General features: G+C 39.3%; 2 protein-coding genes and 1 non-coding gene across 3 annotated transcripts; 2 read left to right on the forward strand and 1 right to left on the reverse strand.

Moving 5' to 3' along the window:
• The first annotated feature begins 2,389 nt into the window (after positions 1–2,389).
• NOL7 (nucleolar protein 7) lies at positions 2,390–7,217 on the forward strand. Its single transcript, XM_050789344.1, has 8 exons — positions 2,390–2,675; positions 2,763–2,823; positions 3,512–3,570; positions 4,772–4,803; positions 5,057–5,138; positions 5,762–5,883; positions 5,962–6,039; positions 6,295–7,217. Exons 1-8 carry the CDS (start codon positions 2,410–2,412, stop codon positions 6,366–6,368), a joined length of 774 nt encoding a protein of 257 aa, XP_050645301.1. The 5' UTR covers positions 2,390–2,409; the 3' UTR covers positions 6,369–7,217.
• RANBP9 (RAN binding protein 9) lies at positions 7,048–103,300 on the reverse strand. The gene is given in 16 exon segments (XM_050789310.1): positions 7,048–8,042; positions 11,195–11,306; positions 19,361–19,512; positions 21,378–21,499; positions 24,756–24,903; positions 26,782–26,972; positions 28,435–28,543; positions 29,728–29,840; positions 31,789–31,973; positions 39,911–39,933; positions 44,362–44,529; positions 46,048–46,100; positions 88,647–88,758; positions 102,387–102,702; positions 102,704–102,749; positions 102,751–103,300. Coding segments are annotated over 16 exon segments (2,202 nt in total). The 5' UTR covers positions 102,972–103,300; the 3' UTR covers positions 7,048–7,911.
• Positions 71,102–71,164, forward strand: LOC126954045 (U7 small nuclear RNA). The gene has a single exon (XR_007725497.1). It is a non-coding gene; the product is annotated as a U7 small nuclear RNA (small nuclear RNA).
• Positions 103,301–144,179: the final 40,879 nt, after the last annotated feature.

Here is a 144,179-nt window from a genome sequence, read left to right on the forward strand (position 1 = left end):
TGATGCCCTTATGTTGGGCCAGACCTCTGTTAACTTCAGTAGGGATGGCACCAGGTTCAAGGGGCCAAAGAAGAGACTGGAGCCAGTGAAGGAAACATAGGGTATATTTGGGGAACTTTACAGGGTGGTCCAGTGGCAGCGGGCTGAACAGAACTGCAACCACTTATAAAAAGCATGCAGTTTATATAGCACTTTCACTCAGCACCCTCCCCGCAGCAACCTCCAATGGCAAACCTCATTTCTTAAGTTATTGCTGTCAGATGCATCTGCCATACAGGGTCATTCTCCGGGAATGCTTACGTTATTTCCGTCAGGTACATTTTCCATACACTTTACTACCTTGGAGTAAAGTAGCAAGAATACAGCTTTTCCCCTAACCTTTACCAGCTAACTCAGTGCTTAGGGGCCTTGGAATGCCTGCTGCCCAACAAGTGTCAGAGGCCTGACTGGGAGGCATGGCCATTATCAACAGTGTATGAAGGTCATACATGACAGGGTCCCTTGGATCCAGTGGGCTCCCTGAAGTGATTACATACTTGGACCACATCACCTCAGCCCCTTGCAAAATTGCATTTAATGTTACACCCTTGGCTTTTGTAGAAACAGGCAACAAGACACTGTCATATAAAACTTTGTACTGCATTACAAGGCATAACCTTTAATAAATCCCAATGGTACTTTTTGTGGGGAAGAGGGATGCTCATAGCCTATGGGGTGGCTGGAGAACTAGTCAGGGACCCTGAGGGCTCGATTTACACTTTACATGGGTGGGCCAAGGAGTTTACACTGAGGGCACTGGTAATACCTGTAATAGTCTTATAGTACTTATAAAGCAGTTTTGCACATAAAATACCGTCATGCGCTTATAAGAAGTTTGTTCCTGGGCTGCTCCAAGTTAACTGTATTCATTTTCCTAGTGTTAGCACAGTATCTCAGGGAGTCTGATTATATTTTTGATTTGTATTCTATCTTAGACTAAGGCCTACAGATTTCAAACTGTTCTTTGCAATTCCTCTCATAATGAACCTCTGGTTCGGCAGCTTTTTTTGTTGTTGTTGTTCTTAAGTTTTACCATTTTTGTTCCTATTTGGTTTTGTTGTTTTTAAATTGGGAACTGCTTCTAAAACAGAAGACATGAAAGGAGAATTAAAAACACAATATATGTGTGAGATAGAATTATTCAACTTAGCATTTATTAAACATCTGCCATATGATAGACATTAGAAATAAAATGACTAGCAAGACCTGGTCCTTCCCCTCAGGAGTTCACAGAACGGCTGGAGCAACTGTCATACAAACTGTTACGCAGCGCAGAAACTACATAGACATTTGTGCGGGTTCAGACCACAGCAGATAGAGATGGGCAGAGTGGGATGGGGTAGGGGGTAAGGTGCTTGAAGTTTGCCTGGGTGGGAATTTTTGAAGTATGAAAAGGACTTCTGCCTGGGGGATTGCAGCAGTAGAGGGAAGAGCACTGTCGGTACAATTGCATTGCAGGTGTGAAACGGCTTGATTTGTTCAAATGATGGATCATTTAGTATTGTATAATGGATGGGAGGAGAGAAACACGGCGATCACAAAGGGCCATGTTTGCCAAGAAATAAAATATACTTGGAAAAAAAGAGTACGTATGTGTATATACGACAAAACTCGGGTGCATTCTGTAGGGACCGGCGAAGCCATTCCTTCAGGAGATTTGCTCAGCATTGCCACGGGCCAGCTGCTGTTCCAGGCCGTGGGTTAGGAACCAGGAAGGGCATCGCTCCCACAGGGCCCACATCCTAACGGGCCTCGCCGCGGCTAAGGGGCTGGGCAGGCCGAGGGCGCCGGGCTGTGCAAATTTCTTTAGAGCCGAGGTCTGTGGCCAGCGTCTTCGTCCGTCACAGGAGGGCTGACTGGCCACGGCGGCCATCTGCTAGAGCGCATTTCTTCCCATGAAACGCCATCTCCTCCGAAGTGCGGAGCGAACGCAGCCAAATCTACAAACACTGATAAGCTGGATCCACCTGACGGAACCCAGGGCCAAAAAACTGCGGCGAGCAGCGCCTCGGACCCGCTATTACCGGTTTTCTAAGCACTGGACAGCGTGAGCCGTGCCAGCCCTGTCTCGCCATCCCAGCCGAGGAGGGCAGCGCGATGGCTCTTCCCTGCCTTGAAACCAGCCCCACTGCCAGCCGCTCTCGCCCGCAGAGCATTTTCCGTGGCGTCCAACCGACCCTACGGCGGCCTTGGCGAGCCATGTGGAAGAAACACACCCACTGCCCATAGGCCACGCCCTTCCTGGCTTCGCGCATGCGCCCCGCCCGTCCTGAGGACCTCCCAACCTGCAGGGGGCGATGAAAGTCCGCTTGCGCTTCGCTTGCAGTTGCTTCCGAGTCAGAGGTCAGACGGTCTAGCGCTGCGTGGGACATGGTGCAGCTGCGACCGCGCGCGTCTCGCGCCCCGGCGTCGGCGGAGGCGATGGTGGACGAGGGCCAGCCGGCCTCGGAGGAGGAGGAGGCGGAGCACGGGCTGTTGCTCGGTCAGCCCAGCAGCGGCGCGGCCGCCGAGCCGCTGGAGGAAGACGAGGAAGGGGACGATGAGTTTGACGACGAAGCCCCGGAGGAGCTGACTTTCGCCAGCGCCCAGGCGGAAGCGAGAGAAGAGGAGCGGCGAGTGCGGGAGACCGTGCGCAGGTTTGGAGCCCGCGGCCGGGCGGGGAGAACCGCCCCTTCTCGTCCCGCTTGTCCTTCCCTTTGCTGACTTGTCACCCTTCCTCCCAGGGATAAAACGCTCCTGAAGGAGAAGAGGAAGCGACGCGAGGAGCTGTTCATCGAACAGAAGGTTAGAGGATAGGGGGGAGGTGTCTTATTAAAACAACCTGGCCTGCGGATAATTCTCGTGGTGGATGTAATTTGGGTTGGTAGGATATTGAGTGGGGAAAAAGTCACCAAGATTTTCTCTGACAGTGGTAGAAAGATGCTTGGGCCGGGCGCGGCAGTACTTTAGGGGGACTAGGTGGGCGGAGCCCGGGATGTCGAGGCTGCCTTCAGCCTAGATCACACCACTGCGCTCCAGCCTGGGCGACAGAGCGAGAGACCCTGTCTCAAAAAAAAAAAAAACTCGTCTCCTTTAGTGTCCACCAACTGAAAATAAGAGGTTGCTGTGAGAATTAGGTGGTTTGTAAACTGTAAGGGCTGTACAAGACTTGGTGTATGGTTGCTTTGCTGTCTGGTACACACTCGACACAGAGAACTGGCTCCAGGTGGACATTACTTAACGGCTTTCCGTTTGTAACAGTGACCTGAGGGTTGGAATACCGTGGGCACCTTTTCCAGTTTTCATCAAGTCTTTCAGAGAATATGGAGTTTTGTGGACCCAATCTTCCCGTAACTTGGAGTGGAGGCAGTTTCCAACCTAATTCATTTCTTTGCCTAGATGTAGGGCATTCTTAGAAGTGGTAACTTCAGAAGCAACTCCGGACATACTGTGTACATGACTTTATTAATTTTAAACGTTTTCATTCCAAAAGAAAAGAAAACTCCTTCCAGACACTATTTTAGAGAAGTTAACCACAGCTTCACAGACTAAGTAAGTAATGGATCTTCTTATATTACTTGCTTATATACACTCATCTTTGAATTATATACTGGTACATTTATTTGACTCCATATAGCTGAAGGAATTGTAGAACCCAAATTTAAAAGCTACCTTGGTATATGAATTTGGTGCGAAAGGAGGAGGTAACTTTATGTTTCACTTATTTTGCCATTTTTTGAATTCCTGATCCCATTGTGTTCATTCAGTACATTTTGTTGATTGCCTGTCATTGTACTAGGGCAGAGTAGGTGGTGGTGAATACAGTGTTTTGAATCATTTAGTGGGGTAGCAGGCACTTATCCACAGGCTCTGAAAACTCAATTTGTCCCATACTTGCCTTACCTACCACCAACCTGTCCTTCCTCCCTGTTCCCCACTTCATTTAGCATCTTTGGTGTTTTATGGTTTAAAGCGAAAAGGTATAGTCGTCCTTGGGAATCGGTCAAACCCTACTAAATTTAGCCTTCTAAATATTTGTATTTTTTGTTTCTATCCTCTTTCTCCTTAAGGCTTTAAATTCAGAAATTTAGCCCCTTTTTGCTTAGGCCAGTGGCTCTCAAATTTTCAGTAAAAAAAACTACCAAGAGTTACTCAGATCCTGAATACATTAAACATAAGAGCAAATCTATTTGGTGGCAAATTCCCTTTCATCTTTTAAAACCAAGCTCAAGTGTCATCTTTACCTTTTCATTTGGCCCGCCCGCCTCCCATCACTTCCGCTTTTGTGTGGCCTTTCTCCTGTGCAAATGCTTGTGTATTGTATTCTGTCCATTTACATTTCTCTCTCCATTGTTCACTGTCTCCTGTGCCTACACTATTAAATTAATCCTTTGTGATTTCTCCAAATGAAATGAGGCAGGCCTACTACCATTCACTTCATATTTCAAATACTATATAACTTGTTATTAAGTGTTTCACTTGAACTCCATTGCCCATAGCATTTTGCTGCTTTGGAAGCCTGCTAATAGGCTTTCAGATTTACATTGTGAAGATCTTCCAATGATTGAGAGTTGGTGGCAGTGTACTGGGGAGTGACTGTTGCTTTCCAAACTGAGAGCTCCTGAGTAGAAATTGAGGGTGTTGGTAATGAAAGGGAGTGTCTTGCTTGTAAAGTCAGATGAAATAATATAACATATTTTGAGTAACCTTTGCTATCTGCCATTCCAGTCAGTGGTTTTGTTTTTTCCCTTAGTGTCAAGAAATCGCCAGGAAAGGTCAAAGAAGGTATGACTATTCTAATTTAAATAACTTTTCACGTAAGTGTCAAGTGCACTTGCAGATGTTTCCAGTCAAATATGAATGGCCCTTAGAAAGCCACGGGCCTGGCCAAGGTTAGCTGGGGCCTATTCCCTGTATTTCATACAAATAAAAACTGCATCCACATGGGTGTGTAGTGGATGCTTAAAGTGAACTCCAGTAAATTTCCTGATTTATTTTTACATGAATGCTAATTAGCAAATGTAACTCCATTTTTTAGTTAATTTGCAAAAGAAAAATGAAGACTGTGAAAAAGGAAATGACTCCAAAAAAGTTAAATTACAAAAAGTACAGTCTGTCAGGTAATGAATCTTTTGTTTCATTTGGGATATAAAGGAGACCTCTAAGAGAGTTAAAGTATTGGCTAACATGGGAAATATTTTAATTAGTAGTAATTTCAGATTGGATTCTCTGTGGAAAAATCAGTTTTGGGCTGGGCACGGTGGCTCACACTTGTAATCCCAGCACTTTGGGAGGCTGAAGCAGGTGGATTGCTTGAGTCCAGGATTTCAAGACCAGCCTGGGCAACATGGTAAAGCCCAGTCTCTACACAAAATAAAAAAAGTAACTGGGCGTGCTGGTGTGCTCTACTAAAATATGAGTGTTAGTCTGTTTCTTGTAGTCCTGTAATTTAGTTTTATTCTATCTGTGCATATACAAAATTAGTTTCATTTATCACAGTGAGACAAATGATAAAAATATTTTAAAGCAAGCATGTAGGCCGGGTGCAGTGGCCCATGCCCGTAATCCCAGCACTTTGGGAGGCTGAGGCAGGCAAGTTGCTTGAACCTGGGAGGCAGAGGTTGCAATGAGCTGAGATCGCGCAGCCTGAGTGACAGAGTGAGACACTGTCTCGGGCGGGGGTGAGGGGGAGAGAAAGCAAGCATGTATTAATTCTTTTTTAACCTTTTATATTGATGAACAGCCAGAATAAAAGCTACTTGGCCATCAGGCTAAAAGACCAAGATCTGAGAGATTCAAGGCAACAAGCGGCACAAGCCTTCATACATAATTCATTATATGGGCCAGGAACCAACAGGACTACTGGTAATTTTTTTATGGACTATTTTCCTCACTTTTTACTGCAAATAAAACTATGAAATGATAAATACCTTTCATTTCTAGTAAATAAGTTCCTGTCTCTTGCCAACAAGAGGTCACCAGTGAAAAAGGCTGCTGTCCAGTTTTTGAATAATGCTTGGGGTAAGATCCAGCTTTATTCTCCTGTCTCTTAATAGCTTTATATGTTGAATCATGTTCTTTTGAAGGAGATAGTTCATAATTATATGCCCCTTATAATGGCTTATATAACTTGTGAAAAACAGGTCAATGTAGTATGTATATACATCTAATGTATAATAAGCCCACCCAGTTTTAGTAATTACATTCATGTAGAGAATTATAAAAATTTTGAATTATGTTTCTCTAATACTCTTACTGCACAACTTTCTATTCTAGGAATCCAGAAAAAACAAAATGCCAAGAGGTTTAAAAGACGGTGGATGGTCAGAAAGATGAAAACTAAGAAGTAAATCAATGCTAAATGAAGAATCTGTACTTTGTATGTATAGAATTTATCTAATAAATTATTGGTAGATAATTTTAAAGGATCATTATAAAAATCATAAACCTATTTGAGGAATTACTCAACCACATTTCATTCTTCTGGAGTAGAATTGTGCCTTGCAATCCTAGAGGAAAAAGTGGTTTAAGAAGGAATTTTCTTTTTAATGTATTTAACTGAATTCAAGCCATACTCATACCAGCAATAGCACCTCGTCTACTCTCCCCGACTGGGGGGTGGGAGGGGGTGGCAAAAATGGCACGGACAAAAAGGAGAAATGGACATTCCAGAAAAGTCTCCAACTGCAGCCCTTAGACAATTTGCTGTTAAAGATTCAGTGGACAAAATATAGCTAACTAACAGTGTTTAAATTTTTACTTTTAAACAGTCTGGGGATTTGCTTGCCTGGTGAGTCTCATATGCCATATTATGAATATGAAAAAAATGAATTTAATTTCCTGTTGCCTTTCTGTGTCACCCATAATATCAGGTTTAACCCTAATCCAGGGATGCCAGTAAACTGAAGGCAGTTTTAGGTTGTAGAACTCAGATTAATTGTAGAAACCATTAATTTTAATTGCTCTAATTTTCATATTAATCATAAAAAGTATGCAGGTACCTAATATATAAACTCAATTGACACTGTATCTGTAGAAGTAAATTTTTAATGGCTGGTTAATTATATCACTACATTTTATTGCAATATAGTACTCATTTAAGCACTTAAAAATGGAAGGTGTACAAAGATTAAATTAAGACACGGTAAATTGACTAAATATTTGGTTTTTATATAAATAAAGGTCATAACCACACCGTTGACATGTAATACTGTTATAATACAACAGTTAAACTTGTGAGTCTACAACAGAAGTCATCTGTAGTTAAACAGGAAACAAAGTTGAAAAAGACCATGTTAAAACAAAACTACTGGGACTAACAGGTTGGGATTGTAAGTAGCAACAAACATATTCACTCAGCTCCTGAGTATTTCAAGTTTTACAGTACACATTAAAAATGATTTCTTCCATCAACACTATAAATTCAAACTGTCGGATGTTTATGCATTTTGCAAGTTACACTGATTGAATGCTTATATGGGAGTGGGGGTCGGAACATCTCCCAATTTGAAGTTTACATCACCCACATGCTAACACAAACACAACTTGTTCCATTTCCTTCCCCTCTCTCCCCCCTCCCCCACAAAGAAGGCAGGATTTTTGGTTTCTTTTAGGTAATTGTTTTAAAGGATTTGTGATGATCAATTTGAACGTCTGAAATTCAGTAATATTTAACTCTTAGACAACTAAGAGGTTAAAGATGGAAAATAATTTCTCCTAACACTAAGTTAGAAAATCATTTGCATCATGCTGTAAACTAGGAAGCAATGTAAAGCGACAAAAACCTGTCCCCAGTACATAATTTAAAAAATCTAAATTTCAAATCAGCAGAGCTGGTCTACTTCCATGTTGACTATATGCCACAATATAAGTGTGAGCTCTTGAAATGCATAGCTAATGTAGGTAGTCTTCCACTGTGGCAAATGCGCAGGATCCAATTCCTGATCGAGCCATCAGTCCTAGACATTGTGTGGCCTGTCCCATTGCTAGGGCAAGTGGAGGTTGCTTTGGCAGATTGTGGGTTTCTGAAGAAAAATAATTTAAAAATGAAAACAGCAATTAGCAAGACATTTTAAAAAACATTTCAATCAGGAGAATACTGCATGACTTTAAAAACTACCACTCCCATACCACTCTGAAATATCAGCAAATGAAGGTTCCTAAGCAAAAGATGCCTTGGACATACTATTCTGACAAGGTAGTATGGGTATTGTCTATTCAGCGATAAGATAAACTCTTGCAGAATCAGATTTTTAAAGTATCAGATACTAAAATACTGATTTCCATATTAACTATGATGTTTTGGAAAGGTACAACTTTTTATTTGATATTTGGAGTGGAGAGTAAGGAATTATTTCCCTTCTGGTTGATCAAAGTCAGCTGATACTAAAACTAAAAAGGCACCAGGTTTTCATTACGAGTTTCCACTGATGGGTTCTTCCACCTCTGTGGATGGGACCAAACTGAGGCTGCCTAGCCATCTCCAAGGCATATATAGGTAATGTTACTTGGGCTGGTGGGGAGTAGGTGTTGGTGGTGACAGTGAGAGAACATACAGCAGAGCCACCCTGCAGTTTTGGAGGTGCTAATTTACAATGGACAGTTCAGACATTTTTAAAAAATGCCAATAAGTTTTCAGGGTCCTTTGTCAGACATTTGTAGTACAAATGCAATAATTACCAAAATTTGTTCCTTGCCAGAGATGAAAAACCATGAACTAATGGTAAAAGTAGCCAGACTCAGAAGCTGGTAGTTTCTCTTTATGAGAAGGCAATGTCCAACTAATCAATAAAACTACTGATCAGTTCTTTATAGGCACAGTTGACAACAAAGGGCAAAAACAGTGACACATGGCTAGGAAGGCTCCATATGGTTTAACTCCACTCTTGGTTCAGAGGATGCAAATTGATGGTGGGAGAAAGAAGAGGAAATTTGCAAAAGGGAAAAAGCATAATATCAAAAAGAAGCAAATTCAGGACTTAGAAAACAAAACAAAAACAGGATTAAGAATAAAAGTGTGCAAAAAAGGCATGTAGACTGGTGAGAAAGTATGGTGTCTTGAGGGTTTACAGGGAAGACCGTGCTCAAAGGCAAGCATCTACAGGGAATATTTTTAAAATTTTATTTTGGTCAAAGGAAGCATTTGGTGATACATCTTTAACTTTTTTGGATATATGAAATTTTCATAACACTATATACAGATGGCCCTACATAAATAGCATGGTATTTATAAACATACATACCCATCTATAGCAATTTAATAATTGTGTCATTAATTTTATAGGAATCACATGCATTTATATTAATAAGATTAAGCACTATTTATAGCTGATTCTACATAATATAGAACAATATGTCAGAGTACATGTGTCTATAGATAATGGTGCTCAATTAAATTCCCTAGAAGAACTCAAGAAATTAAACTTAAAGAAAACGGGTCACTTTTTCTCAAATTCTTTCCAAGATTAGTATCATCTAATAATTAGGTCTTAATGATTACCTACAATATGGTAACTTCGAAAAGACAATTATAGTAAACCATAATTTTCTGTACAATTCCAGCATTGTTACTAAGTTACTTTTATCAATGGAGCTAAATGAATTTTGTAGAACCAATGAAAATATAACACATTAACCAAAGAAAATTCACATTTATATACAAATCCTAAATTTCAGAGAACTACAGCACTAAGGACACTACTCCTATTCCCAAACTTCAGTACTGATCCTTAACAAATCAATAAATTTTCTAAGGGCAAAGAAACAGACTGAGGCTCAAATATGAATGCTTTTCCTTGCTTCCTTTACATTCTTGCCATAAGAGTCCTGGCCCTCATTTGCAAGTCTCCTTATCTAAACTACTCTTTCATCTACTTTTTGTGGCACTGCCCTCATCTTCCTAAAATAATTTGAAATATGTGACTAAAAGTTTCTGAACCTTGCAGGGCCAAACAGCACAGCACAGACTTCTAAACTAGACTGGAGTCCCAATTACCTGGGAATTAAGACTCAAAGTCAAATAAAAACTCACTCTTTACGCAAATTACCTTTGATGAGAACTGCCCAAAACTCAAATTTGTTTTATGTAAACAATCGACCATACCACATTTATATAGAAATGCACAATATGTGCAGTTACACAATTCATACAAAAAGTATTTGTTCAGTATATAAATACTAGAATCATACACTCTACAGTGAGTTGCTCATAGGAATGGCAACCAAACAGGAACATCGAATTAGAGTTTCGCACTTCATGCTCACCCCTGGCTAAGCCTCACCTTTTAAATTGCTTTTCTCTTCCTCACCCACCCTTTTTATTGGGTGAGGGTACGTAGTTGAATCTGGCTAATATAAATGCAAATAGAATTTGACATCAAGGCTTGGTCCTGCAGGGTACTCACAAGTCACCTGGAAGGCCCTTGTGCTGGTATTCATAAGCATGGTGGGAGCTGTAATACCCGTGGCTTAGGCTGCCGCTACCCATTGCAAATAGCTCAAGCAAAATGGTGGGGAACAAGGTAACAGGGGAGCACCAGGTAGGAATCCTGCCCTCTACTGGATCAGTTTGAGCTTCTCTGATACTCAAGCTCTTCACTCCCTTATTTCCATTCTCATTCTCCACCAAAACCTCTATTTCTTGACTTTGATTTTCTTCAAATGTACCCTGTTCCCTTCTAGCCTAACTCTTGTGACAATTATTAATCTATGTTCTTGTTAACATTCTCCGATTCCTCCTACAACAGCCAAACTAGAGAATGCCATGCAATTGCTAGCCTAGAAATCAGTAGCAGAAAATGCCTTTCACTACAGAGGGCTGTAAGGAATGTCTCTGGTAGGGCAATAGTTTGAATTATACAAAAGAACCACCAAATCTCTCATTCAAATGAGAGTAGACATTCGTGGCTACCAGAAATGCTTACATACATGCACAAAAAAACTTCTATTTCCCAAACATCCCAAGTTGTACCCCATTTTACTGTTTTTATTCTATTTAAATCCATTTGAATCTGGAATTAAAGGAGGGGGGTTTCTGTATTTTAGGTATTTTTATATTTAAAAAATATAGAAAACATTCTCCTTATGATTTTACCAAAGTATAAATGCCAGTACAAACACCCTCTCTTAAATTTTCAGAGAATCTAGTTGAAATTGTGCCTTATTTGGCTTTACTTACCTAATATTGCACTGTTAAGAGCTGAGCACACAGGTTCTCTCTGAATCGGGTCAAGCTGATTTCCAACTGGGCTGTTCCAGGGATCTGAATATGCTAGTAAACTGAATGCATCCTGTTGAAAACACACCAATTTGGTTTTAATTCAAATAGTTCAACTCTTATGCTCACAAATGTTTCCAAGTTGGGAGGTAAAATATGGCTTCCAGGCACTAGACTAATGTAACCTTTAAACCCACTTACTCCTAGCACTGGGATGCTCTACATTTTTGAACAATTAAATTATGCAGCAAAGCCTAATTTATTTTCATTTTTCCTGTGGACAGCCATTCTCATTCATCTTCCTCCCATCCCTAAACACAAAACAGAAAAAAATAAAAAAATTCAAAGGAATGAACTAGTACAGGTGTAGGGAGAGTGGAAGGCAAAACATTCAGTTGTTTTACTTCACAATTTATTACTACTGATATGAATGTGACAGTCAAAGGAGAGGGCCTGCCTGCATTTCCTTTTTTCAACAGATTTAGGAACTGGACACATCTCACTGAATATCATCTTCTCAAATTCAGTTATGAAAAAATTGAACAGGCTGCCCTTCAGCACCTGTTTTATGCATTCAGTTATTTCCAGCTACTTTCAAGCCACTCCTCTTCAAAACTTAAAATAACTGACAGTCTTCTTTTCAAACAACTACTTTACATTTTTGTCGTCTTTCTATGAGAGGCACATACTAATGGTGGTTTCAGATACTGGCTTCAAATCCAAGCCCCACCACTAACTGGCTGTGTGGCCTTTGGCAAGTAACAATCTAAGTGCCAGTTTCATTATCTGCATAATGGGGACGATAAGAGGCCCTATTTCCTAGATTTGTATGAGAACTAAACGAAATTAGCAGTATCAGTTCATTCTAATCTTTCAATAAATGATGTCTTATTGTTATGCCAAAAGTCAATACCCTAATCCAGAGCAATATTATACAGAAATTAAGAACACTCTTCCCAATTCGGAAGGCAGACATGGAGAGTTGCTGCAGAAACAGTCGATTTGTGAGCTCAGGAACATAACACTTTCAAAATGCTGACTACTGAAATTCCTAAAGAGCACCATCTCCTAGGTTCCGCTGCTCAAAAAATCAGATTCCACACCCATTTTCCATCATTTCTCTAGTTATCTTACTAGTGTTATGAAAGCAGAGGTGGGAGAGAGGCTCATGATCAACTGTACTCTTGCCCTTTCTCATCCAAATGAGCCTCTAACATTGTGGATTTAGAGAAGTATAACCCATGAAGAAATGCTGTGAAGTCAGTCTGAGACCACAAGGCATGGAATGCACGTGCCTCTACGCAAACAAACATGACTCCTCCACTGTTTTATATTGCTGAATACTTCATTCTGGGTAGTTTTCTGCTCCAATTATAATAAAAGTTCTTTGAAGATAAAAATTATTTACCATACTATTTTGAATCCCCTGAAGCTACACAGGTGCTTGGTACAGGAAGATAATTCATACACCTGTTGATAGCAAGACCTGCTTCTTCCAGCACTGAAGATGTTTTATGCATCCCACAAAGCTACTTGGTTCTACTTCCCAACCCATGGAAGGAACATATGATCCTTTATCTTGTAAAGCTAACCCAAATCAAACACATTATTTTGTTTTTGGCCGGGTGTGGTGGCTCACACCTGTTATCCCAGCACTTTGGGAAGCAGAGGCGGGCGGCTTATTTGAGGCCAGGAGTTCAAGACCAACCTGGCCAACATGGTGAAACCCCATCTCTACTAAAAATACAAAAATTAGTCAGGCATGGTGGTGCATGCCTCTAATCCCAGCTACTCGGGAGGCTGAGGTAGGAGAATAGCTTGAACCCAGGAAGCGGAGGTTGCAGTGAGCCAAGATCGTGCCACTGCACTCCAGCCTGGATGATAGAGAGAGACTCCACTCAAAAAAAAAAAACCAAAAAAAAAAAAACGTTATTTTTAAAGATTGAGCTTTGCTCAAGACTTATCCCACAACCATCTGATGAGGGTACCATACCCATAGTATAGAAATAAATTTAAAAAGAAATATTGAACAATTTTTCCAAGGAATACTTGGTAAACAAAAACTTCAAGTACAAAATTATATTCACAGCCTAAACCTAACATGCCACCGAAAATGTGAAATGTCGCAGTCCCAAATCTTAAGACTACACTGTCCAATACAGCAAACCACCATGGCACACGTTTACCTATGTAACAAACCTGCACATCCTGCACATGTAACTTTTAAGTTCCTGTACCCTGGCACTTAAAGAAAAAAAAGACTACACTGTAGTGTTTAAAAACTCAGAGAAAAAGTTCTTTAAAATGACAATATATTGTGCACTAATATTGTATGAAGAAGTGTGTTAAGCACTAATATGGATCATCTATTTAATCCTTACAATAATCATCTAAGGTTAATATCATGTCTGTCATCTACAGAAGCAAACTGAGGCAGTGAATAGTAAGATGCAGATTCTTTTAGTTACCAATCTAAATGTTAAGAAGAAAAAAAGTCTAAAATTTTTCTCTGGTATTTCAGTTTCAGTACAATTCAACATATGTTTACGGAATACAGCTGCCAGATATTGAGGATACACTGATGACCAGGACCTAGGCACTGCTTCAAGGAACTCACAAGTCTCCTGGGGAAGGCTTACATGTAAATAAATAACACACAGTACATCACTATTGACTTAATACATGCAAACTGAGGCTGAGAGAAAGGAGAAAAAAGCATGGTTGGAAACATGGATAAGCGGTTAGATGCTAAAATACCCCAAAAAACATACTAAAAAGCTTGAAGTTTTTCCAATAAGGAAATAAGGTTTAAAATGAAGGAAACCGATACGGATTAGACTTCATTTTAGAAGGATCACACAACAACACTATAAAACATGGCTTGAAATTAGAGTGAGGCTGTAAGCAACAAAACTAACAGAGACTTAAAAAGAAAAAATGTTTTATACCATCGAACTCACAGTAGTAAACATCTAGGACTTTATTCTTTCTTCACAAAGGAAAATGAATGAAACTGGCAAAACAATACTAATGGTTTAAAGCCTGCTGTAAAAATTAACTGGTGATGATAACCAAAGAAATGCAAATAAGCAATTTTAAGATACTAACATATGTTAAACCCACTAAAGTAGCATTAATGTAGTAGTGCCATTGGTACGTTCTTTTATTACTGCTGGTAAAAGTTGGTAGAGGGTTTCTGAAAACCAGTATAGCAACACGTAGTGAGAGCCACAATAATGTTCATATTATTTGACTCAATTCTATTTCTAGAACTTTATCTCAGTGGAATAATGTGAAGAAACAAAGATGCATGTATAAAGATGTCACTAAAGCATCTGACATAAAAGCAAATGGAAAAATCCAACAACAAAGCAATGTTGAAATAAACCTATACAGCAACAATAAAATATCATGGAGCCTTTGGGGTTTTTTGAGACAGGGTCTCACTATGTCACCCAGGCTGGAGTGCAGTGGTGCAATCACAGCTCACTGCAGCCTCGCACTCCTAGGATCAAGCAATTCTCTTGCCTCAGCCTCCCAAAGTGTTGGGATTAGAGGTGTGAGCTGCCACACCCAGCCTTGTGTAGCCATTTAAAAATAATTAGAAATAATACATAGAAAACTGGGAGGAAATAAATTCTTACAACAAAATAATACAAAATAGTGCCACTACGGTTATTAGCTAGTTAAAATATATGCACATGGGAATTAAGGCACAAAACTGAAAATACCTGAAATATGTAGCATTATGGGTTATTTTAAAGCAAAAAACATTACCTCAGTGGAATAACTTCTGAGGGAAATATGACATCATTTAGGTAGGATTTTCAAATTGTACTCATATTTAGTTTAGAATCTGGAGCAGTTTCTAAATAGGGTGACCCTCAATGGTTCTATTGCTACTTCAGTTACTAGACTAAAGGCTCCTTGCAGGCTGGGGCTGTTCATTCATACTGGACTTTCCAGAGTCCCTACAACAATGCCTCTCCACACTGCAAAAATTCAATAAACAGCTGCTCAACAAACAATTTAAGAGTTCTTTTGGGAGCCACTGGAAAACGTAGCAGATAAGGAACAAAGACAACAGGAAAAGAGGAAAGAAGACTGAAAAAACTAAAAGGAAAAAGGTCAAGAGAAACAGTGTGCCACCTGACCTTCAACATTAATCAAATCTCTCTCTCTCGTGTGTGTGTGTCTGGATGTGCATGAACTTCTGAGTCACATGACTCAAAGTTTATGCAAACCTAAAAATGAGATTTTTAAAAAAATGCTACAATTACAAGTGAACTAAAGTGACGAATAAAAAGTGGTGGAATGATTTCTAAACCTGTTTTCTCTTCATGTTGCCCTCAAATCATCTGGCCTTGTTCTTTGGCTACTTATAAGGTGGGTCAGTTACTCACCTTATCCCTATCTAGATCAAGGTAAGTTTGGGAAATGAGATGGAAGCAGCTCAGAGTATTAAGAAAGTCTCTGAAAGTAGCTGGCATTTGCTTAGAAGTTAGAGGTGCAAAATCAAAGATATCTATACTCTTTAGAAGAAGATGATACATCTTCACACCCTTCAGTTTATAACCAAGGAGTATCTTTGGGAATTGGCCATATAATGCCATCTTCTGTGCTTCATGTAAATAAGAATCAAACACAAAGTAAGCTAATGGAGTATAATCTTAAAGTTTCAAAGGTACTTCATCCTGCTCAATTAGCATGAAGTTTTAACAAGAAAGCCAAGTCAGATAGCCTAGGGTAAAAAAAAGGCTACGAATTCTTAAATAAAAAAAAAAAAAAAATTCTTATTTCCAAATATGCCCTAAAACAACAGTACTCAAAGTATGGTTCAGGGATACCTGGGTCCAAGGACCTTTCAGGCAGTCTGTGAAGTCAAAATTATTTTTATAATAGTACTAAGATGTTCCTTGCCCTTTTCTCTTTCATTTCCTCATGACTATACAGTGGAATTTTCCAGGGGCACATGATGTGATATCACAACAGACTAAAGGCAGTCTGGTCTTGTATGTGAATATAGCTCACCTATTAAACCAAGCAATAAAGAGACTTAACAAAAAAATATAAAGCAATGCCACTCTTCTCATTTTTTTTTTTTTTTAAGAGACAAGGTCTCACTATGTTGCACAGGCTAAACCTGAACTCCTGGGCTCAAGTGATCATCCTGCCTCAGCCTCCTGAGTAGCTGGGATTAGAGCCATGCACCACTGTGCCAGCTCTTCTTTTTGTTTGGGGAAGATAATTATTTTTCATAAAAATAACTTGCTTCTTATTTAATGGATTTATTTTAAAATGAATAGTTTTAATTTTAATAAGGTAAATATCGATAGATGTAACACATTATATAAACAAAAACTCTTCGGGGATCCTTAATTTTTTTTTTTGAGACAGAGTTTCGCTCTTGTTGCCCAGGCTGGAGTGCAATGGGGCGATCTCGACTCACCGCAACCTCCACCTCCCCAGTTCAAGCGAGTCTCCTACCTTAGTCCCCCGAGTAGCTGGGATTACAGGCATGCGCCACCACACCCGGCTAATTTTTTGTATTTTTAGTAGAGACGGGGTTTCTCCATGTTGGTCAGCCTGGTCTCGAACTCCCGACCTTAGGTGATCCACCCGCCTCGGCCTTCCAAAGTGCTGGGATTACAGGCATGAGCCACTGTGCCTGGCCCCTTAATAATTTTTAAAGGATTCAGACATCAAGTATGTTGAAAACAACTGCCCTAAGACATCCTCAGTACCAACCAAAGTAGTACTCAGTTTCCAAATGGGTAATTTTAGACACCTAAAATAACTTAATAAAGAGCCTAAATGTTAAGTTTCTTAGCACTCCTAGTACCAGAAAAAGTTCTACCAAGTTGCATAGTAATGAAAATCCCCAATGTGGAAAAATCTATTTTACTTTTCAAATGAATTCTACTTCAATTTAATAAACACAGATTGACCAACTTGGTGCTAAACAATGGAGGCAGTCAATTAAGATAAATATTTAAAAGGGGAAGAGTTAAGCTGGACACAGTGGCTCATGCCTATAATACCAGCATTTTCAGAGGTCAAGGCAGGAGGATTGCTTGAGGCCCGGAGTCCAAGACCAGCCTTGGCAACACAGTGAGACCTCATCTCTACAAAGTTTAAAAATAAAAAAAAAAAATAAATACAAAAAAGAGGAGTTTTAGCAGTCTGAGTTCATGGAAATCTTAATCTCCTCAGGCAAATACGGATATTTTCCAGATATATGAATGTCTGATTTGACTTTTTTTTTTTTTTTTGAGAGGGAGTCTGGCTCTGTCGTCCAGGCTGGAGTGCAGTGGCGCAATCTTGGCTCACTGCCATCTCCACCTCTCGGGTTCATGCCATTCTCCTGCCTCAGCCTCCCAAATAACTGGGACTACAGGCGCCTGCCACCACGCCCGGCTAATTTTTTGTATTTTTAGTAGAGACGGGGTTTCACCACGTTAGCCAGGATGGTCTCGATCTCTTGACCTTGTGATCCACCCGCCTTGGCCTCCCAAAGTGCTGGGATTACAGGCATGAGCCACCATGCCCGGCCTGATTTGACTTTTTAAATTAAACTTGTTTCAATTGCATAATCCACCAATTATTTTTTATCTAGCATAAAAATAATAATTTAACTTTTTGGATAGCTCAAGGTAACCACTAGAAATAGCAGTTTTTATACTATCGAGTAGATGAAGTACGAAGTATGATAAATAAACCTGTCTTCCCATCTCTGCTAGGGAAAAATACAAGATTGCATGCCTTTAACTTGAGGTGTTATAGGTGGCTCTATAACCCATCCTAGGCCAGGCAAGCATGTTATGTCCTACACGTATGCTATGTTTCAGATTTCAGATTTTTTCAAATTTTAAAATAGTTACTGACTGAGCATCTCTAATCTAAAAATCCAAAATGTTCCCATGAGCATATCCTTGTGCATCATGTTGGCACTCTAAGTATCAGATTCCGCAGCATTTCAGATTTTCAGATTAGGGATACTCAACCTGTACCAACTCTCAGTCCAGGTCAGGAAGAGAAAGCAGAAGGAATCTTTTGCCCTTTCCTACCATCCCTAAGCATCAGTCCCAAGGCCATTGCATTCATCTCCCCTTTAATTTTTCAATCTTCTTCCAAAATATTCAGAAGAAAATGTTTACAATGAACCAACTGTTAAAGAGCTGTACATCTCTACAACTGCAGTGCTGACTTAAGTTAGGAGAAAGCCCCTCCACCTTCAACTGGTAGACAAAACTGTGGCTACTTTACTGAATTAGATCACATCCATCCTACCAGCTCATGGACAACAATCCAGAAGAGACTTTAAAATGTATTTTAACTGTTCTGGCCATGAAAAGTGACCCAATTCTTCACTAATCCTCATCAAAATGAGAACCATGTGTTATACATCCAAATTGCTATAACCCTGAACAATATTTACTAAAATAAAATCTCAGATTTATAGTTTTATCTGCACACCCACATTTTTCCTAGTAACTGCTGATTTTACAGCTGAGAAAATAAAACTAAGAAACTAAGTTAACGAGGACACACAATGTTGATAAGCACTAGTACTGGGATTTAATCCTTTTTTTTTTTTTTTTTGCTTTAGTACAATGCTCTTTCCAGTAGATCAGAACTGAACTGCCTAACTTCTTCAAACATTTCCACTCTCAAATGGGCAAGGAGCCAGGGGGAAGGTCAGGTCCAAGTTCCCTAACAAGAATTTCTAGTACACTGCTCAATGTTTCGCAAAACTACATTTTAGTTCCTTTGACACATTTATAATTTTTTTTTTTTTTTTTTTTTTTTTAGACAGAGTCTCGCTCTGTCACCCAGGCTGGAGTGCAGTGGCCGGATCTCAGCTCACTGCAAGCTCCGCCTCCCGGGTTCACGCCATTCTCCTGCCTCAGCCTCCCGAGTAGCTGGGACTACAGGCGCCTGCCACCTCGCCCGGCTAAGTTTTTGTATTTTTAGTAGAGACGGGGTTTCACTGTGTTAGCCAGGATGGTCTCGATCTCCTGACCTCGTGATCCGCCCGTCTCGGCCTCCCAAAGTGCTGGGATTACAGGCTTGAGCCACCGCGCCTGGCCGACACATTTATAATTTTTCAAGAAAAAATATATTCACCTTCAACATTTTTTTATTTGCAGTGTTCTTGCCACAGTCTCTCCTTAGCTGTTCACTCATCGCTTGCAGCTCTCGTCCAAAGTGGATCATTCTTTCTATGGCGGCCTGACTTCCTCCACACAACTGGCGTCTCAACTGACTTGAATCAACTTCTGTAAGAAAAACAGACAAGTATTTTACTACCTTATGGAATGGAGTATAATGAAGACAACATACATTTCTTATAACATTTTGTACATTTAGTAACTATTCCCTAATATTTCATCTAAATATGCAGATTGTTAAAAATTCATTTTTAATTTAACATGAAACTGCAGCAAAAAGATAATACTTTATTTAGCTCTCAAGAGTCTAGGATCCAGTATTCAGCGTGCAGTTGAGAGGGGACAACCTTTCAGTGTTAGAGGGTACTTATGTCAGAAAAAAATTTTAGAAAAAGTGTAATTCCCAAACTACATTAAGCAACATTTACCAAAAAAAAAAAAAGAAAGAAAAAGAAAACCGTAATAATGCCACTCGGGCTACCTTAATTGACATAGTAGAGATGTAATAAAATGTTCAAGAAAGCTAAGAAAACCTAAATGACTACAATAAAAATACAGAAGACAGCATATTATACTAATTGAAAAGATTAAATGCACTACTTTTTGAAAAATACCACTTTGAGAAAATACTTTTTTTTTTGGAGTCTCACTCAGTCGCCCAAGCTGGAGTGCAGTGGTGTGATCTCAGCTCAATGCAACCTCTGCCTCGGCCTCCTGAGTAGCTGGGATTACAGGCATGTGCCACCATGCCTGACTAATTTTTGTATTTTTAGCAGAGTCGGGGTTTCACTATATTGGTCAGGCTGGTCTCAAACTCCTGACCTTGTGATCCACCTGCCTCGGCCTCCCAAAGTGCTGGGATTACAGGCATGAGCCACCTTGCCCAGCCAAGAAAATAATTTTATATATCTTGATTGATAAAATAATTTATATAAATTACTAATAAATAAATCATTAATAATGAAGAAGGTAACGATGATGATGGTGGTTAATATTTCCTAAGCACTCTGTGCTATCAGCTTTTTGGATTATTCATTTACTTTTCACAATAACTTATGAGGTTATTATTATACCCATTTTACAGATGAAGAAACTGAGACGCAGAGCAGTTAAGTAATTTTTCCAAGGTCACACAGCTAGTAGGTGGCAGTTGCAGAAATCAAATCTATGTAATCTGGCTCTAGAACTCCTGCTCTTTATCACTATACTTAAATTACTCTTCAGAAACTGAGGTGGCTGATACTAAAAACAAAGCTGCATTTCTTTTTAAAAAACAATTTTAGTAATATCACTCAATCTCAAAATAGTAAGAAATCTAACATTGCCATGGAATTCCAACAAATAAATGAAAAAATTTATTCCAACAAATTTTCACTCTCCATTTGATGGGACAGTTTGCTGATGGGACAGGCAATTTACTACATAAGTTGTCTACAAAATAAAATTATGCACGCTAATGTGTCTTGGAGCCACATCATTTTGTTTTTTGTGGTGGGAGTTTTTTTGGTGAGGGAGGTCATACTTAAGCATCTACTATATATCAGGGATAGTACTATGCATAGTCACACACGTTTACATTAAACCCATTTAAGAAATACTGATTAGAATTTGTAAAATTATCTACCCATTTGGCCTTACTGACTATACTGAAATAAATATAAGAAGTTTTATCATCTCTAACCTAAAATAGCCTAGAGGCTCAACACCAGTAAGTCAGTTCTGCTGCATTAGTGACAGCGCTAAACCTGAGCCTAAGCAATTCAGCAAGGAACACTGCCTGTAGCTGAAAGGTAACTATTTTCTCTAGCAGCCCACTCAAACAAGAGTTTAAGTGCTATGCATTACTGTCAAGTCCTACGGCACATACATCGTTAAATCTGGTTTATGCTCATCAGCTGTGAATCAGTACAAGTAAAAACATAACCTTGTAGCCATCATTTTTTATTAAAAATGTAAGAAATATCACTGCAGACCCATTTCGGTGTCACAATCTTCCATTTCGTGGTCATGTTTAGAGCTACCATTTAGGAAACCATTGGATGAAGTTTCTCCAACTCCATTGGAGTAGTGATCTGTTTCCATGTCTACATCATTACTGAAAACGAAAAAACAAACCTAATTTTAGAAATATCATACTTGCAGCTTAGTTTAAAATAAATCACTACTGAACTGTATAGCCTATGAATAAACTAACTTCATGAGGCAATAGAAATCTGCAAAAAAGGTATTTAGTTAAATCTTGAATGTATTCAAAGCCAAACATGTCGCTGACTTTTAACAAATTTGTACCCCTGGAGATAAGGGAGGGAAAAAAGTACATATGCTAAAATGTAGTAGTTTTATGACTTTACATCAGTATGGAGAAATCATATTTCTGCACAATCCTATTATTTTTCAAACTCAGATCTGTACGTCTTCATTGATCAACTGCGGCCCCACCAACTCCCTAGCCACCCCTCTCCCCTCTACTCCCAGCACTGATTTCCAGTATGTAAGGTGAAAACCTCACTCTCAAAACAAATACATCTCACTCCTGGAACCCAATTCAGCTCGTACCGGACCTCATACTCAATCCACTCCTAGACTATATTTAAATAGTCGGCATTCTGGCATTTGTCCTCACTACTTAAGAATATACACTCTTTCAAGGGTAACTGATCACTTAAAAACCGACTGAGCTTCATTCTCTCATCCCTTTTCACCACGTGACACTATTTCTCTCTCACAGGCTATCTTATTGGCTAAAGTATTGCTGAATCTTAATTTTTAAACTGATGTCCTAGATAGTTTCCAGTTTTCACTCATTCCACTCAGTGAATATCTATCTGCCAATAACTACATTTGGACATATTTAAGCTGTCAATGTATGTCCTTCAGAACCATCCGCACTCTTACAAGCAACAATAAATATCTAATCTTTAGGATTTATCCTATGAAGGTCTAGGTAATAATTATACAATTTAGAAGTAAACATTAGATGAAATTTTAGGTAATGCTTAGATAAAAATGACATTTCTTATTACAAAAGCAATATATATTCATTTGTAGAAAAAAAAATACAGATGAGCAAAAACCACTGTGCGTAATACCACCGGAGGTAACAAATTCTAACACCTTGGGGGCATGTGTGCATGCATACACTCCTGTTAGTAAAATTGTTAAGGTAAAAAAACACAAGAGATCTAGGGAAAAGGGGGATATGGCCCTAGGACTCCAGAGCAGACTTACTCAACCAGGAAAGCTTGTTTATAATCTTGACAAACTTCGAAAATTGATACGAAAAACCAAACTTTAAAAATAAGAAAATCCTTACTATGACAGCTTTCAGTGGCCTTTTAAAAAATACTAAACTTTTTTTTTTTTTTTTGAGATAACTCAAGTTAAGTATTTGAAAGGAACTCATTCATTTAACACACATTTAAGAGCCTCTGAGGTATGATCCCTGTTAGGTGCTAAGGATACTATGAAACAGCCTCTGCCTTCCTTCAGGAAACAACCTATAAAAAGCTAATTAAGTTATTATATTACAGAGTAATTATGATCAGTACTATGACGAAAGTTAATCACAAAACATGACACATTTGATGGGATGGAAATCAAGGAAAACATCCTGGAAGAACTGACATCTGAACTTGCATTTTCTCAGCCTGGACAGGAGTTCTACTGGAGGTGAGGGAGGGCAGGAAGAAGAGCATTTCAGATGGTGGGCGGTATCAGGGAAAAAGCACAAGTTTGCAAGTCAAATCCTGAGAAGCAGCCTCAGCTCTGCGACTTACTAGCTACTATTAATTGACCTTAAGGAAAAAAAAAGTCATTTACTTTTCTGATATCCGGCTCTACATCTGTAAAATGGTTTAAATAGTTAACACCATCTTTGCCTACTTCACAGTAAGGAAAGTCATTACCAACTACAAAACAAGTTATAGTTTAAGGCAGTTCAAAAGTTTACTTTCTTTCCCTTTTATACTGCAGACAAAGGAGGATGTTGCATCATCAGACCTTCCGTTAAGCTTGCGTCCCTGAACTCAGGTAATAACAGATCTGTTTAGCAACTTCCTGCTGTGAGGATAGTATTTAAGAGAAAAACTCACCAATTGACTGCAATCTTACCCTCAAACACTGGCAGAACCCTTGATCAATGATAAAGTACCAATGCATTTATTATAAAGCATGATGAAGTTAACTTTTTAAATTTCCATCTATTTTTAAACTATATTTTGATTTTATATTTTCCAATATATCATCTCTGCTGTGAAAGATGATTTTTCTGCTGTTCTCATACACTTTTGTGGTTCTCCATTATAACTTTTATCAATCACACACAACATTACTTCAGTAAATTTTTGTCATGTGTGACAGACAACCCAGAAATTGAGATTAATCTCCAAATTTTCAAATATAGATTTTTTTTTTTACATAGACTCCTTTCTGCAAAATCATATTTCCATTAAGATTCCATGCTAAAAGTTAGGCTCTCTCTCCTTTAATAAGAAAATGTTGCACTGGTGACCATTTCCTGAAAATGCAATGTAACCAACTGGTTTGTTATAGACCAAATCAACATTAAACTGACCCAGTCCTGGATGATTTGGGCAGGGTGAATTCACAATAATTTGCAACTGCACAGTAGTATTTAATTCAAATAATTTCACTTCATGAACTTTTAGGTTTCGTAAATATTAAACCTGAGTATGTCAAGGGTCATAGTATACTGAATGAGATATCGTCTTTCAAACCTCTTCGAAGTCAGACACCCTACCTAGCAGAATGTTTAGTGCCCAACAAATCCTCAAAACTATCCTCACACTAATGTTTACTAAATGACTTAACCATCTGCTATATGCAAGCTACTTAAAGGAAGGCTTTCAAAAAAGATTCTTTGTAAAGCGAGTTTTGAACTTGGAAAACATTCTACACATTTACACCAAAAAAAACTCACACACAGAGAAAACATTAGTTGTAAATTTATCTTATGTCACCATTCAAGGTTAAATATGCTACTGTGTCTTAACTACTGTGAAAACATAACAAATGGCATTTATGTGATCATTTGTATAGCTCTGTGGTTGGCGGGAAGACAATGCATGAAGCCCTGAATTTGTCCTTATAACTTTACTAGGGGGAAGAGGGTAGTAGAGAAGAAGAAGAAACTAAAGAAAGAGCTCATGTGCACAGTAGGAGACTAAAAGGCTTTGGGGAACTGAGTCCCTACCCTTTTATTCTCTGGGGGCTTAGGAACTCCCAGAGCCCCTCGGTGGGTCACATAATTCAAGTTCTTTCAAAATTTTTACAGTGATTACACCTATAACTAGGTTGCTTATATTAATGCAAAAGTTAGTGAAATTACTTACCTGGTGAAGTTATTAACTTGCTGTGATCTTGACATATTTATACTGTTCAGTTCTGGTACATTCAAATTGGATGACTGGTGTTTATTACTATGGCAATATGATTGATGTGCTTTATTTGATATTACACCATTACTACAACTTTCAAAACCTGAAGAAAAAGATACCACATGGAAATAGAAACAAACACTAATTTATTAATACGGTTGTAAACAAGTCTCCATGTTGATTTTGTATTTAAGACTTCTAGAATGTAGGAGAGTCAATGGATGATGTAAACAGGTAATTTCTTTGAAAGGATACTAAGAATACTTAACTGTGAGATCTTAAATGTTACCTCATCTAACATTTATTGAAGGGTTACAGATCTCATTTAATCCTCAAAATCCCCCTAAGATGGCAATATTATGATCATCCCCATTTTACATATGAATACACTGAGGCTCAGAATTTGTCCAAGCCTGAAGCAACTGTATGATATTCAAGAGGAGCAGTGGCTAAGAATAGACATGAGAATCACACTTGTTTTACAGAGTGGTGATATAAATAACTGAGAGGAAGTAATGCAGAAAAGAGTATAAATTGAAGTGAGAAAAAGCAATGATGTTACTTCATGAAAGGAAAGGAGACACTATCTGACTTGTTTAAAGAATGTTAAATGTACAAATATAACATCTTGGGAAATGCAGAATTAAAGAGATGGGCAAACAGAAGACTGAGAAGCATCAGATATACATCTTTGGCTGGGCATGCAAGCCCACACCTGTAAGCCCAGCACTTTGGGAGGCTGAGGCAGGAGGAGCACTTGAGGCCAGGACTTTGAGACCAGCCTCAGAAACATTGCGAGACTCCAACTCTTTAAAAGAAACAAAAACAGGCCAGGCGCGGCGGCTCACACCTGTAATCCCAGCACTTTGGGAGGCCGAGGCGGGTGGATCACGAGGTCAGGAGATCGAGACCATCCTGGCCAACATGGTGAAACCCCATCTCTACTAAAAATACAAAAAATTAGCCGGGCGTGGTGGTGGGCGCCTGTAGTCCCAGCTACTTGGCAGGCTGAGGCAGGAGAATGGTGTGAACCCAGGAGGCAGAGCTTGCAGTTAGCCCAGATAGCGCCACTGCACTCCAGCCTAGGCAACAGAGCGAGACTCCGTCTCAAAACAAAAACAAAAACAAAAACAAAAACACCAAAAAAACCTGTAGAAGCGATGTCACAAAAGCCAAGAAAGGAGAGGATTTTAATTACAAGAAGGCCCAAAGTCACAGAGAGTAAGATTGACGAGTCAAAAAACAGATGGGAGAAAATGAACTAGGCAGAGCTGACTTTTGCAAGAGGCTTGGTTGGGAAAGGCTGGGGATAGGGAGAGGGGAGGGAGGCAGGGGCAGCCCAGCTAGGTGTGGTAACCAGTGGCAGAAGATATCACAGCTGGATCACCTTTAAATTTATATTTTATTAAAACACACAATTACCTTTTCACTTGAATGCTTTCATTTATGAAGGTCTGCTAATAACCTACTCTCAGAAACAGCTGTTCTTCGAGTTACTTCCTGGTACTGAGAACATGTGAATCTGAACCTACAATTTTTCACCCAGAAAATCCAGAAAATCTTAAGTATACACATTTGAAAACAGCTACAAAGGAAATATACAGATTTTCTGAGACAGACGGAATGTTACTCTGTCACCCAGGCTGGAGTGCAGTGGTGTCATCTCAGCTCACTGCAACCTCTGCCTCCCAGGTTCAAGCAAGTCTCCTGCCTCAGCCTCCTGAGTAGCTGGGACTACAGGCACTTGCCACAATACCCAGCTGATTTTTGTATTTTTAGTAGAGAAAGCGTTTTTACCATGTTGGCCAGGCTGATCTTGAACTCCTGACCTCGTGATTTGCCCACCTAGGCCTCCCAAAGTGCTGGGATTACAGGCGTGAGCCACCGCGCCCGGCTGGAAATATACAGATTTTCAAAAGGAAAACGGTTTAAGATTATAAAGAGGAAAAATCTAAAAATAATGTCGTAAGTTAAATCTCACCTGAAAAATGTGCGGTGCTTCCTTTGCCTGATGCTAAATTGTGGATATTCATTCCATGGCTGGGGCTCATACTTGGACTACTAAAAGGTCGAGGACTAACAGGATAACTGTCTTGAGACTTTGGACTTCGGCCTCCCAAACATCGTACTTCACTATCTGTACCATTCACCATTTCTATAAACTGACGCACTCTAAAAGAAAAAAGAAAAATTTACTTAGACATAAACTTCAAATGGCCTTCTGTTTATTTAATAGCAACAGATTTCTAAAAATATTTTTTAAACTTTTATTTATCAGTAGGATTGGTCTTTAGATAGTAAGCTAAAAATATTAAATACGGTGTCCTATACTTTATTGCTTAGAATTTTAGAATTTCCAGAAAAATGAGAGTGTGATGTATCAGACACTATAATAATATTACCCCCCCTTTAATCAAGATTTACTAAATGGAATTTACCTATAAGAAGATATGAATCCCTTTTTTTTTTTTTTTTTTTTGGCTACAAGTAATTTAATCAAAATAACATATGCACTTGGTAGCAAATCAAACTGTGCCTAAGGACAGGATTTTATGTATATATGATACATCTAAAGCATAGCCTTTCTCCCCACCCGTCCCATTTCCAACTTCTTAACCAAAATAGGCCTCATTTAAAATTCTACTTACTCTAAAGCAAAACAATTGTGTCATTTGGCTTACAAAGGATACCTGTTGCTTAACAAGTTGAAATCGAAAGCTCAGTAACATCTCATTTTTTAAGTAACAAAGATTCATAAAACCAATTAAAAGTGTCAAATCAGGATAGCTATTATTAAAAAAATAGTTAAACACAGAATTACCATATGATCCAGAAAGTCCACTTCTGGGTATATAACCGAAAAAATCAAATGCAGGGACTCAGATATTTGTACACCTATATTCGTAACAATTATTCATAATAGCCAAGAGGTAGAAGCAAACTAAGTGTCCATCAGTGGATGAATGGATAAACAAAATGCAGTATTATCCAAACAATGGAGTACAATTCAGCCTTTAAAAGGAAGAAAATTCTGATACATGCTACAATAAAGATTAACCTTAAGGCTATTACACTAATTAGAATAAGCCAGTCATGAAGAACAAATACTCTGATTCTACTTATATGAGTAGTCAAATTCATACAGGCAAAATGTAGAATGGTAGTTTCCAGGGGCTAGGGGGAGGAATGGATGGTTAGTGTTTAACAGAGTTTCAGTATGGGAAGATGGAGAAGTTCTGGAGTTGGATGGTGGTGATGGTTACACAATGATGTGAATGTAACAAATGGTAAATTTTATGGATATTTTATCACAATTTTTTAAAATGCCAGAGAGATTAAATGTAAGGTACTTTTCAGAAGGAAAAATAGACACCCATCTTCTAAATAAGATTTTCACATTTTTAAAAACATAAATAGAATGATAACAGCAAATACATAGCAAAAGACACCTTCTGCTTATGGTCCTTAACACAAAAGTATTTTTCATAACATGTTACCTTAAATGTACTACATTACAAAATTTATATTTGAAAAAGAAAAAAAATTACAAAAGCATGAAAATGTCTATTATGTAACATATATGACAAGTACTTATAATATATAACAAATATAGCATTTTATTATGCAAACTCACTTTAATGTGAAAAGGAGATTAGGATTTCTTTCAAGTAAACTTGGGTATAACTGTTGTGTTGTTTCAATGGCTTCTCCCATTCTTCCTGCTAATACCAATTTCTGAATTCCTATTCAGTAAAAGGAAGCAAACGATTAACTTTTACAAAAGTAGATAAAACATAAACTTAGTGGATCCTCAGAAAAGAAGGCAGTTAGTAAGAAATCTTTAAATAAATTATGATTAATTTCAATTTCTTTTTCTAATATCATAGTTTCCATTCAGCAATCCAGGAAACATTTCAGACATTTATTAAAAAATTAGAAAAACAAGTACTGTCACAAATTTTTTTTTAAAAAAATCACAAACATACTAGTAATATAGTTAAAATATCTATTATGCAATATTGAAGTTTCAAACACTGAGATTAAAAAGACTGTTTTAAAGAGATAATAAAACGCCTTATCAAACATGATGACCTTCTGAACAAAGGACTAAAAAATGATAGCTTTTGAGTAAGATTCCAATTTAACAGAGACTCACTGAACATTCACTTGATCTGATTATTTGTTAAATTAGATGATGAGGATACAAAATGAGTGATCTCTGTTCAATAGAGCTTATTAAAATAGTAGAAAAGGACAGCACACAATTAACTACAACACAATGTAATCAGTGCTATTACAGCAATTTGACCTATGAAACAGTTGTCTTCATCCATTAATTTCACCCATCTGTTTTGTTTTCATCTCTATACGCTTGTCAAGTATACCCACCCTGATGGACAAACAGCACCCATTTTAGGATGGCTAACTATGGAGCAGTTAATGCTGACTTGCCATTGTTACATAGGACCTGTTTTATCTCTGGCCACACACGCCAGCACTAGGATCTAAATAATAAATACTTATGATCAATACTACATTAGATAGCCATTTAAATTAAAAGATATTTACATTTCTTTCACACATTATCTCCTCCAACTAATCAGACTACTTTACTATTTTTTAAATCTTTTTATTAAATGTTTATTTCCTGAAAGCTTAAGAAAACATTCCTTTAAGAAAAAAATGGTAAAGACATTCCTTACAAAAATTTCTGTAAAATCTCTCTAGAATTAGAATTCTGACAGAGTCTTATGTGAATTTTTAAACTGATCTTCAAAAATGTCAGTGAAAATAAAATTCAGAGGCATCCATTTTAAATTAATATAATCGAAATTTTTTAAATTAAAAAAATAAAATTTCTAAAAATTAAAGTAACCAAATCTATAATCTGAAAACAAATATTAGCCATGCACCACAGTGTCCTTACTTTGTCTATTCTTAATGGAAGCTAATTCTTCTAGAACGGTCTGGTCTGTAGATCTGGCAAAGGCCTCTGCTGTGGCACAGTACCCATGGTGGACTAAATAAGATGAAACCATTCTTAAAATAAAAAGAAAAAACATACATCTTTTAGTGAAGAGAATACATGCTTCATACTACAATTTACATAAACAAAATCTACTCTGGTGTTATAAAAACGAACCTATTTCCTTGAAACAAGGCGTTAAGAACTTCACCTTTAAAGTAAGCTTTTGAAAAACATCATTTTGTTCTATTCATGTAGTATTTTCAAAAAGATAACTGCAAATGCTATGTTGAGACTCCTCTCCCTAAAATAAATATTACTTGAGAATCAAGGACATTAAGTGACCTTTTCTTTGATTCTTGGACTCTCATTACCCCCAGGTCCCTTCCTATCTTATTATTCAGCCCTTCTAACCATAATTTCTATTTTGACTTTATCATATGACTTAGTCCAGTAATTGCTGGCATTGTGTAAAATAACCAACTTTAAAATAAAAGATTAAATCTTAATGTTCCAGAATTCAACCATCTTCTTTATACACCAGTTATATGAAATGGGATCACACAGTATGTACAGAATACTAAGGTGAATCCAGAGAGACAATTTTCCAGAACAATGTCTATAAGTGTACTACTAATTAAAGAATCAGTCTTCTAGTCTAAATCAATTACTATGGTTTTACCCAAGAGATTTATCAAATATGACTTACATGTGAGTGACACATTTGCAATGCAATAATCTTTTAAAAAGGTACCAGTTAGTCAAAACATATACTTACATCTATCCACAAAATGTGGTTAGAAAAACTGGTGATGCAACAATATTAACCCAAGTATCTGTTATCTCCAAACATTCAACTTTTAAACCTGCCTCCACTTGACACTACTAAGGGCCAGTTAAAAAATGGTGGGAAGCAGTGGTTCACCAGGAGGAGACTGAAGCGAAGTGCGGAGGAAAGCGGGGAAAATGTCTAAGAAACAGATGTGCATCTTACTTTACCCAACTGTTCAAATTAATTAAAGGGGGAGGGGACCTTTTAGAATGGACTCTTCAAGAGTTCATGGTGAGTATCAATTCAGTGAAGAAGTGGGTGGGAGGATCCTGGTTATAAGGTTAAGATAAATGTTTTCTACTATTTTGCCATGATGCTCAGTGGTAACCATTTTTAGGGCATTAAAACAATGTGGTCCCAGAACAACCCATTCTAGCTTCAGTTCATGGTGACCACCAGATTCTGCATCAGGGTTGTCTATGCTCAACTGGGCTGGACAAAAAAACTAGTGTCCAGTCTCTGTAATACAGATGATAATAGCTCTAGGGAAGAAGTGTGCTTTCAGAGTCATCATTACGTCTCCCAATCACTACCTTTTCTAAAAAATACCCCCAACATTTTATTACAATTTTAAAGTTAAGAATATTCAAGGCAATTATAAGGACATTAAAGATGAAATGTGTTGGACCAATTGTATCTGAAAGTCTGCTATTTTCTTGGCCTGGATTATAATAGTGAAGATGACTTTTTAAATTTAATGGTATTTATTTAAATTTTAAGTCTATACTTCACTACTGCTGATAGTTCAGATATTGAGAGCTTAAACACAGCCAAGTTCGTGTCCAAAATCCACAGAACCCGATTATAAAATTTAGATGATCTCTCAACTTTATCTTTTGCATTAACACTATTAAAAGTTAAATTGTATAACCTACAGAAATCATTAAATACTATTACTAAGAATAGCAAATGAATTAACCTAGCCTAGGTGACCTAACATCATTTTATTTCCTTCGTCAAATTAATTCAGACTGAAATACAATTCTGAATGTGTGTGATCAAACAGTTGTTTTTAATTTGTTTAAAGAGTGGAGTAAATTACTTTTTGTTGAGAGATTAAAATCAATAATATAATAGATATGTTAGTATATAAATTAGTGGATTAAAAAGCTTCCATGGATACCAAAAGAATAAATATCTTATAAAAAATAGATTCTGAATAACATAAATTCAAATATCTTCACTCTTACTTTTGTATCATGGTCTGCCATTCTCCTTCTCGATCTCCGATAGGAAATCGATCTATCTGTGCCTGGATTTTGGTTCTCCACTCCCGCATATAGTCTTCTATATCAAACACGAAAGGATGTTGCCCAAAATTGGCATCGACCACTTCTCCTGGTGTTTGAAGCCCCACGGTAGGATACAAATTTGGCTGTAAGATAACATATTTCATTAAACATCTATCCATTTTATGTTAGATTTAATAATTTTTTAATGTTATATTTAAAAGAACAGAACTATAAATTTACTTCAAATTTTAAAATTCCAATCAAAATATTAGTAAAAGGCTAAAACAAATGGTCTCAATTATATGTTAGATGAAAAAATACCACTTCTTGCAATTTAATCATCAAGAAAAAACAAAGCGAACGAAGATCTCTATTTTATTTATTCAGGGACAACGTTGTATTATACCATGAGGTATTATGCTACTAATAATATGTGGATGTAACTCTTGTTCTAAGATTATGTCATACAGTAGTCACAGAAATTCAAATATAAACACATAACTCAGGTTTATCCCAGATTTTATATATGATACATTTCTATAAACTGCATGTTAAAGCTAGTTATCATAAAAGTACAATCTCAGCTAGTCTGTCATTTAATAGCTTAAATTTACTATTTTCATTCTGTACATTTGGGATGCCTAACTTTACAAAGGGAAGGGGATACGACCTTAATATAAGCAAAACACAGTGCCATGAAGAGTGGGGATTCTCTGTATTAAAAAAAGAAAGAAAAAGAAAAAGAAAAAAAACTCAAATGTACGTATTTCAAGGGAGGAAAAGAATGAATCTGAATACCCAAACTAAGAAAGGCATTCAGGTACACTCCATGGTTTCAAGGTTAATCAAGATGAAAAGCTGGTAACTTCAAATAAACAAAAAATAGAGGAGTCATTCTTTTGGCTATGTCACTAATTGGTTGTTACATCTAAAGGGAGAATGAGTTTCTGAGTGGCTACAAAATGCCAGGGTTTAATCATAATTCTGTGAGGCCACTATTATTATTTCTACTACAAAGATAGAGAAAAATGAGGATTCAAGGTTAAATAACTTGCTCATGGTCGTTCTGCTAACAAATGGCAGAGATGGAACTGGAACACAAGTTTGTTTGATACCACATTCAAAACTGATTTTTCCTCTTGCAACTCCAAATCCTACCATATTTTCGTTTTCTGTGTGTATGTCTTATATCTTTAACAGTTATAACAAGTATTTTTAGTACAAAACAAGGTAAAGATCAAGAACAGATAATTTCTGTGTGAATATAAGATGTTAGATTTCACAGTAAAATGCAAAGAGGGTGTATTTAAAAACAACCGTTCAATCAAGCAGAACAAAATAGAAACAAAATAGTGTCAAAATATCAGAAAACATAAAGTACTAGTGGATTATGGAAATAAATGGCTAAAGCAAAGTATGCAAATGTATTGATTCTCAATAATCAACAGAGCTAACAAGTTTATAAACTTTTAAGCCAAAAACAGGTGAGATAGTACAGCCTTCTCATTTCACCAGTGAGAAAACTGAGACCTAAAGACTTTATAGAAACAGGCCAGGAGCGGCAGCTCATGCCTGTAATCCCAGCACTTTGTGAGGCTGAGGCGGGTGGATCACCTCAGGACAGGAGTACCAGACCAGCTTGACCAACATGGTGAAACCCCACCTCTACTAAAAATACAAAATTAGCTGGGTGTGGTGGTGCATGCCTGTAATCCCAGCTACTCGGGAGGCTGAGGAAGGACAACTGCTTGAACCTGGGACAGGGAGGTTTTGGTGAGAGATTGCGCCATTGCACTCCAGCCTGGGCAATAAAAGTGAAACTCTGTCTAAAACAAAACAAAACAAAACAAAACACAAAAGAACAGAAAACCCACTACAGTTATGAAATACTTTAACACAAAAGCATATAAGCCGAAAACCAGAGTGAGACGATTATGTTCATTACGCAGAGTTTATAATGATATTCAGTACTGTCTAAATAAAGACACTTTTAAAACGATCTGCTCATCTAAATTTTCTTATAAATTCAGAAAAAATAATTATATCAACACTATCAAAGACAATCAACATTCATGAATTCTCTGATAAAACTATTTCATAAAAATTTAAAACTTCCCTGTGACCAAACATGCCACAAATGACAAAGATAAATGACCTTCTAGAAAAAAAATCTGCCACACATATGGCAAAATGTGTTTTCCAAATATAGAAAAAATTTAGGAGGACAAAGTTCAAATTCTTAAAAATGGCAACGAATATGAAGGCAATTTGTAGAAGAAATAAAAATGACAACACATAAAGAGAAGTTTAATCACACTCAACTTTTTAGATGAACATTTTTAATGTGCACTTAAAAATAAAATCAATTAAATTAAAAGTTCAAGATTTAAAAACTTTTGCACATCAGATTAAGACTTGAAAGGCTGAGAATACCCAATGTTGATAAGGGTTGTGGAAATAACCCTCTCATCTACTTACACAGAAATAAACTGATATAATCTTTTAATAAATAAATCAGGAAAAATCTATTAACATTGACTGAGTAATTTCACTTGGAAGAGTGTATTCTTACAGAAAAATAAGTATGTACAAAGATATGTCCTGTAGCATTATTTGTAACGCAAACAAAACTTTAAAATATTCACAGATAGGTGATACTATACCACATTCATCAAATCTCAGAATCTAATAGTATCAAATATCACTATTTTGTGTCTAGGAAAACATAATGCAAATTAAACTCTGACCAGTCATTGATTCTACAGTGCATTCTCATTTCAGAAATACTAAAATATGAAAAAAATGTACATTTTATAATTAATCGATTGTGGTAGTAAGTTAATACAATAACATAACATAAAGCAGGCAAAAAGAACAGAATGAAAAATGTTATGTATGGACATAGAAAGATGTCCTATACACATTAAAGTAAGGTATAACATACTGTATATGTTATGAACCTATCTTTCATATAAACATTTAAAAAATGAACATACTGGCTTATATGGTGTTTAGAAAGAAGTCTAAAAGGATATATACTCAAGTTAAAACAAACATTATAGCCAAAGAGACTGGGACTATGAAGAACTTCTCTTTTGTACATTTCTGTATATATAAACATTTCTCATTTAAGCATTTAATACTATACATTACTTCTGTAATCTGATACATATTTAAAATAGTTTTAGTAATATTAAGTCAGTTTTGGCTCACTGAAAAGTAACTATAATTTTTATACCATTTACTCAACCTTAAAACTGGAGAATTTGGGGGAAGAGGATTAAGGACATAATCCTTAACTTGCTATATTACAGATTTTAAAAAACAACAGCCTTCAATGTTTTTTAGTATGTTCACCTGTGCAGCTATTATAATTTAATTGTATAACAATCCCATCACCCCAGAAAGAAACCCAGTACCCATTAGCAGCCACTCCCCATTTCCCCATTCCCCCGGCAACCACTAATCTACTTTCTAACTCTATGGATTTGCCCATTCTGGACATTTTGCATAAATGGAACAACAAAATATGTGATCTTTTATGACTGGCTTTTTCTATTTTTTTTTTTTTTTTTTTTTGAGACAGAGTCTCGCTCTGTGGCCCAGGCTGAAGTACAGTGGCATGATCTCAGTTCACTGCAACCTCTGCCTCCTGGGTTCAAGCGATTCCCCTGCCTCAGCCTCCCAAGTATGGGACTACAGCCGCATGCCACCACGCCTGGCTAATTTTTGTATTTTTAGTAGGGATGGGGTTTCACCCTGTTGGCCAGGATGGTCTCGATCTCTTGACCTCCTCATTCGCCCGCCTCGGCCTCCCAAAGTGCTGGAATTACAGACGTGAGCCACCGCACCCAGATGACTGGCTTCTTTTATTTAGCATGTTTTCAAGGTTCATCCATGCAGCAGGTACACCGTCACTATAGATTTATATGTAATAATGTCTTCCAGAAAAATACTCCCGCCCATGTAGAATAGTACATAGACAGAATAGGTACTTTATGAAAAGAATAGGAAAACATTTCTATTAACTTGCAAAAGGTATTTTCAATCTAGAAATTGCTTAAAAGCTAAATGTATACAATATAAATTTCTATTCTCAATAGCACAGCTTTGGTCTACATTAGATCTCTTCTAATAAAAATGACTATACAAATAATGTATCCACAAAAAGTAGATTTCAAGTCAGTGCCCAGAATTCAAAAACAACGTCATTTAAAATGAGAACAGTTACTATAACAAAAGTCTTTAAAAAGCAACAGCCTTCAATGTTTTTTAGTATGTTCACAGAACTGTGCAACTATCATAATTTAATTGTATAATTAAATCCCAAACTGAATATATTTAATGTCATTTCTCAAACTGGTGAGGTAAGCTGAGGAAAAAGACTATTTTGAAAAAAATCTAAGGTTTTCAAAGCTGTATAAACACTTATGTTCCATAACAGGTGCAGAACAATATAGGTAAACTGGATTTTCTGCAAATATACTTTCTCTCAGGATTCAATGGTATGGGTAGCTTGTGAGAGATCCCAGGTGTAGAAGACAAATATATCAACGCTTCCTTGATGCTTCCTTTAAAAGAAAAGTGATATGAAGCCTGTGGAAGTCCCAGAAGATCTACAGTATTAAAAATGAAAACTACTATACTAAAAGGAAACCTAAAACCACCACCGTAACCACTGTTACAAGGAAGTTGCACATGATCACTGGCTACCTGAGGGAGAAAACATAACTGGTGATTCAAAAGAGGGAGAGAAAATAATCAACATGTCTACAACCAACCAAGCTTTTCCCAAATGATCACCTCTATCTATGAACAAGAAAATGAAAGCTAACAACAACAAAAGCTCACACTGACTAGTTGGTTTCACATGCTTAGTGCCGCAACAGAAAAAAATAAAAAAATAAAAAAAGCCACTAAACCCTTTACCCAACTCTAAATGAAACTTACAGCATTCTCACCAGAGTCTCTTACCTGTTAAAGACCAAATCAACCCACCAACCAGAATCTGCCCCTACACACTCTGCCTGTCCCCACAATGCTCTTCTCAAAAGCCCATCCCCTCAATTACACACCTGTCTACCTCTTTCTATGCTACATCTACTTTCTTTCTATGTTACATCAACATTTTCGTCAGCATGCTCAATCTCCTAATTTTTTTTTTCTGCTGCCCCCACTTCCACCACCAGCTACTACTCCATTTCTTTACTCCTCACTGTGGCCAAAGTCCTCCAGAGTTATCCACTGTCTACAATTCACCTCTTCCTAAAATCCATTCCAATCAGGATGTCTCCATCCCACAGCTGCAACTTTCTTGTCCAGGTCACCAGTGACCTCTACTCTGCTACGTACAATGGTCAATTCTCAGACCTTACACAATTTTCAGATCCAATCCATTGGCCAATTCTCTTGGTTTTCAGTTGGATTTTTAAAAGAATCATATTTTTTGTTATTATTATTTTGGGATTTTTAAAAATTTAACTCTTTAATCCATCTAGAACTTACTTTACACTCTGTCCTAACAATATCTACATATTTTAAAAAATAATAATAAAGACTTATTCCATCACTATTTACTAAATAATGTGGCAGGGTTTTTTTGGTTGTTTTTTGTTTTTTTGGTAGAGGTGAGATCTCATTATATTGCCCAAAGTGGTGTTGAACTCCTGGCCTCAAGCAGTCCTCCCACCTCAGACTCCCAGATCTAAACAATGCTTCTTCATGAGTACTTTTGATTGGTAGGGTTCAAATATTCCTTGGCTTAAAATTATTTTCTATTATAATTTTGACTTGTTTTTTCCTAGGATTTTCTTAACGGATATAATCTACAGATTTGGTATCTATTCTCTACCTCTGAATCTTCCACCATCTCTCTCAAAACATCTCTGAAAATTGGAATGCGTTTTATAATTGATGACACCTTACTATGGTCAGGCAGCTGTCACAATACAGCTGTCACTGCCTGCACAGGAGCAATTTGTTAAGGAATGAGCTCACTGAAAAGTTCTTGGGACTGAATTGCTTTTCCTGATGAAATTTTCATTTTCGTGATATTGATTAATATCATGAAAGTGACAGCATCAAATGTGCACGATGGAATAATCCGCAGCTTGGAGATTAATCCCAGACATAACACGGAAATCTTAAAAAATGTTCTCGATGACAGAGAAGATAGTATCACAAAGAAAATCATGGGCATCAGCCTGGGCAACCTGGCGAAACCCCATCTCTACCCAGCATACCAGTCGGGCATGCTGGTGTGCGCTGGTGGTCCCAGCTACTTGGGAGTCTGAAATAGGAGGATCCCTCAAGCCTGGGAGGCAGAGGTTGCAGTGAGCCAAGATCACATCACTGCGCTCCAACCTGGGTGACAGAGTGAGATCAAAGAAAATCATGGCATCCACTCTAAAAAAAAAACTGATTTAAAAGGTTAGAGTCTGAATATGAAATTTTAGGAATACCTTAATCAATTTATATTGCTTATTTCATCCTTTTTTAGGTATGCAACACCTAAAAACAGACACAGATTAAAAATCTACATTTAAATAAACCTAAGAGATCACTGAGTATAAGATAAAAATGCTAAGTGATAAGGGAGGCATTATGTCACAGTTAGCTTTTTTGCCCCTTGGTGTCATAGATGATGCAGATTACAACAGACAGTGACTTGGGTTTGGTAAATAAGATCTGTGAAATCAAACCACTACTGAAGAGAGTTACTGTCATCCCTTGCTTAAATTTCTGCAGTAGTCTTCTCACAGGTCCCCTTGCTTCTACCCTTACTCCCATATAACTTTTTTTATTTTATTTTTTTTTTGAGGCAGAGTCTCGCTCTGTCGTCACCCAGGCTGGAGTGCAGTGGCACAATCTTGGCTCACTGCTAGCTCCGCCTCCCAGGTTTATGCCATTCTCCTGCCTCAGCCTCCTGAGTAGCTGGGACTATAGGCGCCAACCACCACGCCCAGCTAATTTTTTGGGTTTTTTTTTGTTTTTTTTAGTAGAGACGGGGTTTCATGGTGTTAGCCAGGATGGTCTCGATCTCCTGACCTCGTTATCAGTCCACCTCGGCCTCCCAAAGTGCTGGGATTACAGGCGTGAGCCACTGCGCCCAGCCTAGTCTATTTTTCAACTAAGCAATCACAGTGATCCTGTAAAAACTGAAGTCATATCATGACAAATACAAGTCTGCAATGTCTTTGTATTTCACTCAGACTAAATGTCCAAGCCCTCCCAATGGCTTGCCCAGGTCTAGATGGTCTATTAATAGCTTACCCCCACCCCATCATTATCTCTGATCATCTACTACTACACATGCTCTGCCCTCCTCACTCCTCTCTCCCACACTTCAGACCCTTCTTCAAACAAGCCATGTGTGCTCCTGCCTAAGCACCTTTTCCCTAACTTCCCTCTGCCTGGAAAGCTCTTGCTCTACATATACACTTGGCAGACTCCCTCACTCCTCCAAAGCCTTAGCTCAAGTCTCACCTTGAGCAAAGGGGAGCAACTTGAACAACCTTATGTCCTACCATTGGTATTCCCATTCTCTCTTTTTCCCCTTTCTTTCCAAAGTATACTTAACACCCTTAAAATATGTTCTACTTTATTTGTTTTTCATGTACTGCTTATTCTCTAACTTTCACAGCTTGAATACTATAAAGTCCAAGAGGGCAGAGACTGTTTACTACCTGTTTTGTTAATAATATATTCCAAGCACTTAACCTGCCACACGGTAGGCCTCTATATAGCTTGGATGAATAAATAATTAGAACTGCTATACAGCTTTCTGCTGAAAAGTCCAAGGAAATACATTTCAAATGAATGAATAGTGACATTTAAAAAGATACCTGAGAATCAATTCTGATTTATTTTCCTTTATACAATGAATCCAGCGCAAGTTGGAGCTTGATTTCTGAGGGTCTACACCCAAGGTGGTTAGAGAAAAGACCTCTTCTTTGCATGTCATATGAACTTAATAAATATCAATAAGACTCTATTTTAAACTTTCTAAATATGCCCAGTATCAGTTTCTTTATACTTCCTTTAATTAAAAATAGAAAATTGCCTTTAAAAAAAGTCTTACCGGTAGGTCAGTGAAAGCAATACCTAAAAAGAAAAAAAAAAGTGGCATTAGAAACTGTTTTTCAAAGCAGACTATACTGACAAGCTGAACTTCTAACTAAAAGGAAACAAATGGCAAAAGAAAAAACATTAAAGCCTAAATAAAAAATAACAAGACTAATTTTTCATCAATAACACTACCATATGTCTGGGTGAATGAATGCTGTTCCCCTTCAAGATAATCAGCCTTGCTAGTCATACACAAATTTTATTTCTGAGATGTTGCCATTGTCTCCAGGATTTTTGAAATACTTTTAGATATATCTTCAAAGCTACATTAGAAAACACATTAAGAAAGTTGGTTGCAAAACAGTCACAGTTTATTTTTTACCCCCAAGTTGCCATTTGTAGCCTCATCGTTTAATAATTATCATCTAGATTTAGCTTTTAAGTAATTTTAGGTGGAAGGAAAGGAGTTTTTCTGTTATAAAAGGCAAACAAGGGAAAATACAGTATATTTTTGCTTCTTTAAAAAATGTTTCTTATGAAAGTAAATTCTTTAACTTATGATTTACTCGTGGGAAAAATCAATTCCTCCTTCAAAGGATAAAGGATTTTGCACAGTTGAGAATTTCTCTTGAATACCTTTTCACAGTAATTACAACAGTCACGTTCTAGATACAACTTGAGCAATGGCAATATCATTGTAACAAGTCTACCGTCAACCCAACCTGACAATTTAACGACCTCCTTTCAAATATTCAAATACACAACTTAGCTGAAAATAAGATAATAAAGTATTTCTGTAGATATATTTTTAAAGATTTAGCGCTAGAATAATGGGAGAGCAGTATTGGTGAGTCAGTCAGTTGATCTCAATTCTTCCAGTCTAAAACAAAATCAAAACCAAACCAGCACCACTGTTTCTACAGTCTTGATTACTATCTTAAAACCGAGGGAATTTCCATTAAATTATTTTTAAGGTCTCTTCCTACTTGACATTTTATTCTTCTATGATTGTGCTGTACTAACAGAAACCATCTAACTATTTATTAAGATAATAAAGTTAAAAGACAAACTGAATATAAATTTTACACTTTTAAAATAATGTGTAAAAATAATGTTTTGTAGTTAGTAGAGCCCTGTTTTCACGATTTTTAAAAACTAGTAAATTCATGGTGGCTTCTTAAAAGGAAAGCAAAGTTAGGGTTCCTGTTTCCCCCATATAAAACATTATCATTACATTTAACTTCATTAATAACACAGACAGCAAAGTACTATCAGCCCAAATAAAAAATTTACCCCCAAAATTTCACAAAAGTAAAAAGAATACAGAAAGCAACAGAGAATAAATATTTTAATATACTGTATACATATTTCTAATATTTTTTCATAAGCTAATCAATTATTTTTCTCAAAGATGTCTAGTTATAATGAAGACTGTATATTCTATCCTTAGCAAAAATCCTTTGTGTCTGTAATTACTGAAATCTTCACTTTACCAAAAACTCTAATGAAAAATTCAAAATTAATTCCAAAAGTTAACATTTTTTAACACTGCCAAATAAAGTTACCACACGTTTTTGCTCAGACCATGAAAAGATGCCACTTTAACAAGATGATGTAACTATTTGAATTTTACACAGAAAGCAATTTTCTATATTCATAATTTCCTGATTTGTCAGGTTTTTTGAAAAGTGATCTTCAATTGGTGAATGTTATTCAATAAAACAGAGTAAAAAATTATCAAATTAAGTTAACCTATATACTGCAATGTTTTTCTCTTATTTTCTTAAATAAAACCTTTCTATTTTTCTTTATATAGTAAGCAAATATATATTCTGAAAGTCTTCCATGAGACAGAAACTAAAGATGTATCAGGTTTTGGGTACAGATTATCCATTTAGGAAGTACAAGGGAATAGTAACTAAATATTTAACAGTATTTTATCTTCTAAGATGTCAAATCCAGACCAGAGGTAGGCAAAGCTTTCCTACAAAGGACTACTAATATGTTCTGCTTTCCAGGCCATATGGTCTTTAACACAAATACCCAACTCTCCCATTGTAACAGGAAAGCAATCATGAACAATATATGTAAGTGGGTGTGGCTGGTTTCTAATGAAATTTTATTTTAAAATACACAGGAGGCTAACTTGGCCATAGCTTGTAGACTCCTATTCTAGAGAAGTCATTTCCGCTCATCAATGTTTTACCAGTGGATCCCAGGAACCTAGCTCAGGGCTGACAAACAATGATACTAAATAACATTTAATGATTATTCACTAGATGCCAGAACTGTGCACATACTAAGCAGTTTACTCTAACAACCTTAGTGAGATAGGTATTACAGTGATCCTAATTGACAAAGTGAGAAAACTAAGGCAAAGAAATGTTAAGTACTTTACATATGGTTACATGGCATAAGCCAGGAGTCAAACCCATGCAAGTCTGACTAAAGAACTGTTATTAACCACTGTTATACCACCTCTCTATGTGTTTAATATTTATTAAATTTAAGAATGAATAATGCCAAACATTCAGGTTTACTTAAAATGTGGTCTGGGCGCAGTGGCTCACGCCTGTAATGCCAACACTTTGGAAGGCTGAGGCGGGTGTATCACTTGAGGTCAGAAGTTCAAGACCAACCTAGACAACATGGTGAAACCCCATTTCCACTAAAAATACAAACATTAGCTAGGGGTGATGGTGCGCCTATAATCTCAGCTATTCAGGAGGTTGGGGAAGGAGAATTGCTTGAAACTAGGAGGTGGAGGTTCTGAGCTGAGATCGCATCGCTGTACTCCTGCCTTGGCGACAGAAGGAGACTGTCTCAAAACTAAATTAATTAATTAATTAATTAAAATTTATAATGTGACTCCATTATTAGGTGCATCTTTTTAAAGACACGTCACACATTTCAAAAAATAGCTTTCTCAGCCAAGAGAAAAATTTAATTTAAATCTTTGGGAAAACAGGGAACAAATAAAATCATATCACCTGTGATTGTCTTATCTCCCAAAATGAAATTTCTTCTCTGGAAAGTTTTCAAAGTTTATGTTAAAGAGATTGTGGTTTTTTAAAAGTGTATTCTTTGGTTTTTGAGCCAAAGATCATACCTAAAACCAGATTTCTCCGGATTCAAAACTTTAAACATCTTAAGCAGTCAAGCCAACTAAGATTATATGATCAGTCAGAATAGCAACAACAAATAAATTCAAGAGGACTGTATTGTTCTTGGAAACCAGGTGGCTACAACAATGAAATCACACACAAATATACATAATTTGCTTGGGGTCCTTAACATTATTGTACTAGTGAGAAAAGGATCTGTTGTGGACTTGAGAAAAACTTTCAAGTCAGATAATACAGAAGGACTTCAGAATTAAAATCAGTAATCAGAAATAGAAATGTTAAGCTAAATATGAAAAAAGTTAACTTTATATCAGAAATATATTGAAACACTTTGAAAAGAGTACTGCCAGTGCAGCCAGAAATTCAGAATTTTCTATTATACTGTGAAATAACAGAAAAAACAGCTTTTGTGTTAAAGAACATCTATTATATGTCTAAGCATACTACTTTAAGTCTAATTTCTAAATACAATTATTTATAAGCAGAGTTTCTGCCTTCTAGGGTTACTTAGTTTATGCTTCTTTTCGTTTTACCTCATTAAAAATAATTTGAGTCAAAGATTTTTCCAGCAGTAAAATGTGAAATCCTTTTTTATGAAACAAAAAGCATCAGTGTTACTATCCTTTATACTTTCTATAGTTAAAAAAAAAAAAAAAACTTCTAAGAAAAAGGAATATAATGACCACATACAACTTCAAATTTGAAGTGCTATGAGTAAATGAATATTCCACTGAAAATCTTAATTTACTATTAGTCTTACAATGTATGGGTTTCAAGTTGTCCATAACCTATTTTATTTTCAGAAGTTTTTTTATTCTCAGAAGTTTTGTCACTGTTTGCTTAATTCTGCTCCCTTCCATAGAACAAACTTGTATTTACCAACTTAGCCATCTTTGTTAGCAGATCTGACCTTTGAGTGTGTTGATGCCCTTCATATGCTTGTGGCATCAAGCTTTCCCTTCCTTCGTTACTATTCCCCACACTATCCTAACAACTGACTGCTCCTTTTTCTTAGCACCTGTTACTTAGAAAATTAGATTATACTGTGTAGCGTTTTTTTTAAAGCAGAAAACTCGTGGCATTTCTATTTCCAGAATAAATATCTCAGTATAGGGATTATTTCTACAGTAACTCCTATACATATATGTATCATATAGATGGCCTTCACAGAATATAAATATTCACCATTTCCTCAGCTTTTATCTGGGGAAAAAGGAAGAAACCATTTTCAGAGGCATCTATCTATAAAGGAGAATCACATAATAAATACAACCACCATCCTGGAAGTATAATAATCTCAGTATTTGGTTATTTTGCATGCAACATATTATCTCAGTACCTAAACTATGTCCATTCTTGGTGTAAAAGCAGGTATTGTTGATAAGATTAACACAACAGCCAATGACATCACCAGTAGTGAAAGTTGGTCCATAAGGTTGTCCAGTTCCGGAAGAACAAAACGAATGTCCATCATCCCCATGGTAACCATATGAATGTTTATCCCAACCTATGGAGAAAGTTCCGGCATATTTACAATGAAAAGTAAGGTTCCTCTGTACTAGGTTTATTCACTAAGATTATGATAAATCAGAACAGTACAAGATAATATAAAAGTGAAATTTCCAATGTACATTTAAATTCTTAACAATTACAAAATTTATTCTATATTAAAATACTGTTTACAAATTTAAGAAAAATAGCTACACAGAACACTAAAATATTAAACAGAGAGAATCCCTACCAGAAAAAACCAACATAAATGCTAACCCACAGGAGGACACATTTTCTGTGCATATTCGTTTTGCTAATATACTAAAAATAATTTTGCTTTGATTTAAAGAAACACACACACGTTTCATATAACATAAAGAGATTACATCCTATTCAACCACTGCAAGTTTCTCAAGGCTGTGATCCAAATATAAAAGCCAAACAAGGTGTGGTCTTACCAAACTACAAATATGTTTATATCATCATTAAGAGATTTTTACCTGATCAGTTACTTCTATAAGGAGTTTTCAAATAATAAAAACCTCAAACCCTCTTTCAAGTATAATTTTAAGCAAAAGGGTACAAAGAAAGTATGTCAAGGTAACATATCTGATTACAATCAGATGCAACTACGTTGTCTTGGTTTGTTTCTTTCAGGCACTTCATGTAGTTTTACATTGATAGTTTTGCCTTGTACTTCAAAAAGTCTTGCCAAAATTAATTTTTAACTTTGGCAAAGAGAGTATTAAAAGACACAATTTAAGAATCACTTCCCTCTGATACGTGGTGCTGGGAAACAGGTCTGCCATCTCTATTCATCTCTTCCTGAGTTTACTTTAAGTATTAGTCGATATTCCCAGAACATTAAACAACTGAAGATGGGTTAAAAGTAAAAAATGTGATGGGTAGCCAATATAACCAGCCACATTAAAATATTTAAAGTAGTTGATATTACTATGTACTAAAACTTAAAAATATCAAAATACAAAAAAGCATGACATATATACTATATGTTTTACTAAACAGTGTGAAATTTAAATTTATTAAAAACCACTCACAGGCCGGACACGGTGGCTCATGCCTGTAATCCTAACGGTTTGGGAGGCGGAGGCAGGTGGATCACCTGAGGTCAGGGGCTCCAGACCAGCCTGGCCAACATGGTGAAACCCCATCTCTACTAAAAATCCAAAAATTAGCTGGGGCTGGTGACGCATGCCTGTAATCCCAGCTACTCGGGAGGCTGAGGCAGGAAAACTGCCTGATCCCAGGACGCAGAGGTTGCAGTGGGCCAAAACTGCACCACCGCCATCCAACCTGGGTGACACAGTGAGACTCTGTCTTAAAAAAAAAAAAAAAAAAAAAAAAAAAAAAAAAAAAAAAAAAATCCCACACAGCTTTCACTTAAAATTCATGATATTGATGATTAAAAACACAGAAAATCAGTATCTTTAAATATTATAATTTCTTACTTGAAAATTTTAACCAGAAAGAGCTACTCATAAGACATAATACTGTAATTCAATTACAAGTGTACCTGGTAGTCTATTCATGTTCACACCTTGAGCAGAAAGACCAATTCCCATGTAACTGTTGGCGGGGGTGAGGGGAGAGAAGAAAAGGACATTATTATAGTCATATATGTATAAATTACCAAACACTCTGAAACAATATCAGAACCAAGCCCAAGGTCGAACTCCTAAGGTAGCTACAAAAATTTTATTACAATTTATTACGTAACAACAATGGGCAATATTAAGTACCAATAATACTCAGACTTCACAGCAAACTCATACGGTAATAATTCATAAATACACAAAGCATTAATACACAGCTATGCACTCTACTGACACCTATAAAAAATATCTCCAATTTATTTACAGATAAATGTTTGGGATTAAGATTTCTCACAAAAAAGCACAGAGGCATTGTGGAAAGAAAAAAAATGTTAAGGAAACAAATATGTTTCCCAAGGGGCACAGTAAAAATTTAGACCACGCACGCACACACACACACACACACACACAGAAATATGGATTCTCATTTGGAAAAAATTTCAAACTCACATAAAAATATCTTAATAAAATTACCCCAAGGTATGTATTTTCTATACTGGCTTTCTAAAACTGAGCAAATTGACAAAATCTACCTAAACAGAGGGTTCTTTATTATCAATTTATAAAATTAGAACAAAATAATCTCCACACAATACACAAGGAAAGATTATTAAGGTATTCAGTCATTTTTCAAATGCTTATAAAACATTAACAACAAAACCTGATAAAGATAGTTCAAAGGAAGAAAACATAACACAATACACTTGTAAATATGAACACAAAAAGAAAAACAAAATAAAAAGCAAACTGAATCCAGTTTGTTAAAAGGATAATTGACCATTATTGTTATCAAGGTTTTAAATGGCATTTGATAAAATTCAGCCACCATTCCTAATAAGAACTCCAATAAAATAAGAATAAAAGGAAATTATTTAATTATGAGACTTTTCCCCCAAATACAGCAAGCAAGATATTCAACAGTAAAACACACTGAAGGCATTTCCACTAAAATCAAGAGATGCCTATAATTGTTAAATACTGTTTTAGGGGCTTTAGAAAACTTAATAAAAAGAAAACTAAATGATATTAAAAGTAAAAGATACAAAAGTACCTTTATTTGTAGTGGGTATGATTACATACCTAGAAAACCACAGAATCTACCAAAACCTTTTACAATTATTCAGGCATTTTGGCAAAGTGACTACATATAAGAGGAACATTTTAATATTTCTTCTAGTACAGCCAGCTGGACAGCCACAATAACTACAGAAAACATAAAACAGGAATAAGGTTCTCAAGGAAGGCTCAAAATTACATATTAAAAGCTGTATATAAATGGATATAGTAAAGATCTGGATAACTTGAGAGCATAAAAATGGCAGTCTTTCAGTAGGCACACAGGCTCACAGCTGGAATCCCAGCACTTTCAGAGACTGAAGCAGGAGGATCTTTTGAGCCCAAGAATTGAAGACCAGCCTGGGCAACACTGGGAGACCTTGTCTCAAAAAAAAAAAAAAAACAAAACCATCAGTTGTGTGTGGTGGTGCGCACCTGTGGTCCTAGCTATGTGTGAGGCTGAAGTGGGAGGACTGCTTGACCCCAGGAGGTTGAGGCTGCAGTGAGCCGTGAATAATCACACTACTGCATTCCACCCTGAGTGACAGACCAGGACTCTGTCACTCAGACTGGAGTGCAAAAACAAAAAAAGGAGGACAACCTTTCTAAAATGATGTATACATACATTTATACATTTCAATACCTATTCCAACAGAAGTTTTAAAACTGAGCAAAATTATTTCAAAGTTCATATGGAAAAACACATAATTTTGATCAAAAGACAAAATTTTAAAAAAGAAAACTCAGTTTTCCCTACTAGAAATTAAAACACATAGTTAATTAGATTCAGAAGAGCAATATTACTACTACGAGCATATGCCAAGTGAGACACGAGTGACAAAACATTAGGAAACAACATATAGATGTCTAGTCAAGAAGGCTCATTAAGTTTGTATTTTGATTCAGCCCCTTTGCTACAAGTACAATATAAAATGTAAGTATTATATTTTATTTAAAAAGTCTAAGTCATAAGACAATGAGAAGAAACACAAGGCTGTGAATGGGGATATAAGCTATGGACCTGCAAAGCTCTGAGTCCATGAGCACATAACAGTGGCTCAAAGTTCCCCCTCCTCTGGGTAAACAAGGACTAAAAATGTTCCATAAGAGGAGTATTAACTATGTTTACTGCTTAAAGCCCAAGGTTGGAACAGCCTTCTCCTCTTGAAAGGAGGCTAAGAATATACTGATATCACCTGCTGCCTAAGCTAGAGCTTATTTGACATTGTGGTGTAGTTAAGGGGAAAGAGAGAGGAGAAACCTCTTAATCAGGATCTAAACCAGTTAGTTATTGAATGGATCCATTACAGAATCTGCAATACTCTCAACATCATGCTGAAGCAAGAACCTGGAAACTCTAATACAAACCTAGTTTTGGATTAGGAGGAATGAACTAAAAAGCAAGTACAAACTAAGAAAGAAAATAAACAAGAGAAAAAGACAGATGAGCAAAATGAAGAAAAATGTTAAACTTCCCAATCAAAATAAGGTTGCAAGGGCAAAATTCTAAAATATAAGATCAACAAATCTGACACAACAGGCATGTAGAAAAAAATGAGAAAAAAGAAAAAGACCAATAAAATAAATGACTGGAACATGAATTCATTCTAGATGATATCACTCAATGGATAGTATGATTTTAAAAAAACATAAAAATAAGTATACTTAGGAATATACTAAAAGAAAAAAAAACATAATCACTAAGATGTAAGGACAGTGGTGTACCAGTATTTGTTGAAATAATTTAGATAATAATTTTCCAGAACTGAAAAACATGTTGCTGAATTGAAAATATACACAACATACTGAGGAAGATAAAAATTAAGTCACACATAAGACATGCTGTAGAACATCAATCACGGTCATAATCTCAAAAGCTACCAGAAAGAAAAGTAGATTACCTAGCAAGGAATGGCAATTAGACTGACTGCAGACTTCTCCCCAGCAACAACTGATGACAAAAAACAATGACACAGTATGTTCAAAGTATTGAAAGTAAAGTAACTGTCTACCTAGAACTTAGTTCCCAGGTAATGCAGCAAGAATGAGGGAAAAATAAGATATTTTAAAACACATAAAAGCTAATGGTTTACTATACACAGACTGTCCCAAAAGAACTATCTGAGGACATACTTTAGCAGCAGGGAGACAAGTGAAAATAGAAGAAAGGCATGGACAAGGAAACGATCAGCACAGAAAATGACAAAATATATCACTAAAAGTCATTATTGATTTAAAAAACACTATTCAGAGTTTTAAAATCAATCATCATACATAATGTGCTAGGACACAATTACCTGACACATAAACAAAAAATATCCATGTTCAAAAGAAAGGACAAACAGGGAATGACCCTGAGACAATCCAGATGTGAGAATCAGCAGACAAAAAAATTTAAACCAGGTACTGTTACAACGCACAAGATGTAGGGAGAAATACTCTTGCTTTGAATGAAAGGAAATTCCAGAAAAGAAAAAGAATCAATAAAAAGGAACTACTATGGTCTGAATGTGTGTGTCCCCCAAAATTCTTATGTTGAAACCCAGTCCCTAATGTGGTGGTATTATGTGGTGGGACCTCTGGGAGGTCATGAGGGCTGCACCCTCAGGAATGGGATTTTTGCCCTTATAAAAGAGGCATGAGAAGGCCTGTTTGCCCCTTCTGCCATGTAAGGACACACAGATGTCACATAGGTGTTTTCTATGAAGCAGAGATTTCTCACCAGAAACTGAATCTGCTGGAGCCTTTTAATCTTGGACTTCCCAGTCTCCAGAACTGTGAGCAATAAATGTATGCTGTTTATATAATAAATTACCCAGCCTAAGGTGTTTTGTTACAGGCGCCCAAACAAAAACAAGAACCAAGTAGAAATCCTGGAGCTGAAAACTGTATGGAATAAATATTTACTGATGTACTTAATGGTGGACTGAAGATGGCAAAATAAATAGTAACATGAAAACAGATCTTATCTGAAGGACAGAGAAAAAAAGATAAGGGTACTGGGGGTAAGAGTCCTTGGAACAGTACCAAAATACATGTAACCAATCCCAAGGAGAAACAGAATAGGACAGAAAAAAAATTGAAAATAATTCCCCAAATTTGGTAAAAGAAAAAAACGTATAGATTCAAGAAGCTCAGCAAACATTAATTAAATAAAAAGAAAAACACACTTAGGCACAAATCACGACTGAACTGCTGAAAACTAACAAAAAAGAAAAAAAAATGCAGAAAACAGCTAGAGAAAAATGACATATTACTTTCACAGGAACAATGAGTTGAATTTCCACTGACTTATTAGAAAATATGAAGGCCAGAAGACAGTGGAATGAAATCTTTAAAAGTGCTAAAAAGAAAAAAAAAACCCAAAAGCCTGCCATATGCAAAATGTCTTTCAAGAGAAATATTCTTAATAAAAATGAAACAAAAACATTCTCAGATAAAAACATAATGTGTTGCCAGCAAACCTACACTTAAAAAAATGCTCTTAATTTGCCTAAAACATGACTCTTTAAAGCAAAAGTGGTAACACGTATTGTGTAGTTTATAACATATATAGATGTAATACATACGACAATTACAGCAAGGAGGACAGGAGGAAGTGACAAATGTAGAAATGCAAGTTTCTATATTTTACATAAAATGGGTCACTATTAATTCGCAACAGGTTATGAAAAAATATATATTAAAATCTAGAATAATCGCTAAAAAGAGCAGAGACATAGTTTAAAGGTCAGTAAATAAAAAGAAATTGTAATCATGTATCAAAATAACATATGATTACTAGACAGTGTTTAACCCAAGAACACAAGATTGGTTTAACATTCAAAACCAATCAATGTATTTTACTATATGAGGGGAAAACTCCTATCATGAAATAGCTGCAGTAAAAACACCTGATACAATTTAACACCATTCAAAATAAATACTCTTAGCAAACTAACAAGGGAACTTCCCCAACCTGTATCTATAAAAACCCTACAATTAACATGCTTAATAGTGAAATACTCAACACTACTCTCCGAAAACCAACAAAAAAGCAAGAAGGCCAGTGCTCACTACTCCTACTCAACACTATACTACAAATCCTAGCCATTTCAACACGGCAAAAAAAGAGAAATAAAATGCATAAAAATTAAAAAGAAATAAAGCTGGCTCTATGTACAGATGATTGTTTATAAAGAAAATCCTAAGGAATCTACAAAATAACTGGAATAAGTGAATTTAAGAAGGTTGCAGGATACAAAGTTAATTACAAAGTCCACTGTATTTGGCAAGAAATACTAGAAAAACAAAATATTGAAAACCAATTCTATCTAAAACAGCATCAGAAAACATAAAACACTGAACAAAAGACATGCAGGCCTCTCTACTCAAAATTACCAAACATCATTTTGGGAAATTTTAAAAGACATAAATAAATGGCAAAACATATCATGTCTACGTACTGGGCACCTCAGCTACTATTCTCTTTAAACTGATCACAGACTCAACGCAATGTAAAGCATAACCACAATAGGCTTTTCTTTTATTTTTTTAATCGGAAAAGCTGATTCTAAAGTGTATATAGAAGCTGATTAATGAATGTAAATATACAGCTTAATAGAAGAAACAAGACCTAGTGTTAGATAGATCAGTAAGATGACTATAGTTGACAATATTCTATTGCACATTTCAAAATAGCTAGAAGAGAATACGCCAAATGTTTCCCGCATAAAGACAAATATTTAAGGTAATAGATACCCCCAATACTCCGATTTTATCTTTACAATTATATGAATGTATTAAATTATCACTGTACGCCCAAGACATGGACACCTATTAGGCAGCTATAAAAAATTAAAATTAAATAAGTAAAATTTACATGGAAATGTGAAGGATCTAAAACATTCTGAAAAACTTGGAAAGTTGTAGAATTTACACAATCTGACTTCAAAACATAGCATGGGCTGAGTAATCTACACAGTATGGTACTGACTTAAGGATCAACAAACAGATCAATGCAACAGATTAAGGAGTCTAGAAAGAGACCCACATTCATAGTCATTTAATATTTTACAAAAGTGCCTAGACAGTCCAAAGGAGGAAGGAAAATCATGTGAACAAATAATAATAAGATAACTGACATCCACGTGGAAAAAAGTGAGCCTTAATCTCTATCTCACACAATACACAAAAATCAAATGAAGAGGCCAGGCGCAGTGCTCACGCCTGTAATCCCAGCACTTTGGGAAGCTGAGACGGGCAGATCACGAGGTCAGGAGATCAAGACCATCCTGGTTAACACAGTGAAACCCCATCTCTACTAAAAATACAAAAATAAGCCGGGCGTGGTGGCGGGCGCCTGTAGTCCCAGCTACTCGGGAGGCTGAGGCAGGAGAATGGCGTGAACCCAGGAGGCAGAGCTTGCAGTGAGCGGAGATCGCGCCACTGCACTCCAGCCTGGGTGACGAGCAAGAAAGACTCCATCTCTTAAAAAAAAAAAAAAAAAAAAAATCAAATAAAGATGAATCACAGTCCTAAATATAAATGTTAAAAACTATAAAGCTTCTACAAGAAAACATGTAAAACTATCTTAATGACTTGAGGATAAGGCAAAGATTTATTAGGACACAAAAAGGAAGACCCATAAAAGAGTAAACTCATAAATAAAACTTTAGCAAAATTTAAAACTTCTCAACAAAAGACATAGATGATTCAATTTTCAAAAATGAACAAAAGATCTGAATAGATATTTCACAAAATAAGATACTGCAAATAGCCAACAAGCACATGAAAAAGTGCTCCAAACTGTCAGTCATCAGGAAAATGCAAATTAAAACCACACTGAGATACAACTGCATACCTGCCAGAATAGGTAAAATTTATAAAACCAACACGTCAGTTGCCAAGCATATGGCACAATAGGAATTTTCATATATTTTTGGTAGGAATTTAAAACAATAAAACCTCTTTGAAACAAAGACTGGCAGTTACTCATAGGACTCAACACCTGCCTACCTTATGACCCAGCAATACCACTCATAAGAAAAATGAAGATTTGTCTACCAAAAAAATTCGTACAAATAGGTTCACGGCAGATTTCTTCACAATAGTGAAAAACGTGAAACAGCCTGGGTATCCATCAACAAGTGAACAGATACACAAATTGTGGTATATTCTACTCAACAACAAAAACAAAAACAATTACTGATAAACACAAATGAATCAATCTCAAAAATGTCATGTTGACTCAAGGAAGCTTTACATACAAGAAGAGCATATGCCATATAATTCCTTTTATATGAAATTTTGCAACAGGAAAAACCAATCTATGGTAGCAAACAAGTCAAAACAATGGCTGCCTCTGAAAGGGTGGGTCAAGGGCCTAACTAGGGAGGAGCATGAGGGAACATTTCTGGGAATGATCATGTTCTATACTTTATGATAGAGTTTTGCATTTCATAGGCGTACCCATCTGCAAAACTTATCAAAGAGTACACTTAAGATATGTGCATTTCACCAAATGTAAACTGTACCCCACACACACACACAGAAAGAGAAGTAAGCTGACATCAAACTCAAGTTAATGATATACAGGCTGTAGTGATTGGGGGGAAGTATACCTACACTGAAATGCATCAAAGGTTAAGATGGATCAACTGATGAAAAGAGGAATAAAGAGATACTGTATAAAACAATTATAGTCAGGTCTGCTATATCATGACATACGAGTTTCAAAAAAATCACCACATTATACAAAATCATGCAATAAAAGCTGCAAGATTTACAAAGAAAATGGGGTTAGGAGCACAGCATGCAAAAACGTCAATAACACATTTTTGAAAAGATAAGAACACAATAAAAACAATTTTACACCTATTCAATTATTAATTGAATAGGCACAATGGCTCATGCCTGTAATCCTAGCACTTTGGGAGGCCATGGTGAGAGGAGCGCTCAAGTCCAGGAGTTCAAGACCAGCCTGGGCAACACAGTGGAACTTCATCTCTCCAAAAAAAAAAAAAAAAAAAGATTGGCATGGTGGTGCACTGCCTATAGTCCCAGCTACTTGGGAGGATCACTTGAGCCTGAGAGGTCGAGGCTGCAGTAAGATGTGATGGCACTGGGTGACACAGACCTTGTCTCAAAACAACAACAAAATTGTTACAGAAGAGATACTACAAGAAAGTGAGTATTTTACCTTGAAAAACACCTAAGTTTATACTTGGGAAATGGGTGTCATAAGAGTTACCACTTGTGAGTTATAGTAAAGTGATGAAAGGAGGGTTATCTGACAGAGGGAAATTTGTAACGCCAGGTGTGGCTCGTAACTCACAGTAAACTGAATATGAAGGCTGTCTGACATACAAAAACAAACTCAACCCAATAACAACAGACAGGCAAAATTTATGTGAACAAGAAATTTATTACTGTGGTACTATGTGTTTACAAAGAGCAATGAACATGAAGATTTTTCAGACCAATATGTCAACGTAGATCATCACAAATTATATATTTATTACGTTATGTAAGTAACGTTTGTGCCTAACATACAATGGAGACTAACAGCATTCTAGTTTAATTCCTATTATTGATAGGCTTAAGCCTACTATCTTGCTATTTGTCCATCTGTTCTCTCCATCTTTTTCTGTGTTCTTTTTAATACTTATTTTTGTTTTATGGCCATTATTAGTTTTCTGCTATGCCTTTTGGCAGTATATTAATGAGTACCTTATTAAGTTTTTAATGCATCTTTGATCTATTATATCCCTGATTAAGTTAGTATATGTATCACATGCTGGCAATGCAAGAAACACTTTTAAAAACCCATTTACAGTCATGTTCCAGTCAACAACAGACCACATGTACAACAATGGTCCTGTAAGATTATAATGGAGCTGTTCTATACAAGTGTACCATTTTAAATCTTTTATACCACATATTTTTACTGTATCTTTTCTATGTGATGTATTTAGATACACAAAACAATTGTGTTACAATTCCCTACAGTATTCAGTACAATAACAAGCTATTCAGTTTTGTAGCGGAGGAGCAATAGACCACACCACATGGCCTAGGTGGTAATAGGCCATGTGGTATGGTCTATACCATTTAGGTCTGTACAGTCTATGATGTTCCTACAATGACAAAATCACCTAACAACACATTCTTCAGAATGTATCCCCATTCTTATGCAACGCATTTTTTGTTACTGTTGTCAAAAATTAAAATTAAATAAAAAAGAAAGATCTCTAATTAGTAATCCAATTTCTACCGTTAAGAATGAACTAAACCCAAAGCAGGTAGCAGAAAAGGAATTTTAAAGATTAGGGCAGAAATAAGTGACATAGAGACTAGAAAAACAACAGAATCAACAAATTCAAAAGTAGGTGCTAATAAGTAAGAAAAATAAAAGACTCAAATTACTAAACATTCGGAATTAAAGGAGTATTACTACTAAACTAAAAAGGATCGTAAGAAAACAAATATTAAATGCTATGAACAATGAATTACACAACCTCCTTTAAACGGACAAATTCCTAGAAAGACACAAACTACTGAAAATGCAGAGTAATTTTAAAACACAAAGACAAGCCCGTGCTCAGATGGCTTCACTGGGGAAATCTACCAAACATAAAAATTAACATTAATCTTTCCCAGACTCTTCCAAAAAAGCTAGAAATACTTCCTAACTCATTCTACAAAGCCAGTACTACCTTGTTACCAAAACTAGATAAAGGAATCACAAAAAAACTACAGAAAAAAATATCCTTCATTAAATACAGATGCAAAAATCCTCAACAAATTACTAGGAAATCAAATCCAGCAACACATAAAAAAGATTATAAATCATAACCGAATGGGATTTATCCCAAAAACATGAAGTTTGTTTAACAAACAAAAATCAATCAATGTAATATATTAAGAAAAATAAAGAACAAAATCCATATAATCATCTCAACAGGCACAGAAAAATAATTTCACAAAACCCATCACCCTTTCATGATTTAAAACAAATTATGAAAAATCATGACTCAGCAAGCTTGAAATAGAAAACTTCCTCAAACTGATAAAGAACATCTATGAAAAATCCCCAGCTAATAGCATACTTAGTGGTAAAAGACTGAATACTTTGACTTTAAGATTAGGGACGAAAAAAAGGATGTCTTCTCTCACCACTTCTATTCAACATAGTACTGAAGTTTCTATCCTGGGCAAGGGGGCAAGAAAAAAGACATAAAAGCCATCAGATCAGAAAGCAAGAAATAAACATCCTCTACAGACAGATGGGACAATCTTGTATATAGAAAATCCTGAAGAATCTCCTCCCCCAAAATTATTAAAAGTAATCAAGTTCCACAAGACTACAAGATACAAGATTAACATGCCAAAATCAGTCGTATTTCTATACACTAGAAATAATTTGAAAATGAATTTAAGAAAATACTTTCATTTGGGACAGAATACAAAAAAAGAACACCTAGGAATAAATATAACAAAAGAAGTACGAAACCTGAACACTAAAAACGACATTGTTGAAAAAATGAAAGAACTCCTAAATAAATGAAAAGACTCCCCATGCCATATTCATGGATTTGAAGACTAAATATTGTTAAAATAGCAATACTCCCCAAATTAATCTAGAGATTCAATGCAAACCCTATAAAAATCCTAACTTGCTTTGCTGCAGAAATTGACAAATTGATCCTGAAATCATACACAAATGCAAGGGCCCAGTAGAGCCAAAATCATCTTGAAAAAGAAGAACAAAGTTGGAAGCCTCACATATTCCAATTTTAAAACTCAATAAAAAGCTACAGTAACCAAGAGAGTGTGCTGCTGGCTTAAAAACAGACATGGAGATCAATGCCATATAATTGAGAGTCCAGAAACTAACCCTTATATTTATGATCAATTAATTTTATTGTTGTTGTCATTTTGCGACAAGTAAGGTCTCACTCTGTTACCCAGGCTGGAGTGCAATGCCATGATTGCAGCTCACTGCAGCCTCTTTTCTCCCCTGATTAGGTGATCCTCACACCTCAGCACCCCAGTAGCTGGAACTACAGTTGCATGCCACTATGCCTGGCTAACTTTTTTTTTGCACTTTTTGTGGAGACAGGGTTTCTCCATGTTGCCCAGGCTAGTCTCAAACTCCCTAGGCTCAAGCAATACTGCCCACCTCAGCTTCCCAAAATGTTGGGATTACAGGCATGAGCCACAGCATCTGGTAGATCAACTGATTTTTGACAAGGAGGAAAAATCCAGCAGGGAAAGAACTGGTTTTTTTCAACAAATTGTACTGGGAAAACATATACATGCAAATGAATGCAGCTGAGGTTGGGCACAGTGGCTCAAGCCTATAATCCCCGCACTTTGAAAGGCCAAAGTGGTGGGTGATCATTTGAGGTCAGGAGTTCAACACCAGCCTACCCAACATAGCAAAAGCCCATCTCTATTAAAAATACAAAAATTAGCCCTTCTCGGGAGGCTGCGGCATTAGAATTGCTTGAGCCTGGCAGGTGAAGGTTGCAGTGAACTGAGATTGTGCCACTGCACTCTGGCCTGGGCGACAGAGCAAGATTCTGTCTCAAAAATTAAAAAAAAAAAAAATTCAAAAAGAATGCAGCTGGATCCCTATCTCACACCATATACAAAAATTAACACAAAATGGATTAGAGAGCCAACTGAAGAGCTAAAACTATGAAACTCTTAGATGAAAACACTGATTTAAGTCTTTGTGATAGTGGTTTAAGACAATGGTCTCTTAGATATGACATCAGAAGCAGAAGAAACATAAGATTATAGGCATGGTGGCTCATGCCTATAATCTCAGCACTTTTGGGAGGCCGAGGCGGGAGGATCATGAGGTCAGAAGATCGAGACCATCCTGGCTAACATGGTGAAACCCCATCTCCACTAAAAACACAAAAATAAAATTAGCCGGGTGTGGTGGCAGGCGCCTGTAGTCCCAGCTACTTGGGAGGCTGAGGTGGGAGAATGGTGTGAACCTGGGAGGCGGAGCTTGCAGTGAGCCAAGATCACGCCACTGTACTCCAGCCTGGGAGACAGAGCGAGACTCCATCTCAAAAAAAAAGAAAGAAAGAAAAAGAAAAATTAGACAAACTAGACTTCATAAAATTTAAAATTTTTGTGCTTTAAAGGATACTGTCAAGGAAACTAAAAGACAATCCACAGAATGGCAGAAAATATATGCAACTCATATATCTGATAGGGTACCTTTTTCCAGCATATATAAAGAACTCTTACAGCTCAATAAAAAGAAAATCCTACTACAACAATGGGCAAAGGATCTGAATAGACATTTCTTCAAAGACATATAAATGTCCAATAAGCAAGTAAAACTACGCTAATCATTAGTAATTAAAGATGCAAATCAAAAGACACAATGAGCTCTCATTTTACATACACTAGGATGGCCAGAATCAAAAGATATGTGTCGGCAAGAATGTGGAGAAACTGAAACTATCATAGCTGGTAGTAAGTAAAATGGTATAGCCACTTTGGAAAACAGTCTGGCAGCTCCTCAAAAAGTTAATCATAGGGTATCTATGACCCAGAAATTACACTCCCATTTTCTGCAATAAAAATGAAAACATACAGCCATACTATAATGTTACACAATTGTTCATAACAGCAATATTCATAACAGTCAGAAAGTGTTTCTACCAACTAATGGATAAACAGAATGTGATATATGAATACAATGGAATATTATTTGGCAACAAAAAGGAATGGAGTGTTGATGCATGATACAGCATAAATAAACCTTTAAAACATTATGTTAAGATAAAGAAGTCAGAAACAAGAGGTCACATTTTGTATAATTCCATTTATATGAAATGTCCAGAATACGTAAATCCATGAAAACAAAATAGTTAGTTGCTGCCTGGAACCGGGAGGAGTGTTTTGGGGTTCCTTTTCCAGGTGACAGAAATGTTTAAAAATTAAATAGTAAGGGCTGCATAACTCTGTGAATACAGTAAAAATTACCAAATTGTGCATTTTTAAAGGGTGAATATGTACATGAATTATACATCTCAAAAAAACTCTCATTAAAAAAATAACGACATCGATGTTCAGCTCTATTATGTAAACAGCTTGGAAGTCATTACTCCCATCCTCACAAGAAAAAAGCAGAACAACTGAAAATCAACTACTCTTAGATGCATTGGAAAACTGAGTTCACAGGTCACAACACCTCCGGAAAAACTGAAGAAACGTGAATATAGACATATGGAGCTATATTTACTCTGGAGCCAATAACTGGAAGGAACACTTTAAAGGTAATTAGCAAACTGCTTGAGACTGAGAGTGAACTAACCTGAGCTTTAACTCGTGAGGGCTCAGTCTTCAGGGAGAGAATATAGGTGAGAAAAGGAGCTCCACGGGGTTTTTATTAGAGGAAAATCCCCTCCATTTTGGGTAGGGAAAAGGGAAAAGTAACCATTTTGAAATCTGACCTAGAGGAAGAGCAGTAATTCCAGCCCCTTCTAACCTTCCTGAGACAAGAAGAGGGAAAAAAAGGCTTAAGAAATTCTTTTGAAGGTCTGTTCAGCAACTCTAGTCCACTAAAAAACCCAACAGATTTCATCATATGATTACAGAACACTTCTCCTCTCTACTACCTTATGAACACATAAACAGGGTTCCAATATAACAGACTACAACTGAGAAAATTACAAGAAACAGACTTTTTTTATTAATAAAAGTTTCTAAGGACACCCAAAACAACAAGACAAAAACCAGGAAAGTAGAGGAAAATGAAACGTCTTATACCTACAAACAATACAAACACCTACATTAAACACAGCCTAACTCCTAGCCAGATAAACCTAAAATCGCACATTAAACACATGTTTACCTGAGTTTCTACTACTCAGTAAGTCATGTCCAGATTTCAGCAAAAAATAGCAAGGCATGTAACAGGCAAGGAAAAGGTCTGAAGAGACAAAGCAAGCATCAAAACCAAACTCAGATAAGGTAGATTTTGAATGATCAAACTAGAAATTTTAAATAACTCATTAAAATGCTAAGGGCTATAAGAAAGAATCAAAACCAAATGCTAGAAATAAAAAACATTAACACAAAGAATGCCTTTGATGGGCAATCAGCAGACTGAAACAAAAAAAAAAAAGAATCAGTGAGCTTAAAAAAAACTGGAACATGATATTTTAGAATGTAGGACAACTATAAAAGGTGAAAAATATTCATAATAGTAATGCTAGAATGAGAAGAAACAAAGAAAATGAAGTATTTGAAGTAATAATAGTTGATACTTTTCCAAAATTAATGACAGATACCCCAAATGGCAAATCCAGAAAGCTCAGAGAACCCTAAACAGGATAAACATCAAAACATTAACACCTCATCTTCAAACCTAGGTCAAACAAAGAGTAAGTCTTGAAAGAAATCAGGGGAAAAAAAATACCCTATATGAAAGAAGAATAAGAATTTTATCAGATTTCTCTTCAGAAATCATGTAAGCAAGAGTGGAGTGAAATATTTAAGCGTTGGGAAAAAAACCCCACCAAGCTAGGATTTAGCATCCCGAGAAAGTATCCCTCAAAAGTAAAAGAAAAATAAAGACTTTCTCAGACCTGGGGAACTTGTCGCCAACAAACTTGCCTTGCAAGATTTGTTAAAAGTTCTTCAGAGAAAAGGAAAATAATATAGGTGAGAAAAGAGAATCCTTATGAAGAAAGGAAGAGTCCAAGAAGGAATAAATGAAGATACACTCTTTTATTTTTCTTAAGCTTAACTGATCACATAGATAAGTATTTAAAATAGTAACAATATCTTGGGTAACTGTTGTTTATGGATAAGTGAAATGAATAACAGCAATGCTATAAGGGTCAGGAGGGAGGAATTGGTTATATTCTGTTATAAGGTACCTGCACTATCTGTGAAGTAGAGTAAGTGGTATTTAAAAATGAAATTAGATGAGCTCTAAGGGAAACTACTAAAAAATCTTTTTAAAGAAGTACAATTGGTATCTTAAATAGAAAAGAAAAATAGAATCATATACAATGTTCAATTAAAATCAGACAATGGGATAGGCACAGTAGCTCATGCCTGTAATCCCTTTGGGAGGCCGAGCCGCAAGGATCACTTGAGCCCAGGAGTTCAACACCAGCCTGGCCTACATGGCAAAATCCCATCTCCATAAAGAATACAAAAATTAGCCAGGTGTGGTGGTGTGCCCTTGTAGTTCCAGCCACTTGGGAACCTGAAGCGGGAGAATCACTTGAGTCCAGGAAGTCAAGGTTGCAGTGAGCCAACATCACGCCACTGCACTCCAGCCTGGGTGACAGAGGGAGACCTTGTCTCAAAAAAAAAAAAAGAAAAGAAAAAAAGTAAATTTTAAAATAAGCAACAAGGAACAAGTATAATAAGAAAGAAACACATGGTAGACACTAAAATCCAACTTTAACAATACTTTCAATGTGAATGGTCTAAATATACCAATTAAAAGACAACTGACAAGAGTGAATAAAAAGTAAGACCCAAATATATGTTGTCTACAAGAAACTCACTCTAAATATAAAAACACAGATAGGTTAAAGTGATGGAGAAATACACACAATGCCAACACTGATCAAAAGGCAGCTGGACTAGTTATATTAATTTCTAACAAAGCAGAATTCAGAACAAGAAAAATTATCAGAGAAAAACAGGAGCATTACATAATGATCAAGAATCAATTATCAAATAAGATGTAACAATCCTTAATTGTTGAGGGCCATGATCAACTCAGTATATTACTGGAGGCTATATAATTAAATAGCAAAGTGTTTCTCATAATAGCAGGATGTTGGCAAACTGACAAACTGTGTCTGCTGCCCAGAAGAAAGGCTGAGGGCAGCCACCACCCAGGCACAAGTGTTTCTTGTGATTAGGCACAACTGAAGCCTGTTAGCAATAATGTGAACCTGTGATCAATCAAGCAGCTGACCAATCACTACCTCCTCCTCCCTGCTCTTTCTACCCAATAAATACTAACGGCTGTAGAGTCTCAGGCAGTTGCCTTTGCTCACTAGAAGCAGGGAGCCCTTGTCTTCTCTTCTTCTCTCTTCTTCTTCCCCATGTTACCCTTACTTTGAAATAGTTACTTTTGTCTTAAGTTTTCATTTCTACTTCTGTCCCCTTGATTCAGTCTCATAATGATGGTCTCAAGTAGTAACAGTAGTAACTGTCTTAGTGATGGTCTCAAGTGGTAACTGTGGCAGTCAGCCACACTTAATGTGTCTGAGCCTCACAACAAAGTGTCAAAGGAGGTGAGACAAAAACGATAGCGCTACAAGAAGCAGCAGTTAACTCCACAGCTATAACTGAAGACATCAACACCCCTATATCAGAACTGGCAGACACAGCAGGCAGAAAACCAGTGAAGATATAGTCAAACTGAAAAGTATCATCAATCAACTGGATTTCATTGACATTTAGAGTATACTTTATCCAGTAACCACAGAATACATATTCTTCTTAATCTCACAAAAACATTCACCAAAACAGACCACATTCTGGGACATAAAAAAGACACACCTTAATTAAAGTCACACAAACTATGCTTTCAGACTTTAATGGAATTAAGCTAGAAATCAATAAAAGAAAGATAGCTGGAAAATCCCCAAATATCTGGAGATTAAACAACACATTTTAAAATAACATACCAGTCAAAGAAGTCTGAAGAGAAATTTTAAAATATTTTGAATTAAATGAAAACAACGTATCAAAATTTGTGGGATGCAGTGAAAGCAATGCCTATAGAGAAATGTATAGCACTGAATGTAATAGTGATCTAAAATCAATGATTTACCTTTCCACCTTAGGAAACTGGAGCAATAAATATAAACCAAGAGAAAGAGGAAGAAATGAGAAATAGAGGAGACAGCAGTGAAATTTAAAAGAATAAAATAAAATAAAAAAATCAACAAAATTAAAAGCCATTTCTTTGAAAAGATCAGTAAAATTGATAAACCTCTAGCCAGGATAACCAAGAGAAAAAACACAAATTATTAATACCAAAATCAAAGACATAAGAAACTATCATTATCAGTAATAATATCAATACTGATCCCACAGACATTAAAAAAGTATTAAAGAAACATTTATAACTAACTTTATTCCCACAAATTTGACTATTTGGATGAAATGGATTTCAAGGCAATTCCTTGAAAGATATAACTTATCAAAACTCACACAAGGAGAAATTGAAAATCTGAATATGCCTCTATAGATTAAAAAAATTACATCAATAATTAATAACCTTTACAGAAATGAGAAAGAAGAGGAAGAACTCTGGTAACCAGATTGAATTGTAGTGTCAAAATAAACTCCATCCACTGAAAGAGCCTAGAAGCAATGATACCCAGTAGTAGCAAGCACACCCATAATAAATCTATTAAATAAAATTCAAGAATATTTGTTGCATGTTTGTCCTCAGAATATATCCAATCAGGGTGTATGATACATTGTGTTCAAAAGTTATCTGCATTCATTCTTTTTTTTAAATTGTGGTTACTGTTTGTAAAAGCTAAATAAACATATATACTCAGAAAAAAATAATAGTAACAATAAATAACCTTCCCAAAAAAACCAAACACTGGACCCAGATGGCTTCAGGGTAATTCCAACTAAACACGTAAGGTAGAAATGACACAACTGTCTCCAATCCTTTCCAGAAATTACACTCAGAGGGTACACTTCCTAAGTCATTCTGAGTCTAGCATTACCCTAATGCCAAAACCAAATAAAGACATTACAAGAAGGGAAAACTACAGGCAAATATCTCTCATGAACACAGATGCAAATATCCTCAATAAAGTATTAGCAAATCAAATCCAGCAATGTACAAAAAGAACTATATCTCCTTGAAGTCTGGGTATTAAAATAAATACATCAAATTAAAATTTTTTTTAAAAGAACTATACACCAAGATTAAGTGGGATTTACCCCAGATATGCAAAGCTGGCTCAACATTCAAAGAAAACAATGTAATCAATCACATCAAGAAGCTAAAGAAGAAAAATCACATGATCAGACCAACAGAAACAGAAAATGTATCTGACAAAATCCAACACCATTCTTGATAAAAACCCTCAGTAAACTAGGAAAAGAGGGGCAGCTTCCTCAACTTGATAAAGAACATCTACAAAAAACCTACAGCTAGTCTCATACTTAATGGCTAGAAACTAGACACTTTCTCTTTAAGACCAGAAAAAAGGCAAAGATGTTTCCTTTTACAGCTCATATTCAACATCATAGGGGAAGTCCTAGCTAATGCAATGAGACAAGAAAAGGAAATAAAAGGTATATAGATTGAGAAAGAAAAAATAAACCTACTTTTGTAGCTTAAAAGATTGTTTATGCAGACAGTATCAAAGAATGGAGAAAAAAGCCTCTTGGGGAAAAAAAGCAACCATAGCAAGGTGGCAGAATACAAGGTTAATATGCAGAAGTCGATTTCCTATGCACCAGCAATGAACTGGAATTTTAAACACACAATATCACTTATATTAGCACCAACAAAAAAGGAAATACTTAGGCATAAATCTAACAAATGTGAACAAAATTGATTCCATGAGAACTATAAAACTGCTGAAATAATCAAAGAAAATCTAAATGAATAGAAAAATAGCCTATGTTCATGGACAAGAAGACTCAGTACTGTTAAGATGTCACTTCTTTCCAACTTGATCCACAGATCTGGCATAATTCCACTCAAAATCCCCGCAAGTTATTTTATGAATATTAAGAAACTGATTCTAAAGTTTCGATAGAAAGGCAAAGATCCAGAATAGAAAACACAATGCTAAAAAACAGAGAATTTTACTTCAAGTCTACTCAACCTCAAGACCTACTGTAAAGCTACAGTATCAAGAGAGCATGGTATTGGCAAAAGTGTGCATACAGATCAATGAAACAGAACAGAGTACAAAAATAGACCTACAAAATTACTGATCTTGTAGTTGTCAACTGATCTTTGACAAAACAGCAAAAGCAGTACAACAGGGAAAATGTATCTAGATTTTACGCCTTTCAGAAAAAATCCACTCAAAATGGACCACAGACCCAAAAGTAAAATACAAAACTATAAACATAGGAAAACATAGGAGAAATACAAACACAGAAAATTTAGGTGACCTTTGGTTCAGCAATGACTTTTTACATACAAAACCAAAAGCAAGGACTATGAAAAGAAAGAAAGAGCAAATAGGGCTCATTATAATTAAAAACTACTGCTCTGTGAAAGACACTATTAAGAGAACAAAAAGATAAGCCACACACTGGGAGAAAAGTATTTGCAAAACAAATATCTGATAAACGACCTTTGTATATTCAAAATATAAAAAGAATCCTTAAAACTCAACAAGAAAAACAACCAATTAAAAACTGGGCAAAAGCTCTGGATAGACATTTCACCAAAGATGATCTACAAATGACAAATACACATATGAAAAGATGCTTAGCATGTATTACTGGGGAAATGCAAATTAAAACAATAATGAGATACCCCTACACACCTATTATAATGGCTAAAATTCAAACAACTGACATACCAATTGCTGGTGAGGATGGATGTGGTGTAATAGGAATTTCATTCATTGTTGGTGGGAATGCAAAATGGTATAGCCACTTTGGAAGATGGTTTGCCAGTTTCTTACAAAGGTAAACACAGTCTTACCATATGATTCAGCAATCACACCCCTAGACATTTACTCAAACAAGCTGGAAATTTACGACCACACAAAAACTTGCACACAAATGTCTGTGGCAACTTATTCATAAATAACAAAATCTGGAAGGAACCAAGAAGTCCCTCAACAGGTGACTGGATTATCAAACTATGGTACATCCATACAATGGAGTATTATTTAGTGACAAAAAGTGATGAACCATTAGGCCATGAAAAAACACATATGGGTCTTAGACGTACACTGCTAAGTGAAAGAAGCCAGTCTGAAAAGACTGTGTACTGTATGATTCCAAAATATGACACTCTTTAAAGGAAAAGCAAAACTATGGAGACAGCAAAAAGATCAGTGGGTGTCATCAGTCTGCAGGTAGGGGGAGAGGAGAGAAGGGAAAAGGGTGAATAAATAGAGCACAGGGGATTTTCAGTCAGTCAAACTGTTCTATGTGACAATTTGGATATGTGACATTATGCATTTGCCAAAACTCACAGAAATGTACAACAAAAGAGTGAACCCTTATATAATCTAATAGACTTTTGTTAATAATAGTGTAACAATATTGGTTCACCAACTGTAACAAATGTACCACACTAATGCAAGATGTTCTTAAGAGAAACTGTGTGTGGAAGATGGGCACATATGGGAGGGAACTATCTTACTGTTTTCTTTCTCTGTAAACCTAAAACTAAAAACCAAAGCTTGTTAATTAGGGGAATAAAAACAAAATGAACAAATATAAAGGGAAAACAAGTTAGGAGAAATATTCCAACATATATAACAAAAAAATATATCTTTAATATACAGTATGCTTAAAAATATTAAGAAAATAAGTTCTCACAAAAACCTGTGAAAGTTTACAGCAGTTACACTCATAATTACATAAACTGCAAAAAACCCAAAGTCTTCTGCTGGGAAGAGATGAATAAACTTACACCCTGACAAGTGGAATACTACTCAGTAATAAAAAGTAATGAACTATTGGTACAAGCATCAATATGGATTAATCTAACAGGTATTATGCTAACTGAAAGAAGTCAGTCTCGAAAGGTTACATCCTGGCTGGGCACAGTGGCTCACGCCTGTAATCCCAGCATTTCAGGAGGCCAAGGTGGGAGGATCACTTAAAGGCAGGAGTTTGAGACCAGCCTGGCTAACATGGTGAAACTCCGTCTCCACTAAATATACAAAAATTAGCTGGGCATGGTGGTGCATGCCAGTAATCCCAACTACCTTGGAAGCTGTGGCAGGAGAATCGCTTGAACCCGAGAGGCGGAGGTTGCAGTGAGCCAAAATCACACCACACTGCACTCCAGCCTGGGCAACAGAGCGAGACTTCATCCCCTCTCCCCACCAAAAAAAGGTTACATACTCAATGATTCCATTTACATGCCATTTTGGAAAAAGAAACTCTATAGGAAAAGAGAGTCATTCAGTGGCTGCCAGGAGTTAAAAGTAGAGGGAGGATTAATGAAGGGGCATAAAAGGGAAGTTTGGAGAGCGATGGAATTGTTCTGTATCTCAATTGTGGTAGTGGTTACAGGACCCTATGCATTTGTCAAAACTCACAAAACTGTACAAACGAAAAAAAAAGTTACCTTTACTGCATGTTAATTAAAAATAAAGTTTTTAAAAAGTAAATATTCCAATAAAACATGAGTAATAATTGAACAGGCGCTTCAGGAAAACACACACAGGCACATGAAAAGAAACATAAAAAATATTAGATCTCACTAGTCCTCAAAGAAAGTATCCTTAAAATGGCAAATCCTTTTTACCTAATATATTCTAAAGAAAATAATCATTGACATATCCAAAGGTAGACACAAGAATGTTCAATAAACATTCTTTTCATTCTAAATGAAACTGAGACTAACCTTTATGTGCAACAAAAAAGGACAGGTAATAAATCACTATATATGCATACATTAAAAGTACGTGGTACTTTTGCCTCCATATTAAAATAGTCCCACCCAGGCCCTGTCCACTATACAAACTCAATGGCTCAATGGAGGAAGACATGGCCCTGCAACTGAGAAGCCCTCAAACTCTGGCCAGGTCCTGCTAGAATCCTCAAAGTCTTAAAATCAAAACAAGCCTATGAGGTCATTATAAATCCTGCTATAAAAATAGTTTTTAATAAAACAAAAAGATATAACACAATAATGGGCTAGAAAGCATGTTATAAAACAGCTTGTACAGTGCTAATTTTTATTGAAAATGTAAAGTAACAATGTTTTCCAAAAAGGTAGATAATGACCCTTTTGAGTGAAATAATTCCATTTTTAGCAGTTTCAAAAAGATTGGTAAGCTAAAGACATTTTTGTCCTGTAGGATTGGAGTTAGTTGACCAGTGCCTTATTTGAAACTCAAAAGCATTTTTATAAATGTAATTTCTTTACTCAAGTGTTTATTAATTTCAGAAGAAAATTCTAATTATACTAAATCATTAATCTAATGGGTCTAATGGTATCTATCAAATTCCCTGCTTGATGTTTAAAATTTCAAATTCTGAATAGTTTATTCACATATATAAGTTACTGACATGGTAAGAGGGATCTTTTTTTTTTTTAATCTTACAAGACCTAAAAATTACTTAATACCTTTGAAATAAAATGCTTTTATTTCTGACAAATGTCATTATGAATATAATAAGACTTAAGAGCACCAAAAGTTAATTACTACAGCAAGATGCACTAGCATATGTATATGTATCTATTTCTATTAAGAAACTCAGGGCACTTGTCTATAACTCACAAGTTACCAATCTTAAATATTTAAACTTATGAACACATACCTATTTTTTTCTCATGTAAAAGAACAAACTTTAACATCTATCTTTCAACCATCAAAAGTGAAATAATATTAAAAGTGATATATACCAACTGGTGATGCACATAGTAGTGCTATAAAATTAAACCAAAAACATTCCATCAACAATTGCAGGCCAGGTATGGTGGCTCAAGACTATAATCCCAGCACTTTATAGGAGACTGAGGTGGGCGGATCACGTGAGCCCAGTAGCTCGAAAACTAGCCTGGATTGGACAACATGGCAAAACCCCATCTCTATAAAAAATATAAAAAATTAGCCAGGCATAGTGGTACACGCCTGTAGTGCCAGCTACTCAAGAAGCTGAGGTGAGAGGATCATCTAAGCCCAGGAGTTCAAGGCTGCAGTGAACACTGACCACGTCACTGCACTCCAGCCTGGGCAACAGAAACATTATCTCAAAAAACAAACAAACAAAAAACAATTACAGATGCTCCTGTGAAAATATTTCAATCAGGTTACATACCTGATATGTATTTCAGGGTTTAAAAAAGGCAATTACTATCTAAAAGAAATGAGAACTCATAAAAAATAATAAAGAACCAAAAAGAAAGCAATTGTTGAGAAAGTTATGGTTCTCAAAGATTATTAACACAGAAATTATTTGACAGGGTAAACAGAACTTCAGATGGCCATTGTATTTAAATCATGTTTTTTATTTACTATATTATGTTTTGGCTTCTTAAAAAGCTTGCTGACCAGGGCTAGCACTTTCTTACAGATAAGAGAGCTCACAGGAGCATGTCTTCCATATACAAACCAACCAATCCTGAGTCTACAGCCAAACCCACCTCCTTATCTAACGCTCACATACGAAGCCAGTATTTCCTGCCCTAAATCATTCCAGAGTCAGGTATCAGGCAATTAGAGACACCTCTACAGCTCAAAGCTTGCAGGAATCATCCAAACTCATCAATCCTTAACTGTTTACTCTGCCCTCCCTTGCCTTTCCCAGGAAATACCAATAAAGACTCTGGCCGACTTTTCCGTGGCTCCTGTCTTCTGCTTCCTGACTAAAACCTGGTGCTTCCTCTGTGTGGCATGCAGTGACCCTCCCTGAGACCTGTGAGTATAATAAAATTCTTCCTTCTAAGCCTTATTCGCACATCCCCCTGCAGCTGCACAGACTTTACCACACCGTATCCAACACCTACATTCTTAGAATAGCCGCTATTAATATACAAAAGAAATTTAAGTATATGCATGCTCAAAATACTGCAAAGTGAAATATTAATCACCAGATGATTATCTGCACCAATGGAACTGAGGTAAGAAACTTTAAAGTAACAGAAGTCCTTTTTCAAGATTACTATTTCAACCTAGAACATTTCGCTTTATCATCCGTGATTTAAAAAATTTGTTCCAATTCTAATTCTATGCTGACAGTAAAGCTGCTACTTATCTCTCTCTCTACACTGCACCTTCTCCACCACATTCTTCCCAAAGCATAAAGAATCATGGATAACAGAAATTATTTCTTGCCTTCGGAAAGTTCACAATAATATACAGCAAGCTGCATCTTTCTTCAGCTGCATCTTTCTCCCATTACCTCTCAAAGAGCTAGAAAAATATAAATATACAATACCTTAAATTAAGGCCTGGCTACATTTACTAAGATGGACTTCAAGGACCTATTCATTTATCCTGCCTTTTAATAACTACGACAATAAGGCTTTATAAACAAGAAAAGCCTATTAGTTTGAGAGTTCCTCTGACAATTCTTTGTCAAATAATTCCATCTGTAGTTAACACCTATGACAACAACAAAACACAAAATAACTTGGTTTCCTGATTTGCTAAACTGTTACAGTGTTAAATGTAAAGGAAAATAATCTATCATACGCATAAAACAACAAATTCTACTTTTTACCCAATAAACATGAAATTGTTTATGTTTCTAATAAACTGACATTTTTGGTTAATAAAATTATTTATATTGTAATCCATATTTAAAATCTTGTTTTTCAACATATCCCTATAAGATTAATAAACAATAAAAAGTAGCAACTTTAAATCACACAAATAAGTTCAGAAGAAAGTGATTTACATTTCAATTTTATAAGCATTACAGGTTCTACTTGTACCAAATGAGGTGTACCTATAAAACTATGGAGACTGAGATGCATTTTACTGTTTAGTTTTTCAACAATATTTCTTTTCACAAGTGCTATAACTTAACATTTACACTGGATGTTCAAGACTTTTTCATAGGAAGTCTCCAATTTTTAATATAAATTGGTCAAAAAAGTGTTCTTATTAACATAAGAATTAGAAGAAAAAAAAAGAAAATTATTTCAGAAATAAAGACAAGCCAAATGGAACACAAAATAACAGACCCCACAAGAAAAGAGGAAAGAGAATGGAGGAAATTTTCAAAATAACAAAGTTTGTCAAGTGTTACAGCCCTTTTTAGATTTTCTCTAGCAGGCTTTCCAGTTTTTATCAAAAAACCCTTCAAAAAAATAAAAGAATAAAAGAAGTCAAATAGATCCAACATACATTCATAATTAGAGTCCCTAAAAAACAAACCCATGTAATAGAACAGAACAAATATTGAAAACCATCACACAAAATAACTTTTCTGAAATAAAATACTTGAACCTACTACTTAAGGCCATAGCAAGATCAACACCAAGACATATTCAAGTAACTGCTCTTCAAAGAAAAAGAAACATCTTTCAGGTATCCAGGCAAATGACCAAATTTCTTGGAAGAATAAAATGGCAGAAGACTTTGAAAATACCCACGGAGCTCATAAAAAAAACATAGCTAGGCGCAGTGGCTCATGCATGTAATCCCAGCACTTTGGGAAGCTGAGGTGGGAAGATCATCACTTGAGCCCGAGAGTTCAAGACCAGCCTGAGCAACACAATGGGACCCTGTCCCAGCAAAAAATAAAAATAAAAAATAAAGTTAGCTGAGCATAGTGGTGTGCACCTGCAGTCCCAGCTACTCAGGAGGCTGAGGCAGGAGGATCGCTTGGCCCCAGGAGGTTGAGGCTGCAGTGAGCCATGATTGTGCCACAACCCTCCAACCTGGGCAACTAAGTGAGAGTCTGTCTTGGAAAAAAAAAAAAAAAAAAAAGAAAGAAAGAAAGAAAAGAAAGAAAGAAAACATGTGCCAGGGATTTTACATCCAACCAAAGCTTCAAATATAATGAGTATAATGGTCACATACAAATAGTCTGAACCGAAAGGACTTAAAAGAATATTGTTCCCATGAGCTCACTTGTAGAATGTGAGCTTCAAACAACCAAAAAATCCTAAAAGTATCTTTGGGTTAAGGTCTGGTGAAGAGTATTGAATATAATTTAAAATTAACACTACCTGATCAGAATAAAGATAACAGCATAGTATATGCAAATGTTATATGCTCAAAAAACATAGATATAAAACAATTCACAAAGAAGAGAATTTACAGAAAAAGTAATCACCTATTGATACACTCAACTACCTGGATGAGTATCACATGCATCATGCTAAGTAAATACAAAATAGCCATTCTCAAAAGGTTACATTTATATAACATTCTGGCTTCAAAAGGCAAAGCTATAGGGACAGAAGACAGATCAATGGTTGTGAGAAGTTAGGGGTGGGAGAAGGGTTTCAGATAAAGGGGCAACAAGAGAAAGTTTGGGGAGGTGAGAGAACTGTTCTTTATCTTGATTGTGGTGGTTGTTATGTAATTCTAGTTGTGGTGGTTGTTAGGTAATTCTATTTGTCAAAACTCACAACTGTATACTGAAAAACATGTATTTTACTGCATGTTAATCAATAATAAATTTTAAATGCAAAAAACCCAGAGACACTGGGGAAAGGGAAGAAAAGGTACAGAAGAGTTTATTAGCTAATTTCATTATTGCTCACAATACAAGAGTACCTTAAAAGGAGTGGACTACAGGTAGTAGTATAAATGTACCTCTCTCAATGTAAAAATATATTAAACCTCTCAAAGAGAGCAAAGAAAATAGGTAAAATAAAAATATTCAAAAGCAACAAAAATGTTAAGTTTCCTTTCACTCCCATCCCCATTTAACCACTTCCTCTACCTACAGTCAACTAGTGTCATCAGCTACTTGTGATACCTCTTCAAAGTTTTCGATGGCATATTTGCTTATATTTTCAAAAGGAAATAATAAAAGGATAAACCAAGAACTAATGAAAATGGTTACCTGGGGTGGGGGGGGAGAGAAGGATGATGTGAACCTTCTGTTTAGTGCCTTAATTCCTTTTTTTTTTTTTTGAGAGTCACGCTGTCACCCAGGCCAGAATGCATGGAACAATCTTGGCTCACTGCAACCTCCATCTCCCAGGTTCAAGCGGTTCTCCTGCCTCAGCCTCCTGAGTAGTAAGTAGCTGGGATTACGGGCACGTGCCACCACACCTGGTTAACTTTTGTATTTTTAGTAGAGATGGGGTTTCGCCATGTTGGCCAGGCTGGTCTCGAACTCCTGACCTCAGGTGATCCTCCCACCTCAGCCTCCCAAAGTGCTGGGATTACAGGTGTGAGCCACCGTGCCTGGGCCAAGTACCTTCTTTTTTTTTTTTTTTTTGAGACGGAGTCTCACTCTGTCGCCCAGGCTGAAGTGCAGTGGCCGGATCTCAGCTCACTGCAAGCTCCGCCTCCCGGGTTCACGCCATTCTCCTGCCTCAACCTCCCGAGTAGCTGGGACTACAGGCGCCCGCCACCGCGCCCGGCTAGTTTTTTTTTTTTTTGTATTTTTAGTAGAGACGGGGTTTCACCGTGTTAGCCAGGATGGTCTCGATCTCCTGACCTCGTGATCCGCCCATCTCGGCCTCCCAAAGTGCTGGGATTACAGGCTTGAGCCACCGCGCCCGGCCGCCAAGTGCCTTCTTAAACAGTCTTACTTTGGAACAATGTAAATGTTTTACATAGTTAAAACAAAAATTTAAAAATCAGTCCCTATGAATGGAAGATAATTTTAAATAAGTGAAACTAGCATATATCAAGTTGGTGGCAGAAATACAGAAAAAAGAATTACTTCAAGTGACTTTAAAACATAGTATTTTGAATATCCATCCCTAATGGGATATATTTTAAAAACCAAAGCACAATAAATAAATAAATGCAAAAAATCATACAGTATTTAATGTTCTTGTTAATACTGATTTTCTTTTTTTTAAATTGACAGAGTTTTCCTCTTGTTGCCCAGGTTGGAGTGTAATGGCAGCGATCTCAGCTCACTGCAACCTCCACCTCCTGGGTTCAAGCAATTCTCCAGCCTCAGCCTCCCAAGTCACTGGGATTACAGGCACCCGCTACTGGGCCCAGCTAATTTTTGTTACTTTTAGTAGAGACAGGGTTTCACCATGTTGGCCAGGCTGGTCTTAAATTCCTGACCTCAGGTGATCCACCCGCCTTGGTCTCCCAAATTACTGGTATTTTAATTTGAAAATGTATCAAAATATCCTAGGCTAAGGCAAATAAATATGTTAATATCACTAGAATCAAAGATTCTCAGAGTAAGAAAAAAGAAAGAAGTATAAAATGGGAGATTTTAAAACTGATTTGAAAACTCTGCAACTCACTTTGAAATGCATTTTAAAAAGGTGGGGTGTGGATGAACAGATCTGCAACAAAGTAAATACAGCAAAATCCTAATTCTAAAATCTAGGTGGTGTGTACAAGGGTATTCACTGTATTAACTCTTCTATATGTCTGCAAATGTTGGGAAGGAAAACTCCTTAGATTCTGTATTATACAAATCACGAAGAAGCACTGGGATGAATCTCAACTCTTAACCAATCTGTTTTTCCATCTGACAACAATTAGTTCTCAACGACCATTTTTAAAACATTTCAACCACTCCTCCAAAAACACTATCCAGACTACCAAATCATCCACAACGCCAAAAAGTCTAGGACCAACAGATCATTTCTCCTTATCCTGGAATGTTAATCAACCTCAGTGATTCCAGCAATAGGCAAAGAGCAAGAACTCAATATATCTGAGATAAACATAAATAGAATGGTTATAAACTGTTTTCCTGCTTGACTTTCAAGTAATATATTCATCAGGACAAAACTATACAATCTTAAAGTTATATGACATGGGTGTCTTTAAGACATTAAAATGAAATTTTCTCCCTGAATTTTTAATTAAATTTACATTGAAGTGAAAGTAAAAGTACTGGTACCCATGAGAATATTTTTTTTAACCTCTCATGTGACTCGAATACATCTTAAACCAATTTTTCTTTCTTAGACTAATGTTGAAAGCAGTCTGAATAGAGGAAAAACGCTGGAGAGAATATACTCCAAAATGTCAACTGCCATTAATCTGGGTGGTAGTATTGCATATCCTTTTAAAAATATACATGCTTTTTTCTATTTCACAGGATTTGTCTGTTTGATTTTCCCTTTTGCATTAAGAATGCATTACCTTGTAACTGGAAAAAAAAATTCTTGGAGGAAAAAAAAAAGTACCTATGCTTGTTAAGTATAAAATAACTGACAGAGTAAGAGGTAAGGGTGATTTGGGATTTAAACCGCACTAAAGATAACCAACTCAAGAATAATTTGAGAAACATGATGGTTATATATCTTTAGGTCACTTTTCCCATGTTTCACACCTTCTTAAATAACCAATTTTCCCTTCCACCAAAAATGCGGCTCCTACCATTCCTGATGGTTTCAAAATGTAGGTAAAGAACATATCCAAAATCCAAGACTCATATTCTGTTCATTCCATAAATATTGAATATCTGTACTCTGTACTACGCACAGTAAGCACTAGGGGTTTACAAAAGAAAAGATGTTATTATCCCTACCCACCTCTACTCAGTTAACATATTTATGCAGCACCTATTTTGCGTCTGGCATTGTTCGACGCACCATGGATATAGCAGTAAACAAAACAGACCAAAAAAGCCTCTCTGATAAAGCTTTGCTCCTCTTCATTTAAGTTGTCTTTCATTGTTATGCCCTACACTTAGCCAATGCAGCAAATCCACCTCAGAAATCCCTCCGCATCTCCTTAAAACTCACTAAAAACACCAATATATAAATCTCTCATTCTGAGTATTATCAGCTCCATGCTGATTTCATTTTTTCCTTACCCAGCCTGAACTAAAATGGTCCATTTAGATATTCCCTCACCAGTAACCTCAATTACTACGATTGTTCTTCCAACTTACCTAACCTATAGTTTCCCATTTTGCATCAATCATACAATTCAACTTTCCTCTCTAACCAGCTGAGTATATAGTGAAAAATTTTAAGTATATAAACTGCTGTCTCAAATTCGTGGTTTTCAATCTCATAGTTCCTCAATACTTCCACTTCTCTGATCAATGAACATTTACTAAATATCTCTGTGTATAAAGCTGTGGCAAAGACAAAAGTCTGTGCCCTCCCTACAGGGGATCCTCTAACAGGCAGGACAGATCTTAAATAATTAATTATGAATGTGATTAAATGCTATGAAGGGGAAGTACAAGGTGCCGTGAAAGGGCGTTAACAGAGGAGCCTAATCTCGTTTGGAAGTGAAATGGTTGTCAAGACAGGCTTCCAGAAGTAGTGATAAGTGCCAACAAATAAATTCCATATAGCATCCCACATTCCTAATTTATACTTAAATCCCCGTATCCCATCTGCTGGACAAAGAAACTTGCCTCATTCGCCTCCTCAGTCTTCTCCTGGACTCACTAGTGATTCCTTCTCCTCAGCATATACATACAACAAAGTCTCTCCCACCCAAACATAAATTGGAATAACTTTTCTGGAGAGTAATTTGGCCATGCGTATCGTAAGCCTTAAAAATGTGCATATCCCTTCTTGTGATCCACAATTCAACTTCAAGAAATCTTTCCTAAGGAAATAAAGACAAGTTTCATGCAAAAAAGATTATTTAGGATAGTGAAAGAATTAAAACAATCTAAATAACTGGCAACAGGAGAAGAGCTATGGATGTGCCTTAATAAACTTATAACAGACTATGCCACAGCTAAAAATAAAAAGATATTCAGAGCTTTTAATCTCATAGAAAAATGCTTATAATTATGTAAGAAATACACTGTAACTGTTACACAGAAATAAATCAATAATAATCCTCTACAAAAAAATGTAAAAATAGGCCAGGCATGGTGACACATCTCTGTAGTCCTAGCTACTTGAGTGGCTGAGGCAGGAGGATCACTTGAACCCAACAGTTTGAGGTTAAAGTGAGCTATGATTGTGCCACTGCACTACAGCCTGGGCAACAGAGTAATACCCTGTCTCCAAAAAATATTAAATAAATGATAAACACAGGACGTAAAAACCTGTATAAAGAGGATAACTAGGCCGGGCGCGGTGGCTCACGCCTGTAATCCCAACACTTTGGGAGGCCGAGGTGGGCGGATCACGTGGTCAAGAGATAGCGACCATCCTGGCCAACATGGTGCGACCTTGTGTCTACTGAAAATACAAAAATTAGCTGGGTGTGGTGGCGTGAGCCTGTAGTCCCAGCTACTGGGGTGGGGTGGGGGGCGCGGTGGGCTGAGGGGGCAGAATCACTTGAACCTGGGAGGCAGAGATTGCAGTGAACTGAAATTGCACCACTGCACTCCAGCCTGGCAACAGAGCAAGGCTGTCTCAAAAAAAAAAAAGAGTACAACTAAGCTTAAAACATAAGTGTATATACAAAATTTGGAAAGAAATGAGCAGAAGTATTGATAGCAATTAATCATACAAAATTATGGTTTAGTTTTCCCCCTTACATTTTTCTGTACCTTTTTTTTTTCTTGAATTTCCAAAATTTCTTTTCCCCTCCCCTCCCCAAAATAGTGTCTCACTCTGTAGCCTAGGCTAGAGTGTAGTGGCAGAAACACAGTTCACTGCAGCCTCGACCTCCTGGGCTCAGGCGATCTTCCTGGCTCAGCCTCTCATATAGCTGGGACCACAGGCGCATACTACTACACCTAGCTAATTTTATTATTTTTATTATTTACTTATTTATTCAGTTAGTTAGTTAGTTGAGATGGAGTCTGGCTCTGTTGCCCAAGCTGGAGTGCAGCAGTGCGATCTTGGCTCACTGCAGCCTCTGCCTCCCAGGTTCCAGGGATTCTCCTGCCTCAGCCTCCCGAGTAGCTGCGATTACAGGAATGTGCCACCACGCCCAGCTATTTTTTTGTATTTGGTAAAGACAGGGTTTCACCATGTTGGCCAGGCTGGTCTCGAACTCCTGACCTCAGGTGATCCACCCACCTTGGCCTCCCAAAGTGCTGGGATTACAGGCGTGAGCCACCATGCCCAGTCTAATAAACAGGGTCTCGCTTTGTTGCCCAAGCTGGTCACAAACTACTGGGCTCAGGCAATCCTCCCACCTCAGCCTCCAAAAGTGCTGGGATTACAGGCATGAGCCACCACGCCTGGCCTTACATTATCAAATTGGCAGTGTATTACTTTTCTAAATGGGTTGTAAATTACTGTTCCTCACAACAGCAACACAGCTACTAAGTCCACTAGCACATTATCTCCATTCCTTACCTCTAACTCTCCGACACACTGCACCTGCTATCACCCCAATCCCAAATGACAAACCAGTGGAGACTTAGCAGTCCTCCTTTGAACTGACTTCCAGGGCTTCTGAAACCATCTAGGATCTGCCTTCTAATTCTCTGACCATTCTTTTATAGAATCTTAGATGATTATGTAACAAGGAAGACATTTTTTTTTTTTTTTGAGATGGAGTCTCACGCTGTTGCCCAGGCTGGAGTGCAGTGGCGCGATCTCGGCTCACTGCAAGCTCCGCCTCCCGGGTTCCCGCCATTCTCCTGCCTCAGCCTCCTGAGTAGCTGGGACTACAGGCGCCCGCCACCGCGCCCGGCTAATTTTTTGTATTTTTAGTAGAGACGGGGTTTCACTGTGGTCTCGATCTCCTGACCTTGTGATCCGCCCTCCTCGGCCTCCCAAAGTGCTGGGATTACAGGCTTGAGCCACCGCGCCCGGCCAGGAAGACATTTTTAAAAAAAATTCGTAAGTACATGAAAAGAATCTCAGATAAATTCTCTCCTTCTATACGTCCTTTAAATATGGTGTTTCAGGTGTCCGCCTTAGCCGCCTTCTTTTTTTTACACTACACGCTTGGGTGATCCTATCAATTCCCATGGCTTTAACAACTTACCTTCTGACAACTCCAAAATCTACCTTCAGCCCTACTCTCCTAAATCCCATTTATTTTTAGTCAAAGTCTTTGCTATTAATTTTCTGGGAGTCCCCTAACAGTTCAAACACTGTTCTCATCATCGTCTTCTTTAAAGATCCACTTCCTGGCCAGTTGTGATGGCTCACAACTGTAATCCCAGCACTTTGGGAGGCTGAGGCAGGAGGATCCCTTGATCCCAGGAGTTTGAGGCTGCACTGAGCTATGATCACACAACTGCACTCCAGCCTGGGCAACAAAGTTAGGCCCTATCTCTTTAAAAAAAAAAAAAAAAAAACCTTCTGGTATTTTCTGATGTGTTTAGTCACACCACTATCCATTTAATCTTCTAAGCTAAAAGCCAGGGAGTCATCCTTAACACTCTCTCAACAACTATCTTTACCTACTTACCACTCCTACTTCCTAATCAAGGAAATAAAGACAGATTTCTTGTAAAAAAAATTAAGTCCTAATTAGTTAACAAATCTGTCTACCTTCCTCTCCAACCCCACTACACAGATTAAACCCTCAATTTATTATTACAATAACCCAACTGATCTCTGGAAGTCAGTCTCAGATCTATTTTCTATATTACCCTCAGATAACCTACCTAAAAAGCAAATCCAACCATGTAATTCCCTTGCTTAAAAACTACCACCTGAAAGATAAAAGGTAACACCCACTAGCATGAGAAGTCCCTTCATGATCATCTCCAGACACATTCCTCCCACAAAACTTTATGCTGAGCTTCCTCCAGCAGCAGCAGCAGCAGCAGCAGCAGCAGCAGCAAGCAGCAGCAAGCAGCGGTAAGACATGAGTTTTCTGTGCACCAGGCATCGTTTTTCAGAGCAGCATCAAGCTATCTTGAGTTTGCTTCACACCAGGTACTCTAATAAGTGCTTTAAGTGAATTACGTAATTTAGTCTTATGAGGTTGGCACTATTATTTCCTTTTCACAGATAAGACTGAGTCTGTCAAAAAATACAAAATCACAGAACTAGTTAAGTAGCAGAGCCAAGATTTATATCTCCACTATATTTCTCGACAAAAGTAACTAGTCAGCTTCTAAAACTGCTACTAATCTTCAAAATCTGTTCATATCCTATCTTGTGAAGGATACCTGAGCAACTGAAGGACAGAGAGGCTTATGTTTAACTGTATTCCTCTTCTGTAATTTTATGTAAGCTTCCTAGACAGACTTCCCTGATCACCACCGTCTTCCAACAGCGTTGGTTACTTCCTCCAATATACTTCTCTAATTTGTTTATAGGTCTACTGCTGTGTATCTCATACGGGATTTTTTTTTTTTTTTTTGAGACGGAGTCTCACTCTGTCCCCTAGGCTGGAGAGAAGTGGTGCAATCTCAGCTCACTGCAGGCTCCGCCTCCAGGGTTCATGCCATTCTCCTGCCTCAGCCTCCCAAGTATCTGGGACTGCAGGCACACGCCACCTCACCTGACTGACTTTTTGTATTTTTAATAGAGACGGGGTTTCACCATATTAGCCAGCATGGTCTCGATCTCCTGACCTCGTGATCCACCTGCCTCAGCCTCCCAAAGTGCTGGGATTACAGGCGTGAGCCACTACACCCGGCCGGATTTTATTATTTATTTACATGTTCATTTCCCTTTTTACCTGCAAACTTCTACAGAGTAGGTACCATTTCTCAGCCATGTTTACAGCGCTGTCTCCATCTCTGTCAATCCTAGGTTCTTAGCAGAGTGTCTGGCACATAACAGGTACTCGACAAATCTCCTCTTCTGTTATTTTCCTCCTGTTTTGTTTTCTTTTCTTTTTTTTTTTTTTTAAATCTCTTATCACACTCTCTATCCTCAGGCAACAGCCTCACAACCTAACTCCTAGCTGTAGCCCCTACACTCTCCAGCAATCTTGCAGACTGCCATCACACTTCATCCTCTCCCCACTTTGTATCATCTTTCTAAAACAGGCATCATATATCTTCCCTACTCAAAAAGATTGAAGGCAGTCTGGGTGCAGTGACTCATGCCTGTAATCCCAACACTTAGGGAGGCAGGAGGATAGCTTGAGGCTAGGAGTTCAAGACCAGCCTATGCAACATACTGAGACCCATCTCTACAAAAAAAAAAAAAAAAAAAAGAAGAAGCTGGGCATGCTGATGCACACCTATAGTCCCAGCTATTTGGGAAGCTGAGCTGAAGCAGGAAGATCACTTAAGCAAGGGAAGTCAAGGCTACAGAGAGCCATGATTGTGCCACTGAACTCCAGCCTGGGTGACAGACAAGACTGTGCCACAAAAACAAAAACAAAAACAAAAACAAAAACTGAAAGCTCCCTTCTACCTATAGAGTATATTTCACCCTATAACTATCATCAACGCTCTATAATATCTGATTCCATTCTTACTTTTTTCTTTTTTTTTGAGAGATGAAATCTCACTCTGTCACCAGGCTGGAGTACAGTGGTGCAATCTCGGCTCACTACAACCTTTGTATCCCGGGTTCAAGCGATTCTTCTGCCTTGACTTCCCAAGTAGATGGGACTACAGGCGTGTGCCACCACACCCAGCTAATTTTTGTACTTTTTAGTAGAGATGGGGTTTCACTATATGTTGGTCAGGCTGGTCTGGAACTCTTTATCTCAGGTGATCCACCTGCTTCGGGCTCCCAAAGTATTGGGATTACAGGCATGAACCACCGCATTCGGCCTATTCTCACTTTTATAACTCTTCCTTATAATCCAAGTCCCCAACAACACTGAACCATGTATCTCTGCCAAAGACCACAAAGTTGCACTCTTCCTGTGAGACTATTCTGGCCATTTACCATAGTCTGTACTGTTCTTCCCCAAAAAGGCCTCTCAAATTCTTACTCATTTTGTAAGGTCTACCAACTACTACTTCCTGTATAAATCTGTTTCCTTGAGCCAAAATTAACTACTCTCTCCTCAGTTTTCCCATATATGGTCTCATTCTTAAGTATATTATGTCTTAGAGTTGCATATTTCTGCTTCCTGCCTTGTCCCACTATATCTTCCAAACACCATATACCAAGAAAGGACTATATATACAATGGTACAGCCAGGTATGTAGTAGGCTATACCACCTAGGTTTACATAAATACCCTTTACGTTCATAAGAAAACATCGCCCAATGACTCATGTCTTAGAACATGTTTCTATAGTTAAGCGACATATGACTATACTAAATTTGATCTTCCTCAAGGGCAGGGACCATATTCAGTTCACTTACTGTATTAATTGAGTTTCTACTAAATGTCAGGTCCTCTAGTAAGAACTATGAATAAGACAAATGAATAAAATAATTTCTTATCTTCACTCAGCTGCTGACAATGTGATATATCATAGGTGTTCAACATATATTTGTTAAATAAATATATTGCTTACTTATAATAATATACTGTTTATTCTTTGTTCACATTTACCTTGTGCTTCCATTTGCTGCTTACAACCAATCAAACCTAGTAAGAAAGATCCTTCTAGTTTTCAAAGCCTTTTGAGGCTAGACAGGAAGAAAGACCTTTGTTCTCCTCTTCCCCCCAAGAAATAATCTAGAAAGTCAGCAAGCATAGAAGGAACATTCTGGAAGAGTGCACGTTATTCTCAGCAGAAGAATTTAGGAACAGAACAGAGAGACTGCATTACTTGCCAGTTCTCACTGAAACACTGTCAAAGAGTGGCATCAATATTTTGTTTGAAGAGCTAAAAATACCATTCATAATAAATTATAATTCTAAAAGCTTTCAAATAAAAATTTTATCTCTCACATTTAGAATTAACTGTATCTCCACTGCCTCTATTAATATGCATAACTTAAAATTTGAATGAAATCCCTGAACTGAAAGTACATAAGATACAGACTCCTTAAAGAAATTCACCTCAATGATCACTAAAAAGAAGGGAAAGTAAATACATACCCATTAAATATATGCCCTAAAGAAGTTACGCAGGGCCAGGCATGGTGGCTCACATCTGTAATCCCAGCACTTTGGGAGGCCAAGGTGGGTGGATCATTTGAGGTCAGGAGTTCAAGACTGGCCTGGCCAAGATGGTGAAACCCCATCTCTACTGAAAATACAAAAATTAACTGAGTGTGGTGTGGCGTACCTGTAATCCCAGCTACTAGGACAGACTAAGACAAGAGAATTCCTTGAACCCAGGAGACAGAGGTTGCAGTGAGCCAAGATTACGCCACTGAACTCCAGTCTGGGTGACAGACAGAGACTCCATCTCAAAAAAAAAAAAAAAAAAAAAAGTCATGTAGATAAAGTGATTTAATTTTTTGTTGTGAAATACATTAGAATTTATTTTTAAATTAATAATATTTAAAGACTATTTTGTCCTAATAAATTTATTTAGCTGCATATGTACAAAAATTAGGTTCACTTTAAATGAAAACTCAGGGCAGAAAATGAAATGTTCTTTCACTCAATAAAAGGAACTTTCTTCAAGTCTCATTTTCTAGGCAATAAAGAAATACAAGTAACAATCATGACAGTCATATTCCTAATTTTCCAAGGCAGACCTAGAAATAACGTACACCACAGGAGAAATTAAAAGTCTTTACAAGCACATAATACATTAACACCAGTTCTTTCTACTCTATTGAAAGAGGCAATTCACGCCCAACTCTTGCATTTCATGAGAAAATTTGCTGCCAAGGACAATTTATTTTAAAAACTGAGATCTTGGATAAACACTTTAAAAGAAAACTCAGTGTTTTGTTTGTTTGTTTTTGAGACTGAGTCTCGCACAGTCACCTGGGCTGGAGTACAGAGGTGCGATATCGGCTCACTGCAACCTGTGCCTCCCGTGTTAAGTGATTCTCCTGCCCCAGTCCAGCAAGTAGCTGGGATTACAGGTGCCCGCCACCACGCCCGGCTAATTTTTTGTATTTTTAGTAGAGACGGGGTTTCACTATGTTGGCCAGGCTGGTCTCGAACTCCTGACCTCGTGATCTACCGGCGTCGGCCTCCCAAAGTGCTGGGATTACAGGCTAGAGCCACCGCGCCCGGCGAAAATTCAGTTTTAAATTATGTGAAATAAACTCTCAGATGGGCACACATCATTGCAAACAAAAGGTGACTAACGGCTGCTCTTTCTGCTCCATGCTTTACAAAGATGTTGGGATTTTAGGAAAGCATCTTTTCTCCAGAAAAACATCACTTGGCAAAAATTAGCAATAGGAGTTGCTTTTTTTCATAAATGAATTGTTCTTTGCTTCCAAAAACAATGGGTTGGGCCTAGAACTTTGTTTGACACGTTTACCAGAGAGAGAAATGAATGTGACCAAAGAAATACAATAGTTTGGTGGCGCAGTGGCTCGTATCTATAATCCCAGCACTTTGAGGAGGGTGGATCACCTGAGGTCAGGGGTTCGAAACTAGCCTGGCCAACATGGCAAAAACCCATCTCTACTAAAAGCACAAAATCAGCTGGGCATGGTGGCACATGCCTGTAATCCAGCTACTCGGTAGGCAGAGGCAGGAGAATCACTTGAGCCTGGGAGGCAGAAGTTACAGTGAGCTGAAATCATGCCATCACACTCCAGCCTGGACAACAAGAGCCAAACTCCGTCTCAAAAAAAAAAAAAAAAGGCTGGGCGCAGTAGCTTACACCTGTAATCCCAGCACTTTGGGTGGCGGAGGCAGATGGATCCCTGAGGTCAGGAGTTTGACACCAGCCTGGGCAACATGGTGAAACCCCATCTCTACTAAAAATACAAAACTTAGCCAGGCATGGTGGTACGCGTCTGTAATCCCAGCTACTTGGGAGGCTGAGATAGGCAGAATTGCTTGAACCCAAGAGTTGGAGGTTGCAGTGAGTCCAGATCGTGCCACTGCACTCCAGCCTGGGCGAAAGAGCAAGACTCCATCTCAAAACAAACAAACAAACAAACAAACAGTTTTCTCCAAGAACATACAAGAAATAGTACTTCTAATCCATTCATTTATTCATACCTTTAAAAGCTAGCTATAAATTAAGCACTAGAGTTACAAAATTAAAATAAAATAGTCCCTTACGCTTAAATCTGTAGGGTCATGTTGGCAGTAAGCAGACAATTGAAACAATATAAATATCATAATTACAGTCTGGCCAAAATGTAAAGGAGGCATAGAAAAGGCATATTCCTACTTTAGGAAGAAAATGCCGTAAGAAAGGTACTCCTACACTAGGACTTGAAGACTAATTAATTAGCTAGGCAAACAGAGAAAAGGGTAAGAGAAGGTGAAGGAAGGACATGCATAAGGAACTAGAAATATAAGCCAGTGTGCGTAGTCAGAGAACTCCAAATGGTACCTTATAGGTGAAGAGCAGGTGAGGATTAGGGATTCTTCAACATCGTAAGTCATTAGGGAAATATAAATTAAAACTACAGCAAGAAATCACTAGAAACCTATTATAATGGCTAAAAATTAAAAAAAAAAAATGACAATACCTAGTGCTAAGATCAACAGGAACTCTCATACATTGCTGGGAGAAATGCAAACTAGTGGGCCGGGCAGGGTGGCTCACACCTGTAATCCCAGAACTTTCGCAGGCTGAGGCGGGCAGATCGCCTGAGCTCAGGAATTCGACACCAGCCTGGGCAACACGGTGAAACCCCGTCTCTACTAAAAATACAAAAGATTAGCCGGGGGTGGCAGCGGATATCATATCCCTCCACAGTATTGCTGGTTTCTATCACTCAACAAGCACATGGAACACACGAAGTATATCTGTAAGGAACTTACTATCTAGCGCAGGAGAAAAAAAATGTATATATGAAAAACGTATATATGAAAAAGCTAGAGGCCAGGTGTTGTGGCTCATGCCTGCAATGCCAGCACTTTGGGAGGCTGACACAGGTGGATCATTTGAGGTCAGGCACTCGAGACCAGCCTGGCCAACATAGTGAAACCCCGTCTCTACTAAAAATTCAAAAATTAGCCAGGCATGGTGGTGGGCGCCTGTAATTCCAGCTACTTGGGAGGCTGAGGCAGGAGAACTGCCTGAACCCACGAAGCGGAGGTTGCAGTGAGCCAAGATCATGCCACTGCACTCCAGCCTGGGCAGCAGAGCGAGACTCTGGCTCAAGAAAAAAAAAACAAAAACAAAACGCAAACTAGTACAGCCACTTTGTGAAACAATTTGGCAGTTTCTTATAAAGTTAAAAATACACTTAACTACAATCCAGCAATTCCACTCCTAGATACTTACTCGTGAAAAGAAAACTTATGTTTACACAAAAACCTGTATATACATGTTTACAGTTCCAGCCAAAAAACTAGAAACAACTGAGAAGTTCTTCAACTGGGGAGTGGGTAAGCAAACTTTGGTTCACTCATCTACACAATTAGATTAAAAAGGACTGTTCTATGAATATATACAACAGGGAGGAATCTCCAATGTGTTATGCTAAGTGAAAGATACCAGACTTAAAAGGCTACAAACTATATGATTCCATTTATATGCCATTCTTGAAATGGCCAAACTAGAGTGACAGAAAACCAGTCAACAGTTACCAGGAGCTAGAGATGGGGAAGGGTTTTCTACAAAAGGGTATGGCGGAATTTTGGGGGGGTGACTGAGCTGTTCTATATGCAGCAGTCCACACTTATCTGTGGTTTTGCTTTCCTCAGTGTTTCAGTTACCCACAGTCAACTGAGGTGCAAAAATATTAATTGGACAATTCCAGAAATAAGCAATTCATAAGTTTTAAATTGTGTGCCATTCTGAGTAACATGATAAAATCTCATGCCATTGGACTCAGTCCCGCCCTGTCCCCACCTGGTAATCATTCCTTTGTCTAGCATATCCACGCTGTATATACCACATGCCCTTCAGTCACTGACTAGCCCTCTCAATTATCAGACTGAAAAAAAACATAGTATATATAGAGTTCAGTACTACCTGTAGTTTCAGGCATCCACAAAGGGTCTTGGAATGTATCCCCCACAGATAACGGGAGACTCCCATATCAACTGTGATGGTGGTTTTATGACTATACATGTTTCTCAAAACTCACAGAACCATATACTAAAAAGAATAAAGTTTACTATATGTAAAATATACCTAAATTTAAAAACAAAAGAAAAAGGATAAGGGATCCTAGCTACAAAGAGACTGAAAAATGATGTAAGAGCTAGTCATATCTGAGGGGTCCTGTTAAGAAGCTCTACAATGAAGCAACAGATGTCCCAAATGATCTCAAAAAATGGGTAGTGGCAATTCAGTTCCACATTATTAAGAACCCTGACAACAGTTATAGACTAGAATAAGAGTAAAACAGGGAGCAACTGGAGGCCCATCAACCAACTACCTCAGAGTAATTCAGCAGATAAATAATTGAGATCTGACTAAGGGAGAAGCAGTAGAGATGAACAGAAAAGTTAAAAGCAAGAAATTCTCAAGTTTCTAGCAATAGTGAAACCACCAACCAAATGGTTTTTTTTTAGAAAAAGATTTTAAACAAGCTAAATTTAAATGCCTGCGGGACATTCAAATGCAAACATTTGGTTAGACACGTTGTCTGGAGCTCAAGGGAATAAACCAAGATGTAGCACTAGATTCAAGAATCATCAAGGTATTCGCAGGCAAATATGAGGTCAAGTTCATATAATTTGAAGTATAAAAAGAATCAGCTTACTGATTATACAGCTTGTAAAGTGAGAAATGGTGACAATCGTGTGCCTATTTCAATGATGGGGCCTCTCTCAACCACTCTATCCTTGGCATCTCTGATTTTCTCTTTGGCTTGACTACCCTGAGAAAACTGAGGCAGTTACATAAAAAGCTGTCACTGAATTCCAAGTTTTTATTTTCTGTTGTTCATACTGTTGACATCGAGAATATTCAGTCGATAAAGGAGTAATCTACTGAATACACTTAACTGGTTAATTAAACACAGGAGGACCTCTAAGAGGGGTTTGATCTGAGGTCCATCTGACCGACCTCACGGAGCAACTTACCCACACAGCCCAATAGCTTTGTCTTGGTAACTCAACTAACAACCCTATGGCTGCTTTAAGAGACCTCTGATATGCAATAAAGTTATGAGGAAATACTATAGGATAGATCCAATGACTGTAGGTAATTAGTGCTTAACCAGGGATAGGCACCAAAATTCAGTGTGGTGCTTTCTCAAAATGCCTATCTTGCCCAAAGCTCTACTTCCGAAAATTCTAATTTAGGAACTTTTGGGGTAAGGCCCAAAAATTACTATATTTTTAATAGTCTCATAAGTGATTCTGATATCCACACAAACCACACACCAATCCCAAGCTGAAAAGCAATGATATTAAATTTGGTTCCAGGCCCTACCATGGAATTCTCATTTGGAACTTTCTAAACCACATCCTAAACCTTGAAAATCTCCTCTGGTTGACAGCATACAAACACATATTTCTCAGCTAAAACCTAAAATTCTAAGCCCAACATCTGTAAAATACCCATGAATCACCAACTGACTATGATTACTGGCTTTGAGAGGATTTAACTTCTTAGCAGAATTCAGGAAAAAGCAGTGTAAGAAAAGTCATGGAAAATGAGTCACTGTCCCTCCATTCCTTAATTTCAATTCTCCATTTTAATAATAAACCTACCAGAAAAGCTCAGTTAATATTACTAACTCAAGTTTTAACTTCAACTAGTATTTAAGCATAACCAGATCCAGTCTGTTATACTGGAATATTCAGATTCCACTTTTCCAATTACCAAAATTTCCAGGATTCCAACTTTCCAATTACATCATAAACATTATGAAATCAAAACAAAAAAACTAACAAATGATTTTTCTCACCAAAATTTACACTTACCCATCTCTTCCCTTACTGACAATTTTTACTTCAAAATAATAAATCCCACAGGCTGCTGGTATTGGATGCGTGGCTCGAACTGACGCTGCATCTTTTGGTGTTTTGCCATGACCTGCACATGAAACAGGAAGGAAAAAAGAAGTCACATGAGATATTCACTGAAAAATGAAAACCTTAAACAATTCAGGAAGATACAGGTTTTTGGAATGATGTATAATTTCTGCTATCAGTTCAAATACTCAATAAAATGTTTATCATCACCATGAACCCAATATGCAAAATAGCCCAAGTTAACCACAGAACTCTTCACACTATTATTAGTTTTATTAAGATTGCAGAATCCGAATATGTAAATTGAACCTAGCAGCCTTTTATGCAAATTAAATAAAAGATGTTATAGAGTACACTATATTTTTAAGAGGAAAAAGGCTGTATGAAGAACATAAGATCTTAATTTTATCAGGTCTAAATTTGTATATAACTTATATAATTTCTGTACACTCTTGCCAAAGGCCTGCTCTTTAAACCAGAAGCATCTATATCGTATATTTCTAAGTTAAACCTTACACAATCAGATTGAATTGGCAAAACAGCTTTCTTAAGAATTTACAATTTTGTTCTTTGGTATAGTCTTATTAATTAAAGCTGATTCATAAAATCTCTTGGGCCAATAACAGCCTATTGAGAAATACATCTAATTTCTAAACGTATTTTTTTTTTCTTTTTAAACAACAGAAATAACACCATGCCACTGCTGACATTTTAGAAAATCTGTTAGATAATGCCTTTTAAACTTTTTAAACCAGCTATTCCTCAATTCTAATCCCATAGGGTTTGCTAAACTCACAATCACTTCCCCTGCCTCTTGCCCAAGACACAAACTACCTTGAAAGCTAGCATGTGGACAATATTAAGAGAAAATATGTCCATAAAACCATGGGAGAATAAAGACAGAAGTTGAAGTAGCATGTCAGAAGTACTCAAAGAGCATGAGTGAGACAAGTCTCCATAATCCCCAAAAGGACTGCATGAGACACAATACTCTAAATCATTATTTGGGTGTTCTAGTTAAATATGCTCCACGCAATACAAACTTCGCATTAATCTTTCAGTCATACTATAAAATTATCTTCATGGGTAGCAGAATTCTCCTCAAATTTATTGTGATTGTTTTAAAACTAAATGCCTTAAGTCAAAAATTGCATCTTAAGATACACAACCATCACACATGAATGAGATCATATCCTCCCTTACCATACATTTCACCAAATTTACCAAATTTCCAACACATGCCTTATTATTATTAAACACTTAAGTTTACACTTGCAATGCAAATTAGTGCATGTTCACACCCCCCAATCCCCTACAAAAAAAAGAATGAATTCTGCCACTCCTTCCATTACCATGAAAACTTGGATTATGGGCAGAAGTTCTTTTAGCCTGGTGACCATAAGGAGTCAACAAGCTTGGCTAGGAAGACAAAAATGGAAGCAACAATATTTACATGCATCAAAACTACTTTAACATATGATGCAGGTAATAGATTTACACTGAGCTAAGCAGCAGAAAAGAAACAACTGCACAAATCTGTGCGCTAGTCACTTTTTAATAAAATTTAATTATGGTGGCAGTAAAACACATTTTTCAGTCAAAATATGTTCCAATAAGTTACCTGAGAAAAGGCTATGGAAACTACGTATTCAAAAATTAGAGAGTTACAAATAAATCTATAGAAAACTAAACAGAATCTAACTGCAGTCCTAAATCCACTAATTTTTTTTAAGGGGAGTGACCCAAACTTTTAGGGATAAAGTAATCCCAAAGTATTCTTAATAACAAATAATAGTTACATATATTTAATACTGTGTGAAAGGCACTGTTCTAACGCATTAAGTTTATTAACTCATTCAATAACCAAAACAACCCCATGAGGTAGGTACCATTTATTATCATTTCATAGTTAAATCTAAGATAAGGAAACTCGCCCAAAGTCATACTGCTTAATGAGAATTCCAAAGCAGGATTTATGCTGGGATTTAAATTCAAGAAACCTGATCTAGTGGGAGCTCTGAACCCACATGAAGGATTTAGTTACAACGAACTTTCGGGGATCACCTCACATATCCCCATGTTCTATTCTGGCTACTTCTATGCTAAAAGAGAAAGAAACTAATATTTGAAAGTAAACAGTCTCTCAAAGAGTTAGGTGCTTTTGTATGGATTTTTCTCATTCAACATTTATGAAATAGGTATTATTTAACCTCACTTTTTGAAATGAAGAAATTTTTAATCTGTCATGGGCCTACAGAAAAAAATAATAAAAATTTTTACACATTATACACCCTGCCCCAAACTGGAAGAAACGTATATTAAATCCATGCATGAATTAAAATCCCATTTTTCCATTATGCAAAAATTACTATAAAGTACCAGTTATAAATCTTCAAGTATCCATTGTATTTGTTATGATTCACTGCAGATAAATTCTGTAAATGTTAAAACTAAAAAGATTTGTTTCATAAAGTTAAATTAGATGTAAAAGGTATAAGGAAAAGTTTAAATGCAAGATTAAAAGGTTTCATACTATTTCTTAAATGAGACCAGTACAAGTTGAGTATCCCTTATCTGACATGCTTGGGACCACAAGTGTTTTAGATTTTTTCAGATTTTACAATATTTGCACATACTTACCAGTTGAGCATCCTAAATCCAAAAATCCAAAATCTAAAATGTTTCAATGAGCATTTCCTTTGAGCCGGGCGTGGTGGCTCATGCCTGTAATTCCAGCACTTTGGGAGGCTGAGGCGGGCGGATCACTTGAGGTCAGGAGTTCAAGACCAGCTTGGCCAACATGGTGAAACCCTGTCTGTACTAAAAATACAAAAATTAGCCTGGCATGGTAGTGTGCGCCTGTAATCCCAGCTACTCAGGAGGCTGAGACACAAGAATCACTTGAACTTGGGAGGCAGAGCTTGCAGTGACCCAACAGTGCCACTGCACTCCAGCCTGGGCAACAGAGTGAGACTCTGTCTCAAAAATAAAAATACATAAAATCAAGTTTTGAATTCTGAAAGCATTTTGAATTTAAGATTTGGGATGCTCAAACTTGTAATATCAGCAGCAAAGGGCCTATCTCTAACAATGCTTATTAACACCTGAAAGTTTATTACCTTAAATTCTGTGGTAACCAAAAGACAACCTCATACTACCGAAGTTTCAACTTTTAAAACTACAAAGTCCTTGGTATTGGGCGCGGTGGCTCAAGCCTGTAATCCCAGCACTTTGGGAGGCCGAGACGGGCGGATCACAAGGTCAGGAGATCGAGACCATCCTGGCTAACACGGCGAAACCCCGTCTCTACTAAAAACACACAAAAAAATTAGCCGGGCGAGGTGGTGGCGCCTGTGATCCCAGTTACTCGGGAGGCTGAGGCAGGAGAATGGCGGGAACCCGGGAGGCGGAGCTTGCAGTGAGCTGAGATCTGGCCACTGCACTCCAGCCTGGGCGACAGAGCGAGACTCCGTCTCAAAAAAAAAAAAAAAAAAACAAAGTCCTCAGTATTGTTTTCTATGTGGCTTTAGAAGAAAACATATGTAATACGTCCTAATTCTAAGGCTAGCAAGTTTAGCTCTTTTTATTCAAACAATCTGATGGAAAGAGTTTGAATAAACCATTCTACCCCATTCCCACTCCCATCCCTTCTCCAACATGCAGCCAGCCAGTGCCCTTCTGGAAACATAAATCAGTCGTCCTTCTATATCACCAGCTCTCAATACAATGAAGATTCCTTCCAAAGCCTCCCCTTTGGCCTAAGAAAAAGACACGCTTCCTGAACACCTTGTCTGACCTTGCTCTCCACCTGCACTTTCCACTTCCTTTCTGCTCTAGTCACATCAGCACTATTTCGATTCTTCACATTGATCAGGCCAGAGTCTGTACACATGCTATACCCTCCACCTTTCCTTCTTAGCCTGAGTAGGTCCTACTCACACTTTAAATCTTAGCTCAAGCTTTACTTCCTCAAATATTCTTTCTCTAATCTCTCCAACTTGGTTGAAGCTCCTTTTTACAAGCCCTCAAACATGTATCTCTCCTGTACATTCACACACTTAACACTCATGTGTAATTAGTTTTTCCCTGCGTTTTAATTCCTGAACCTCTTTATTCCCACTAACTTCCACTCTAACTACAATCATTCCTTCTTGAAGAAGCAAAAGCCCAAGACCCAGAGTCTAAAGCTGCAATGGACCAAGCCACCTGTAATATCGGGCACAGTGAAAATTTAACTGCGCTTTTATTTTATTAGGACTGTAATTTTTGTGGTGTTCTGATTAGTGCTTACAAAGTTCCCAAGGTTTTAAGTGGTTGCTCCAGCTTTATTTATAGTTCACGTAAGTCCTGTTACTTTTAGCGCACTGATTTTGTGGAAAACATGGTTTTCCAGCCACGCATTCATGACATTATTGCAGAAACACCGGTATCTTCCTCCAGAATACACCATCCTGTTCTATCCTCTTTCTAAAGCCTTCACATCTATACTTCCTCTTCAACATCATGGGACCTCTAATTCCTCAAACTCTTCGTGTTTTTTCCTCCCTTTTTCCTCTTCCAGGACAGGCTACATGGTAATCACTTAAAGCTCTCAAATATCCTTGATTTCCCTCATATGCCCATCCTTCTATCATATCCAACCAGCAAAACAACACTCTCAATATTATAATCTACCTTCACTACTTCCTCACTGGACAGTTGACTTCCACTGAATAAAGTTCAAAATCTTACAAACAGTCACTGCTATGAACTAATGATGTCAACTGAGCACTCTCAGTGCTACCAACAATATTTTTAGAAATATTCAGTCAGTTCATTCCCTATTCCTCTCAATGGCTAGTCCACGTTTTCATCATTACTTTAAGCTTTACATCCTCTACTCAAATTCATAAGCAAAGTACCTTACCTCTTATCAAGAAAACAGGAGTCCAGTTGGGTGCAGTGGCTCACACCTGTAATCCCAGCACTTTGGGAGGTGAAGGCAGGTGGATCACCTGAGGTCAGGAGTTTGAGACCAGCCTGGCCAACGTAAAACCCCATCTCCACTAAAAATACAAAAAGTAGCCAGGCATGGTAGTGCCCACCTGTATTCCCAGCTACTTGGGAGGCTGAGGCAGAAGAACGGCTTGAACCCTGGAGGCAGACGTTGCAGTGAGCCGAGATTGTACCACTGCACTCCAGCCTGGGCGACAAGAGCAAGGCTCCATCTCAAAAAAACAAACAAACAAACAAAAAAATCCCCAGGAGAGGCCAATGTGGGTGGATCATTTGAGGTCAGGAGTTCGAGACCAGCCTAGCCAACATGGCGAAACCCCATCTCTACTAAAAACATAAAAATTAGCCAGGCATCGTGGTGGGTGCATGTAATCTCAGCTACTCAGGAGGCTGAGGCAGGAGAATTGCTTCAACCTGGGATCCGGCCTGGGCAACAAAGCGGGACTGTCTCAAGAAAAAAATAATAATAATAATAACCAGGTAGGCTAATCAATTTTATTTGTTAAAATGTTAAATTTTGTATACATTTACTGGAACACCATACCTTGGACTAATATAGTATTTTCATTTAATTTATGTCGCTTCGGTTTTACCTACATAACCAATAAAACAAGATTGACTAAGAAATGACACAATGGTCTCTAACACAATACTCTCCAAAGGAATTTTTAAAGATAATATTGGTTATGTGTAATTTTCATCTTCTATACTGACATTAGAAGCTAAACTCCAGGTAAAATGTAACTCCGCTATCAGCTATTAAAAATTAGAGGAAAAAAAAAATTCCACCTTAACCTCTATCCTCCTCTAGGAAATGCCTAATCTCTTCCTTCATCTATATTTCTCAAGGATAATCTCTATCCACTATCCTCCCTACTTGGTCCTTTCATTTACTCTTTCAACCCACTGAAATATGGTTTTTGCCCCATCACTCAATTCAAACTGCTCTCCCTAAAGTCACAATGATCTAATTTCCAAATGTAGTGGAAAACTATCTGTGCCTATCCTACTAAACCTATCTGTTGCAATACACACTATCACTTCCTCGTTTCTACTAGGAAGGGTGGGGAGGCTGTCTGAGACAGTGTCTCATTCTGTTGCCCAGGTTAGAATGCAGTGGCATGACCACTGCTTGCTGCAGCCTCAACTTCCCGGGTTCAAGCAGTCCTCCCACTCGACTTCCCAAAGTGCTGGGATTACAGGTGTGAGCCACTGCACCTTCCCACGCTCAGCTTCTGTGATACCAATCTCCTTGATGTCTAGGGACCTACCATTTCTTTTGGGCTCCCTCCAGTCTTTCAACGTTGGTGTTTTTCAGGGTCCCATCTTTGGTCCACTGCTTTTTCTCACTCTATTACATATTCTCCCTCTCTCTCTCAAATACTCTGAGTTTCAACTACCACCTACAAGTGACTCCTAAATCAGTCATGACCTAGACTTCTCTCCCAAGCTTCAGGTCAATTATAGTTAACTATCAACCCTTCCTAGGAGAAACTGTCTCACACATTGTCCCTACTGAAAGAAGTAAGACCCAGACTATCCTTGTACCAGAAGGGTATTTTGTATTTTATAATTACCACCACTCCTACAGCTGATTCAACACAGGTTAGCACCTGACTTGAAGGCCGCCAATTCACAACACAGTCTGTAACGAAAAACTCTGCCCAACTAACAATCATAGCAATTAGCCAGGCCAATCTGTTAAGTCTCTCAGGAATTTGACATGGGAAGGAAAGGATAAGCCAGTCAGTGGGGAAAAAGAAATAAGAAAACAACCGGAAACTAGTGATTGGAGCTGAGTCAGTTTAATAGAATAGAATGAAGTCATGAAATCCAACTGTTAAGACCATTTAGAGCCTCCTTAACTTCAAAAGACCTGTTCCTGTTCTTTCTGTAAGGCTTGTTCCTTTGGCTTCTTCAGGTTTCCCTGAAGTCAGATCACAGGGCTGAGATTCCCATTCTTACTTATCTCCAACTATACTGTAATACAGTCTTCTTCACAATCATTATTTTATTCATGGTTCACTGCAAGAGCCTAACAACTAAAAACCCAAACATCATCCTAACAGAGGTAGAAACCCATTTTCCTTGAGTTCTCTCACCATCATTCCTCATATCCTCTCAGTATTACTTTTAAATATCTCACAAATATATCTGCCTTTCTCTGTCCCTACCACTGACCCAGCTGAGGTAATTTCTAACATGGTCTACTGCAACAGTCTTCTAAATGAGTTTGCTATTTCCACTCTTGTGTAACCTCTTGAATCTATCTTCCAATCAGCTGTGTAATCTGACAAAAATGAAGATATGAGCCAGTTCCTTCCCATTTAAAATCCTTTGATGATTCTCCATCTCCTACAGAATAAGATCTAAACTCAACAAAATATTCCATAGGGCTCCTAACTGGGCCAGGTACACTGGCTCCTGCCTATAATCCTAGCACTTTGGAAGGCTAAGGCAGGCAGATGGCTTGAGCTCAGGAATTCGAGACCAGCCTGAGCAACATGGCAAAATCCCCATCTCTACAAAAAAATACAAAAAATTAACTGGGTGTGGTGGCGCATGCCTGTAGTTGCAGCTATTCAGGATGCTGAGGTAGAAGGATCACTTGAGCCCAGGAGGCAGAGATGGCAGTGGGCCTAGATCGCACCACTGCATTCCATCCTGGACGATGGAGTCAGACCCCGTCCCAAAAAAATAAAAAATAAAAAAATCTCCTAATTGATCTTTTCGCAGATGCTCCTTGTCACATACTCTAAATGCTAACCCAAAATTGTAAAACCAGACGCATAAAGTAATTCTCTGTTTTTGCTCTTCCTTCATTTGCAACACCGAGCCTCCCTTTCTCCTATATCCTACTCATCTTTTTAGACTGACCACTAGCCTCGACTCCTCCAAGAAGCTATCCCTGATACCTGAACTTCCTTCATTCTTTCCAGTGTCAGCCTGGGTTAGACGCTCCTCCTATCTTCACAGTACTCTTTATAATATTTCCCTTACTACTCTATTTTATGTCCTCCGAGCTCTCTGAATTCAATGACAGTATCTTCTTCACCTTTGCGTGTCAGAACCTAGCACAAAGTAAACATTCACTAAAACCTTATTAAATAAATGAAGAAATGAACAGTGAGAAACACAAATAAATTGTCTACTCTAGCAGAATATACATCATCAGGCCGGGTGGTGGCTCACGCCTATAATCCCAGCACTTTGGGAAGCCAAGGCAGGCAGATCACTTGAGGTCAGGAGTTTCAGACCAGCCTGGCCAATAGGGCAAAACCCCGTCTCTACTAAATATACAAAAATTAGCCAGGAATGGTAGCAGGCGTTTGTAATCCCGGCTACTTGGGAGGCTGAGGCTGGAAAGTCACTTGAATCCAGGAGATGGAGGCTGCAGTGAGCCGAGACAGCACCACCACTGTACTTCGGCCTGGGCAACAGAGCAAGATTCCGTCTCAAAAAAAAAAAAGAATATACATCATTATTGTCTACCATTCTGCATGATTATTAGATTTACTTGATTCTTGCAGTTACCAACTGGCATTTTTAAACCTAATTTCCCAAAATTTGGCAAGTAATAATTCAATTCCTTCATTTTAAAGAACATTTTTAGGCCAGGCACAGTGGCTCACGCCTGTAATCCCAGAACTTTGGGAGGCGGAGGTGGGCAGATCACAAGGTCAGGAGATCAAGACCATCCTGACTAATGGAGAAATCCTGTCTCTACTAAAAATACAAAAAATAAGCCAGGCGTAGTAGCGGGCGCCTGTAGTCCCAGCTACTCAGGAGGATGAGGCAGGAGAACGGTGTGAACCCAGGAGGCGGAGCCTGCAGTGAGTGGAGATCGCACCACTGCCCTCCAGCCTGGGCGACAGGGCAAAACTCCGACTCAAAAAAAAAAAAAAAAAAAAAAAAAAAAAACACACACAAAAGAAACATTTTTTGTATCGATCCCATAATGCTTAACAGACATTTGTACTTGTAAGCTTGTAAGCAAGCATGTTGAAATATTTGTTCAACCTTAAAAAGTGCAGGAAATTAGATAAGCAATTATATTTAGGAAATGTTCAAGGACTAATGACTGGGGGTACAGGTGGGAAAGACAGAGTAAGTATAACAAAAGTTCAACCTATTTGGTTAGATGTTGTTCAAAACATTTCAATTAAAAAGCGCAATTCTGGCCGGGCACAGTGGCTCACGCCTGTAATCCCAGCACTTTGGGAGGCCAAGGCGGGTGGATCACGAGGTCAAGAGATCGAGACCATCCTGGCCAACATGTTGAAACCTCCTCTCTACTAAAAATACAAAAATTAGCTAGGTGTGGTAGCGCAAGCCTGTAGTCCCAGATACTCAGGAAGCTAAGGCAGAAGAATTGCTTGAACCCGGGAGGCTGAGGTTGCAGCAAGCCGAGATGGCGCCACCGTACTCCAGCCTAGCAACAGCAGAGCGAGACTCCATCTTAAAAAAAAAAAAAAAAAAAGTACAGTTCAGGCCAGGTGCAGTGGCTCATGCCTGTAATCCCAGCACTTTGGGCGGTGAGGCGGGCGGATCATCTGAGGTCAGGAGTTCAAGACCAGCCTGGCCAACATGGTGAAACCCTGTCTCTACTAAAAATGTAAGAATTAGCCAGGCATGGTGGTGAGTGCCTGTAATCCCAGCTACTCAGGAGGCTGAGGCAGGAGAACTGCATGAACCCAGGAGAGGTTGCAATGAGCAGAGATTGTGCCACTGCACTCCAGCCTGGGCGATAGAGTAAGACTCTGTCTCAAAAAAAAAAAAAAAATGCAATTCACTATTTTTTCTTTGGGTCTCACTCTGCCACCCAGGCCATCATGGCTCACTGAAGCCTCAACCTCCTGGGCTCAACCAATCCTCCTTCCTGAGCTTACTAATACTAAGTAGCTGGGATTTCAGGTATGTGCCACTTAGTCCGGCTTTTAGGGGTAGAGATGGGGTACCACTATGTTGCCCAGGCTGGTCTAGAACTCCTGGGCTCAAGCGATCCTTCTACTTTGGCCTCCCAAAGTGCTGGGATTACAAGTGTAAGCCACCACACTCACTGAAATTCACTATTTCATTGCTTCTTATAATTCCCAACTTTCATTTATCTTGCATATCTCCTAAACTGTCCTAAATCAGTAAAATCAAGGTGTCTGGACTTTTTTGAAGCACTGTGTTCCAGTTACCTTTTTCCCCCAGAGTAAGCATTTTCAATCTCAACTATTCTTTAAAAGTTCTAAATGTAATCACAGGATTTTATCTACTTGAGATAATTAAGTCTCATATGAACTAAAACAGGCAATACTATGGTCTTGTGAAAAGAACACTAGATCTGAAGTTAGTGAAAATTTTCAATCCTGACTTACTTATGACTGGGAAGATCTAACCTCCAGGTTCTACCGCTCTCTAAAATTTAAAATGAAAATTCCAGGATCTTGTCCAGATCCACTAGTGTGTGTATATCTAAAACACTCTATAAAATATCCAAATAGTGGTAATCACTAAAAATATATAAAAATGCAATCTGTTGTTGAAACATTTAGACTAAATTCATTGTCATATTCATTAAAATTATTTAAAGTAAAATAAAGTTATCATCATAACTAAGTCTAAACTTGTCACATTTGTACTTATCCAATACTGACAACAATTTCAAAAATAAGAGGGGCTATCCCTGGGTTTTTCAACAGTTGTGTGACTGCGAAGCAAAAGGCCTTCCAAAAAATTTCAGATATACTACACATATCCTGTAGTTATTCCTCTGCAATCCAATCAACCTTATCTGCATGTCCAGTATTATTCAACATTAATCTCCTCAAATCATTTAAGGAACAATACTGCTTCCAAAAGCAGTAATTTCAATTTAGAATATCTTAAAAACAGAATACAGGCTGGACACAGTGGCTCAGGCTTGTAATTCCAGTACTTTGGGAAGCCAAGGTGGGAGGATCACTTGAGCCCAGACGTTCAACACCAGCCTGGGCAACACAGTAAGATCCCATCTCCACACGAAAAAATTACAACTTAGCCCAGCATAGTGACAGGAGCTTGTGGTCCCCGCTACTTGGGCAACTGAGGCAGGGGGATGCCCTGAGCCTAGGAGGTCAAGACTGCAGTGAGCCATGATCGCACCACTGCACTCCAACAAGGCAACAGAGTTGAAACCCTATCCAAAAAAAAAAAAACAAAAAAAAACACCAGAACAACCACAAAAAAACCAGAATACCTTTGGAGCAAAAGAAAGCAAAATACTTCTATTTCAAGATAAGGAAAATTCTCATCACTCTGGAAAATAAAATCACTCTTTTGAAATTCTGTAATACATGAATATATGAATAACAGCTTTTAATGTTAAAAGTGTCTTATAATACTTAGATAAAATCAATGCAGCACAATGATAGGTTAAATAAAAATTCACCCTTCTTATTCTGTGACTTTAAAGTATTATCCACTATCTATGATACTTCTTTGCTACTGCTACTGGGACAGAGTTGCCCACTACAACCGGTGTGGTTCTCTCAGATAACACACAGAAAATCAACAGTAACAACAGAAAACACACACACACACACACACAATCTACAGTAACAAGACAAGAGGAAGAGGCAGTAGAAAGAGAAAAAGACTGTTTCTGACAAGGGGTAAGGGAGAGACAAAAGGAAGACAGAAGAGAGGGAAAGAAAATAAAAAGGATAACAAAATTTCTGGAAGAACAAAATCTGTTCTGGAAGAAATAATGATTTATGTTTATAAAAGTTATGTTCCCAGAAAGTGAATCTTAGTATTACACAACAGAAAGTAATAAAGAGGCCAAGAATAAAAACAATTGAGACAGCAGTGTCAGGAATGTAGCAGTGTCAGAAATATTTCAAACTCCAACTAATTTCACATAAACATATATTTTTCTCTGACCTAAATCATGAATCTTATGTAAAAGACTAAAACTAATCAAGACACCTTACAGTACTAAATAAACAGTAATCACGAATCGTAGACATCACGGAAATTCAGAGCTGTAAATTTCCCTACCAATCTTCCAGCTCAACTTACACATCACTCAGAGGAAGAAACTGAGGCCCAGTCTTGTAAAATATCCACAACCACAAACGACTGCAGAACTCAGGAAATCTAGGATTCTTTGTTCATCTATACTGGCTCTGATTTTATGAGCAAATTACTGTCAACCATAAATTTAAAATTATAAAATTCTGTCACATCTAACAATAGCTTTCTGGCAGCCAGATCAGAAGTAAACACTTCATAACATAGCACCGTTCACACAAATTAAAACATAAAAGTAGAAATATTTCACAAGGAAATTAACAAAATGTCCTAACTTAAGATAAAACAAAGATTTGATATTGTGAATGCAATGTTTAGACGTTTAGATTAAGGAAGATAACACTTAGAAGTACTTCTTTGGATGTATGCAAGAATTAAAAAATGTTCAAGGCCTATTTTTGTGCGTGATTCTTTGCAGCCAAATCATTTGGTAGATTTGTATTGCCATTCGCCTTTCTGGTTAAATAGTAACTTACTTATCAAGCTTCTTCTTAAATTTTAGTCCCATATAAGAATTTAACCACAAGGTTGTTTATCCCCTCTACATACATGTCACTAGGATCTGAGCAGACCCCTTTGTAGCCAATCAAAGTGAGGCTGCCGTGAATGTAAAAAGCTCCTGCTTTAGATTTGGGGCCTAAAACCCTGGATTTGTTTCCAGACAGACTGATACGTTAGATTTTTTTTTTCTTCCACACAAGTAAACTTGATACACGCTATTAAATTGGGCCACATTTCAATAGTTCCCATAGCAATTCATAATTTTATATACAACTGATTTGCTTCAAGCTTTGTTTTAACCTAGGAGAGGTAGGTGAGGGAGGAAGGGGGCAAGCACAAACCTAAGGTTGTTGTTTTTAACTGCAGGTGGAAAACATAAGCCAATTTTCTTCAAAATACTAAGCTGCATTTTGTTCCATCTTCGTTTTCAACAAGGCTTCATATAACATCAACACCTAAGGACCTGTATAGAGTACTTCCAATCGGGAGAGGTAGGTTTCTGCTCCCCTAAGAAAAATGGTGCTCCTGGGGTTCCCTTCTCTTACCCTCCCGGTTGCTTTCACTAAGATATACTGATGGCAAACTTGCGTCCCTTGTCCTTTAGTCCCCCTAGACAATCTCTGGCCTAATTTTGATTACTCCTCCCCCTGCGTATCCCTGCTCTCTCTTAATTAGAAATCATACCTCAGAATCGTGCCTCTCTTCCCTCCTTGTAAGAGGAGAACGCCTGACCCACCACCTGGAGAACAATGTAACCCAACTCCGAGTCCATGGATTCCTCTACCCAAGCCCCAAGATTTATCTCCCAGGGAAATCAGAAAGCCAGTTCTGTCCTGTCATCCCGGATTCCCTCAAGGTGTCCTGCTCCTGGCCTAAGATTACCAGCTCCTTCCTACCCTGGAGCATTCTACTCACCCTCCTCTTCCAAGAATCTCGCCCCTCACCCTCGGATCCTTCACCGCGACCCCCGCGCCCACCCGGAGCAGCACAACAAGCGGCGAGTGGCCTCCGAGGGCAGAGCCCGCGAGGGCGGGGGTCGGGGGAGGTCGGGGGCGGGTCGAGAGCGGCGCAGCGGTGGCCGGCCACGTCGGGTCAGTGCCCCACTCCCACGGCAGGACACACGCCCAGTACCTTTGTAGTGCACCCGCAGGTTGTTCTGAGAGAGGCCGATGTAGCTGAACTTGTCCTTCGGGCTCCAGGACCGAGGCAGCGGCGTCTCCTGCTCGTCCACGGCTGGGTAGAGGCGCTTCAGCCGCCGCTGCAGCTCCTTCTCCTGCTCGTTCAGGGTCGAGTCCCCGTGCGGGAAGGGGGCCGCGGCGCTGCTGCCCGCCACCAGAGCTGGGGCCGGGGCGCCTCCGGCCGGGCCGGGGCCCGCGGCGAGGCCCGGAGGCGCTGGGGGCCCGCTGGCGGGGGCGGCCGCTGAGGCAGGTGGCGGCGGGGGGGCGGCGGCGGGGCGGCGGCGGGGCCGCGGTGGCCGGGGGCGGCGGCGGGGGGGTGGAGGAGCAGGGCGGCCGCCGCGGCCCCTAAGCCGTCGCCGCCCGCGCCGCCGCCGGGCGAGCCGGCTGGAGAGGAGCCGGCGCTGACGGCCGGGGGCGCCGGCAGGACGACTCCGGACACTGGAGCCAAGGCCGCCGGCGGTGGCGGCGACAACTGCTGCTGCTGTTGTTGCTGCTGCTGCTGCGGCGGCGGCGGCGGCGGCGGCGGCTGCCCGGACATCCCGGCCGCGACTCAGCCTGCGGCCACCTCCACCTCTTCTCTCCTTCCTCCTCTGCTTCCCGGGGGCGCTGTCGCTGCGGCCGCCGGCACCAGGCGCCCAGTCCGCCCGCCCCGGAAGCAGGCGGCGGGCCGCGCGCCCAGGGAGACCGCGGCGGTTGAGGGGCTCGGAGACGCGGGAGTGGGCGGCGGGCCCGGGAGGCCGGGAGAGAACGTTGGCCGGAGCGCGGGCGCGCGGCCCGGGGACGAGGTGCCGAGGGCGGGGGCGACGCGGGAGCGCGGGAGGGGAAGGCGCGCTGGCGGCCGCCGCGGCCGCTGCTCTCGCGGCTGTTTCCCGGCGGGCGGGCCCGGCCGGCGCGAGACGCTGCGCGCGGGCGGTGCTAGGCGAGGGGGCGGGACGGAGGCGCGAGAGAGGCGCGAGCGGCGCGAGGGGCGGGCCGCGGGGCTCCCGGCTGCACGCCGCGAGGCGCCCTCCCGGACCCGCCAGTCGCTCGTGGGCAGGATCGCTGGGCTCCCGGCGCCGCAGGTCCCTTCGGAGATGTCCGCCTCCTCCCGCTAGGCGGCCGCTGTCTCCCCCCTCGCCGGCGAATCCCCTCCCACTTGACTTCTTTTTGTTGTCGTCGCCCCACCTCCCCACCGTAGGGCTCCTCCGAGCCGAGACGCCGCTTCTCGCCCAGGCGAGAGTAATCGAGCCCCGCTGGGGCCGCCGCGAGCCCGGGCCCCGGGTCGCTTTAGGACCCGTCGGCTCGGGGCGTGCGGAGCGGCTCAGGCTCCCCGCGCACTGCTGCTAGCTCTCTTCTCAGTCCGATTCCCGTTTGCCGCCTCCCTCCAAAGAGGAACGCACTGCCTTTGGTACTTCACAGTGTTTAATTTCGTAACATTGACCATATGGGCAGGGGAAACCACTTCTGAAGGCAGTCTCCCAGTTAAAATAGTGGCTATTTCATTAATTAATTTTACGAGGACTCACAGTGAACTTAGTGGTAGAAGGTGTCATTAATAAAAACCGGCATATCTTCAAATATCAGGAGCAGGCACTGTATGAATACACAATTATAGTGTGTGTTTAGGAAGGGCTTCTAGAGACGTCAGAACATTTTATAGACTCGTTAATTTTCATAACTGTTCTTAGGTAACAGAAAATTATGCCCATTTTTAAAACAAGGAAATATTTACTGAGGTCAGCAGAGTCAAAAATAGGACTTCCTACTTTGCAATTCCCAATAGAGTGCTTCGTCGACTAATTTGGCACAACTTGCCAAGTGTTGCTCTCTGACCCATCATAACATTACTACTTTGTTTTCACCACTTCCCTTTGTTTAGCGTATCCCTCCCTAGCTGGCAAAATCGGGCTTTGCATGTGTAAATTATATGATGTAAATTCTGATATTTTGTTTGCTTCCAAAGATATGATGGTAATCATTTGGTCAAATAAATGTTTTGCCGAAGAGAAAATTATTTCGTTTTGAAGAAGGTAGGCCAAAGGTAATTTAATTTAAGGCCAACATTATCTGGCCAGAACAAATAACAGTCATTCGGCCTAATTTCTCCCTCAGTTACCCAGACAACTAGATGTTCTGTTGTACTTTATTATTATTATTATTGTTTTTGAGAGAGAGTCTCGCTCTGTTGCCCAGGCTGGAGTGCAGTGGCGTGGTCTCAGCTCACTACAACCTCCGCCTCCCGGGTTCAAGCGATTCTCCCGCCTCAGCCTCCCAAGTAGCTGGGCCTACAGGCCTGTGCTCACACCTGGCTAATTTTTGTACTTTTAGTGGAGACGGGGTTTCACCATGTTGGTCAGGCTGGTCTCGAACTCCTGACCTCAAGTGATCTACCGACCTCCGCCTCCCAAAGTGCTGGGATTATAGGTGTGAGCCACCACGCCTGGCCTCTGTTGTACTTTAATAGAAATATCCATTAATTTTAACCTGTTTGATGACTTTTTTTTTTTTTTTTTTTTTTTTTTTTTTTTTGAGACGGAGTCTTGCTCTGTCACCCAGGCTGGAGTGCAGTGGCCGGATCTCAGCTCACTGCAAGCTCCGCCTCCCGGGTTTACGCCATTCTCCTGCCTCAGCCTCCCGAGTAGCTGGGACTACAGGCGCCCGCCACCTTGCCCGGCTAGTTTTTTGTATTTTTAGTAGAGACGGGGTTTCACCGTGTTAGCCAGGATGGTGTTTGATGACTTTTTTAAAACCACTGCACTTTAAATCACATGATGTCACTGTATTTACAGTGTTCTAACACTTTCATTTATATTACAGTCACAATGAGTTCAATGTAAGCCAAGCTCTATTTGAATGTACGATAGCCATGGCAGAATAAATGGGCTCCAGGCCTCATTAAACTTACTTGAAACATTTATGAAGATGTACTTTTTTTCTGTCAGTACACTTAGGAACTATCTAGAACTTTCCGTATCTTAGGAACAGCTCAAGGAATAGAATTGTCTAACATTTTGTTGGAAGCATTTTATAAGGGGGACTGGTTGTTCTCCATCAAGAAATTAATGATTTCAGTTGTGGGGGAGGATGCTGTGAAATGGGTACTTTCTCACTCAGAAGGAGATAGAGAACATTGATAATGTCCTTTTAGAAAGCTATATACTTGGTTATATTTATAAGGAGACATAAAGGAATTCATACCTTTTGACTTATCTATCAAAAACAAAACAAAAAAAAGCCAAACAACACAATCTAAATATGAAAATACTTCAGGCCAAAAAATGTTCAACAAGAAGTATTAATGGCAGATTAAATATAGAAGTAAATCAAATGCCCAACCTGAAGGGACTCAAAGAAATTATCACATACCCTATTCAGTGGAGTTATGCTACAGGAGCACATATAGCACATTCGTGCCAATTTTTTTTTTTTTTTTTAAGGTATCCCTTCTGGGCAGTGGAAGTGTAAAAAGAGGCCAACCAATTAGAAAAAGGCACCCCTTCCTCTTGACTTAGTGGATCTCGGGCCCAATTTCAGACCTACTCTCTGAAACAAATATTTTATGGCCTCTTAAAAATATGTTATTGAAGACATAGAAAAATGATTATGATGTGCTAAATGAAAAGAGGCAATATAATAATTACAGCACTGCCAAAATCATTACCAAAAAGACATGAAGGACAAATTGTAAAATGTTTCCATAATGGACAATTATAATGCATTATTAAAAGTAATGTACTTTTATTATAATGCATAATAAAAGTAAATTTTATTATGAAAATAATAGAATTGTACATAGAGATGTAAATGGTGAAAATCCATTAGCCATGAACATATCCATGCCCTTCTTGAACCTATGTTTTCAGTCTTTACCATGTATTGCTCTAATATTACTCAGTATCTGTATCTGCTGGGTTTCTCAGTATCGAACAATAGGAACCAATTCTGGCTCTCTTAAGCAAAAAAGGAACTTACTGGAAAGATATTAGATGGTTCTCAGAATTGACCAGAAGGCTGGACAAGCAGGCCTGAAAACAAAGGCCAAAGGAGGAGAGGCTGCATAAATAGACTGGCCTGGACCCCAGCACTGATCATAGAAATCACTGCCAGATGTCACCTTCACCACCTAGACTTTCATCTCTCTGACCTCCAGCCTTTACACCACTCACTCAAGTTTCAGAGTCACCAAGCCTAGATTGTGTGCCCATGCCAGAGTACACCAGCAAGCAGAGATTCCCAGCTTATCCAGTGACTGGGTTACAGAGATGCTATGTTATTGATAACTTCAGCTCAGGGTGGGCCTTGAGTAGCTACAGCCTCCAGAACTGGTCCCTTCCAACAGTGAGCAGTCTTGTGCATTCACATCTTATTTTCTGTGCATGGCATAACATGAAAATGTTTAGGACACATTGCCCTAGTGGAAAAGGGCCACTGGTGCCCACGGTAGAGGATTTTCCATACTAAGAAAGATACCAGGAAAGAGGTAAGATGCTGGCCAGCCTGTTTCAGTCAATGCCCATGACAATATCCTTCTGGGTACTGGAAAATGTTATGGCAATGTGTGCCAAGATCCATAGTATGATTTTAGGGTCTGGATTAGTTATCTATTGCTGCAGAATAAATAATCCCCAAACTTAGTGGCTTAAAATAACGTTTATCATCAGACATTTCCTTTGGGTCAGGAATCTGGCACAACTTTACTGGATCCTCTGCTTCAGGGTCTCTCATGGGCATTCAAGGTGTCAGTTGGGGCTGCAGTCATCTCAAGACTTGACTGGGGAAGAATCCACTTTCGCACTCACTGATGTGGTTATTGCACTCATTGATGCAGTTCCTTGAGGGCTACTGGACTAAGGGGTTCAGTTTCTTGTTGGCTATTGGCCAGAAGTGGCCCATGATGCCTTGCCACGTGGGCCCCTTCAACATGGCAGCTTGCTTAATGAAAGCATGCAAGCCAAGGCGGCAATCGTGGCAAGACAAAAGTTACAGTGTTTTGTAACCCAACCATGGAAGTGACATCCCATCACTTTTGCCCTATGTTTGTTAGAAGTGAGTCATTAGTTTCATCTCATATTATACAAGGCCACGAACACGAGAGGGTGAGGATCATTGAAGGCCATCTTTGGAATCTGACTCATACAGGGTCATTATAACTTCCAGTGACCCTGGGGAACTGCACTTTCCACATTCACATCAAACATGGATTTTAGACCAGGGATCAGCAAACTTTTTCTGTAACAGGTTAGATAGTGAATATTTTAGGCTCTGCCGAACATAGTTACCTGTCACAACTACTCAATTTTGCCATTGTAGCTGAAAGTAACCATAGATGATACATAAACAAATGGGCATGGCTGTGATCCAGTAAAACTTTGTTATAAACACAGGGAGCAGCCTGGATTTGGCCTACAGGCTTCAGTTTGTGATCCCTGTTCTAGACTACTATATCAACATTCCTTATAAACCATTCTCAACACTAAAAAGCAAGGCCAAGTCACTAGCAATGAAATCCTAGGAGTCAACAAATTCATTTTATTACCCACAATGCTGCTGCACTCCAGTGTCCTGGGCAGCCTGATGCCACACATGAGTGGAGTCAGGATATTTCTGCAGCTAGAGTGTGGCAAATTGAAATGGATGGCAAATGGCTGAACAATGTTAGGAAACTATAGCAGTAAAGGGTCCAAATTTGGGAAAGTTCTCAGTCAGCATCTATTAAGCACCTGTTATGTTGGAACCGTGGGTCCTGTCTTCTCCTCTGGGCAGGGAGTAAGGAAAAGAGGCAAGACGGATTACAAAGAAAAACAGCAGTATGGAATCTACTCCTTCAGTGAACAGAGTCTAGTTGGAGGGTGATAAGATTTCACTGTGTCCCCACCCACATCTCATCTTGAATTATAGTTCCCATGATCCCCACGTGTCATGGGAAGGACCCAGTGGGAGGTAATTGACTCATGGGGGCAGCTACCTTCATGCTGTTCTCATGATAGTGAGTGAGTTCTCACCAGATCTGATGCTTTTATAAGGGTCTTCCCTTGCCCTTTGTTCTGCACCTTTCTTTGCTGCCGCCATGTGAAGAAGGACTTGCTTGCGTCCCCTTCCACCATGATTGTCAGTTTCCTGAGGCCTCCTCAGCCATACTGAACTGTGAGTCAAATAAACCTCTTTCCTTTATAAATTACCCAGTCTCAGGTATGTTTTTATTAGCAGCGTGAGAACAGACTAATACAGAGTGGCAAGATTAATACAGTAGTCCCTAAGGTATCCATAGGGCATTGGTTCCAAGAACTGTAGATAACAAAATCCACAGATGCTCAAGTCTCTTATATAACATGATGTTATATAAGAATTTGGATAATAAAATGAATTTGCATGTAACTTACCCACATCCTCCTGTATACTGAAATCACCTCTAAATTACTTACGATATTGAATATAATGTGATCCTGTGTAGTTGTGATACTGTATTGTTTAGGGAATCATGGCAAGGACAAAAAGTCTGTTCAGGACAGACAGAACAATCATAGGTCTAACTACATCTTTGGTCTTCGGTTGAATCCAAGGTTGCAAACCTTCAGACACGGGAGGGCCGACTGCACACATGAATTAAAGATCAGTGCTTTTCAGACTTGAAGGTGGAGATTTGCCAAATGGGACCTAAGACTCTGCATTTCTAACAAGCTTCCAGGGGCTTCTGCCGCTCCTGATCCATGGATTAGCCCCTGAATAGTAAGGACTGGGAGAACCGGTCCTGCAGGCTGGAGTGGCCCGATTGTAGCTCACTGCAGTCTCCAAAGCCTGGGCTCAAGGGATCATCCCACGTCAGCTGCTGAAGTAGCTAGGACTACAGGCACATGCTACAGTGCTCAGCTACTTTTTTTTTTTTTAATTTGTAAGACAGGGGTCTCACAATGTTGCCCAGGCTGGTCTCGAAATCCTGGACTCAAGGGAGCCTCCTGCCTTGGTCTCCCAAAGTACTGGGATTATGGGCAGGAGCCACCACACCCAGCCTCAGTTGATGCTCTTTAGAAACAAGTGTTCCAGAGTCCATGGGCAGATAGAAAAAGGTCTAGTGAGGGAGGACTCTGCATCAGAATTTGCGTGCTGTCTTGGAGAACATGAAGCAGGTGCTGGCTGTTTTACCACAAACCAAGAGACTGCATCCCTGGGGTTTGGGGTTCAGGGTGAAAAGGTTCTGCAGGACCACATGGAATAACATAAATACACTATTTCATATTCATGTGTGAATAAAAGTGGTTACAATTCAGTGTTCATTAAGTAAAATCTATGTGCAAAACCAAAAGTTAAATTTAGAGGAAACTGTTTTTATCATCTGTTCTGGAAGAATTTGTACAAAAATTATAATTTGGGCTGAAATAACCTATGTTAATGACTTTTTGACAAATTAATAGGCTCTCAAACTCCTTCTGATTTTCCTCCTAATTTTTCCTTCGGCTTGTTCTAGTCCACGGTAGTCCTTCCTCATTTGCCAGAACTCACATCCTTCCATCCATACTGATCTCTATGTCTCCTCTTGTTTTCTTGAGACAGAGTCTCACTTTGTCACCCAGGCTGGAATGTAGTGCCACAATCATGGCTCACTGCAGCCTTGGCCTCCTGGGCTCAAGTGATCCTCCCACCTCAGCCTCCCAAGTAGCTGCAACTACAGGCATGCACCACCACACCTGGCTGACTTTTTTTGTAATTTTTTTTGTAGAGACAGGGTCTCCCTATGTTGCCCAGGCTGCTGTCAAACTCCTGGCCTCAAGTGATCCTCCTGCCTTGGCCTTCCAAAGTGCTGAGATTACAGGCATGAGCCACCAGCCTGATCCTCTTTCTCATTTCTTGATGGTTGACATTAAAAGTGCATTCAAAATGCAGTAATGGCAGGGCATGGTGGCTCACACCTGTAATCCTGGTACTTTGGGAGGCTGAGGTGGGAGGATCATTTGAGGCCAGGAGTTTGAGACCAGCCTGGACAACACAGGGAGACCTCATCTCTACTATAAATAAATAAATAAATAAATAAATAAATAAATAAATAAATAGTAAAAGTAGAGGCTGGGCGCGGTGGCTCATGCCTGTAATCCCAGCATTTTGGGAGGCTGAGGTGCGGGCAGATCACAAGGTCAGGAGTTCGAGACCAGTCTGACCAACATGGTGAAACCCTGTCTCTACTAAAAATATAAAAATTAGCTGGGCGTGGTGGCACACACCTGTAATTCCAGGTACTCAGGAGGCTGAAGCAGGAGAACTGCTTAAACCTGGAAGGTGGGGGTTGCAGTGAGCCGAGATTGTACCACTGCACTGCAGCCTGGGCTACAGAGCAAAACTCCATCCAAAAAAAAAAAGTAAAAATAGAGTAACTATAGGGAACAGATAGCAGGAATTCATTTCCTCCCTTGGTGCTATAGTGATCAAGTTCTTGATGGAATCATGGGATGGGAAGCCCCAGAATGTCTCTGAACTCCGGGGAATGCCATCTGCAGGCCTAGGAAATGCCTATGGGTGCAGTGGCTGAAATATCATGCAGGCAGCCAAAGGCATAGTTTGGAGGGAAGAAACAGGAAGAAAGGAAGACGAAAGATAAAAATAGAAAGCATAGAAAAAATAAAAAAGAAGAAAATGATCATTCTGTAAGAAAATGATAAATAGCTCCCCAAGGTGCCAGATATTGAGGAGAATAACCCACTGTGGGTTAGCCTCCTAGTTCCCCATGATGCAGGCTACATTCCGTTCATTATCTACTGAGTGCCTACTATGTGCCTATTGCGTGTACACAGTGCTAGGAAGCATAGGGGAAAACATTTTTTAAAGGACACTAACTTCTTTACCCTCAACTGGTTTATAGTTTTGTAGGAAATTTACTCACACAACCAGTTTTTCAAGGTAGAATATGAAAAGTGTTATAAGAGAGACAAAAAGTGCCATAGGTTTTTTTTCTTGTCGCCCAGGCTGGAGTTCAATGGCATGATCTCAGCTCACTACAGCCTCCACCTCCTGGCTTCAAGGGATTCTCCTGCCTCAGCCTCCAGAGTAGCTGGGACTACAGGCGCCAGCCACACACCCGTCTAATTTTTGTATTTTTAGTAGAGATGTGGTTTGACCATGTTGGCCAGGCTGGTCTATAATTCCTGACTTCAGGTGATCCGCCCACCTTGGCCTCCCAAAGTGCGGGCATGAGCCACCAGGCCTGGTCAGGTTTTTTTCTAATATTCTAGGAAAAGTAATTGTCCAGCCTATTGCAAGAATGTAACCCATTCTTACCAGTAAAATGAATTCTTCAATCTAAGTTTCTTTCTATCTAGGTTACAGCTTGGAGATAATTGATACAAATATTTTCTTATCATCATGGTCCTCAAAGAAAGTACAAGGCCTAATTTGCAATCTAAGTAAACATAAAAAGAAAGTTGTTTAGTAAAGCAATTTATTTCATAAATCACTATTTGTTTCACCATGGCCATATATTATCTTATGCCTGGTAATTAATTCTTAAAAAACATTTTAATTTGTTTTCCTTAAGTGCCTCCAAAGATATGCCAGGAAAAATATGCTCAGCAATATGTGAGACTTTCCAAAATTGCAGTATTTCAAAGATGTCAGAACATCTGTCTCTTAAAAAGCAGCATAGACTGGGCACAGTGGCTCACTCCTGTAATCCCAGCTCTTTGGGAAGCTGAGGCAGGCGGATCATGAGGTCAGGAGTTTGAGACTGGCCTGGCCAACATGGTGAAACCTCGTATCTACTAAAAATACAAAAAATAGCTAAGCATGGTGGTGGGTGCCTGTAATCCAAGCTACTCGGGAGGCTGAGGCAGGAGAGTCATTTGAAACCGGGAGGCAGAGGTTCCAATGAGCTGAGATCTTGCCATTGCACTCCAGCCTGGGTGACAGGGTGAGACTCAGTCTCAAAAAAATAAAAAAATAAAGGAAGCATAAAGAATAAAATGGCTTCAAAAGACTTTTTTCGTATTTTTCTGCTTCAGCTCCAATTAGTCTATCTTGCAAATATTTAACTTTGAAACAAGCATCTATTATTTAGAGAGAGGTAGCACTGTCTGTGGAATTACCAGTCTGGCTCTAATATCACCAACAGTCCCCCTTATGTGCCTTATGCCATTGTCCATATGAAAACTTCTCATAGATAATAGATCTTTGACATTCTTAAGAGGCCCAGATCTTTCTGAATCGTTAAACTCTAAATCTCATGAAACAATACTATATCATCCCATAAAATTCAGTGAGGATAATTTGAATAGTCTACATGATTGCAGAACAACAAAGCCACACTGACATGTGGATTTTGAGTGGTTGGCTAGGCTACATGTTTCCATGCAGTGCACTAACCTTAACACACGTGGGATGCTATTAGCGCTTGGTAAAATTATGGCAAAGTGGCCTTCTGCATTGCTTCTAAAGAGTCAAGACTGGCTGGGCGCTGTGGCTCATGCCTGTAATCCCAGCACTTAGGGAGGCTGAGGTGGGCAGATCACTTGAGGTCAGGAGTTTGTAACCTGGCCAACATGGTGAAAACTCATCTCTACTAAAAATACAAAAAATTAGCTGGGCATGGTGCCAGGTGCCTGTAATCCCAGCTACTTGGTAGGCCGAGGCAGGAGAATCGCTTGAACCCGGGAAGCAGAGGTTGCAGTGAGCCCAGATCGCTCCACTGCAGTCAAGCCTGGGCAACAGAGTGAGACTGCAGATGTTCAATGTGAGTCTAAATGTACAAGTACTGCTCTGATCAGGTTCTTCAAATGTATACACTCATCTTGATCTTCCTGTGGTTGTGCACACCGATATTTATAAACACTGTGGTAGATCGGAAAACAGCACCCTAAAAAGCTGTCCACCTCAAATCCCTAGAATCTGTGACTGTGACTTTATTTGATAAAAGGGTCCTTGCAAATGTCATTAAGTTAAGGATCTTGAATAAGATCATCCTGGATTATCCTTGCAGGCCCTAAATCCAATGACAAGTGTCCTTATAAGAGAGAGGCAGAGGAAGATTTGAGACAGACAGAAAAGACACGCAGAGAAGGGAAGACCGTGTGAAAATGGAGCCGAGAGAGATGCTGCCACAAGTCAAGGAATGCCACCAGCCACCAGAACCTGGAAGAGGCAAAGAATGGACCCTCCCCTGTGGAGCTGGAGGAAATATAGCCCTATGACACCTTGACTGCAGACTTCTGGCCTCCAGTGTGTCAGAGCATAAACTTCCATTGTTGTAAGCCACCAAATTTGTGGCCGTTTGTTACAGCAGCCCTTGGAAATGAATCCACACATACACACACTTCAAACTTTTTAGGTTTTGGGAAAAACGTTGCACAAAGTTGTGAAGAAAATGAGGTATACTGTGCATTGTAGAAGCCAGAGTGATATAACAATCACAGTTCTCCCGTCAAAATCAAAGCACTTTCTATTTGAAAGTATTTTTCTGTAAGATATGGAGCTTGGTTATATAAATTATGTACGTCAATAAGGCATCTAGGCTCACTGCTTGTCTTCATAATTTTATAGCGCTCTCTCTCTCTCTCTCTCTCTGGGTTCTGGTCACATTTCAGTAAAGGAAGGGGTTATATAAGCACTCTGGTTTGATGGAAAAGTAATTTTATGATTGAAGTATGAACTGAAATGGCTCTTCCACTGGGCAGAGGCATTAATGCCATAAAACTGCCTTCAAGGGACTATTAGAGGGTCACCATGACTGCTACAGCTCAGGGCTGTTACTATCTAACTATTACATGCCTAATGTCATGTGTATTATGCTTTAATAACCATTTAAAAATTTGACCCCATAATGGACAATTTTGTAGGATAGGTTAGGTGTCCCAGATCAGGTTTCCTAGAAACGGAGGCTGAGATGGGGTTTCTGGTACATGTGATCTTTAGAGAGCATGCTCTCAAGTGAAATGTGTAGGGGAATAAGGGAAGTAGACTAGCACAGGGGAAGAAGCCAGGCGAAGATGTAGGCTCAGTGAGGTCTGGCTCCAGCCTAACCCCACAGGAAGCTCTGGAGTGTGTGTGCATCACACAATCATCCCACCTTAAGGCAAGAGTCCAGGGCTTTTAAAGCCTATATTAACCACTCATTAGTTGCAGACCACGTTCTTCCCTGGGGTGGTATAACATCCCAGGGATCTCTGGGTAAGGAGGTGAGGGTATGGCTATGAGTCACTGGCAACATTCCCAGTGGCCTGAGATGGGTGCACCAGCAGGTGACAGGAAGTGCTCAGGGCACCGAGAGCATCCAAGGATGCTTTTTTTATTTTATTATTATTATTATTATTTTAGATGGAATCTCGCTGTGTCACCCAGGCTGGAGTGCAGTGGTGCCATCTCAGCTCACTGCAACCTTTGCCTCCCAGATACAGATGATTTTAATGCCTCAGCCTCCTGAGTAGCTGGGATTACAGGCTCCTGCCACCACACCAGCCTAATTTTTGTATTTTTAGTGGAGATGGGGTTTGCCATGGCTAGGCTAGTCTCAAACTTCTGACCTCAGGTGATCCACCTGCCTCGACCTCCCAAAGTGCTGGGATTACAGGCGTAAGCCACCGTGCTTGGCCTTCAAGTCACATTTCTAATCACACACCTAATCATTTCAATGACTACATCTGCCTTAAGAGAACTCTCTGAATGTTGGCATTACTGAGCAATGTTGGAATGTCACAAGTCCTGCAAATGTGTTCATCAAATACGTTCACATTTTAATGGGTTTAATCTGGGAAGAGGGTCTTTCATAAAGAAACCATTTTTAGAATACGTGTCTAAGTAGGAACACAAGCCCGTAAGTTTGGCTGTTGCCACCATGCTCAGTACTGACCTTCATCATGTTTATTTTCATGGTCCATATGCCTTTTTCTATTCTCTGTTGACCATGTGAAAGTCTATCTGTGTCAGCATGGTTTACCTTAGTTTATAAGGTCCTCATAGGTACAGGTCACAACTATTTATTGTTCTCTATGTAGCATGTTGTACAATTATGGGTTTAACAACTGCTTCTTGTTGACGTAGGGATGTAACTCTGCTTTTTTATTAGGGCAATGATATTCTATTTGATAATTGCCCAGGCCTTAAACATATGACTAAGGCATCATCCCGAGCAGGACTTGCAAATTCAAATACCTCCATGAGCCAGGCAGATAATGTAAAAGAGTGAACCAGGTCAGGTATAAAATAATAACAGAGTGGAGAGCATAAAGGAATTTCAAATCAAAATGTTCCAAACACTTCACAGGCCAAATGAAACACCTCTGTGGGTCAGATCTGGCCAATGGTTCACCAGTTAGTGGCCTAAAGGCTAGGTCTGAACTCAAAGCCGGAAACTCAGGCCAATTACTGGTGTCCTGGATCTGTCCTATGTTTGCCAAAAGCTATCATTACTTGTCCCTGCCTACCGTGGGTGATCTGAAATACCAGATTTTTCAGTCATGCTGCCCTGCCTGTAGAACCAGACCTGGAGATTTTGAGATACTTCCTGGCTTGCCAGGGAAATCTGAGTCATAGGTGCCCAATTTACTTAATACAACCACAAAAAACACCTTCAAAGAACCCATTTCCTATTGTAGTGCCCTATGTCTAGGAGGCACTCCTTAAATACTTCTTGATGACACAAGCAAGCTACTTTCCTAATGCTTGATTTCAAGTCTTTATAACCCATCCGACGGTCTTCATTCTAAGAATTAAGTGTTCGCAGTTTACTTATGATGCAAAGATTACATATACTATACCAACTGTTGACAAGGATGTGGAGAAATCAAAGCCCTGATACGCTCAGACACTGCAGGTGTGAAAACAGTATGGCAGTTCCTCCAAGCTTAAACTTAGATTTCCCATATGACCCAGCAATTCTGCTCCTAGGTATATACCCAACAGAAAGGAAAACATATGTTCACATAAAAACTTGCACACAAATGTTCATAGCAGCATTATTCATAATAGTAAAAAAGTGGAAATAATCCAAATATCCATCAATGGATGAATGGATAAATAAAATGTTGCCCAGGCACAGTGGCTCACACCTGTAATCTCAGCACTTTGGGAGTCCGGATCTCTTGAGTCCAAGGGTTTGAGACCAGCCTGGGAAGAAACTCTGTCTCTAGAAAAAATAGAAAAGTTAGCCAGTTATGATGGTGCACACCTGTAGTCCCAGCTACTCGGAAGGCTGCGGTGGAAGGATCTCTGGAGCCTGTGAGGTCAAGGCTGCAGTGGGCTGTGATCCTGCCACTTCTCTCCAGTCTTGGTGACAGAGGGAGACCCTGTCTCAAGAATTTTTTAATTAAATTAAATTAAACATTTAAAAATAAAATGTTGTCTATTCATATAGTGGAACATTATTCAGCAGTATAAAGGAATGGAGTTCTGGTTCTGATAAATGCTACAACACAGATGAGCCTTGATAATATTATGCTAATTGAAGGGTGCCAATCACAAAAGACCACATATTTTTTATGTTTCATTTTATATGAAATGTTCAGGAGAAGCAAATCCATAGACACAGAAAGTAGATTAGTGGTTGCCAGGAGTTGGGGGGAGGAGAGAGTGAGGAGTGACTGCTAGTGGGTAGAAAATTTATTTTGGGGGTGGTGAAATGTTCTAAAAGGTATGATGGTGATGGTTACACAACTTTCTGAATATACTAAAAACCGCTGAATTGTACATATTAAATGGATAAATTATGTGGTATGTGAATTATATCTCAATAAAGCTCTTATTTTAAAAAAGATTACGTGCACTATGAAGGTTTTTGTCATAAGCACCAAATACCATGTACATGAATTTACTGCATACAACTTTCAATGCTTTGCTCACTCCTGGCACATAGTAGGCCGTCAATAGATTTTTATTGAAGGAATGGTGAATGGGTTTCAGCTGGAGGATTCTGATTTAAATTTCTGGAGGCTATCCTGAAAATCCATGGATTTACTTTCCTACAAGAAAGAAACTAGCATGAAGCTTGGCATATGGCATGCTCTCAATAAATACCAGTTCCTTCCCTCTTTTTTCAAAACAGTTCTAAAATGTATTATTCTACTTTATTAGTATCAAACTTTTCAACTTTATAATGAATTATCAATGGAAACAGGAGTAGAAATTTGAAAAGACCAATCTTATTTGTGTCCAGCAGTGAGAGTCACACTCAGCTAAGAAATGGTTTTTCGATGTTAAAATTTGAATAAATGGGCTAGTACAGTGGTTCTCAGTGCATCAGAATCACCTGGGGAATTGATCTGGGGTGGGGCTCAAGAAGCTACATTTCCAACAAGTTCTGAGGGAGACCAGCATTTCTTCCTTTGAAATTTTTTTTTTTTTAATTTTTGAAACAATCACAAAATTACAGGGAAATCAGAGATACAATTCAAAGAACTCTTTCTACTGAGCCATTTGAGAACAAATTGCTGACATCACCTTTGTGGAATTTCTACAAACAAGATATTCTACATAACCGAAATACAACCATCAGAATCAAGAAAGAAACACTGATGCGTTAGTACTATCTAATCTTCACACCCCATTCAAATTTTACCAATTGCCCCAATAACATTGTTTACAGCCTAATGATCCAGTTCAAAACCATGCATTGCAGTTACTTGTCATATGTCTCTAGCCATGAAACAGTTCCTCAGTATCTCCTTGACTTTCCTGACCCCGACACTTTTGAATATTACAGGCCAGTTATTTTTCAGTGTCCCTTAATTTGGGCTTGTCTATTTCCTCATGAGTAGATTCAGGTTATGAATCTTGGGCAGGAATATCATAGAAATGCCTCTGTGTTCTTCTCAGTGTATCGGGTGCCACATAATAGTAATGTGTTGCATTTCTGATGATGCTAACTTTTATCATTTAATAAAGGTGCTATCTGTCAGTCTTCTCAACTATAAACTTATTCTTTTCCTCTTTGCAATTAATAAATATTTTGTGGAGAGATGCTTTGAAATAATCCAAATATTCCATTCCTCATCAAACTTTCATTTATTTATTTTTACCTCTATGGATGTGATTTCCAATTTTATTCAATAGGGTTAGAATTCATCATTGCTATTATTTATTTTGATACTCAGAATGTCCATCAGTAGGCTAGTAGGAGCCCCTCTACCTGGCCTCCATGCCTTTTGACATGTCCCCAACACTTTCTGAGCACTTCCTGACTTTCAGTCACAGCAAGATGTTCCAGACTCATCTTGTACTTTCCATGCTGCAGCCCTGGAATCAGCCATTTCTCCAAGGAGCCATAATTCCTTTTAATTGCAAATGGTGTTTGAGGCCAAAATCTAGGTGCTCAGTGTGCTTATTGCTATCGGAGTGTCGTTCTTCTAGGCCTTTTCAGCGAAAGCTAAGTAATATACATACATATGTATGTTAGGCATTGATTGCTGTATAACAAATCACCACAAATTTAGCATCTTAAAACAACACGCATTCATTACCTCACAGTTTTTGTGGCTCAGGAGTCCTGGCATGGCTTAGTGGAATCCTCTGCTTTAAAGTCTCACAAAACGTCAGCTGACACTATGGGCTTATCTCAGGGTTCATGTGAGGAAAGACGCACTTTCAAGCTCATGTGGTGGCAAGATTCAGGTCTTTCTGGGTGTGCTAAACTGAGGGCCTCAGGCTCTTACTGGCTATTGGCTGAAGGCTACCCTCAGTTCCTTGCCACATGGGCCTCTCCATAGGGCGATTCATCACCTAGCAACTTGCTTCATCAAAGTCAGATGAGCTGGCTCACGCCTGTAATCCCAGCACTTCGGGAAGCCGAGGCAGGAGGATGACTTGAGCCCAAGAGTTTGAGACCAGCCTGGGCAACATGGCAAAATCCTATCTCTATGAAAAATACAAAAAAATTAGCTGGGCATGGTGGCACATGCCTGTAGTCCCAGCTAATTGGGAGGCTAAGGCAGGAGGATCACTTGAGCCCAGAAGGCAGAGGTTGCAGTGAACTATGATGGCGCCATTGCACTCCAGGCTGGGCTACAGAGCAAGACTTTGTCTCAAAAAAAAAAAAAAAAAAAGCAGAGGCCAGGCACAGTGACTCATGCCTGTAATCCCAGCACTTTGGGAGGCTGAGGCGAGCGGATCACCTGAGGTCAGGACTTCGAGACCAGCCTGGCCAACATGGTGAAACCCCATCTCTACTAAAAATACGAATATTAGCCAGACTTGGTGGTGCGTGCCTGTAATCCCAGCTACTCAGGAGGCTGGGGCAGGAGAATCACTTGAACTCGGGAGGGGAGGTTGCAGTTAGTTGAGATCGCACCACTGCACTCCAGACTGGGCAACAGAGTGAGACTCCATCTCAAAAGAGAAAAAAAAAAAAGCAAAAGAGAGTCTCCAAGCAAGATGGACATCATAATCTTATGTAACATACTCACAGAAATGACATTCCATTCTATTTGCTATATTCTCTTGGCTAGAAGTGAGTCATAGGCTCTGCCCACACTCAAGGGGAAGGCATGAATACTGGGGGTGAATACAGGGGGTGCGGATCATTCTGGGCCATCTCAGGAGCATCTTTAACACATGGTAGATGCAAGAGGAGACTCAGGCCTCCCAAAGTGAATAATTGGGGGCCATCTTAGAGTATACCCACCACAATACAGATATATGGATGTTCATTTATGTTTATAAGTCTATCCATCTATCTATCTTGAAAACTCTGATTCATACTAATGCACCCAATTCTAAACCAAAACCACAATATTCATCTTAGTTTTCTTCCTTTCCATAATTTTAACTTCCCTTTCTGAAAGTGAGAAACCTTTATATATATAAAGAGAGAAACTTTTTTTTTTTTTTTGAGATAGTCTCACTCTGTCGCCCAGGCTGGAGTGCAATGATGCGATCTCGGCTCACTGCAACCTCTGCCTCCTGGGTTCAAGCAATTCTCCTTTCTCAGCCTCCCGAGTAGCTGGGACTGAAGGCACCCGCCACCACACCCAACTAACTTTTGTATTTTTAGTAGAGGTGGGTTTCACTATATTGATCAGGCTGGTCACGAACAGAAACCTTAATACATTTCTTATTGCATCAATCTCCAAACTCCACAGTTGTCTTTTCTCCCTTATGGATGCTTTTCTTTCTCCGCTCAGGCTCTGATGCCCCATGTCAGGCTGCCCCCAGGTAAGGATGCTCGGATACACACATCAAGCACACCTGTGAGTGGATGCCCCTCATTGTGTAGGCTCTGACTCCCCGGGCAGACTCCCCGCTTGCATGGAGACCCCTCTACCTGGTGTGGCTCTGACACACCGCAGCCCTGCCTCTCCTCTCTCTGTGAATGCCCACCTCATTCTGCCTCATCTGTTACTTCAGGACTCAATCATTCAGGAAGAAAGGGTAGAGATAAGAAAGGAAGAAACATATTTCCCTTTAATGTTTCCATTTTTCCTTATTAAATACAGTTCTCCTGCCCTCCCCCAAAAGATGAGAGAGAAGGTACAAAACATTCCCTGAACAGATGGTGTAAAGTACGAGTGGCTATTCTATAAATTCGCAGCTTATTAGCTGGAGTTGAAGGAAGTCTCCTGTGTGAGGCAGCAGGGAAAAATATAAAGGAGGGACAAATGTAAACAGTCATGCACAGTGTTTTCATTTCACCTCCATGCTCTGCTCTAGCTCAGCTACTTTCCAGTCTGAGATGCCCACTCTTTCTCCTTTGCATTAGTTCAGTTCCTCATTCCATTCAAGGGCCAGCTCTCAAGGTTCCTTCCACAGAAATCCCTCACTAACCTGAGCCCAGCTATTTTCCCCTCTTTTGAAATTCCAACCCATTCTCAGTCTTTGCCACTCACATTCTAGTACTTGATTCTATATGAACTTGCACTGGTCTCTAGCTTTTTCTTTTCCTTTTTTTTTTTTTTTTTTTTTTTTGAGACAGAGTCTTATTCTTGTCACTCAGGGTAGAGTACAGTGGCGCAATCTCGGCTCACTGCAACCTCCACCTCCCGGGTTGAAGTGATTCTCCTGCCTCAGCCTCCCGAATAGCTGGGATTTCAGGCGCGCACCACCGCACCTGGCTAATTTTTGTATTTTTAGTAGAGACGGGGTTTCACAATGTTGGCCAGGCTGGTCTCTAATGCCTGAACTCAAATGATCTGCCTGCCTTGGCCTCCCAAAGTGCTGCGATTACAGGCATGAGCCACCACACCCAGCCTCTAGCTTTTTCATATATACATTTTTTTCTCCTAAGCTAGACAGTAAGTTCCTTACAAATACACTCCATTGTGTGTTTCACGTGCTTGTTGAGTGATGAAAACTACCCTTGTTGCAGAGTGATATGATATTGACAGGAAGAGGGGAAGATGGAAACCCTTTCAGAACGGTGGCCACTAGCTATTTCATCTGTTTCTTTGCTTAGCTCACTCTCTTCACTTGAGAGCAAGCACAGCACTGAGACGTTCAATAAATACATGCTGAATTATAATTTAACATTTACAGTAACCACGATTTCTCCAGAACACATGGACCCCAGAATACATGTGCAACATATTTCAGTGACCCCAAATAGATAATCAGTGACATGCACATAAAACTAGAGGGATGGCTTTACTTATATCCCTGTTTTTCTGAACCCTGTGCATCATACTGGCCCCGTAATTTTGAGGATCTTGCTGAATGTGAATGCACAGTTATTCCCACAAAGCATTGAAACAGGGATCAAAGATTAAGATTATGTTCTGATACAGCATCAAACTTTAAAAGGGCAGCAACCTTCACTGCAATAAGAAAATAGTACGACCGATTTCCTAGTGTGCTCAGTAGCCTCAATCCCTTACTGTATCACAGCCAGGGTGTTTGAGGGGATTGTTTCTCACAAATCCTTCAAAGGTATCCAGTGTATGGAGCTACATGTGATTTGAATTTCAGACTTATTTAAATAACAACTTAGAAGTTTGTCTAATTACAAAATCCCTAGTAACTATGTAGGGGTTGGATACCAATCATTGTCACAGAAATGTTAAATATTGGCCAGGCACGGTGACTCATGCCTATAATCCCAGCACTTTGGGAGGCTGAGGCGGGCAGATCATCTGAGGTCAGGAGTTCGAGACCAATCTGACCACCATGGAAAGCCCCACCTCTACTAAAAATACAAAAATTAGCTGAGTGTGGTGGCACATGCCTGTAATCCCAGGTACTCGGGAGTGTGGGGCAGAAGAATCGCTCGAACCCGGGAGGCAGAGGTTGCGGTGAGCTGAGATGGCGCCACTGCACTCCAGCCTGGGTGACAGAGGAAGACTACGTCTCAAAAAAAATGTTAAAAAAGCATCAGATCTGGAAAATCTTGACCTTTTGACCAATATCTCTTTCTGAAGTCATTGGGGATATTACCATTTTGGGTTTTTTTGTCTTGTTGGTGTTCACAATGAATAATAAGACAGTGGCTTCAGCTTGCAAGTTGCATTCAGGTGATGTTATCAAGCCTTCCCTAATCACCCCAATCTGATATCCAGCTAGTTAAAACAGACCTAGAGCATAACATCACACAATCACAACACACATTACATCCAGTCGGCAGCCGCTGGGAGGACAGTCGCAGTTCCTCTTGGCTGAATGTGGCTCCTTTAAGGGGCGGCCGCAGGAAAGAATGCATGTGTGCTGCCAAAACAGCATGTGAGCCAGTGAAGATGATCCTGAACTTGAGCACGTGAAGAGGGTGATGCAAAACATAGACCGCGCTCTTTCTTTTTGGCAAAAACAAGAGACAAAAGACACCCTGCAGGAAAGAGGAAGGGAATTTTTAGATGTAATAGTAATAGCCATGTTTAAGGATTTTCCCATCAAGTGGAATATTTGAGTCTAGTTCCATAAGTAACTGGATACACGTGTACACACACACACACAAATGCGTGCTCATTTAGTTGCCCAGGAAGTATCTTTAGAAATCAAACTAGCATTTTGACTTTTGTTCCGTATGTCAGGGATCACTCAGAGGTTGCCTCAGCATTCTCGTTACTCATGGAGCACTGAGGGGAATGGCTGCTTCAGGACAGAGCTTTTTTTTGGCGGGGGGATAGGGCTAGCTCCATAAAGAACTGTTTGCTGAAGTCCTTTGTTTGCTTAACTGCCATCCTGAATCAACATACTCTTGTGATGAGGATGAGACTCTGTTAAAACGAGACTGGACAATAGCAGGCAGTGTAAATCTACTCTCAAACACACAAGCAGTTGAAAATGCCCCCATCTGAGAAACTAAGTAACAAATGAGAAGCTTTTGTGCTCAAGAGAGGTTCTGTGATGAATTCTTTTGCTTAGCAAATACCTCAGTTATTTTGGCTATGGATCTGCATTTTCCATTTTCAGGGTGCTTAGTTTAAGTTCTACCTGTACTAATCAGAATGTTGTTTTTAAAAAAATACTGGAAATGATTGCATTTTCCTTTGCCAGACTACTAGGTAGTGAAACAGCAGGGGCTTTGGAGTCAGACCTAACTAGAACCCACCTCTGTCCCTAACTAATAAAAGCAAAAAGGTCATTTTGCCTCTCGATTTTCAGTGTCTGTATCTGTAAAATGGGGGCCATTTTTCCAAGTTCACAGGGCAGTGTGCAGTACAGTGCTGGCCTGCAGCAGGCGCACAGGGAATGAAAGTGATGATTGCTTTTGTTAATTACACAGTCAGAAGCCTACAGAGCTTGCATGTCATAAAAGGCCACCACCTCAGACCTAATTCCTGTCCAGGCCAAGGAGAGGGATAACAGCCAGCTCCTCAGAGACTTCAAATTTCAGAGCATGGATTCTACAGGAAGGCAGATTGAGAAAACACGTCCTTCAAAAATCCATCAGAGGCACAAAAGGACAAATACTGTATGATTCCACTTATATGAGGAACTTAGACTAGGAAAATTTATAGGGACACAAAATTGAATAAAGTGTCCCAAAGGCTGGGAGAATGAGAAGGCATTGTTTATAGCATACAGAGTTTGTGTCTGGGATGGTGAAAAAGTTCTAGAGATAGTGATGATGGTTTTATAACCATGCCAATGTACTTAATGCCACTGAACTGTACACTTAAAAATGTTTAAAATGGCAAATTTGGGGCTGGTCATGGTGGTTCATGCCTGTAATTCCAGCATTTTGGGAGGCTGAGGCAAGAGGATTACTTGAGCCCAGGAGTTCAATGACAGTCTGGGCAATATAGTGAGAACCTGTCTCTACAAAAAAATTTAAAGAACTAGCCAGGTGTGGTGGCGTGCACCTGTGGTCCCAACTACACAGGAGGCTGAGGCAGGAGGATGGCTTGAGCCCAGGAGGTCAAGGCTGCAGTGACCCATGTTCACACCACTACACTCCAGCCTGATGGACAGAGTGAGACCCTATCTCAAATAAAATAAAATAATAAAATTTTATGTCATGTATGTTTTACCACAATTTTTAAAAAGAGAAAAAAAGTCATTGGAATGAGGCAAATTAAGATACATCCACTTGTGGAATTCTATGTAGCTATTAGAGGGAATGGGGTAAATTTTATTCTACTGACATGGAAAGATGCCCAGGATATACAGCTAAATGAAAAAAGCAAGTTGCAATCGTATGTATAGTATAACACCAGTTTTCTTTTTTTTCTGCTTGAATTTCTTTACATTCATTAACTAATTTAATCTTCACAACACACCTATGATGTACATATTGTTACCATGACTCCATTTTGCAGATGAGGAAACTAAGCACAGAGAGGTTAAGTACCTCGCCCCAGGTCACAGATCTAAACTGCAGTAGAGCTACAGTTTTTTTGTTGTTGTTGTTCTTTTTTTGAGATGAAGTCTCACTCTGTCGCCCAGGCTGGAGTGCAGTGAGGTTATCTCGGCTGAGTAGCTGAGATTACAGGCACCTGCCACCACGCCCGGCTGTTTTCGTATTTTTATTAGAGACGGGGTTTCACCACATTGGCCAGGCTGGTCTCGAACTCCTGACCTCATGATCCTTCCGCCTCAGCCTCCCAAAGTGCTGGGAATATAGGCGTGGGCCACCGCACCCGACCGAGCTACAATTTTGATGCAGATCCAACTATCTGGCCCCGAAAATCTGAGTTCCAAACCCTTCAGCATCAGCTTCCCTGGGAGCATTTTAGAGATGTGGATTCTCTGGCTCTGCCCCAGACCTACTGAATAAGAATCTGCAAGGTAACTATCCCCAGATGATTCTTGTTCACATTCAAGTCTGGGAAGACTGAAGCCTAAAGCACCATGCAACACAATGCCAGTTTTATAATAAGTATTAATACATGCATAAAATAATTTACTTGGAATTCTGTGGCCTTTTCAGTTTTTTAACTGAGAAATATATTCTAGAAACTAGACCCAAAAATCTGTATTAAATTGGCCATGAACCAGGTTCACATCCTGTGTCATCATTGGCTTACGAGTTATTCTGTCAGCTTTTAGAAATGTTTTTCTCTCGGAGCTCCTGCCTACAGCTTTCCTGATGTAGTCCTTTACAATATAATATAACCTTATTAAGTTGAACTCAATTCTTTTTTTGTTTGTTTGTTTTTGTTTTTGAGAGGGAGTCTTACTCTGTCGCCCAGGCTGGAGTGCAGTGGCACGATCTCCGCTCACTGCAAGCTCCACCTTCTGGGTTCACGCCATTCTCCTGCCTCAGCCTCCCAACTAGTTGGGACTACAGGCGCCCGCCACCACACCCGGCTAATGTTTTGTATTTTTAGTAGAGACGAGGTTTCACCGTGTTAGCCAGGATGGTCTCGATCTCCTGACCTCGTGATCCTCCCGCCTCAGCCTCCCAAAGTGCTGGGATGACAGACGTGAGCCACCGCACCCGGCCAAGTTGAACTCAATTCTGAATTGCAATGCATTCATTTTGAACATGGCGAAGGCTTTGACTAATTTAAGAAATTGTTCAGTAAATAAATTGTTATGCTAGCTAATAGACTTGTAAGAGGGCACATTTAACTGCTTAAATAAAGCCAGATCCTTTTTTAATTTGAAGGATTTTAGTACCTTCATTATTAGTGATTGTAAGTGAGATGTCAACATTTATTAAAGGAACATGACAGTGTTTCTCCATAGACAGTCCGGAAGTACTTAACTAATTGGTTAAATGTAGTTTAACCTACTAGAACAAATTTTCTAAGAAATAATTCTATAATTCATACACTTTAAATAGTGAAGTCTACTACCCTTCCACACCCATTCTTGCAACTGAGCTGGATTAATGAGGTTTTATTTTACCAAGGTTTGAATAATAATTATGTAGTGATCATGAGGCTGATTAAACTCTGAAGTAAGAATGTTTTACTTAATACCTCCATGCCTCAGTTTCTCCATCTGTAAAATGAGCATATTAAGGGGCACAAGCAGGGTCACCACATGTGGTTGTACAGGTTGAGAACTGCACAACTCTAGGGGGCACCATTTATAAACTGCATGGTTGTGGGCTGCTCCTCTGCTTGGAGGGTTCCTGAGAGGATTAAATGAGTTAATACATACTGCCCAAATGAAATTGTGCCTGGAACAGAATAAGCACTATTTAAGTTTTTAATAATTTTAACAGAATAGGTGTTGATTCAAGGAGTTTTTGCTTTCACATAAACATTGTAATAAACGTCAAGAGAAATGAATTTGGAGGGTATCATGCATTTTCCTCAATCAAAATCAATTAATATGATTAGGAATTACCATATTATATTCATATTCTTCCATTTAAACAGTCAGAAAAGCAACCTATAAAATATAAGGACAAAATGAACATTTCTGCCTTCAAGGGCCCCATAATCTAGTAATAGACACACAAGAACAAATTGCCGGGGAGACCAGGCACGGTGGCTCATGCCTGTAATCCCAGCACTTTGGGATGCCAAGGAGACAGATCACCCGAAGTCAGGAGTTTGAGACCAGCCTGGCCAACATGGTGAAATCCCCTCTCTACTAAAAATACAAAAAAAATTAGCCAAGAGTGGTGGTGAATGCCTGTAGCCCCAGCTATTCGGGAGGCTGATGCAGGAGAGTGAACCCAGGAGGCAGAGCTTGCAGCGAGCCAAGATCGCGCCACTGCACTCCAGTCTGGGCAGCAGAGAGATTCCATCTCAAAAAAAAAAAAAAAGAAAAGAAAGCGGTAGTTAAGAGTGTGGGCTCTGGAGCCACACAGACTCCAAATCCCAGCTCTGCCATCATCAGCTGGAAGACTTCACCTTAACTTCAGCTTTACCTCTTTAAACCCAATTTCTTTATCCATATAATGGGGAGAATGATAATACGTCACAGAACTTTCACGAGGGTAAAAAGAAACAATGCACGCAAAGCCCATCCCCACTGCTTTGAGCACTAGTAAACTCTAACACATGCTGTTGCTCGTTTATCATCTCATGAGCATCATTGTGACTGCATAGGTAACTGTCTTCTGCTTCACCCTCCATTTCCCAACATCCCTACTTTTTTTCAGACCCTGCTCTTACCACTATGATGTCCACATGTCTCTCCTCCTTGGCCTTTGCTCTTTAGCATTTATTCTAAACCCTTAGCTTGGCCTAATCCAAGACTCACTTTCTTGAGCCAAGGCCTAAAGGGAAGACCAAAAGAGACGGAAGCCCATTCAGATTACTTACCAACAATTAGCATCTGCTCCTATCCCTTAGGAATACCAAAATGACAATGGTTTTGTCCTTATAATGATATAATCTAAATGTCCTCAAATGTAAAAAAATATATACGCCCTGCATTTTTTTTTTTTTTTTTTTTTTTGAGACAGAGTCTTGCTCTGTCACCCAGGCTAGAGTGCAGTGGCACGGTCTTGGCTTACTGCAACCTCTGCTTCCTGGGTTCAAGTGATTCTCCTGCCTCAGCCTCCTCTGAAGCTGGGATTACAGGTGCCCACCACCACATCCGGCTAATTTTTGTATTTTTAGTAGAGACAGCGTTTTGCCATGTTGGCCAGGCTGGTCTCAAACTCCCTACCTCAGGTGATCCACCTGCCTCGACCTCCCAAAGTGCTAGGATTATAGGCGTGAGCCACCGTGCCCAGCTTGTCCTGCAGTTTTTTGCTTTTTTTTTTTTAGACGAAGTTTCATTCATGTTGCCCAGGTTGGAGTGCAATGGCACGATCTCGACTCACCGCAACCTCCACCTCCCAAGTTCAAGCAATTCTTCTGCCTCAGCCTCCCAAGTAGCTGGGATTACAGGCATGTGTCACCACCCCTGGCTAATTTTGTATTTTTGGTAGAGATGGGGTTTCTCCATGTTGGTCAGGCTGGTCTCAAACTCCCGACCTCAGGTGATCCACCTGCTGCCTCGGCCTCCCAAAGTGCTGGGATTACAAGCATGAGCCACTGTGCCCGGCCTGCCCTGCAGTTTTATCTGTTTCATGTTTAGCTCTTCATTTTAAAGTATAAGCATTAATTATTGCCACACTTAGTAATTTTTTAAAGTTGAATTTGTAAAAAAAAAAAAAACAAAACAAAAAGGGCTCATTTGTCCGTTAAATGAGACTCCTGGACCACCCACCAGATGCATAGCAAACACTGCACTGGGTAAGATATACACAGAAATAAGGTAGAGACTGACTGGTCCTCCAGAAATTTATAGATTTGTATAAGAAACCCCAGGTAATGACAGTAACATAGAAAGTGCTATGTCCTGCAACACAGATAAGCTCAGAATGTTTGGGTGTGTTTGATTCATTAGGCACCACTGGCAGGAGATTAAGGCCTGCAAGCTTTATCAGGAACTCTATATATATATATAAAAATGTATATACACACATATATGTGTATTTTATATAGATACTAAATCCTTAATGGAGAGAATGATAGATGTATAAATGATATATAAATATCATATCCAAAATATAAAAAGAAATGAATTATATATAAAAATGATATATAAATATCATATCCAAAATATAAAAATATGAAAACATCAAATAAACCTTTAATTGAATGTCTACATTATGTAAAAATGCAACACTATGTCAACCGCATCCAAATTCATTTAGTATTTATTTATTTTTTTTTGAGATGGAGTCTCCTTCTGTCGCCAAGGCTGGAGTAAAGTGGCGTGATCTTGGTTCACTGCAACCTCTGTCTTCTGGGTTCTAGCGATTCTCCTGCCTCAGCCTCCCAAGTAGCTGAAATTACAGGTGCCTGCCACCATGCCTGGCTAATTTTTGTATTTTTAATAGAGACGGGGTTTTACCATGTTGGCCAGTCTGGTCTTGAACTCCTGACCTCAGGTGATCCACCAGCCTTGGCCTCCTAAGTGCTGGGATTACAGGCGTGAGCCACTGAGCCCAGCCGCATTTAGTATTTATAAAAGTTATTACATCTGAAAACAATTTGTAAACTAGATTATTAAAAGATTTCTGCTGGGCATGGTGGCTCATGCCTGTAATCCCAGCACTTTGAGAGGCTGAGGCGGGTGGATCACATGAGGTCAGAAGTTTAAGACCAGCCTGGCCAACATGGTGAAACCCTGTCTCTATTGAAAATATAAAAATTAGCCAGGCATGGTGGCAGATGCCTGTAATTCCAGCTACTCAGGAGGCTGAGGCAGGAGAATCACTTGAACCTGGAGGCAGAGGTTACAGTTAGCCAAGATCACACCATCGCACTCCAGCCTGGGCGACAAGAGTGAAACTCCATCTCAAAAAAAAAAAAAAAAGATTTCTACAGGCCATGATGGCTTACACCTGTAATCTCAGTCTTAGGGAGGTTGAGGCAGGACAATCACTTGAGCCCAGGAGTTCAAGACCAGCCTGGGCAACAAAGGGAGACTTGTCTCTACAAAAGAATAATAAAAAATTAGCCAGGCATGGTGGCATGCACCAATAGTTCCAGGTACTCAGGAGTCTGAGGTGGGAGAATTGCTTGAACCCGGGAGGTTGAGGCTTCAGTGAGCCGTGATCGCACCACTACACTCCAACCTGAGCAACAGAGCAAGACCTTGTCTCAAAAAAACACAAAATCAAAAACCAAAACCAAAAAAACCCAAAGATTTTTACAATTGCCAGACATGTAGAATTATTGCTGATATAAACAATTATAAATTTAAAATAATTACTCATAGTCCATTCCCAAAGCAATGTTATAAAGCAAATTCTTTCAAAACTATTGACACCATGAAATTATATTTATTTTGCATTTGGACACATTTTAATATGTCTAATATGATGTGGGGTGTCCACAGGCAGTATTATAGGCCCACCTGAAGTCTTAGAAGAGCTTGGTTTCTGTGTGAGCCCCTGGGAAAGATGAACAATCAGCCAGGCACGGTGGCTCACGCCTGTAATCCCAGCACTTTGGGAGGCGAAGTCAGGTGGATCACAAGGTCAAAAGATTGAGACCATCCTGGCCAACATAGTGATACCCCGTCTCTACTAAAAATATATATATACTTTTATAAGGATATAAAAATACTACATATATATATATTAGCTGGGTGTGGTGGTGCACACCTGTAGTCCCAGCTACTCTGGAGGCTGAGGCAGGAGAATCACTTGAATGCGGGAGGCAGAGGTTGTATTGAGCTGAGATTGTGCCACTGCACTCCAGTCTGGGAGACAGTGTGAGATTCCATCTCAAAAAAAAAAAAGAAAGAAAGAAAGAAAGATGAACAATCCAGACTTGGAGAGCCAAGAAAGGCCTCTGGGTAATGCCTGAGGGAAGTTGTGAAGGGGAGTTAGGTGAGTAAGTTAGTTTGTTAGAGCTGCCTTAACAAGTTACCACAGACTGGGTGGTTTAAACCACATAAATATATTGTCTCACAGTTCTGGAGGCTGGAAGTCCAAGACTAAGGTGTTGGCAGGGTTGGTTTCTTCTGTGGGTGCAAGTGCGAATCTGTTCTACGCCTCTCCCCTAGCGTCTGGTGGTTTGCCAGCAATCCTTGGCACTCTTTGGCTTGCAGCAACAAAATTTCAGTCTTCACGTGGCATTCTCTACATTTCAATCTGTGTCCAAATTTCCCCTTTTCATAAAGACAGTGGTCATATTGGATTAGAGGTCGCCCTGCTTCTGTATGACCTCATCCTAACTAATTATACCTGCAATGACCCTAGTTCCAAATAAGGTCACATTCTGAGGTCCTGAGGGTTAGGACTTCAACATAAAGGTTTTTTTAGGGACATAATTCTGCCTATAACAGTGGGTAAAGAAGTGATGGGGGGAAGGCCAGGGAAGGAGGCCAGAGTAACACATGCAAAGTTCTCACAGGGAAGAGAGAACACAGGACCTGTCTAAAAACAGAATCAAGAGAGGTGAGATAAGGGATCAGATCACAAAGCACTTTGTAAACTAAATAAGGGTTTAAGGTTTAATCAAAAAGGCAGGATTTTTCAGGGTGACTTTTTATTGTTGTTGTTGTGGTTGAGACGCAGTCTCACTCTGTCACCCAGGCTAGAGTACAGTGGCAGGATCTCACCTCACTACAACCTCCTTCTACAGGGTTCAAGCGATTCTCCTGCCTCAGTCTCCTGAGTAGTTGAGACTACAGGCTTGCACCACCACGCCCAGGTAATTTTTGTATGTTTTAGTAGAGATGGAGTTTTGCCATGTTGGCCAGGTTGGTCTTGAACTCCTGACCTCAAATGATCTGCCCCCTCTTGGCCTCCCAAAATGCTGGAATTACAGGCATGAGCCAGGGGGCCTTCAGTGTGACATTTAAAAATCAAAATGAAACAACAGAACAATCCTTATGCATCTCTTCTCTCCCATGCCCTCTCCTTACCGAACTCCCCCTATCCCAAGATCCTGAAAGCCAACTAGGAAAGAACCAAGGCCAGAGGTCTAGGGAGTACTTTGGGTCACATGGCTTGTACCCGGCACAACCCAGGTTAGAATCCAAGGAACTGACTCCTGCCCAAGTCTCTGCTTTCTACACACCATGCTATTTTTATTTGTCTCAGTAGGTAATTCTTTGGCTGTTATGGAATCATAGATCATAATTTTTTGGAGCAATTTTTAAAAACTGGAGTTCTGTAATTGAGTCAATATCTCTACTTTTATTTAAAAAAAAATTTTTTTTTTTTTGGAGGTGGAGTTTCGCTCTTGTTACCCAGGCTGGAGTGCAATGGTATGATCTCAGCTTAAGTGCAATGGTACGATCTTGGCTTACTGCAAACTCTGCCTCCCGGGTTCAAGAGATTCTCCTGCCTCAGCCTCCCGAGTAGCTGAGATTACAGGCGCCTGCCACCACACCCGGCTAATTTTTGTATTTTTAGTAGAGACAGGATTTTGTCATGTTGGCCAGGCTGGTCTCGAACTCCTGACGTCAGGTGATCCGCCTGCCTCAGCCTCCCAACGTGCTGGGACTAGAGGTGTGAGCCACTGGGCCCAGCCTATTTAAATGCTTTATGAGATTAGACTGTTAATCAGTCATAGTAGGAAAACTGAAATGATCTGTTTATGTATCTGTCTCCTTCGCCTACTCATTCCTAAACCCCACTGCTGAGTACTGCGCTCTGTAAATGCTAAACTAACCAAAGGCCAAAGATGCTCCCTTCCTCAGCTCTGGAGACCTGTTCTCAGCTGGATGCGCCTAGGATGCGGCACTGCAGACACAGTTCAAGACCTAGGCTGGGCCCTATAAGCCTTTTCAGTCTTTAGTAACATCTAGGAGTCCCAGGCTACTCTGAACAAAAATCTCATGGTAAGCACCAAACCCAGAAGTGACCCCGCTCTAACAGAAAAGCCAAATGCACATCAGAAATCCTGAAAGAAAAAAAAAAAAAAAAAAAAAAAAGATCACAGAAGAGGTCTAAAGAAAAAAAAGGAAATCCTAAACAAAAACTTTTCTAAAAAAGACACAACCCAGAAGCCATAAGAAAAACATGGACAGACTACATTAAAAAAAAAAAAAATTCAACAAAAGACATGGTTAATCATTAAAAGACATATGACAGTCTATAATAAAATATTTACATCATATATTTTAACTATGGTTTATTATCCTAAATGCACACAAAGAGCCAGAAGAAGAAAAACTCAAAAGGAAAAGGCAAAAGAGATGAATATGAAATTTGTGTAGTGGCAATACAGAGGGCTGATAAACAATAAAAAAAGTCTTATTGGCTGGGTGCGGTGGCTCACACCTGTAATCCCAGGACTTTGGGAGGCCAAGGTGGGTAGATCACTTGAGGTAAGAAGTTCGAGACTAGCCTGGCTAACATGTTGAAACCCCATCTCTACTAAAAATACAAAATTACCCAGATGTGGTGGTGCACACCTGTAATCCCAGCTACTTGGGAGGCTGAGGCAGGAGAATTGCTTGAACCCAGGAGGCAGACGTTGCAGTGAGTTGAGATCGCACCACTGCACTCCAATCTGGACAACAGAGTAAGACTTTGTCTCAAAAAAAAAAAAAAAATAGCAGGGCATGGTGGCACCTGCCTGTAGTCCCAGCTATTCGGAAGGCTGAGGCAAGAGGATCTCTTGAGCCTGAGAGGTCAAGGCTGCAGTGAGCTGAAGTTACGGCACTGCGGTCTAGGCTGGCTGACAGAGCAAGACTCTGTCTCAAAATAAAAGAAGATAATTTTTTTTCTAAAAAGCCATATTGCTTCATCGAGTTCAAATGATTCAGATGAACTACCTGCATCAAGGGGGTCATCTAAGAGAGGTGGTGGGACGTAGAGAGACAAGTGCTGGACTGGGAGTTAGGAGGCCTGGAATCAAGTTTCACTTCTGCTAGTAACAGCAAGATCTTGGGAATACCACAGAACTGTCTAGAGCTCAATTTCCTCATCAGCAAATATTGGTCTTGGATTGGACAACTTTTAAGATCCCTTCTACTTCAACTATTCCTCTCTTTTTGTTTATAAGATTCTATGTATGTATGTATGTATGTATGTATGTATGTATATATCTATCCATCCATCCATCCATCCTTCTGTCTACTTAGCTAACTACCTATCCATTCATTTATGTTAACAATTTCAGCCAGGTGTGGTGGCTCACTCCTGTACTCCCAGCACTTTGGGAGGCCAAGGCAGGTGGATCACCTGACATCAGGAGTTCAAGACCAGCCTGGCCAACATGGTGAAACCCCATCTCTACTAAAAATACAAAAAATTAGCTGGGCATGGTGGTGGGCACCTATAATCCCAGCAACTTGGGAGGCTGAGGCAGGAGAATTGCTTGAACCCGGGAGGCAGAGGTTGCAGTGAGCGGAGATCGCACCATTGCACTCCAGCCTGGGTAACAAGAGTGAAATTGCATCTCAAAAAAAAAAAAAGGGGTGGGTGGAGCAAGTAAAAATACAATATGATAAGAAAAACATTCTAACAATACAAAAATACACACAGTGAAAAAGTAGGTTTCTCTCTCACCCATGACACACAGCACTCTAGTTTCTACCCCATTTTAGCCACTCGACACTCTATTTTATATGCAGATAATTCTCCATCCTTCCTTTTTTCATATAACTATCTAGAAATGGACCTGCTAGGTGAGAAGATATGTGTATCTTATGGTGTTTGTTTGCTTTTTGAGACAGAGTCTTGCTCTGTCACCAGGCTGGAGTGCAGTGGTGCGATCTCAGCTCACTGCAACCTCCGCCTCCTGGATTCAAGTGATTCCCCTGACGCAGCCTCCCAAGTAGCTGGAATTACAGGCACACACCACCACGCCCAGCTAATTTTTTGTATTTTAGTAGAGACGGTTTCACCATGTTGGTAAAGATGGTTTCAATCTCCTGACCTCATGATTCACCCGCTTCGGCCTCCCAAAGTGCTGGGATTACAGGCGTGAGCCCCCACGACAGCCGTATCTTACGTTTTAGTAGATGTTGCTAAACTGCACACCAAAGAGGACCATGCTTATTTTTGCAATTCTTCATCTACACCTTATGTTATCAGACTCTCATTTTTGTTATTCTGCAAGATGGAAAAACCACATCTGTTGGTTTTACCTTACCTTTCATTTATTGTGTATGAGGTAGAGAATCTTTCAATATGCTTAAAAGCCATTGACATTCATTATTTTATGAATCATCTATTCATGTACGTGGCCCTTTCTTTTTGTACAACCAGAATTTTTCCTGGAATGCAGAAAATGGGTGGAGGTGGGGAGGTCGGGGAGACACCTATAAAAAATGAGGGCTTAGTAAAAGTTAATTGAAAAAAACTGGCATGATTTCTTGAAGACAGTTACAATTGCAAATGCGAATATGTTCATTTCTTTAAAGCACACCTTTGCAAAAATGTTCATTTCTTTTTTTTTTTTTTTTTTTTTTTTTTTGAGACAGAGTCTTGCTCTGTTGCCCAGTCGACTCTCAGCTCACTGCAACCTCTGCCTTCCAGGCTCAAGGGATTCTCCGGCCTCAGCCTTCCGAGTAGCTGGGACTACAGGCGAGCGTCACCACACCTGGCTAATTTTTTGTATATTTAGTAGAAACGGGGTTTTGCCATGTTGGCCAGACTGGTCATGAGCTCCTAACCTCAGGTGAACCACCTGCTTCTGCCTCCCAAAGTGCTGGGATTACAGGCCTGAGCCACCACGCCCTGCCAAATATGTTCATTGCTTTAAAGCACAACGTAGATCTGTCTGACTTAAGCTATGTATCTTTCCATTTCTAATCTCTCAGTCTATAAAGAAGCAAATACCTAATGGACTTAAAATAGAATGTATCAGCACTGGGTGCAAGCCAGCCCATCTTCCTCATGTTATTGGTGAGGCAGCCGAGGCCCATGGAGAAGTGACCTGACTAGGTCACACGGCCACTGTGCAGGAGCCACAGTTCTGGCTTTCAATTCCAACTCTTTTTCACTCTATTGCTGCCATTTTATCTTTTTTTTTTTTTTTTTAGACAGAGTCTCGCTCTGTCGCCCAGGCTGGAGTGCAGTGTCGCCATCTTGGCTCACTCCAAGCTCCGCCTCCCGGGTTCACGCCATTCTCACGCCTCAGCTTCCTTAGGCTGAGGAGTAGCTGGGACTACAGGCGCCCGCTGCCACGCCCGGCTAATTTTTTGAATTTTTTAGTAGAGACGGAGTTTCACCGTGTTAGCCAGTATGGTCTTGATTTCCTGACCTCGTGATCCGCCCGCCTCCGCCTCCCAAAGTGCTGGGATTACAGGCGTCAGCCCCTGCGCCCGGCCCATTTTATCTTCTTTAACACTCCAGGACCATCTAACATCTTGCTCGCATCTAGTATATCCTCCATAAATATTTTAAATAATTATATATTTCATTTCTAGACATTGCATTTTTTTTCAACCTTCTATTTTCAATACCTTCTTTCAGTTTTGTAAAACTCATCATTGTAGTATAATTTACATACAATCAAATGACCCATTTTAAAAATGCGGTTTGTTGGATTTTGACAAGTGTAGACTCTTATGTAATCACCATCATAATATTTACAACATTTCTGTCTTGGCAAAATAATTCTCTGCTATCACTTTTCCACCTTTACCTCCCATCCCAGGTAACCACGAATCTGCTTTCTGTTGTCACAGATGATTTTCCCCTTTTCTGAAGTTTCATATAAATGGGATCATACATTACTCTTTGGTGTTTGCTTCTTTGATCTCACATAATGTTTTTGAAATAAAAATATATTCAGGGCTGGGCATGGTGGCTCACGCCTGTAATCTCAGCACTTTGGGAGGCCGAGGCAGGCGGATCACCTGAAGTCAGGAGTTCGAGACCAGCCTGGCCAATGTGGCGAAACCCCATCTCTACTAAAAATACAAAAATTAACTGGGCGTGGTGGTGCACGCCTGTGATCCCAGCTACCTAGGAGACTGAGGCAGGAGAATTGCTTGAGCCTCGGAGGAGGAGGTTGCAGTGAGTGGAGATTGTGCCACTTCACCTCAGCCTGGGCAACAGAGTAAGACTCTGTCTCAAAAACAAAAATAAATAAAATAAACAAATAAAAATATATTCAATGTTTTGCATTTATTCAGGTTGTGTATATCAGTAGCTTATTCCTTTTTATTGCTGACTAGTTCCATTTTGTCAATATATATACATACACCATCATTGTATATTTACTTGCTAATAGATATTTTGGTTATTTTGTTCTGTTTTCACTATTATAAATAAAGCTGCTGTAAGCATTTATGTACAAGTCTTCTTGTGGACATGTTTTCATTTCTCTTCGGTAAACAACTAGGAGTGAAATTTCTGGATCGTATGGTTAGTGCAACCTTATAAGGAACTGCCGAACTACTTTCCAAATTGGTTGTGCTGTTTTGTACATCTATCAGCCAGTACTACCTGGCCAGTACTTGGAATTGTCAGTTTAAAAAGTTTTAGCCATTCTGGTGGCTGTGGAGTGGTATTTTATTGTAGTTTTAATTTGCATTTCTCTGATAAATGAAAATGTTAAGCATTTTTCATGTACTTATTGGACAATTATATATCTTCTTTTTAAAATATTTGTTTATATCTTTTACCCATAAAAAAATTGGAATTTTGTCTTATTATTTATAAGAGTTGTTTATTCTGGATAGAAGTCCTTTGTCCGTCCTTTCTGATGTATATGAAGATTAGAAGTTAAACATTTGATGGAGTTCAATTTCTCAATTTCTTCTTTCCATGCTTTTGTGTCCCATCTAAGGAATCTGCCTAACCCAAACTTGTGAAGATTTTTTCCTATTTTTTCTTATAGCAGTGTTATAATTTTAGCCCGTAGAAGTAGGTCTTTGATTATTTCAAGTTAATTTTTGCATATGGTGTGAAGCAAAAGTTAAGACTCATGTTTTTTCATATGGATATCCAGTTTTTCCAGCACAGTTGTTCAAAAGATACCCTTTGCTCAATGAGTTACCTTGGCACTTCTGTCTAAAGTCACTTGACTATATATGTGAGGATCTACTTCTGAACTCTCTGTTCCATTAATCTATTTGTCTATTCTTACACTAATATTATACTATCTTAATTACTATAACTTTATAGTTAGTATTGAAATCAGTTAGTGTAATTCCTCCACCTTCATTCTTCTTTTTAAAAAAGTTCTTGACCGGGCGCGGTAGCTCACTCATGTAATCCCAGCACTTTGGGAGGGTGAGGCGGGCGAATCACCTGAGGTTGGGAGTTCAAGACCAGTTTGACCAACATGGAGAAACCCCGTCTCTACTAATAATACAAAATAACTGGGTGTGGTGGTGCATGCCTGTAATCCCAGCTACTCAGGAGCCTGAGGCAGAAGAATCGCTTGAACCTGGGAAGCAGAGGTTGCCATGAGCCAAGCCATTGCACTCCAGCCTGCGCAACAAGTGCAAAAACTCCACCTAAAACAAAAAAAAACAAAAAAAAACAAAGTGCTTAAATTTTGATAGAGATTGCACTGAATGTATTGTCAATACTTTTTCATTAAAAAGTATCATTCAGGGTTTGCTGACTTTCATGCATGATGGCTTATTTCTTGTATGTTCTGAGATAATTTTATTGTGAGCTCATATTCCTTGGAAATCTATCTCTTATAATTTGTTGAGGCCTGAATTTAAAATCTGTTTTCCAGAGAAGATTGGTGTATATATTTCCCAGGCATAATTTACTACCTTGGCCTATTCTAAACAAAAATTTTAAACAAAAATAGTTTCTCTTTTTGTTGTTTTAGAATGACGGTGCCTGTTTCTAATATTTTTTCCCCTTTTCCCATGGATATACGGGCAGGGAAGATTGACCAGTTTATGTCACTATATATATGAGTAAAATAAATATGTTAAAATAGTGTATTTTCTTCATATAATGTTAACCACTTAGCAGAGTTTGATTAGACCAACTCAGAGAGGACAATCCTAATGAACTAAAATGGGAATTTCTCTAGAATGACAGAGCAACTGAACTCATTTCCTTCATTATGAAATTGGAGTCAATCAGCAACAGATTTATTTGAATCCACGTTTATTACAAATTAACCACACAGATATAAAAATAGGTAAGTAGATTCACAATAGTCACTGCTGATGGTGTGTGTAGGTGTGTTTCTGTGTGGCATTGTTAGACCAGGAGCATGTAAAGGTGCAGGGAGGGGCTTGACAGTGTTCACAAGTTCGAGGGGCAACAGAAATGAGCAGGAAAATGGGGATTCACCTGTAGGAATTTTACCTGCATCTATCTGCCCTCTCTAATTTTTTTTTTTTTTAGATGGAGTCTCACTCTGTTGCCCAGTGGTATAATCTCAGCTCACTGCAACCTCGGCCTCCAGGGTTCACGCGATACTCCTGCCTCAGCCTCCGAGTAGCTGGGATCACAGGCACGTGCCACCACAGCTGGCTGATTTTTGTATTTTCAGTAGACAGGGTTTCACCATGTTGGCCAGGCTGGTCTCGAACTCCTGACCTCAAGTGATCCGCCCCCCCGGCCCCCCCCCCCCCCCCCCCCCCCCCCCCCCCCCCCCCCCCCCCCGCCTTGGCCTCCCAAAGTGCTGGGGTTACAGGCGTGAGCCACCGCACCCGGACCGCTCTCTCCAATTTCTAATAGCACATTTTCCACGTAGATTGGGTGGCCAATTCAATATCTTGTGCTTCCCTAGACCAGTACTTCTCCAATTCACCTGGGGATCTTGTCAAAATACACATTCTGATTTAGTAGGTCTGGGGTGCAGGCCTGAGATTCTGCATTTCCATTAAGCCCCACAGGGGATCTCAATGCTGCTGGTCCACGCGCCAAATTTTAAACAGTAAAGTGTGGCCGTAGCTCATGCCTGTAATCCCAGCCCTTTGGGAGGCGGAGGTGGGTGGACCACTTGAGGTCAGGAGTTCAAGGCCAGCCTGGCCAACATGGTGAAAACCATCTCTACTAAAAATACAGAACAAATTAGCCAGGCCTGATGGCACATGCCTCTAATCCCAGCTACTTGGGAAGCTGAGGCAGGAGAATCGCTTGCACTCAGTAGACAGAGATTGCAGTGAGCTGAGATGGTGCCACTGTACTCCAGCCTGGGTGACAGAGCAAGACTGTTTCAAAAATAAAGTAAAATAAGATAAACAGTAAACTCCTACAAAAATATCTACCCTACAGTTTACACTTGCCTACCCAAAGCTCTACCATTAACACTTTTTTTTTTCCTTTTTTTGAGACAGAGGCTGACTCTGTCACCCAGGTTAGAGCGCAGTGGCACAATCTCGGCTCACTGCAACCTCCGCCTCCCAGGTTCAAGCGATTCACCTGCCTCAGCCTCCCAAGTAGCTGGGATTACAGGCACGTGCCACCACACCTGGCTAATTTTTGGTATTAAGAGATTCAGGGATTCCACCATGTTAGCCAGGATGGTCTTGATGTCCTGACCTCAGCATCTGCCCGCCTCGGCCTCCCAAAGTGCTGGGATTACAGGCGTGAGCCACTGTGCCCGGCTAGAATAGGTCATTCTTATGAAGGTACATGGACTGCATATTGTGTTCATTATGGTGGGGTATACAAATAGCACTGACAGTGCAGCCTCAGATGGAACACCCTCACCTCCTGTTTTCTTTTTCTTGTTCTTCCCCTCCCCAGTTGAATATTTGAAACCGTAAATGATGTGGGACCTCGTGAAGTCTTCTTGCATCTTCGTTGTTGCTTTGCTCAAAACCTCATCTAAATATGGCAGCTAAAATCCTACCCAGGAACGTCACCATGAAGCAATGGGGAGTTTTAGGTGTGACCTTTATAAAACTCAAAGTGCTGCTTCTTCCAGATTCTGGGGATATAATAGTGAACAAGACAAACTATTTCCTTTACGGAAAGGAGAGTGTCGGCCCAATAAACAAGTAAAAATGTCTCAAAAGACTGGAAAAAAATAAGCAAAGTTAAGAAAATAGAGACCACGGGTCCTGGGTGGATTTGCTTTCATAGAGCGCTCAGGAAAGGCGTCTCCAGTGATGGCGAGCAGTACCGAGGGGACAGGAGCAGGCTCTGCGTCCTCTATTCAGGCAGAAACACTAGCCCTTAGTCACAGAGGAGCTGGAAGGGCCCCATGAACTTTCTATTACCAATGGGCTTTAGTATCCACATCTTTGGCCTAGCTCACGAAATATTTATAATGGCCTCGGCGACAGGATACTTACTTTGTTTTAGAAATTTTTATTCTAAGGGTATTTCAAAATATTTGTGAGTTTCTAATAGACCCCCACAATTGAGTTAAGATAGAATGAGGCAGCCTGGGGTTTCAGAAAAAACTCAGAACTAACACTCCACCAAGTGAAACTGTGTCCAGCTTGGTGGGTTCTCAATCTCATCTACTTCCAGAATGAAGTCACAGACACTCACGGTGAGTGTCACACTTCTTAAACATGTCGTGTCTGGAGTTTGTTCCTTCAGACATTCAGATACGTTGGAAAATCTTTCCTTCTGGTGGATACGTAGTCTCGCTATCAAAAGTAGAAACTGCAGACCTTCGCGGTGACTGATACTGTTTCTAAAAGCAGTGCGTTTATAAGTTCGTTCTTCCCCGTTCGTGGTTTTAATACCAAAACTACAACCCTTCACAGTGAATATTACATCTCCTAAACACCCCACACATTTAGAGTGGACAAGTCAGATTTATTGCAAAGACCAAAAGAACTAACTTCCCAAAATGTGATAAACGAACCCTAACAAACTTCTGGCTGGCTCGGGCAGCCTGTTTTTATTCCCTAATCTGACCCCACCCACATCCTGCTGATTGGTCCATTTTACAGAGAGCTGGTTAGTCTATTTTACAGAGAGCTGATTGGTCCGTTCTGACAGAGTGCTGATTGGTGTGTTTACAAACCCTGAGCTAGACACAGAGTGCTAGACAGAAAAGTTCTCCACTTCCCCACTAGGTTAGCTAGAGACAGAGTTAGCTAGATACAGAGTACCAATTGGTGTATTCACAAACCTTGAGCTAGACACAGAGTACTGATTGGTGTATTTACAAACCCTGAGCTAGACACAGAGTGCTGATTGGTGCGTTTGCAATCCTTGAGCTAGACACAGTGCTAGATGGAAAAGTTCTTCAAGTCCCCACTAGGTTAGCTAGACACAGAGTTAGCTAGATACAGAGTACCAATTAGTGTATTCACAAACCTTGAGCTAGACACAGAGTACTGATTGGTGTATTTACAAACCTTGAGCTAGACACAGAGTGCTGATTGGTGTATTTACGATTCTCTAGCTAGACATAAAAGTTCTCCAAGTCCCCACCAGATTAGCTAGATACAGAGTGATGATTGGTGCACATACAATCCTCTGGCTAGATATAAATGTTCTCCAAGTCCCCATCCGGTTCATGAACCCAGCTGGCTTTTATCTAGTGGATCTTGGTCTGGGGCAGCGGGCAGAGCTGCCCGTTAGTCCCAAGCCGTGCTTGCAATTCTCAGTTCTTGTACTGTAGATGGGACTGGGCGCCACGAAAGGGGGGATAGCGCCCGTCAGGGAGGCTCCAGCCGTGCGGGAGCCCACCGCAGGCGGGGAACTCAGACATGGTGGGCTGCAGGTCTCAAGCCCTGCCCCGCGGGGAGGCAGCTAAGACTCCGCGACAATTTGAGCGCAGCGCCGGCGGGCAGGCACTGCTGGGGGATCCGGCGCAACCTCCACAGCTGTTGGCCCTGGAGCTAATCCCCTCACTGCCCTAGGCCGGCGGCGCCGGCCCGTCGCTCGGTGTGCGAGGCCCCGCTGAGCCCGCGCCCGCGCCCGCCGGAACTCGCACAGGCCCACTAGCTCCGCGGGCAGCCCTAGTTTCCGGCCGCGCCTCTCTCTCAATACCTCCCCGCAAGCAGAGGGAGGCAGCGCTTCTCCCTCCATACCTCCCCGCAAGCAGAGGGAGGCAGCTCCGGCCTCAGCCAGCCCAGAGAGGGGCTCCCAGGGTGCTGTGGCGGGCTGAAGGGCTCCTAAAGCGCCACCGGAGTGGATGCCGAGGCCAAGGCGGCGCTGAGAGTGAGGGCTGTTAGCACATTGTCACCTCTCAAAATTTCAGGTGAGACCTGAAGGTTGAGTGAAATTTAGTTGGGGTGCCTCAGAGGAAACAGTATGTGCAAAGGCCCTAGGCTGGCTTGGTTTTCCTGAAGATGTCATTTTCAAGATGACACCGTGCAGCCTTGAATCTCCAAGCTCAGGAAGGATACCTTGTCCTCAGTGTAAGCCAAAGCTGTTATGCACCATCCTCTGCAGGCATTTTGGTGTGTGCCCGTCCTCTCTTCCCTGCCCCATGGTGCTATTTGTGTGTTGGAGATCTTGTTTATGTTAGATTTTGATTCTTTAATTTCTTAAAGCCCTCGCCAGAGCCTTGAAACAATTTTTTATGGTGCCTGACGTGTATCTCCCTTGGGTCCTGAGGGTGACAGGCCTTCTGGCCCTGAATTCCTGTTCTCTTGATTCATTGCCAGGCTTGGCTGGGCACTTAGTGGCATCTGAAAAATAACTTTCCTGCTCCGTGTTTTAGCTTTTTAAAATTAAAACCATGCCATTTTATAATCTCTCAGTCATATTTGATGTCTCCATTAAAAAAAAGTTTACAATGATTTGAAGAAAATCTTATATATTTAGTTTTGTACTACATGGAATAGAGAACTAAAATATGTACTTATAAGTGTACTCAGGTTTTGGAAAAACTGATACATGGAAATTCTTACAGCATAATTCTATTTGGAGAGTATTTTTTTCACCTTAAAAATCACTAGTAGTTTCCTTTAAATAATTTTCCCAGTGTAGTTAAAATCAGATCAAATTTTCAAAAAACTCAGTTCCTGTTCAGCCTTTCAGCAGCTGTAGGGAGATATTCATTGGATAAGGAGAAGCACATCTGTATTGCTCTTTTGCCCTCCTCTACCCACCACACCAGGACTTGCTAGGCCTCTCCCCCTGGAACCCTCTAATTTCTAACCTTCAGGTGGACCCCTTTGTGCCCACCCATAGATTCCATTTGGCCAGATTCTGGAATCAGAG

Source organism: Macaca thibetana, chromosome 4 (genome assembly GCF_024542745.1).
Source record: "Macaca thibetana thibetana isolate TM-01 chromosome 4, ASM2454274v1, whole genome shotgun sequence".
NCBI lineage: Eukaryota > Metazoa > Chordata > Mammalia > Primates > Cercopithecidae > Macaca > Macaca thibetana.

What these genes read in the sequence shown, in the direction of transcription:
- NOL7 (XM_050789344.1), top strand. Translation starts at nt 2,410, where the DNA reads ATGGTGCAGCTGCGACCGCGCGCGTCTCGCGCCCCGGCGTCGGCGGAG. An exon ending in CAAAAAGTACAGTCTGTCAG is followed by an intron (nt 5,139 to 5,761) that starts GTAATGAATCTT and finishes ATTGATGAACAG; the next exon opens with CCAGAATAAAAGCTACTTGG. An exon ending in AGGAACCAACAGGACTACTG is followed by an intron (nt 5,884 to 5,961) that starts GTAATTTTTTTA and finishes TTTCATTTCTAG; the next exon opens with TAAATAAGTTCCTGTCTCTT.